Genomic DNA, 144,179 nt, shown 5'->3' on the forward strand with positions numbered 1-144,179 from the left:
AAAATAGGAATGTTTTTAATACAAGAAGCTTCAGTTCCTAATGAATGTGTACCAGAATTGGCCCCTTTTGCTGACAGTCAGCATCTTGTCATTTGCTTCCCTTAAAAAAAATCTAATCACCAAGAACTAAATACAGCTGCCAGTAACTTTATTAATGACTGAGACTAATGCAGAAATGTTCAAACTGAACTGCTCTTCCAGGTTTCAATATTTTTCCATTACAACTAATTACACTCTGTTTTCTGAAAATATGCATTGACTCTCAGAAATAAACCAAATATAAGCTAAATAATTTTAGGAAAACAAAATCAGGAGGAATGTTAATGGCTATTTAAAGGGTAAAAGCTAAAGTTCTGTTACCACAAAAGAAATCCCATTCTAGTTTTAAAAATTAAGAGAAACCTGAGATGAAATAAGCACCTATGAGAATAAAGGAAGTATTTCTAAACTGTTAAATTCTTGTTCCCCCCATTTGTGGACTGATAGCACAACTTTTTAAAGTTGGCCTCTGTGGTTAAGGCAAAACAAAAGGCCCTTTTTTTAATCTTATACCATGCTGTGAAGCACATTTCTATAAGGTTTAATGATCTCTGTTGCAAGTGTAGCTCACCACTTGCAGATGTGCCATTTACAAACCACTGGGAAACATTAGCATCAAGATTTTTTTGTGTGGCAGCCTGAGACTTGGATGTGTGTATTCCCCATCTTCACTCAGACCAAAAGGGCTCTGGCAATGCTTCATGGAAATTTACTGTGTAAATAAGGTGTTGTGATCCAGCTGGCAGTACATGTACAAGATCTAGCTTGTAGGAGATTTCCTTTTGGTCTCATATTTCTTCTTTGTGGAAATTACAGAGGATTTTTATAGACAGAAGAGAAAGGCTCTTCTAGCCCCTTGCTAAGAGATCCTGCTACCTTTGGTCCCTGTAAGTGGAAAGAGCAGGGCAAGGAGCACATTCCTTACTGAACATGAACAGCATGGGAATGAAGGTTATTGTTGCCTCTGCAGCACATGTAGGGAGGGCCAAATCATGGCCAGTGTAAGACGAGATAGATGAGATGAAAAGTCATCATGGTACCTTCACTAATGTGTACTTTCTCTTGCTTGATTGCATTTCTAACCAACAAGCAAATTAAGTTTGGTCAGCTCAGTCTTCAGAGCTTTTTCTAATACTAATAAGAAAACACATTGTTTAAACCTAAAAATAGGGAAACTGCCAACAAATATATACTGTAAGTCAGAATCTCTAGAGGGCCAACAGGAATCTTAAAAAGCAAATGATATTTGATCAGCAAAATTAGGATACAAGAAAGAATTTTTTTTTTTTTAATCGGTAAAAAATAGGTCGCAAGTCTAGTATTTGTCCGAGTGGTTTGAAATATTACAGCTGATAATAATACTGCAGAAGACCAGACCTGTCAAATAGGCAGTTTCATATTTGAGAATATGATGGATGCTGTAATAATACCAGAGAATGTATTTGAACCACTTTGCTTTCCAACAGCAATTAATAATGGCATGAGAAAACAGCCACCGTATTCTAATATCTTAAAATGATTAATGCCTTATCATTTGCATTCTGGAATTTCAGATGAGATGACCAATTAATGCCTTGAGCTTGCTGACCAGATTTTATGTTGCCTGATTTTAGCTCCTCAGTAAAAGATGTGCAAACTGAAACAAAATTATTTATAAGAAGACTAAACTTGTTTAGAAACTAAGAGGAGAAATTAGAGCTTTTATGACTGCAGTTCATAGTCTTGCTGAACCTGGAATTGTAGAGGACTTTGGTTCAGACATCTCAGACCTCTATATTCCCAAATTTGTATGCAAATTTGTAAGGCTTTTCTTAAATTCCCCTTGCTATCCTCCTTCCTATGCTCATCAAGCTTTTGCTGACTAAACTGGCTTCCATTCATTATGTCACCAGAATCGGAACATTTCAGAAAAGAAAACTGAATTGTGACAGCGCTGCCTTTGCCACACAGATGGTGCATTTGTTTGCAGCAGCAGTAAAAGTGAACACCAAGGGTGACTCTGAACAGCTCTGAGATGTTTTCAACAGTGGCCCTTTATTCTAAATGACAAATGTGAATTCAGAAAAGGACAGATAAAATCTGCTGAACACATAAAGCAGTCAACAGGCAAGCCAGCGGAACACAGATGGACTGCAGCCATTATTCACCTTATCTGAATCCATGGCATTTCAGCTGAAATTTCCTAGGTATAATAAATCATATGGGAAAATGGTCTCCAATAGTAGCTCACCTAATAAAATCCATGAGACTCCCCTAATTATCAGAAGGTGAAAGTATGAGAAAACAGCAGAGTATACCAGTAAAGTAGAAGCACCAATTGCACATTCCCTTGCTCTGGCACAGCACACCTTAAGCAATCCAACAGCAGCAACAGGTCTGTCCTGCAGTCTGGGAACAATGCTCTCACAAGAGCCACTGCAAGCACAGAAGAGGACCGAAAGCAAGTGGAAAAGATGTTTTAACAGTTACTTGTGCTTACTAACACAGCACTGAGTATTTATTAGGGATCAATTTTAACACATGGATGAGGAGCCTGTGCTTGGATTAAAAAGCACTGAATACCTTTCCACATAAAATTCCAAGATCTGGACCAAAGCTTATGTGACTCTGTTTCAAATATCAGCACATAACAGGGACAGTACACAGAACAATACCAATCAAGTAGCTGGCTAAGTTAAAGAAAAGGTTTCACAGTAGATTTTCTTTTCTTCTAGATTTTTTTCTGACTTTATTCTGAAATCACATCCAGAATTTCCCCACCAGCTTCAACCAATTAGACAAATAAAAGAGGAGAATTTTTCAAAATGCATCTGTGCCAACATGGTGTGGCTAGATTTTTTTAATAAGTATATAACCACATAGGACTTGTCATATGGACATAGATTAAATTCTGAAAGGGCGGCAAATTTTGAGTCCTATACCAATTCAACAGAAGACACATTCCAAAACCAAAGAAGATTGTTAATTCATAAAAGGGTGTAGATTATTACCTGACCAGTGCAAGGGATCTGACTAGGTACTTACAGGCCATCAACAAAGATGCAAAAACAGGAAGGGGAGAAAAGTTATCCTCGAGATGTGTGGCATATTTTGGCAGCCAACAGCAACAGACTAGAGGTTTATTTCTGGTTTTTATTTTCAGAAGACCTACACACATTTTTGTAACAAATTGCTTTTCCGCTTATATTGACTTCATTGTTTTTCCACGTCTTTTGCCACTAAACATTATCCTAAAACTGTGAGAACTGCCACTGGTGGGACTTGTGATGTGAGAAGAGTGAATGACACACCAACCTGTGACAACACTGGGCTCTAAATTGTCTTGGTCCAGTCACAAAGAATTAGAAGACAGGGTCCCAGCACAAGGAAACAAAGTCAGCAGTACAACTTCAGTGTCTGAAGCAAACGAAAACACTGCTTAAAGTAAGAGTAACATGAAAAGGAATCCTTACTGATGCTCACAGTGCTGCAGAATTTGAATGAGAGGAAACTTGCAATGAATGTGTTATGGGTAAAAGGCAATCTGGATAGGCTTAAAGTGGGCCCAAGTAGAGCAGTCCATGTATCTGTACAGGGGAAAAAGTTAAATCCTGAGAACAATGTTAAGTCCTATTGAGAGAAGCAGGGAGATGGTATGACTGAAAAGAGATTACTGCAAAGGATACAAATATTAATGGGATGGTTTGCTGAACCAGGGGTATCTGTAATGGTAATGCCGCAAGAAAGCAAATAAATTTTGGAATATGTGTAAGAATACAAGGAGTTACTTTAGTATTGGCAAGTAGTGTAATTGCTGTTGGCATATTGTGCTTATCTCTGATGTGCATGGAATATTAAGCATGAAGATTACTGGTAAACTAGAGAAGTATTAACATCCCTAACAAAGAGCAATATTTAGTGAGTCTTGTGTACTCAAAAACACCCTGGACTTGTACAGAGAAATGGAAAGAGGAGGTTTAACATGTAACTAAGTGTATGATTTAAAGTCAAATTTCAAGTGAGTCAAGTAATCACTGTAGCAATTTAGTGAAGATTTTGTGGATTTTTTTACCACTATTCATTTTTAGTCAAGACTGCATGCTTTTTAAAAATATCTGACCTGGGTCAAACAAGAATTTAGCTAGGGGAGCCTGTGACCTCCCTTATAATATAGTCAGGCATCCATAATCGGCTCTTAAGCTATAATTTATGAATTTTCCAAATTACAGCAAAGCAGCTTTTTTTGATTCTTCAAGAGCAGTTATGCAGCTATGTGAACATTGCATATTGAATAAAAATGCAAACTATTTATGCATTTGGTGATCTTTCAACCAAAAAACATTCAATGCCACTTTTATGAAAGAAAACAAATGACCATTTACATGAGTTGCAAAAGCACTTTGATATCCTCCAGCTCTTGCTATCTACCTAATGATTTACTGACTTAACAGGACTGGTAATTCACTTCCTAAAGACATGAAGAAAATATTGTCAAAAGGAGATCAGTGTAATTTGTTTATTACAAGTGTAGAGATAGAGAGCTACTTGGAAAATATGGCAATAGAGTTAAATCTTTATGGGCAAGATAAAATTAATGCAAATGAAAGATAAAGAATAATAAAAGCAATTATACTGCAAGCAGAATATAAATAGTAGTTTCTCTAATTTCAGTAAGGAGCAGTTATTTGAGTGCTATGAGGTTTAACCACGTCTTTTTGTATTAGTCTAAATCCTAAAATGTAGCTAGTTTTTTAATTTGCTCCTGTACAGATACTCTATTTCCCTGTTTTTGAGCAAAATCTCAAGGCAAACATTCACACCGAGCAGTGAACAAAGCTTAAAGAAAAAAAAAGTATAGAATGGGTTTTGGTTCTATTTTCAGTTACTCTGAACTGTAAGAATTTGGGGGAAATTTGACATCAAGTTAAGTAGAGGTTATTCTCAAAGCCTGCAAACATATGGTTCAACTTTTCTTGGAACACTTATTCAGATTTTTAAAAAACAGTCACAACGTGTATTTCAATCCCTATCTCAATTCTTAACATTTAGCACTTGATATCCACTGTTTTCATTTACAACTGATGATGAGATCCAACAGGAGAGAAAATGACCCTGGCTTAAACAGTTACCATACATCAGCTTATCTACAAAACTAGTAATCTTCAAATCTGAAGGAAATTTGGGTCAGTTGCAGTCTAGTTCAGCTTGCAACAAAAGAATCCAGCCAAATTCTTTCACATTTGCCACACCACAATAATTCCACAGACATTCACCAAGGCTTTGCTTATTTGAGCTTATTTACTGTGCAGTGTCTAACCCCAAGTTATAGCACAACTAGCCAATATACTCCAGAGCCTCATAGTAAATCCGAAGTTATCTAAGGTGTTTTGTGCAAAAGAAGTACAAAGAATTTGAAAATATGTGCCTGCTACTACTGCAAATGCTGAAAATAAAGAAATAAGTGTTAAAAAGCCTACCACAACATAGTAAAGGATGTCCTGAGAGGGCTCTGAGCCTACAGGTGATACTCCTCCTCCCAAGCATGATTTGCTCTCCTGGATGTAGGTATGCCCTAAGCCAGTCCTTTCTGCCCCTCCACCATGCACCTGAGGGCTCTGTCAGAGCTGGCTGTGTAAGGCATACAGTACCCTATGGGGCACTGCTCGTAGATGAAGGTTTCTCCAAAAACACGTGATGGAAGAAGTGACCTTCCCATTGTGCAAGATCAGCTTGGTCCCAACCTTCCTATGTGCTTATCCACTCCTATTAACTTTGAGGGGACCCCTTAGTAATCATCAGGTGTTCGTATACTAAACACTACCTACCATCAGGAGCAAGACTTAAGAATTCACTGATACAAACTAGGAGGAAGGTGCAGACAATCAACACAGAGTCCTCTAACTCATAGTTAGCAACAACACTTTTTTTCCTAAAAAATTGTGCTACACCTCTTCAGGCCCATACAATGTGAACTACTGTCTATTTTTTTTCCTAAGGCTTGTTTACTGCTAGCAGGCCTGGTTCATTATTTTTCTACCATGCCTTTTGGATCCTTTCTTTGCCTCTTTTCTCTCAAACCTAAACTTTGTGTCTGTATTTTCAATGCTTTCAATAGCCTATTTCCTCCTTACCTATTTTCTGTCATTATACAAAGATTAATGCCAATTTGATTAGGTTTCTGTAGTTCACCTGCTGCTTTTTCAAACATCTTCATGTTTCTTCCATGCTGTCCTTCTTGCTGGAGTTTTCTTTCAACAGCCACAAAGCCTGATTAATTTTCTTCAGCAAATCCCACCTTATGTCTTCTTCACCATGAAGTATACACAGAAACAAGGGTTCCACTGATGGTGTATTGCAAACTGTGCCTTCCCTGCTGATCAATACAGTCTCATTGTTTCCCTCATCTGCCCATAGCCATCTGCTGTCTTTTGTCTTATACTTTTGAGTTCTTCAGGGGAGGAATTATCTTTTTGCCCTATATTCCTATACAATATAACGTTATAATCACAGTTCAGGATTAAGGCTGTTAGATAACACAATAATACAAGCAAATTATAACAATGGAAAATTTGCTCCAAGTTATTTGCAGATTTTTTGTTTTTTTTTTTTAATCTAAGACTTAGAAATATGAGGTGGCTCAGGAAAAACATCACCGATTCCACTGTTTTTTCAATGCCTCTGACAAAGGTTTAGAATAGCAGTAGGTGAGAATATTAATTCAAGTCTTTTAATATAGGGCTGGATCAGGCTCGGCAGGTCTGACAGCCTGTCTCCATTGTAACTCCTCCTAAAGGCAGGAAAAGGATTCTCACGGGAAATGAATCAGCCCCTACGGAGCCCACGAGGCAGCGTGCAAGAGGAGCTGTGCTACTGCCTGGCAAGATTGGTGGCTCGGATAGAGGATCACGTAGTGACATTTTTATCATAATCCCTAATAGAAATGTTCTATATTTTCCTCTTTATTTTCATTTTAAGGTGAATGTCACGGAAGTTAAAGGCTGCAATAGTAAACGGGGTCATAATAAGAAAAAATCCAAGATTATTTCCACAGAGGTCATGATCCAGGCAGACTGCTGTTAACCACAAATGCAAAATTATAAATATTACAAAGTGTGTATTTATGTGCAAGAGGCCTAAATTTCAGTTTCCGCTAAAAATCTTCATTCCAGGGGCCTCTCGGTGCCTACATGCTCACTTACGAGACTGTGGTATGTTAGGGGGATTATTTTATCTCGCACTGAACAGGGAAGGTGTCAGAATTTGCCCGTCTTTTCAGAGCCCAGCTCCAGCAGGCACTACCTGACTCAGCTCACAAACTAGAGCCACAGCATCAAATTTCCCAACCCACTTAATTTGAAAGCCTGCCAAGATAGGTGAAAGACCTTATAAATATGTAAAGCAGGAAGTTCAAATTACACAGTGATGTAAATTCCCAGTGATTGATGCCCTTTTAAAAACAATAAAAATCCTCGAGAAACTACAATGTTGGTGAATGTGCTTCCCTCCCGATGTTGTCTGGCGGTGCCGTGCGGAGTTTGGCTGATGTATTGTACTTTTCGTGCGGATTTTATTTTGGATTTCTACCACTTCCTGGAGGCCAGGGGGAGGCACAGTGGGAGGAACCAAAAAACTCGGTGCCACAGCCATTTTGTTTGTGGGCAGCATGGTAGAATTCTGTCAGTCAGTATAAGGAGGGGTTTTTAAAACAGTATTTATGGAAAAACTATTCCTGCCGTAACGGATGTATCTGTTGAATTTAGTGTTAATTTAGCCCTTTCATAAGGTAGGTATTTCTAATTGTAAGTAAATGGAGTATTTGCTGGGATTCAAGCCTCCCTACTTTCCAGGAATCAAGGATTTTGTTTCAGGCATGACTGGCTCTTTCGGATGCTGCGAGGCTGCCGGAGCCGGCGGGGCGGGGGTGCGGGGGTGCCGCGGGGGGAGGCCGAGGGATGCGCCGGGCGGCACAAACTTGCTGCGGGGTTCGGAGTGGGGGCGGGGGCTGGGGGAGGGACGGAGGGAAAACGGCCAAGTCTTGGAATTATTTTCTCCAACTGTCTTTCTTTATTAATTCTCAAGAGGCAGCCGCTCTCTCCGAGGGGAGGATGAGGCGTGGGGTTGCGCGGGGCGAGCCGTAGTTTTGCAGTGTCACCGAAAACCAGCGCTAGACTTTGGTCCTGTGTGCTCCAGAGGCGGGTGTAAAATGGCACACTGCATTTTTCCAGGCGGCGGCGGCGGCGGCGGGGGGAGCGGGGAGGCGGGCGGGGGCGCCGCTGCCCGTGGAGCCCATCGAGAGCCAACGCCGGCCCCGGCAAAGTTGTGACCCCGGCGGCACCGGGTCCCCCGCCCCGGCTGCGGCCGCCCGCCGGCATCGCCCGCCGACCCTCGGGAAGCCGCCTCCTTCCTCGCCCGGCGATCCTAGCGGGGTGACGGGGAGGGGGAGGAAAGAAGAGAGAGAGAGAGAGAGAGAGAGAGAGAGAGAGAGGAGGGGAAAAGGAAAAAAAAAAAAAAAAAGAAAGAAAGAAAGAAAAGAAAAGTCTCACTTTCTGCATTTGCGAAATATTTTAAGGATGTTCGGGAAGCCCTTTGCAGCATGGAGGTGGCTGGTTGTAGGAGAGCGAGTATGCAGTCCATATTGTTACAGCCCTTTTGCAAGGGCTGCCTTCTTCAAAGGTAAGTTTGTGGCTTTAACAAAAAATATTCTCTTCTGCGGGTTTTTGGTGTGTATTAGTGCTGTGGAGGATTTTCGTTGTGTTGATGAACAAAACGTAGTCTTGTATTTTTCATAGCTTTGATCTCATGTGAATCCCACCCAACGGTGTCTCCTTAATAGCGACAATTACTGAAGTCAGTTTTGTTTCCTCTTTAAAATTTTATACACGCGAAGATTAGAAACAATTTAACTTCAATTTAGGAGTATAAGAACTCAAATATTTTCCAGATGGACTTGGGGTTTTTTTGGTTCTGGCTTTTTGTTGGGGCGGGGGGGCAGGGGGGAATTCTTTACCGAGTAATAAACGGATCCAGGACCAAATATGTGACTGTCTATAAAAATATAAAGCAGCTCTAGTGTATAAAGAAGCATATTATGTTGCTGCTGGATGGTCTGATGGTAGCTAAAAGAGTTTACAATGCCATTTGTGATGGCTCTTGATGGATTACTTTGGTCTAAAGTAAGGGGGAAAACTGCCCTTGGTATGGTGAAGGTGGAGATGAACATAAGAGGGTTTATATTAAGTTATATTTCTTACTAAACAGTGGCCTTTTTATTTACAAATTCCAGCTTTTGTGATAATTAGCTTAAAGCATTAGTTATATAAAGGTTCTTATTTCCCCACACTTCACTTAGATGTCTTGGTGTTGGGTTGTTTGTTCTTTTTTTTTCGGGGGGGGTGGTTGGTTGAGTGATTTATTTGATCTTTTTCTTCCAAGAAGGTACATTTGGGAGACATTTTGTAATTTTTGGCATTTTTCTAGGCGCTCCTTTTTTTTTTTTTTTTCCCTTTTTTTTTTTCACCCGGTGGGAGATCTTTTTTGTTTTGCATTGCTCTGTGCTGGTGGCGCTGTGGGGCTCCGAAACAATTCGTGTCCCTGGCTCTAAAGGGGGAGGGGGCCGGGGGGAGAAAGGTGGGGCACGGGTTGATCTATTGTATCTTTTCCTTTTCTCTGTATCAAAAGTAACCGCAAATTAGTTAGAATGATGATGAAATTGTATCTCTAGAAAATTGTAGTGTCGCATGAACTATGGCCCGGCAGAGGCATGACCTCACCCTTTCGCTGGTTTGTGTAATGAAGCAAATCCTCAATTTTTATTTTTTTTTTTCAATCCTGTAGCTAGAGTCCAGTTTTCCTCAGTGATGAGATTTTAGGTCCCACCCCCAAAATGATTTTACAGTGGCTGCAGATGGAAGGTTTTTAAATGATTTTTTGCAGCCAATATGGAAGGCTGTGGCACACACTTATTGTGCAACTAGTCCATTGTTTGCTTGTTGTGAAGTTAAAGGCTCCATCCACGGCTGGTAATCAAGAGGTCCCCCTAAGGTCCCCCTTGCTCCCCTTGCATGCTTGCATATGCAAATCTCCTGATGAGGTCTGTAGGAGTTTGGGTTGTGTATGAAGGTGGGGTTGAAAAGAAGGGAAAACCTAACATAGTCCTTCAGATTGTAAGAGGATTCACCTGAGATCGGTGGGTTTTTTCTTTCCTGTTGCTAAGTGGAGCATGCATTTTACATGTCTTTATAAATAGATATATGTTAATGTGTGTTGTTTTGTTTTGTTGCAACCTACAGATCACCTCGGTTCTAAGTGCAAAAGGATTAGAAGGCTTTCTGCTAACATCCATATTAGGTGTAAGAAAACAGAAGTGATTAATGTTCTAAGATGGGTGGGAGGACATAGTCAAGCCCATGATCAGAGCATCTATTGGAAACTCAACAGGTTCAGGAACAAATTTGACATTAAATTTAACATATTTTTAAGGAATCGATGTGCCTGGTATTTTGGAGTGATAAAAGCTGATAATTTTAGAGGTCTTTGCATCTATTTTACATTTCAATGTCTTCAGTATTTTCAAATAATAAATTTGACAAATTTGAACAGGCAGTTCGAAACAGTCTCCAAACTTCTTGTGAATGTTTAAATCTTCAAAAATGCATTTAGATTTTGTTTCAAAGAGTTTGCTTATTAAGTTAATTAGTTTTATGGAAACTGATATGCAATTTCAGTAGATCTCTGTAATGGCCTCTTATTCGTGATCCTTTTCTAAAGGAAGGTAAATTTTGCTTCTGTCTTAGGTAAAATATATCTTGCAACCTTCTGCCAGTAACAAACACATATCCAAGAGAGCAGCCAGCTTTTATCATCTCTACTCTGTCAGACAAGATCTGCTTTTATGGATTCTTGGCTGGGGCAGAGACCTGGTGGCCTATGACAGTGCAGTATGACCATTGACATCTTTGGTGTCCTGTTACAACTCTTAGATCTTGAAGACAAATATCAAGACCCTCTTAGAAAGTGTGGATTTTGGCCATCCTCCATTTTCATTTCTGAGACCTGATCACTAGGACATAAGGTTGGCATTTTGGGCAGTTTGTGCCAATAGACATAGTGCCAGTTGTTGAATTATTACAATAATTATCAATCTTAGAGAATCACTGGATTCTTTAATTCTCATTCAACTTTTATTTTTTGACACCATTTAGACCAATGTTCAGTGAGCTTATCTATGAACAACAGTACTGAGCAAATGATAAACTGAGGTGCTTACTGAAGGTATTTTAATGCTCTTCTTACCATCCTGCACCATGAAGGTGATGATTTCTTGTGGCTGCAGCCTATGCATGCAGGACATGAACAAACTGATTGCCGTGATGTTGCTGCTCAGAGTCAGTTCATGCTCAGTGAAGTCAGCAAGAACATGGAATCTGAAAGGAAACTTTCTTCACACTTGCTCCCCTCTCTCCCATTAAACTGAGGTTACTCTTTAACTTTGGTTGTGGTTTTGCAACTTTGAAGCTGCATCTGATGAAAGTGTCTGTTTTTACTCCTATCAAATCATAAGGTGAGAAGAGTGAAGTGCTGATCTTTTGCAGTTCAGTGGTTTTCACACTTCCTCCTTCCTTTTCGAGCCATTGTGTTGCCAATAAAAGGAGTAAAAAATGTTTAAGATTTAGCATCCTCTCAAAGCTACATAGCAACTCATTTACCTCCTGCATCTTCTATCTTCTGCAGAAATGCCTGGAAGACTGGAAGAGTAATTTCTGTGGGGTGGCTCAATCTTTGTTCTTTATTGTGTTTTCCCCTCCTGCTCCTTCCACCAGTATGCGGAATTCCAGGACTTAATGCACACTTTGGTGGTTTTTTTGTGAGTTTTTTTTTGGGGGGTTGTTTTTTTTTTTGTTTTTTTGGGGTTTTTTTTGGTGGGTTTCTTATTTTTCTCCCCTACATATACCTAAATTTCTAAGGTGCCAACACAAACGCATTTTTCTCCTAATACAGTTTCCCTTTTACCTAGAGAGTCTATATAGAGTCCAGACACCTTTGAAAGATATTTGAGTCTCTTGGTTTAAAACTATTTGAAGTATAGCATCATACTATTAACCAATCTCCTCCAAGAGCTTAATTCAACCTGACTGACCAAAATGTTCTTTGTGCCTTCATTAGATTCTTCTTATAATATTACTAGTATTATGTATTCAAGTAAGAGTCATAGTAAAAATAGCTGTCTAAAAATGTCAATAGTAGTTAGTGCAAGACACGTAGATCCCAGGCAGATACGATCAGCTTCCAAAGTTAACCAAAATACCATGCAAACAGCTCCTCAGAAGAGGGTTGGTGGTGTACAAGAATGTTGTTTGGGCTCAGTTCAAACAAAAGCCATACCCCCTGCTTCATTTTCTCATATGTTGTGCTCTCCAGTTTCCTATGCTGATAACATACCTTGGTGCCTGGGACTCCTGTCTGTTACCTTTTTAGGCTTCTAAAGTATTCATTGTGTCCTTGATTCAACAAGGTTTCAAAGGTGGGAGGCTATCTTTATGTTGGACACCTTGCGACATAATTTTTTTCTCACGTTTCTTATTTCGTAACTTTGCTAGCTGTACTTCCCCACATCATACCTGTCAGCATCAACTTGTAGCAATGAATAATTAGTTTAAAACTTACTTCAAGGATCATCTGTTTCCCAGCTGTGAATAAAGGACAGTATATTACACGCCTGCTTCAGACTCATCTTCTACAAAGTTAGGTCTCTCCACCTCTTCTAGACTGATATTTTCATGACCTTTCAGTGTTACGAAATTATCTTCTCTAACTCCTATATGACAGAAGAACTGCTGTAGCTAGTATATCCTTCCACATTTTAGCATTCTTCATATTTTTCCTCTCTTAGCAAATAACACACTCTTCACATTGCAGTGAAGAGACAATCCTAGATTTTAAATTCTTTAGTAAATATACAGGGTGGGGGAATGTCAGTCCTTTGAAATATAATTCCTGTGTTGCTGTCGTGAGGAACAAAATATGCCTTGGACAGATGTGACCACATATCTGTAGCTTCAGGTCCTGTGGACTTCTTTAGACCCTTTACTAAGTCACATTTCCAGTTTATTTTGTTACCACTGGACTATTCAGGAGCAAGATAATATCAATACTATAAACTTACTTAATAGGAAGGTTTGTTCATCAATTCTCTACTAATAGTAGCAAAAGCCTGAAATTGGTGGTCAGAAGGTATTGCACTGCTTAAAAACTCAGTACTTTTGCTGAAAATTATTCTGCTTATCTCCCAATATAAAAAACAGAGAGATGGGAACTGCCAAATAACGTGAGTCCTAGTCTTCACTTCTTGTGCAGAGAGTTGGGGTGCTGTTCTGGACCTCCTGGATGGTAAATGGAAGGTTGCTCAGAGCCATCCAACAACACAGAACAGAAAACTGTAGTTATAGGCTCAACGTCTATTGCTTTGAGCACCAGTAAAAATAGCAAGAGCTCTAAACATAGTCCATGGGAATCCAACTTGGAGCAAATAACTGGAAATGGGGAATGCTGACTTGCCATCTTCTGTTGAGCAGAACTTGGATTACTTTTGCTAGGGCATGGGAAAAGGACAAGTCAGATTTTACAATGCATTGAGCATTGGGATTTCCAGAGGAAGAGAGAAAAGGTGGGGTTCAATCTCATCCCTGCTCCCAGGACTGCCTCATGGATTTTACTCAATAATGTAACATTAGGAATTCCAGGGGACAGTGAGCAGATTTTTTCCTCCCAGAGCAGTCTTCCTTTTGTCAGGCTCCATTCTGGTTTTTCCCTGGGTTAGAGCTCTGAGAAATGGGCCTGTAAGGTGGTGTTAACTCTCTTTTCTCTGGATTTACAGTAAGTTGGGCTTCTGAGTGAATCAGAATCCCTGTATTGTATACATTCATGCAGAACTTCTTTCACCTGCCTTTAGATGAGTATTGTTAAACCTGTAATCCTCAGTGGAAAGAAACAGATCAAGTAAATCACAGCTTTAAAAAATGACAAAAGGACTCCAACAGCAAAAACAACAAGCAAACAAACAACCAAATTTTGGATGTCTGCTGTGATAAGAACTGTATCTTAAATTTAACTGAGTATCCTGATCAGGTCTCCATCTGCCTCCTGTGACTAGTTCAGATATGAATGTCCTCACTTGATCAGAGATATCCTCTGCCTGTGAGTTTGCTGATACTGACCTATGCATGATTTAGGTAATGAAAAGTTAGCTCTTAATCCTCACTCCCCTTCAGAGCCTTGAGAAAATGACTAAATGGAAGCAAGACCTTTGGCCTCACATGAGTGTGCACCTGGAATATTCATTAACACAAATAAGAGTGAGCTTTCCAGGTCTGTTCAAACAGACTTAAAAATCAGGTGACTCAAATTTGGGGATTTCAGGGCATCCCTTTCTATTTACTAAAGAATCTTGATGCTGCCATAACCTCATGACTAAAAGGATAACTTCTTGAAAGGGTCCTTTCGCCTGACAGATTTTCATCTGTAATGCCAGGGGTAGACATGGCATAGTTTTGGACTGGTTTTATTTAAAAGGTTTTTTCCTCAAGAAAATTTAAATTTAATTTAAAAGGTTATAATGTAGAGCAGTTGTGTTATTTCTGATGCTCTTAAAGGTATCCACACAAGACAGAACATGTTGATGTCTTTAGACAAAGTGATGGTGTATTCACAATTCAAGAAAAGTGCTGCAATCAGCATCTTTTAAGGAGAAAACATGTTGGATAACAGAGGAAGGGAAAACATACATCTGATAACTCTGCATAAACACTTTCTGTTTAGCCCATATTCATCTATAAGAACATAATGAATGAAGATTCCATAAGAAAGTATTTTGCTTTCTTTCATCATCTCTGAATCAATTTCCAAGTTAAAAATTGGGTATTGTGAGAATCTGTGGGATCTGGAAGGTCTAGTCAAGCAGACTTCCAGATGAACTACTTTAATGAGAGGAACTGTTTTTCTTCCCATCTTTCACATTCCCCCTTGATTTTTTTTTTAATTAGGTTGTGTCTCTTTATGCTAACACCCTTCTTGAGTTGCTCATAAATCAAGAGCTCAGCAGACTTGGCACGTATGACCAGTGGCAGGCTGGTGCACATTAACCCCAGTGTTAATGACAGGGGTCTGTTGTGTTCTGTTGGTCAGAATGTCAGAACAGCCATAAAACTGACACACTGCACAATAAGAGAATGGAAACAGAGTGTCTTTGTTGGAGATGGATGAGGGGGTTAAAGTCTTACCTGCTTGTAACCTGAATGATTGGAGAAAACTACTTTCCATTTGGCTCTGTTTCTCAGGTCGCCCTTACAGCAGATTTGGGAATTTCCCAGGGGAGGTGAGAAGAAAATGCCAATGATATCACAGCACTTCTGGTTTCCATACCCCACCTACATTAATGACAGAGAAAATAATGTAGCATGATTTCTCTATTTTTCTTCTCACAGCAACTTCTTGTTTTCATCTAAACCAAAACACTTCCCTCTCAACATCTGCCCATTTCTCACAAGTTGTTTGCATTCTCTAAATGTTGAAAAACCTCAGAAATTGCATTTTCTTCAGGTTAACCCTATCAGTTTCACATTTTTAAGTATCTGCTGTAATTTAAAGATATATAGATAAGGATATCTCAAAACAGTCTCATCTGAACAGTTTTATATTCAGAACTAGCCTCCTCTGCTGGATATTTACAGTCAAACTTAATTCATTAGGCCTTTTTTCCCACTAATGCAGCGTTATTAATTTATGCTTTCTTAAGTGTATATATAAGCATTCAGTTAAAAATATTATCATGATTATTTGTATCCCAGAAGACAAGCAATATTTTTATAGCATTCACTCATGCTTAATTTAGTATAAATCAAACTATAGTGAGTAAAAAATTCACTTCTAAAATTGAAAGGATATTTGTGTTCTTGCAAGCTAATAACAAGCTTTGGAAATCCAAAAGCTGAGTTATTTGTAATTTTTTCATTTCTTTGGAGAAATGTGCTTATGTTACATAAAGATAGTATAGCCTTTATAAGGTACTTAATAACGCATTCATATTCATTTGATGGGGAATTCAGAATTCACTCATGCTATAGGTATGTAGGTACATTCCTCTAACACAAAAAAAAAAATCTAAACATACATGTTCGAATATGCCTCTTCATTCCAAGATGCAAATGTACTTTCCTGCACCAAAAGATTTCTGAAGCCACGCTAATTCCTATCTAGGTGTAAGTCACTGTTTTCCTCAACTGTGTGAGGGAAGCAGATAACCTATTTTCATTCTGATTCAGGAACTGTAAATTAAAGCATTTGGCTTTATGTAGTAACTCTACATTAATTTAACTCCACATTATTTGACATCAGCAACGTAATTCTGAAGTCTGAAAATACTTGATCATATTAACCAGAAGCCCAGAAGCACTTGAAATGATTTTTCATGAATTGACTTTCAAGACAGGATTTCTATCTTGGAAGAGTAAGGTAAAAATCTAAAAAGTTAAAGCATGTATTATTGTAAGACATTCAGGTCTTACTATTGAACTGAATTTGCTATTTTATTTGCATTTACATAGAGCCAGGCAACTACCAGGCTAGAAGTGAAGTTTCTGAGGTCATGCAAAGGCACATAGTCTGTCCTCAGTTTATCCCTTTATCCCATGTTGGAGTGTGAGCACTGGCCATTGAGGTTTATGTAGTGGTGCCATGTGTGTGTTTGTGGTAGGGTTTTTTTGTGTTGTTGTTTTTAGCTTAATGGTTACTTGAAGGATTTGGGACAGTGTGCAGAACCATGTACAGCTATAATTTCTCTACTGTTTTCCTTTTTTAGCCTTCCACCTTATACTATGCACAATATCAAAGTTAGCCTTAGCTCTTTGATTGATGAATTAACAATTGTGTTGGCAGAAGAAGGCAGGGCTTTTTTATTTAGTTGGCTGTTGTTTTGTTTTTTTTTAATTTGGCTGTAGTTTTGCCTGCTTTTTTGTTTGTTTGCTTGGGGGTTTTGTTGTTTGTGTTACGGGGTTTTTTTGCAAGAAAAGCATAAAGGTTTTGCCCTTCTGCTAGCTCTTCTACTAGAAATAATACAGGATCATGTGATTAAATTTACTTGACCCAGAGATTATTCATGTGTTATAATCTGATGTTTGCAGAAGTTCATGCCTAAATCAGAGGTGGTAACCAGTTCACTCTGCTCAAATTGTGTTTACCTAACAAACTGCGATTTTAGTATCATTATTGTTTTGTAGGTCAGAACACTGAATGTTTTGGATAAAGATTAAAAATTTTAAAAAACCCAAAACCCAGAACATAAAATCAGATATTTTTTGATTTTGTTTTGTTCCCTTTTACTACTTAATCCTAAATTAATTTGTGAAATGACTTGCTAGTAAAGATGACTTAATCAAGAATTCAAGGTGTTTCTAGCATAGTATTTTAGAGGTGTTATAGAATGAAAACATGAAGGAGAAAATCATGTCACTTTTAACCCTTACAATTCCTAGGATGCCTGTTCTGAATCTATTAAAACTTAAACAGGGAAAGGTGTATTTCGAGACAGAAGAGTCTCAGCATAATTTGTTACCACCACTGTATCTAATAGAATAACTGCTTCCCCTATAAAGTGTTTTCCCTAGACATATAAAAACTTCAGTCTCCAAAACAAGCTGTATAAAGAAAACTGATTCTTTTCTGACAGTACTGAAAAAACTCCATCAAATCCTTTATGCTTTCAGATAGAGCCCACTTTACCATTTTCTTGCTTATCTGCCAAGGTGATGTTGGGACAATTACGAGTCTGTAAAATAATAATCCTAAGTCATTAATTTATTTTGAAGTCTTCTTAGTCCTAATAACATAATTGGTGCATTGGCCAGGAAATATCAAATTGGCGAACCAAAACCACTGCACTAAATTGGTGTTTCTGCCCAGTTTAACCAAAACCCTGACAGTCCTCCCATGGACAACTGCCTCCACCACCTCTAAGAGTTTAGCTGTCACTGGAAAAGTAGAAATCTAGCAATAGCTCTTGTTGCTATCCTATTAGCTTTGTCTCTTCTCAGTAAGAGAATTTCTGGATAGTGGCTTTTCCTTCTCTTTTGGATACGGCTCCATGGCATATCCGTTTGAGGATGCTGGACTCAACTTCTGAGTATTTAAAAAAAAGCACTAAAAACAAACAAAAAACAGGTCAACAAAATTGCTGTATAAATAAATGAGCAGTTATTAGAAGCAGGGCGTAAAGTAGGCACAGAGTGAAAAAAAAATTGCAAATATTTATGGATACAAAAGCCAGTGTATAGTATAGTGTAATACAAAATACAAACAAAGCCTAATTTAAAAAATAACCACCAAAAATGTTTAAGAAAGCTTTTTTGGTTTAAGTTTAACAACTGTCTCCTAGAATTTTATAGCCTTAAAATACATATACTTGAAGCCAAAAGGCTTCAAAAACTACATGGTTTAACCTATATGCATGTAATGTGTAGTACTTTTGTGATGATTGCTGTTAGAATGGGAGGAAATATTAAACCCATGTGCAAAAGGCTACAACTAATGCTTAAATAAATGACTGGAAGTCTTTCTTGAAATCAGAGAGGTTTTAAGCCATAAAACAAGATAAATACCAAAATTTGTATAAACTTGTCAAGCAATACACAGGACTTGCAAACCAAAATGGAAGTTATGTTTTTAGACTTCACAAACCCGAGTTAGATGAGAGCACAGGAGACCCGTACCCCTGTCTGTAGGTGCACAGATCAAGTTGTATCTTTGCCCATAATGCTTAGTCTGAATTTAGTATTTTTGAATGTATTTTGAAATTGTTATATTTACCAGCTGTATAGCTGATACACAAAGTGCTTTCATTTTAGTTAAGCTTGTTCTTTTAATTGAGATCATAAAAAGATAAAGCCTTAAAGAAATGCCCCAAATTATTTCAGGAGTTTAAAAAACAATAATGATAGCAATTCTAAATGCCTTTTCATTATATTTCAGCTACTTTACCTTACAGTTCAGTTTTTAAAATACACATATAGCACTTAGGTTCAACTAATTAATTTATACTTACTCATCTTTTACTGAGAGTTTGCAAAGAGTATTTTGGTCACTATACAAAACCTACCAATTCTGCATTAGTTATTGTCATAGTGCAGCACTGATGTCTACAGATGTAAAGTGTGCATTTTGATAAAAGCTACAAAATAGAAAAAAAATTAAAATATACCTGCATTTTCTCACTGAAAGGACGATAAAATGGAAATATCAGTCTGGTTATGTTCTATACTTTTTCTTGTCACCATCTCTTACAGAATAGATATGAGGGCTGATATCACATTGTTTTCAATTATCACACTTTCCATCTTATTAGCAAATTAATTTTGAGGGCTAATCATCTTCTGCTACAAAATATTTAAACACAACCTCTTTCATTGGCAAAACATTAAAAGCTGATGAGTCTAAGAGTTTCAGACCAAAACTTTTTCCTAATGCACTGTCCTCTTTGTATCCAAACGTTATTGTCCATTCTGCTTGCTCTGCACTTTTCTCAAGCCTGTGGTAGGGTAAGAAATGCAAAGGTCAATTAAGGATAAGCGTGAATTTGATTATTCTTCCCGTATAGTTCAGGATATTTTCAATACTTTGCTTTTCATTATGTTCATTATGTATTGTTTTCCTTTCATCAGTATAAGTGGAGAGTTACATTTAATGCCCCTATTTTTTGCTCAGCTGTCAGGTGTTTAATTTTAATTTAATTTTTTAAGTCAAAGCTAATCCATGATGGCATATTGTGATTTTTTGGTGGTTTTTTTTCAGCACCTTATCTGTCTGCTAATTCGATAAACTAAATTATCCAGTATTTGTGGAAAAGGATGTAGATGTTTTATGGGCAATTTATTTTAGGATTATATTTCTAACTAGTGTGTGTTTTAAGCTTTGGAATTAGAGTAAAAAGCAATATGCATGTTTAAACATTTGATTCTGATGTAACTACTGAAACACAAGTGAATACAATTATACTCCTCAGTTCATGCCACTCTCCTTGAAAACAAACAAACAAGCCTCCCTTAAAAAAAAAAAGAAAATAAAAAGTCTCATTCTCCCTGGCAGCTGTCTTCCACTGCATTTAACCATTTGCAGTACAGGTAGAATTTAGCATCCCAGGGAAGTTATGAGGCCAAATGAGTTGTAGTTTAAGCAGTTTGGGAAACTTAGAGGGTGTTGGTTTCCCAAATAGTCGTGCAAATAGTTGGCTTGAATCTTCTGTTAACAACTGCATACAGTAATATTTCATCTTGTGTCTAGCAGTGGCTTAAGGTTGAGGACGGTGGTGGTATTATTATTCTTAAAGAGGTGGTGCGATTTAAAAAATGGCTATTGTTTCTATTATAATTTCTAAAATTGTTAAGCAAACTAAGCTTTTTCTATTTTTTTAATATGTATCTATGCCGTATTTCTGAAAGTTCTGTTTCCCAAGAGTAGTATGTGATAAAGAACAAAGTTCTGCCTACCGATTCTCGTGTGACAGTAAAAACAGTATTTTGCATTAAAAGTGGAGGGACACTTAAATTCAGTCAACGCAGAACTATCTCGCACTTTAAATGCAAATAAGCGTAACTTCACTAAGATGGATTTTACTACGGAGCTAGAATTAAATATAACCTGGTGCGAGGACATACATGAGAGGGCGGAGTTTCTCGGCTGGGCGGCTGCGGCCCCGGCCTGGCCGGAGCGGAGTTTGACGCTCCCGCGGCCGCGCTGCGATGCCCTGGGGCGGCTTGTGCAGAGAGCACCGAGACCCGGCTAACCCCGCGTTTCCGATCCCTAGCTTAGGGCCGAATAGTGCAGCAATTTAATCGACCCATTGAGATGTAAACGAGCTTCCCTAATCAGACATGCTCAAGTGGGTTCTACCCATTGCCTGGGGTGAGCTCACTTCAGCGGGTCACTGATAATAACTTAAGTCCACGCAAGGCTTCAACCAGTTCACGTGTTCACAAGTGCACTTTGCTGCACTTTGACTAAGTTTCTGAAAACCTCAGAGAAATGGGTTGGAAATGGCGTTGTGGAGGTGCCTGGTTTTTAAGGTTCTTCACCGTTTCCGGGCAGGTGCCCGTGTTTCCCCTGTATTTAGCACGGACGCCAACTCGGTTCGGCGGCGCAGGGAAGGACAGCGCCCGGCTGTGGCTGCGGGGCCGCGGCCGGGCCCTGAGGAGAGCGGCGCTCCCGGGGCGGCCCCGCAGTCGGACCCCTCCACTCGCGGGGCGCCGCTGCAGCCGCGGCCAAGCGGCACCGCTGCCCTCCCGGGTCGGGGTGAATTCCGAGCACGGCACCGCTGTCCCGCGGTCCGGCCCCCGAGAGGCCGGAAAGGTCGGGGCCAGCACCTCCCCGCCCCTCTCGCCCAGGTTTCCAAAGCTGTCACGGTCAGGCGCGGCTCCAGAGGTTTCCCCCGAGGTGAGGGTCTGGGGGCTGCCCCAACTTCCTCACCCCGGTAGGAGCGGAGCGAGACACGGCGGCACAGCTGGGAGGCCGGCGGGCGGAGCGGTGCCGCACACGCTGATTAAAACCCCCTTTGCTCCCGACTGCGCCCCCGATCCCGGTGCCCCGATCCGGCTGCGGCGGCTCCGAGCCTTCCCGCGCTGCCGAGCCCGCTCGGGCCGCTCGCAGCGTCCCGCGCTCCCGAGCCCGCGCCGCCGTGCCCGCGCCGCGCGCGCTCCCCCCGGGCGGCGCCGTGCCCGCGCCCTGCGCGATGCAGTGTGGGAATGGCTGTGGCGCTGGGGTTGGCTGAAAGAGGCGGCCAGTCGAGGTTTAATGTCCGCCATGTTGGCCGTGGCGTATTGAGCGGAACCGGAGCGGCGGAGGAGCGGAGCCAGCGCCCAGCCCAGCCGCGCCAGCGGGCGCCGCCGGGCCCCGTGTCGGAGTGCGCCCCGCCCCGCCGGGGGAGCCCCGGTCCCTCCATGAGATCGCTCGGCGGGGTCCGGCTCTCAGCTCGGAGCGCGCTTGCTGTCGCCCCCCCCTTCCCAGCCGGAGCCGCCATCGCCGCCTAACATGAGCAAACTGTCGTTCCGGGCCCGGGCGCTGGACGCGTCCAAGCCGCTGCCCGTCTTCCGCTGCGAGGACCTGCCTGACTTGGCCGAATATGCCTCCATTAACCGGGCCGTGCCGCAGATGCCCACGGGCATGGAGAAGGAAGAGGAGTCGGTACGTGAGACCCCCCCCCCCCCCCTCGGCCGGGTCCCACCATCCCCCCCGCACCCGGGCCCCCACCTTCGCCTCTGCGCAAGCACAAAATGGCCGCCATCTTCTCCCCACTCTCCCCGCCCGCCGGGAGGGGGGGGACACCCGGGGCGGGAAGGCGCCGAGCCCGGCCGTCCTTCACCGCGCCCTCCTCCGGAGCTCCCTCACGGCCCCTTCGCCCCCCGCTCGTGCCCCGCAGCCGCCGGCGGCCCCTCCACGGGACCCCGAAAGGCACAAAGGGGGTCACGTGACACCGCGGGGCGGCCGCCATTTTGTGTCTCGGTCCTTGGGCCGGGCCTGGTGCGGCAGCCGCGAGGAGCAGACGGGGCCCGGCGGCGGCGCCGTGCGCGCGCTGCCCCGCCGGGGGGCGCTGCCGAGCCGGACGGCGCCGCGGGGGGCGCGCAGCGGCGGGAGCGCGCGCGGGCCCGGCCGCCCTCAGGGGAGCGGGGCCCGGCGGGGCCCGTGCCTTTTCCTTTTCCCCTGGCAGAGATAGGAAGTGGAAGGGTTCGTGTTTAGGTTTATCTAAGGGCCCTGCAAGCGCCTTCAGACAGGCGCGGTGTAAGTAAAGTTGTGATGGTCCCCGCGAAGGTCGGTTCTGAAACGCTACTCAGAGTAACGAAATCCCTGTTGGAGGCTAAAAGTCTAGCACTTCCTGCTTGGTTTTGCTGTCTCAGTGGAGGATGAAACTTTAAACCATTTTGAACTTCAGGGTCATTTAATCATTCACTCAGCACTTTCCAAGATAGGTAGAACAATCAGTAGCTGTTATTGCTGAAGGTAAAACACTTGGTAACTTACTGTTGAAGACTCTGCTCTGAAGTGCGTTATTTGCACTGTTGTAAATCTTTAATTATTTCCGTAGTATAATCAGTTTTCTCCATCTGTGCATTAAGCACTGCAAATAGGGAAGTACTGTAGAAATACAGTTATGTAAGCAAGTTTTGAAATTTGGTGCTAAGAACAAAGGTGACTAGCTTGGTTGGTTAGAGCAGCATGCTGATAACGCCAAGGTTGTGAGTTCCATCCCTGTATGGACCATTCATTTAAAGAGTTAGACTCGATCCTTGTGGGCCTTTCCATCTCGGAATATTCAGTGATTCTGTGGCAGTTTCATTGTCCTGAGTTTTTCTAGTTGTTAGACTTTCATTTTCCTTTGAAGGTGACAGTCTGTAAAGTTTATGCTTGTAGTTCTCTAGATGTAGCAAAGCTGGAGTTACTTTTGTTTTAAGACAGGCATCATCTTTAAATGGAGTTTCTTCTTTGTGGCACTATTGCTATTAGTTAATGGGTTCAGTGAATTTTCATGAAATGCCTTTTAACATAAAAGTTTCTAGAGAGTAATGCACTTCCCATATTGTTGCCCATAGAGTAACCGCTCCTGAGGCTTTTTTTGACATAACTCCCTACCATTTTAACATAATTCGGTATTTCCAAGTCTTCTGCAAGTCACAGGTTTCTTTACACATCTGCTAAAATGTATATTGTGAAGTGTAGTGTCATTGTAGGTTTTTTGGTTTTTATTTTTCAAATTGGTAGGTTGAGTTTTATCAGGTTATTTTGGTGGTATTTCCTTTTGTGAAGATGCTTAAAACTTTAGCATGGTATCGACTGAGGAGTGCTTAAGTGGTGGGTAGCAGTGCTTCGGATGCTTGTTTCTTTTGGGCACAGTAGATATATTCTGAATTGATACCTGTAGATTCTGAATATGAGAGAAAGCGTCTTTAATTTCCTCTTGTACCAAAATTTTAGGTTTTGTTGTTTGCAATGACGCTTGCTGAGTTTGTCTCTCAGTTCAAGAGAGTGAGAGTGCATGCATGCATTTACTTATGTAGAAATGTCAGGTTGCTGTCTCTTTTATTGTTTGCCTGGCAGTTACAAGTTTTCAGGCTAGAAAATTACATGGGCTGTCTGTATAGTCTCCTTAAATCCGGACATATACGTCCTAGCTAAGTAAAAGTAGTCATAGGCAAGGAAAAGATTTTAAACATTAATTATAAGACTTGTTTTTGTGGTTAATGTGATGCATTTGTTTCCTAAATTTAGCTTTGAGGGTTAGCTCTAGGAGTAAGTAGACATTTCCCACAGCTGCAGTTTGCTCCTGCGTTTGTTTTGAATATGTGTGTACACACACAGACACACACCCCCAAAAGAAATTTGTTTGCCATCAGTAAGCACAGGTGTCCTTCTGAATCTTTTTTGGACTTTCTTACGTAAAATAGTTGCTATTAAGCTCTTGTTCCTTATTGTTTCTGCAAACTTGATAAATTTCCTTCCTTCCCTCTTGTTGCCCTAAAAAGCATTCTCTTCAGTTTATATTAGTGTTGACAATGGAGAGCCCAGTTCTGTGACTGTTGTGGCAAACCTCATAGAATTAATACCCTCTTGTGTTCTGTTTCCCAAACGTCAGGCCATGCAGGATTTTGGGAAGTTGGTAGTTTGTATTATGTAGCTGAAGACTTGAGTTGGAGGATTCTTTTCCCTAATGCTTACTAAAATGGTAGATGTTTTTATTACAAACAGATGGCAAAGTGTCCATAAGATTCTGGAGGAGAGGTGTCTTCAACTAGCGTGAATTAGCATTTATAACTTTTTATAAATAGAATTCCAACATTGGTTTGAGTTTTGCATAAATGTAATTTTAAATGAACAGATATTTGGAGCCAAGAGTTTTCCTCTTGACTAAATAACTTTCCCTAGGGAAAAATGCAATCAAAGAGATTTAATATTCAGGCATCAAGTCACAGGATATTTAAATGACTAATTACTGTTTTGATGCACCAAAAGGAATCTTATTTTTCTTCCCTTTCATCTTATCTTTCTCCCATCCTGTTCCTACAAAGAAGCAAATAGCGAAAATAGTGCATCTCCTTTATTTCAACTGGAACCTTCAGTTCAAGAAGTGATACTCCCTAAGAGTCTTCTGAAGGAAAAACAACCTTGCTGGGTCTATGGAAGTCGTAAAATATGCACTTGATCCAGGGATATAGTAACCCTTTTAAAGGAAGTGACTGCTAAGGGCCTTAAGTGGTATTAATTCTGTTACAAGTAGAGTCTGCCTTGCTTCAAACCATGGCTTCAGCTAGTGGTTTTGTTTGGAGATAAAGGACTAGTAAAAATCCTTTTTGACGTGCAGACAGTGGTACTGGAGGTTACCAGCTGATCCTGTGTTCTGACAATTGCTTTAGCTGCCAGGTTTCTGAGGTAAACACATTGTGGCTGTTGCCAAGTCTGTTGCTACAACTAAGAAACTAAAAAGTGTCATGAGGCATATACATCTAAAAAAAAAAACCTTCAGAGTGTAATGCATCTTCTTATGTAATACTAAACATCCTCTATATTATTCCAAAATGCTGTTTTTAAGCAAAACAGATCCTCAATGCTGTAATTTTGAGAACCAGACAACAGACCACTGTTAATAACACAGTAATGCAGATTTGACTATCAAGTCAATTGATAACTGTGAATAAACAAGTAGGTGAAGTAGATTTGTTTATAGTTTTATAAGAACTTTTAAAAACGTGTTGCTTTGTGTGTCCTGTGGTTTTCTGTTTCTGAGGAGGGTGTTGCATTTTATTTTAACTAGAAATTCAGATTCTAGACTGAAAGGAGACAGCTGGTAAAGCAGAGCAGAGGTAACTTTAATTAAGCAAGATAAAAAGTGAAAAAATATAGCAGACTGAAGCTTTTTGAACATGTTCAGTGACATTTTACAAAGAAAGCATGCCTAACTTTACAGGCAGCCTAGATTTGATGGCCTCCAACCAAACCAAGGGAAACTAGACTTGTTTTCCTTGCATTTTTGGAAAGGAAAGTAGAAAGAACACACTACATCCCTAGCCTCTAGATTCTCTTAAAAAATAGAAATTAGGGGGGAAGGGGTGTTGAGACTTTGTGGATAATTTAAAAAACATATCCTTATGGAAAATGACTATGAGTATAGTTGGCTGAGTTTTCAGTTTTTAAGAGTGTTTCAAAAAAGGAACAAAGCCACCTGTTTGAAGGACACCATGTCAACATTATAAGGCATTTTTAAAATGTTGGGAAGTTAAAATTTATTAGTTGAAGCAGTGCCCTAGCAAAGATTAGCCTGAGCAGAGATACTTTTAATCAAGTCCCTTAGATCTGAGAAATTAATTACCTAATAGAAAAATTTGTCTGTGTTGCTGACATTTCCAGAGTTAATAACAGCCCTAGGGTTGTGGGAATTACGGGTTTGTGGAGGGGGATTGTTTGACTTTTTGAGTGAGTTTGTTATTCTCATGTAAATTCTGATAGTACTATGGTCTGCTGAGGTTTTGGATGTTAGTTTTGATTTTTGTCTTCTGTGTGTTCAAGTTTGTATGGGTTAAATGCACTTTTTCCCTCGGGTAAAGTTTTGTAAATGCCAGTGTCTCTGGCATTTGGTGTTGAGGCAGGAGAGAGAGTGCTGTTGCTTTACTGAATTATTCCTAACTCCCTCTTCTGACTAGGATCCTGCTTTGGTGGTGAATTCTTGTCCTCACCTTAGTTCTGGAGTAGCTGCTTGCTTGTCCTACTAGATTTCTGACAGTGATGCACTATGTGGAGTTGTTTTCTTGTGGATCACAATTTAAATTTAAAGCTTGATTTCTAATTTTATTTTGTGTTGCTAGTTACAGATAGAAGAATTAAGCACCCAGAGTCCAAAATTATAATCTGTACAGCTGTTCATTCAGTTATTACTGTTTCCCTTTGTATATGTATCAGGGTGTAACTGACAACTTGCACAGCAGGTGGAATTAAGTCTGTATGTGTAATTATAATTTCTGGATACTGTCATACTCTGTTACCTGGTGTTTGAGCAGACTGTTGAAATAGTTTAAACTGTGCTTTTGATCTATTTAAATCCACAGTTGTATTAGCTTTCCTGACCTAGCTTTGAGGATGTTTAAGAAAAGCTTATTTGTTAAAATTTCATTATTACATGTAATTTTCCCTCTTCTTTCCCCTTTTGCATGACCTGTGAGTGTTTGCTAAATGCTGTAGAAGACCTGGTGAAGATAAGCCAGTGTTCATTCAAATGTTTCAGAACACTTCAAAGATATTCTCTAATAGGATGTGTCTTAATTTAACAAAGCACCACGTGGTGGTAAATTTTCATTTACCCATTTTGGATAGGCTCAAGGATCACATCCTTTCCGTGGAACTGCCTTGGGCACTGCCAGCATATGTCTCTGCCAAGCCATATCTGCACAGAAAAATGTCTTTCTCATCCAAATCCATACTGCAGGCATTGGGAGGCTACGATATCCGAGGTCACATGCTGCTGAAACAGCTGGTTTTAGCTTATCAAGGGAAAAAGTTGGTAAGGAATGTACAAAAAGGCACCCATATGTTACTGTCTAAGCCCTAATGAATTCAAAATATGTGAAGTAAGCATGTAGCTGAGGTGTAGCGTTAACTCATATATGGAAATTTCACTGAAGGTTCTCCAGTCTTTTTTGTTTATTACATTCTGGCCAGCTTAAGAAACTGCATTCTGTGAGTGCATTCATAAAAGTGTCTATTTCTAACTATGTGTATGGTGCCTTAAGTACTTTTAAAATAACCGCTGCCTTATTGATGCTCAGTTCATCGATGTTGAGTATTTTAGAATCATGTTGGTGCCATCAGAATTACGTGAATGTAAAATCATAGCAGGTACTGTAACTGAATCATTAGTTTCCAGTCTGGGCTTGTTTTTTTTTCCTTTGATGCAGTGTTAGGAGAGAGAGAATCTGTACCCCAATTTCCAGCTGTAGAAATCCTGAAATCTTCAGCAGAACAGCTGAACTCCTTTAGTGGTCTCCTTTTAGAAAAGGACAAATGAAACAGTAAAGGATTTCGAAGTAAATGGGGACAGTAGAGGCACCTCTTTTTGCACAGTCTTTGATTCATGAGTCCTGTAAACTGGAAGAGTATTGGTTTTTGTTTATGTTGTGTTCCCCTTTGTGCATCTTTTCTGCTCAGTCATAGCAAAGGCATTAATTTTGTATGCTAGTCTAACCTTTTTTTAGTGCATAATTTTAAATACACTGAACTCGGAGATTAAATTTTTAAGAACCTGCACGTTTGATAGGAGGGGAACACAGAAACAAGGGCTTTTTGAAGTTTTGTCTACAGCCACCTCAGTTTGTAGCTGTAAGAGATTTTTCTGTGAGCTTATGTCACGACCTTAACTTTACTGTTTAGTTTGGTACTGAGCTTAGTCATTTACTTTAGATATACCTGTGTGAAGAAGGTTTGAAATGCTTAGAGAATTTTGTGAGAAAAAATGTGGCAGCTCATGACAAGTGGGGCCAGATTTCAAGTGTAAGAGTAATAGTGATGGTTTCCTGCATGTTCCATCTTCAGTGACCTCAAATTTTTCTGTTTGATGATGTTATTTAAGTTACTCTGTGTACCTGAGCATTCATGCAAGCTAGGAAATCTGGCAGATCATGAGTAGCTTCGAAAGTGACCAATTCATGCACTACCTTCAGCTACATGAAGAATGTTGTTAATCCTGGGATGTGAAACCCACCTGTAGCAGCAGTGTTCCCTTTAAAGACAGAGGGATCATGGTAGCATAGAGTTCCGTTACAGATTGGTGCCGTTTATTTGAGTCTGGAATGACATTGAGTAAATTTTGCTTCTGTTTTCTCACTGGGATGGGCCTTCATCTATGAAGAAGACGTATAGGTTATTGCTGGAAGCTGACAGTTCTATGTAAAAGTTGAGGAATCATGATCTATGTCCTGCTGCTACACTATAGGGAAGTCAGGCATTAAATTGAAGTTGTGAGCAGAGAACTGTCATGAAAGTGATTTGATAAAGTGATGTTCTGTATATGCTGTCAGTTAAGCATGTGATAATGGTAAAGGTGTGTATGTTGTGCTCTAAAGTAATGCTGAAAATACTTGAACTTTCAGAAAATAGTAGGAGTTGGTTATGCATGTCAGAGGCTTCTCCAGGAGGTCCAGATTGTTTTGAAATTAAGGAGGATATGAATTGGCAGACTTCAGTTTGATTGTCTATAATTCTAATATTGAAAGAGGTTCTTCCTTTTGAAAGCAGGATAAGTAAGACATTTTCAATAATCTTAATGACATGAAGCTATGTCAAGTAATGTTTAGGGTGGATATTAGCAAAAGTTTCTTCATTCAGAGCACTGTTAGGCACTGGAGCAGTGGGGATCTGGTCACAGCAGCAAACCCGACAGTTCAAGAAGCATCATGGACAGTGTTCTCAGGTACATGGCGTAAGCTGGAATTGTTCTGGGCAGAGCTGGGAGTTGGACTTTATGATCCCTGTGGGTCTCTTCCAACTCTGGGTATTCTGTGATTCTGTTCTATGGGTTACATATATATACACAAAAGCAGTACAGTCATCTTAAGAAAGCTGTATGTAGACTGCTTGTTTTAGAATTCATTTGATGTATGCGTTTTCAGCTTATTTTTAGCCAGCTGTGGACATCCCAATAATTTCACACAGAAGTTGTGTAACAGCAGTGGCTCTCTGCATAGCAGAGTTAACTGAAATGAGACCAATTGTCCATGTTTGCAATTGAGGTTATAAAGGTTAGATGCAGTAGTAGTCACTTACTTGCAATGAGCATGTTGGAGGAGTTTAAAAATGTCTCAAATTGTTTATATTAAGCCAGGGAGAGGAGGATGCCCACAAATATAACTGTGTTAGCAGTATTCTTGAGAGCACAAGAAGTAATACAACTGGCAGAGATTTGGAGGAGAGGAATTTGTCAGGGTAAACTGTAAATAATCTTAAAGCCAAACTTGTATGGAAAGGCTTTACTTTCTGGGAATTTTCACAGCTGGCCTTAAGAGGAGCCCTAAAATGTTATCTTCCTGACTCTTCTCTCAGCTTTGATCCATCATATAATGTATTTCAGCAAAAGATTGGATATAATTGTATGCAGAAGAATATGAATAATGGTAAGGACAATAGTTCAGTAAGCTCAATGTTTGAGAAACATGGTGATGTGTCCTTAGTTTTCTTTTCGTTTTAATAGCTAGCATTCTGTATTTATTCCAGTAAAATGGAGTTATTCATAGGAACCTGCATAATATTTGCTTCATTTAAGAAGAATATGCAATGTAGCAAGCCCTTAAATCTGCTAATCTCTTCATTGAGTAGACCACTTTGTTGTAGCCATCACAATAATTGTGCCCTAATTATATGATTATATTCCTCAGAAATGTATATGCAATTATTTGTAAATTTGTTGAGAGTATTTAGTGTGAGTTTTGAATACCTCTGTCAATGCATTATTTTTTCAAGTTTTTGTTTTATAGGACCAAGTATGTGTTTGTGTGGGCATCTGCTCTGCTAGAACAGAATATTTTAATTGGCAGGCTGTAGGTCTATATAGTAAGTTACTTGTTCTTTTTCTACTGCTTTTCCACATTGTACTTGTAAGAGGAAACACTAGCTTTAGTATCAAGGAATACATCGAATGACTGATGTACCAGGCAGAAGATGCTGGCTGCTACTTTTATCTGTAGATGTACTCTTCCTGTTGAGTGAGTGTCTGCTCTCCCATCCACCTGTGTGTATGTGTATTTCTGTGTTTTCAGCTTTATGTGCTTTCAAAGACTAACCCTGTTGTGAGTAAACACATACGTGAAGGTGAATTGCATCAATTGAGGCTGGAATAAAAGTTTGAAAACTTTCTGCTCTGCTCTGTCAGTTTCTTCAAGCACAGGTAGATAGTTTGAGTGAGAGAGGAAACGATCCTCTTAAAGTTAAGTACCACACTTAAAGATTTGTTTCCTTTATATTTAATCAGGAATTAAGAAATTAATGCTTTTTGGGTTTGAAGCTTTCAAGAGGGTGTATTTAGAGAGAATTGCTTTCTAACATCCGTTTGAGTTTGTACTTCATATCAGTTTCAAGGCTTCAAGGTTCCTTTCAAGTTGTTAACAGAAATCACAGATCTTGTAGCCTGCCTGGAAGATCTATGAAGCTTACAATTGAAGAGAGAAGTTGGTAGTAAAGGCTGCCCTATATACATATGTAGTGCTACTGTTTGCTTTCTGTTACGATTTTAAGAGCTGTAGTTGTCAGATTTTTTGTTGGTCGTGTTCTGAACATGGCTATTAGGAAGATTTTAGCCTGCAAAGATGAATTTTCCATAGGCTTTTTTTTCCAGATTTTCCTTTTCAAAATGCGAGGATTTTGTGCCAGGTGTGTTGTTGTGAAAGTGTGATTGTGAATTGAAGATGTTTAGGAAGGGGAAGAAAGGGTGCCCCTTGCTTTTCCAAACTCTGTAATTAGTCTCACTGAAATGCCTTTCTCGGCAGAAATACTTTACATGACTTGATGTTTTTCTTTTTTTCTTTCATTCTATGTGCCATTTTCATTCCCCATGTTACTCTGGCTACATAGTATATAGCATCTTTTCTTTCAGGCATTTCCCAGGATTTAATTATTGAAATGCCCCTTTCACTTGTGTTTATAACTTCTCTAGTTTTGTTCTTCTTCTTAAGTTTCTTTAAACACTCATCATAGAATTGAATTTGATTTCCTGTGCCCTGATTTTTGCTTAAGAATTGAACCTGTTCCCTGTAAGGTGAGGCTATACCCCCAGCCCCCATCCTGTATTAGTATATCAGCAGGACATGTCCTGTGTGCCTTTTTAGTACTTGACTTTTCTTAGTACTTAAATAAAAGAAATAATTCTGAAAAGTGGCAGAAAATAGGAACTGGATTCAGAATAAGATTTTGCAGTATTGTGATGTGACTTACAATACTTATATTTCAGTAACCTAGATCTGATATATCTGGTAAAAAAGCTGAATTCAGGACAACAGGGTGGTTTTATTGAAAAGTTCATGAGTAAGGCTACAGGTAAGAGCCTATGAAGCTGAGTCCTCCAGAATGTTTTCTATTATGTGCAGAATCCTTTAAGCAGGTTACTTATATGGAAGTGTTGGATCTTTCAGATACTTAGAGATGCACTTGCACAGTCCTGTTCTCAGGGATGTCTTTTTGCTTTCATGTGTTCTTTGCCAAAGATGGTGAATGACCTTGCTTGCCCTTCTCTTGCTATTTATCTTGTTCAGTTAGAAGGAAGTTATTATTAATATTGAGGTACTTGCTTTGTTTTCTGATGCAGATGCTGTGGCCTTGAAGTAGGCCAAGTGAAAAATGAGACTGTTCAAGTATTAGGATTAAAGGCAGTTTAATATAGTCCCTCTTGAAGTACTATGAAAAACATTAGTTCCCCAAGTCAATAGGCAAAAATTTATCCTCTTGCTATGTGTATGAGGTGAAGGAACTTGAGCTACTAAAACTGAAGTAAAACAGCTTCCCTTTTCTTGTCAGTAATGTAAGGTTTGTTCTGTGAGAAGGAAGTGTGTGAGAGAAATCAGTGAAACATGCATATTTATAAAGCACCTCTGTCTAATAAATCTTTACCAGAGCTGTAGGATAAGAATGATTAACAAAAATTTCTGTTGCATGTTCATGCTCTCAGCCGTTCTCTGAAGGAGAGTTATTTCCTTTGAAGTGTCTTGTCTTGAGAAGAAGTTGAGAATATTGGAAAAAAACCTGGCACATCTTGCACTAGAAAAGAAGAAATGAGGTTTGTTGCAGTTAATGCTTAAACCCTTATGTCTGGCCTGATTTTCCACAGCATCTGTACTTTACTGCAGAAGGATCTTGTGCTGGTAGTTGTGAAATGTTTTCTTTGAGGGCTTTAGCTGTTTTTAAGTGATTGGGATATGGGCTGCAGAATGTCCTAGAAATAAAGACAGAACCTTACTGGGGAAGCTGGGGAAGAAAGAGAAGCTCTGAAGTGGTCCTGATAAGTTTCTGTTACTGAGGAAAGTAACAAACATCTACTTGCTTTAACTTTCAAGAATTGCTGTCGTGGGTAGGTTGTGGAACAAGTCTCATCAGAGGGCAACAGTTTTAGTATTGTGTGGCAGGATGAGATGAAATTCTGAAGCCATCCTGAAGCAATAAGAAAAATATTCATAGTCTCATTGGTAAATGAGAGCCTGTAAAAAAAACCAAAAAACTTGTGAAACCGAGTCATTGATCTGTTCATTATTAAGTAATTTCATCAGGTAAAAGAGGTCCCTGTGTGTGATTTTGTAACCGGTTTAGTTTTAAGTGTTGTATCCAGAAGCTGGTTTAACTCAGTAATTTTAAAAATTAAAGTAGGGAGGTATCTGATATTTTATTTTGGCTTGTATTAAATTGTGATTTCACTGGTGTGATTTTCTGGAAAATAATAGTTTGAATGTTTTCCAGTGTTGATTTTTCTCAGGAAAATCATTGTCCTGTCTCTCAGCAAAATAAGTTTGACTTCTTACTTGACCTGTACTTGAGATGAACACTGTATGAGAAGCACTTGTTTTAGTTAGCAGAGGGGAAGGGAAAGATTTAGGGATAATATTGCTAGAGAGAGTGTCTTACCCCTAATTGTTTTGCACTGTGGTCAGATGTGTATGTAGAGTTCACATCTGTATTTTTACTGGTTGGATGTTTTTGTGGTTTTTTTTCCCACCATTACCAAGGAGAGTGAGTGTGCACGAATATCTCTTCAGAAGTTCATGGGGTTAAATACTGGCTGATAAGTTAACTCTGAATTGTTTCAACACTTTGCTCTTGAACGTTTGTTAAATATGAATTGCATGCTGACATTACCTAAGATTTATTGCTGAGAGTTTGAAGGAAGTGTGCCCACCACTTTAGCGGATGGCACTGTCTGCACTGGTGGAATTGGACCTTGAGGTCCTGACTCAGCTTTTGGCAACAGTTTAATTTCCAGGGATTGGGGAAACCCCAGTTTACTTTGGCTTGAAGTTACTGTAAGCCAAATCAAGCCATTTCACAGTGGTAAGCAGTATGAAACTGAACCTTGCAGTTGATAATTCAAAAGCATAACCTTAGGCAGCTCTGAATTTTATTCTCTGGGCATCTATGCGGCATCAAGTTGATGTTTTTCAAAACACAATATGCTAAATAATTCTTATAAATAGACTCATTGATGGTAATGGAACTAAAATAGTCCTTGCACAGAAGGGATGTGCTGAATTAATGACAAGTACAAATATCTCACAGCCTCCAGTAATTTGCATGGCACCAAGTGGTGAGAGAGACAGGTAGCATGTGTGGCATAAGGATATTTCCTGGAGTCCTCTAACTGTGCTTCTCTGCTGATACATGGGCTGTATTCTCAGACTCAGTGTTTCAGAAGGGCACAAAGCAGTATCTGAAGTGTCTGTTGTGCTTAATGTGCTTAATAGTTTGTAGACACATATATACATCTTGTAGACACATCAAATCATGGATATTCATACATTGTAACTTGATTACCCTGCATCCAGGTGTGGCCCATGGAGCAGCTGCACATGCAGTGGAAAAGCAGGCGCCTGTGTTGGGACTGAAGCAATGGGATTTGGCTGACTCACATGTACATGGCATTGGGCAGTCATGTTTTGTCCCACTCGGACACTTAATTATCACTGGGTGCACGGAGAGAATGACATTGTCACTTAAAATGCACTGAACTTACAAGTATTAAGGAGATGCTTGTCCTTAGAGGAAACCTTTCTCATTCACTTGTGTTCTTTCTTTCCTTCCTACCCTCCTATATATGACTTGACTTTGTTGCTGAGTGTTTATACCTTGAAAACAGGTTTGATCATAACGGCGGATAGAAGGTCATGAATTTGAAATGTAGTAGTCTGTCCTGAATTTTTAAAAGCAATCTAAATAAACTTGATGATTACGAAGCACAGTGAATAGCTGGTGTGTGACTCATAGGAGTTTATAATTCTAAATGTGCATTACTGATCAGGAAACTTCTAAGCTGGTATTTTGTTTAAGCTTTTTAGCCTCATAGAGGCCTCTGCTCTAGGTAGCATCTTTGCTTTGAAATGTAGCAATGTTTATTCTAAGCCAAGCAAAGTGTCAAAACGTGCAGATTTACATACTGAAGACTGACATCTAGAGCAGGAAATACATAGATTGATTAGAAAGTCTGTTTTAAGTTACTCAGTAATGCACCTGTCACTGTTGCAGAAGCACTTTCCCCCCTTTGTTGCATTGGACCTGAAATGCTGATCTGTTGGTGTTGTGAATACAGAAGCTCAGACCATTTAGTTGAAAAGTATGGGTAGGTTTTACTTGCTTTTCCATGAATGTACTTTTACAAAATTTAATTGACTGGAGCTATTCTAAATAATTACTAAGCAAGTTTCTTCTTTACTGGATGCCTTATGCAGTGAAACTTAATTATGTGTCTCCTGGCATTTGTATTTGGTGATGTGTTACTTAAATTTTCTCAAAGGTCTTTATCAGTTCTCTTGATATCTTGCTGTCTTGGTACGTTAAAAAGCTCGTTGTATTAAGTTACAAACTACAATGCTTTTTTTTTTTTTTCCCTTGTAACAAGAATTGTAATTTGGAGACGTATGAGGTAGGAACTTTGATTCCATTGGCACTGACAGTTACTCAAAGACAAGGTTAGGTGTACTTTGCCATCCTGTGTGTGCTTATGCAGCTCTCATTTCCACTTAGCACTAAATAGCAATTTATTTCCATTGTGTGAGATACAGAGGAGTAAAGTACTTAAATGAAGATGTTTTGAAGTCTGCAAAAGGACTTGTTTAACAGATTAGCTTTTAGTCATGGCTATGGTGCACTGTATGCTTTTTCTGCAGACTTTTTTTTCCCCATAGCACTGAAGTGGTTAATATTTAAAAGGTTTGTTTGTTTGTTTTTGAAATCGTAAATAAGCTTGATGGTTTAAGACAATGCCCTGGAAGCTTCTTCACCTTGACTTTTTTAGTGCAACTGTTATAGATTAGCTTTTTATGTGGAATGCACATGTGACTTCTTCAAAGGTGCTTAGATTGTTTAGATTTTAGGGCAGATTTCCTTTTGCTTATCTGACATGAGGTGCTGAGCCTCAACTTAGCAATGAATGAACTTGAAAAATGTTGATACTTGGTTTTCTTGTTAATGGTTTTCTGTCCCCATATTGTTGTATAATGTTCAGTAGAAACACCAATTAAATTGTAATACTTTATGTGTATGACTGCTTGACATAATGAAACTGTACTTTACAGAAGAGATAGTTAAACCTGACAGGCATTTTGTAAATGAAGCAGTTTTAGGGGAGGTACAGCTAGTGTAGTTTTGTGTGTGTTAGACATCCTGTGTAAACCCTATTCATTCACTGGTTTGTTTTTTTGTTTTATTTTGGATTTTTTTGGTTTTGTTTGTTTTTGGTTTTTTAATTGCTATTTTTGGTTGAAGGGAAAGGCAAATGAACCAAATATCAAGTTGCAAATGTATTGAGTTTCTTTCAAGCCTCTTTAATATTAAAGTTGAATAGAGCATAGTGGTGTAAAGCTCATAGATGAAAGAAATTATTGGACTGCTAAACACAAAGACTAAAATGAGAGTCCCGCTTCTGATACCTTGTAGCTCAGAGAGAACAGCTGTGGAAATATGGCTGTGGCTTTTGTGCCTTTTTACTCTCCTTGATAATGATGCCCATAGGCTCCTTTTCGAGATTGTGCTGGGCAAAGTGGTCCTCTGATAAAATGCACACTTGTCTTGCAGTTAGTGTCCAAAAATATTTCTGCATTCTCTGAAGAGTTTGCTTACTAATGATGCCTGGATTTAGACTGCCCCAATCAACCAGATTGGACATGTGTTCATGTGAAATCCTTGGGTAGTTGTGCAATTTGGTGTTCGGAGATACGAGAGTCAAGCTGTAGGAAATGTTGAGTTCTAGAGACTTATGCAAAATCTGAGGGGAAATTCCTAGTAGCTCTAGGTGGGTAAAGTTTTCAAGATCTGTTTTTAATACTTCTAAGAAAAACCCCAAACCAGCTAGATCCTGTTGTTTTTTCTTCAGACTCTTTGATCATATGTAGATCTGGGAAACTTGATTTTTGCAGTCTGTGATGTGTGGCCTGTGAAAAGGAATGTTTCTGAGCCCTTGATAAATTTAATGCTGTGGCGATAGGGGTGCTGCTTAGACCTCATGGCTTTGTTCTTTTGTCTTTCTTGTCTTGATTGTGCTGTGTACTGATGTCAGGTTGATTGGTGGATCCAGACTGAGATATATCTGAACTGCAAAGGGAGGAGAGGATTGGTTTAATGAAGGTCATTTGAAAACCTCGGCTGTAGAACAAAGCCTATGGAAGCAGTGATAGGCATACCGTTTTTCATAGTTTATGTAAAAAAAAAAATCGAAATGTAAATTTTACTCAGCTGAGCTGACTTCTAATTCTGCTGTCTGTTGAAGTGTGAATTCTTAGCTTAGCCTTTAACTTCACCTGGTGCTGTGTATAGTATTAGGTGGAGATTTAAAACTGGAACAGTTGAGGTTCATGTCTGTGTGGGAAGGCACAACCCTTTGTGTATGTGCACATGGAAGAATAGTGGAATAGAAACTTGTTTGCAGCAAAGTTGGGTTACCTTGTTGCTTGTTTTTCAGATGGCACTGCTCTTATATCAGTGCTGAGCAACTTTAACAGCAGTATCAAGTCTCTGTGACTAATTAAAATGTTGGAATCCGAGTGTAAATTTTTGTCGTGCAAAATTATCGGAGTTACAAAATATTGCTAATGCACAGAAATGTTTTAACCAAGTAGCAAGATAGATGCAGTGGAATCTTTTAGCTTAGGAACTTGATTACAATTATTAGTCAACTAATGAAATGATCTTGTAGTTCCACTTCCATAGCCCATATGAGGGGAGAATAATTTTGCTATAAAGCTTTATCCAGGCTGTTCTAAATGGCATTAATTGATAAAAACTTTGAAAAGGAAAGGTTAAATTATGAGAGCTGTTCTCATTCAGTTGTAGACTGTATCCTGAAGTCTATGCACTTGTGAGCTGTATAAAATCTCAGTTCACTTTGTGTTAGTCTGATTTCAGTGTGGAGCTCATGCCCTGGACATATATTTACATAGTACATTAAAAGCATCCTAATGTGGTCTTTAGAATCCTTTATTTAAGGGAAAATGTCTTTGTTTACTAGAGATGACTGAAGTAGTTTTCATTCATTGCCGTCTCAAATGAGCATACAGCTGGAACAGTAGGCTGAGGTAAGGAAGGGGCTCTTGGACAAGTTTGCAGTTAAGTCTGGTGTGGCAAAGTTGTTCGAGATGAGCTGAGCTGGTTTAAATGTTTGTAGTGAGGAGAGGCAGTTCCAGTGTTTTCCTAGAGTTTGTTCTGGTTTTTGTGTTACCTGTGAACTGATTTAGCTCAGGAGAAGACTCGCTTAAGACGTAACTTCCCTTCTCTCTGTGGTCTGTGGGTTACAAGGCTGCCTAGGCTGAGGAGTTCATGAGAACCAAAGTGATTACGACGAGTGGATGGATCGGCGTAGCCATTGCCAACGCTGAGGAGATGGTTTAGTGCCTTCTGCCGGTTTTGATTTTGTGCAGTTCCTAAGTGAAATATTTCTAATTGATACCAAGGCCTGTGCTTCTCAATACATGTTGTCCAGTGGCAATTTAGCAGGCAGACAAGTGTTTTTCGGTGGTCTGAATGGGACCTGTGCCTGGAATGATAGAGGTGCTAAATTATGTTTGTGAACTATACTGAGTAATTAATGTATGGGTTAAATACTTGAATTTTCCTGCTTCCTAGGACTCCTAGGTTATGTATCCTCTCTGGCAGGTTTTGAGCCAGTCTCATTCATTTCTTCATCTCTGCCTATCTGTTTTGCACAGTAATTTGAAATGTGAAATTGATTTCTCCACCTGTCTACCACCATTGACTTATCAAGAATAGCAGGTGAAAATTTCCTATTAGTTGTAAGTAATTTGCTACTCGGAGTCAACAAATACAGAAGCAAGATTTTTTCCAGTGAAGGGACAGACTCCTTCCATGCTCTTAGAAATGTCTGATTTGAACATGGGAAAAGTAGTCTACTACAATGCTCGTGATGGTGTGGTGATCTCATTTCTGACCAGTGTTCTAGAGAAAGTCTAATAATTACCAAGGATGTTTTGATACTTTGTTAATTACTCACCCATGCATTTAAAAAAAAATTAGATCCCATTTTCACTGAGTAATTGCTGTTTAAACCAATGCAACTATTTTAAGTTGGCATTTTAGCAGAGATCTAATTATTACAGTGATTACAGTAGAATCCTTCTTAACTGACTACTTAAGAGACTGTCATCAGCTGATAAACAGAAGTGACCTCCATAGTTTTCCTCCGTGATGGGACAGTTTTAGGCTCTGCTATAACAACAAGAAAACATTCTCTTTACTGCCTAGAATGATTCAGACCATTAAGAGATCTTGGCAGAAGTGCTTCAGAAGGGAAGATCTAAGGCCATGTCGTTTGGGTGAATCTGCAGGCAGCTTCAGTTGATCCAAGGTGTTCACTGTGTGTCCATATATACTGAAGGTCATAATAGAAGGAGGGCCGCAACTGCTTGTGGGCCAGATGAGGGGCAGAAGTGATCTGCTCTCTTTCTTAGGACCCATCATAGGTAGAGCAAGGAAGGCTGCTTTGCTGACCCATCATTTCTGTCCTGTTTTGATCATATGTGTTTCTTGTGACCAGATTTAAACTATTGCTAACACTTATATGACATTCATGTACTTGAGTTCACGAGGGTCAGAGCTGCAGTTATGCTTACCAACAAAACTATTGCCTTGCCATTATCAAAGGCCAGATCTATCAGCCGTTATTCAGGAGCTGGATTCTGGGTCTCAGTCAAGGATCAGTGTAACTGAGAGTCTGATCTTGTGCCAGAATACCCATTGAAGACTGACTTAGGTGCATTGCAACTCGGGCTGACCTCATCAGTATGACTTCAGTCAGGTTTGGAACTTTTCAGCAGCAGTTGTTTGGAAGCAAGTGCTGTAATAAACTTGTCAGAACGTCTTTGTTGTTTTGGAAGTAGTTAGGTGTGACTGCATATGCGTGTGAGGAGCTAAAGGCAGAAGTGTGTGGTATGTCACTGTGCTAAATGCTTCTTTAATAACCTGTGGAGCTGTTGTTCAGGAACAACTGAGCATTTTTGCTTTCAGTCATACTAGAAGCCACTAGAGCCACTTTCTGCCCTGAAGGTGAGAATAGTGTGAAGGAAGTATCTCTGAACAGTTTGCATTGATCAAAGATGGCTTCTGTGTTTTGGCTGTGCATTCTGTACATTCTCTTGCAGCATTGCTGGTGCTTGCCTGTCTCTGGGTGAGCTTTTTCTATTATGGCAGCATTTAAGTGCCTCTGAGTCCCTCAAACATATTTCCTGTGTCTGAACTGGTTCTTGGAAGGGAGAAGGAATTACGTGAGTGCAGAATAAAGCATGGCATTAAAAAATAGCCCTCTTTGTTTTGCATGTAATTCTCTGATATTACTCTTCAAGTTCCTCCCAATCTTGGATATAAATTGTGTCTGATTAATAAGTTACAGGACAGCTAAAATGTGATAACAGGAAGAGAAGGTAAAGAGAATGAGCCGGTTTGGGTGTTTTATTCCTTTGTCTTCTTTGTGGACAGATTTATTGGATTGAATCTATAGACAAATTTTCTCTAATATAACTTAACCATCATGCTTTGAAGAGCCTGTCTTCCCTGATCATGCAGGTTACTGAGATCCTTATATGGCTGAGAGACCGGATATGTATCCTGAACAAGCAGACTTGGAGGTTGGAGAGTGCCTTGTGTGCTTCAGCAGTCCCTACTGTATGTTTTGGAGTGAGTTAACCTGAAAGGTCTTGGTCTGCAGGAGAGTCTCTGAGCAACTTTGTTGTGTTTTCCTCCACTGCCCTTCTACCAGTAACTATTGCTGATGTGAGAACTTTCATCATCTCTGTATTTAGTAGCCAAAAATCTTTACCTTGTAGGCCTGGAATCAGGTTGCTCATGCACCAGTTTACCATCTCTTGATGACATGATGAACAGTTTCTGGTTTTTTTTCAGTTCCTAATGTTTTCTTATTTGATCTTAATAATAGGGTAATGTTTGTGTTTCAAATGAGCTGCGATTTTGTTGGATTTTTTGTGTTTAGAGGGTTTTTTTGGGCCATAAGCTGCTAGGAGGTAAAATGTGTACTAAAAGACAGGTCTGGGAGTTCGTATGGCCTTGATTGTGTGTCAGCTGTAATCTCTTTCAGTGTAACTGTTGTGAACCTAATGCTTCTTGACAACTGTCTATGGAAACTGGTATCCCTTTCGGTTCTTAGACCTTAAACATTGCAAGTGCTGTGAAGTGGTAGCCTTGGGAAAGCACTTCTGTCGGGGATGGATGTGAGAGGCTTTTGCCCAGTCTTACTGATGTAAATCAGCAGTTCTGCAGAGACCAGGAGATGGGCAGTGGTTTGCCTTAGTTCCCAGCAATGACACAATCAGTTGTAGTTTTTGTATAGGTTTTGTTTCAGAGGCTAAGATGTGATTCTGATCTGTACATGCTTGAACTCAGTCCTGTGCACTTTTTAGAAGTACCAGTACTTTAAAAAACTTTCTACTTGACTACCCCACCTTTTGCTTCCCCCAGCAAAGACACCATAAGCAAATGTGCTTAAATTATTATTTCTAAGGGCTCTGAAATAACGGGAGAAATTATTTGAGGAAGCTAACAATCAAATTACAAAAAAAAAGTGGATTTTTTTCCTTTATTTCTTGAGAAGATGCACTCATTGCTACTGTATTTACGTTTTTTCAGTTCCCTTTTTAAAAGGAACTATGCATGCTGTCCCTTTGGTTTGTTCAACTATAATGATGGGTAATGTCACTTAGTCTTTTAATGCCTTGTGCTGCGGTTGTCTTGCTTGGAATATGGTCTCCAGAGTGTACTGCAGAGTAGATATTTTGTCAAATAAGCCTCTGTGCTCTCTGAGTGCCAATTTTCTTTTAGAAACTGTAACTAACTGAAAATCCCACAGTCATGTTGCCAAAAATTTAAGAAGTATTACCAAAATGTGAAAGAACGCTCTCAGTTGCTGTGTTTCTGCTTGCAGGCAGGAGTGCCTGCTGGTAGTCAGGTTGAACCACAATCACAGAATCCTTTCTTTTGTGTTCTAATTATTGTAATTAAGGTGTTTTTTTAATGTACTGTGCTGGAAATGCATCAAACATGCAAATACTGAACTTGTGACAAAGAATTAGCCTATATCCTTGCATTGTCATTTGAGAGTTCCTACTGCCCCACTGCAAAGCAGCACTGACCACAAGTTCCACTTCCTTCAGGCTGTAATGAGAGCTGCTCTACTGTGTTTTGATTTCCCTTGTGCCTTCGTTGCTGTCAACTTGCTTTAGATTGTCCTTTCACTCTCTGATGTTTTGGAGCACGAGTGGTGATACGAGTGTGCAGTAATAGTGGATACAAGGGACAAACTCGCGATCCTAAAATTGACAGGAAGGAAAACCACAGAATGACAAACTGTGCCAATGCATAATTTTGCTTATGAAATGGCATCATATTTTATTACATTCTACGTAGTCAGAAAAAGAGTTGCTATTTTGGTGCGCTTTTCCTGTAGACTCTTAATTAGAGGAGAACAAAGAGAGAAAAGTGGTTATCGAGCTTTTGGTTATTTAAACAACTAGCATTTTAATTTGGTAAGTATTGGCATTTTAACTGTCCAAGTAACTTTCTGGAGACAGGAATCTAGTGCAGTTACATGTTTCTGGATAGGAATATAGTGCAGGAGGATAAGGTGCAGTTCATAGAATTGTGGAATATCCTGAGACAGAAGGGACCCACAGGGATCATCAAGTCCAACTCCTGACCCTGCACAGCACAAGCCCAACAGTCACACCATGTGCCCAAGAGTGTTGTCCAAGCACTTCTTGAACTCTGTCAGGGTGGTGCTGTGACCACTTCCCTGGGGAGCCTCTTCTGGGTGAAGAACCTTTTTCTAATATCCAAGCTAAACCTTTCTTGACACAGCATCTAGCTGTTCCCTCAGGTCCTGTCACTTGTCACCAGGGAAAAGAGATCAGTGCCTGTATTCATGTTTCTACCTGAATGTTACAAAAAGTGATGAAGCTGCTCCTTTCCTGAGACACCCTCTGTCTCTGAGCTGAGTGCTCCCACTGCATCCCTTTTTTGTTGGGATTGTCAGACCACGTGGTGAACCAGTATAGGATGCTAACTTGATGGGAAGCTAACTTGGGGGCTGGGAAGAGTGAGCAGATTTTTAGGATTTTTCTTGTATGAACTCTTTAATTTTTTTAATGCAAATTTAGCTGAGCATTAGTAAAATGTAAAAGGAATTAAGTTTAAGGAACAGTACTATTGTTCTGAAATGACTTGATCAAATGAGCATTACAGCACTTCTAAAGTTGTAATTACAATAGCATTCTATGTCAGGCAGAGAAAGCAACTGAAAATTAAAGGTTTTCTGGATATAAGCACAACTAATAGGTTGAAAATAGTTAAATGTAAAAGTGCAAAGCAGTTTCAGGGAGAATAAACTACCTTCAATAAGTACATGTTTTGAAATGGTATGGAATGATCCAAGGGAAGCAAGCTTGGGATAGAAAGGGAAAAAATTTTGAAGCAGCCTGCTGTGGTGCTAAGCAGTTCAGGCTGAGTGTTTTTGTGAAACAAATGCAGGTATTTCAATGTTGTTTCAATCAGAAGGGTACATTAAGAAAGAAATGTGACTACACTGAAAGTGGAAACTCATTAATAGGAACATACAATATGTGAACAGTTTGTATTTACATGAAAGATGTATCTTGAAAGAAGGAACAATATGAGATACTACAAACATTCACAGAGTATTCTCATCGTATTCTACACCTTCATTGCTAGATGTAAGAGGAAGTTTTTCTTGATTGTACTTGATACAGAAGCAGTTGAAATGTTTCATGAGTCTTAGTGGGGTTTTTTTGTCCTTGGTGTTAATTTTAAAAATGCTTTTTAAGTTTAGTGAAGCAGTTAAGCCAGTGTAATGGCTAACTGCTGCCAAGGGGAATCATCTTTCTCTCTTCTGCATTTCCCCACTGCTTTGCATACACACACTCTGGCAGTTCAGGGAGCCAATTTTTCAGACGACTAATTGTTTTCAGGGGAAATAACAGGACAGTGATGGCTTTTTGTGGATTTGGTTCCCTAAGCTGTCATCATAGATTCAGTCTGACATAAGGCTGTGGTAGTATGGAGAATGACAGCAAGAGGCACAAGACTGAACCTTGTGGTGGTGGCTGTTAGATAAGTTTCATTCTAACATGATAAATTACAGCCTTTGAACTTGACTAACCCATGTAAAATTCATGCCAGGAATTTAAAGGAACAGTCTGGAATAATTTTACAGCTATTTGAGAACTTTGAGAGGGGCAGGTGAAGTTTGTAGAGAAAGGGAAAAGGCACTAAATTGTGCTTTTTTTTTCTTTAAAAAAAAGCACCTCAAAATATGAAATCCCTTCAAAAATCCCAACCTAAAACCTCATAACAGTCAACAGACTGTTGAAAAGGTGGAAGCTAGAGGGTTACAAAGAAGTTATTTTACCCACAATTCCTGGAAGAATATGGAGAGTGTAAATTCTTGGCCCTGGTGATGACCTGGAAGATACCAATCGCTATGAATACCTAATGAGAGGTTTTCAAGAACAAACCCCAGTTAACCCAGTTGAGCTTCTTTTTGTGGCAGGGCACAGGATCTAATGGACAGTGGTGTAAAAGAGGCTTTTTGATACTGCTCTGCTGTGCAGTGAATAGAAGCAGTTGTGTAGTAGAAATAAATCTGCTTGGTAAACTGTATCTAGAAAGAGATGGACAGACAAAATAAGAACATTTGTTGAATTTCCTGGGTGGTCTGTCTTTAAGTGCCAGGTGGTGTTTTCAGGAATGACTGGGACTACAGTAGCTACATACAAATCTTCCTGTAACATGAAGAGCAGCCAGAAAGTTTGATTAGGATTTGAATTTAAAATCATTCTGACAAATTCAGGAAACCACTGCATTTTTAAATGGAAAGCTATGGATTCAAATGAATGTGGTGTTGCATCTTGTTGGGAGTAATCACCTGTGCAATCACAGTGGACAATGACTGAAGAATAGAAACTGAAAGCTGTAGTATGTTAGTAGTAGATATTTAAAATGCTTTCTTGTTAAAAATTACTGCGTTCCAAGTCAACAATTGCACCTGATTTATATGTATTGCTGTCATGGTTTAACATAGCTTGGGTTTTAGTTAAAGAGAAAATCCATCAGTTATGGAAGTGATTCTCTGTGAGGATTGCCAGCAACTTCCTCTGGACCCAACAGAACCAATCAGCTGGCTAGTTTTGAATATTGACACCCATTAAACCACTTAAGAAAGCCAAACACGCCTCTGTGAAGTCACATTGAAGCACTAACAAGCCCCAGGACCCTTGGTCGTGGCTTTTGAACAGGCAACTGGACGCTGGCCGGGCGCTGCTCTGCAGTGTGGCTCAGCTGTATCGGGTGAGATATTTACTTCTGCAGTGCACAGATGAAACTCGCAGGCATCAATCTTCTCTCAAGTGAGAGAAAAGGGGAGGAAACAAAGAAAACAACACAGAGACGCCAAGATCAGTGAAGGAGGAGTCAAATGCCAGGATGGGAGGAGAATGAGGAGATGCCTTAGTCTGGGGTTGAAATTCTGCTGTAAGGCTATGGTGAAGATATAATTATACATCAGACTTTTTTTCCCCTATAACTCGTGGAATGCATTGGGGGATGTAGTATTTCTAACCACAGCCGTGAGCAGAGGCACCAGTGTTGAAGTATCTGTGATCCAATGCAAAGCTTGGACAGAGAGAGATGAGAAACCTTGTCCCAGGGATGGAAGAAGAAAACCTCTGTTCCCAGAGACAGAAGAAGAGAACTTTTGTTTCTATACTAGAGCAGCTCACCCTTAAAATTGCACCCCAATAAGTTGAGATGACCCATGGTGGTAGTTGTGGGAAGACTACCAAACCATGGGAGAGACTTCACGATTGTAGATTTCCGGGTGGCTGCTGTTTGTTAAAATTAAAACGAGAGGACTGTTCCTTGTGGAAAAGTCTCCATGGTGTAGCAGGAGAGATTCCTCTCCCTAGGTGAACAAGAAAGATGATTTTAGAAGTGGTAAACTGGACTGAAAATGCCAGATTTTTTCTCTTAATGTTGTTCTTGGGAGAGGGAAGAAGATTTGAGGGGAGGAGTGTTTTGAAGGTTTAATCTGATTCTTATTATTCTTTTCTGTTAATGAAGTTTTCTATATTCTCTTTAAAGTTTTGAGCCTGCTTTTGCCCTTCTCCTAATCCTTACCTCACAGTAGAAAATGGATAATTCTAGTGAGTGCAGTGGTGTTGGGCCAGCACTCAACCCACCTCAATTACCAGGATAGAGCGAGATGTGCTGAGCCACCAGCTCAGATGCTGAAGCTGGGGGCAAAGTTGCTCTTTTGGGTTTGTCCAAATAAATGAAAACTTGAATGCATGGAGGTATAAGGAGAAGTTGCCTTGTCTGCTTAGTTTCTGCTGTTTAATGGGGTGTCTCTTGAGATGAATTGAAATAAATATGAGCAGCAGGTTAACTTTTTTCAGTGGGGGAAATTTTATCCAGTTGCTTTTCGTAATATGTGACTCTGCTAAGACTGTTCACATACTGAGTATTTATGTAACTGGGATGAAAGGCAAAACCATTATTTGTGTTTCTGTTTTAAGAATGATGTTAAGATTTCTTTAAATACAGAAAGCTTAAACCTGTTAGTAAAGAAGTATAGGCTACTGGTACTTTTACTAGTTGTGTCCATATTAGAGGGGGCTCAGAGAAATTGGAATCTTAATTTAGTGTATAACATCCTTTTCTCTGAAATAAAACATGTTTTTGATGTTTAGAAACACAAGCTGGGATAAATACACCAGGAACCTTAATGTTATTATAAAACCAGTAAGTGTTTGCTTAACTAAAGGGCACTGGCTATTATTATGCATTTGATGCAGAATCCTACTGGGCTATATGATGATAAAGATTAGTTCCCTTTTAGGCAACAAGTTGTAGCTGGGTAATCCTGAAGAATTGTTACAGTTTACAAAATATTGAGGTGTCTGACAGCAGCAATTCAGTAAAAGCTACAAAATAAGTTACTTTGTTCATACCCCACCTCCTAGATCACGTGTTTCTGGACTTAACAAATGCTGCCGGTCAAAACCAGTGCAGTGAGTTCTGCTTGCAACTCTGCTATGCCTTATTCTCATGATCTGTCTTTTCCTGTGAAGAAGCTCTTTAACCAGGGGATAGATGTGAAATAAAGTCTGCAGCTTGTGTGAAGATAGGCTCAAATCCTGTGAATTCTTTTAGCAGAATTACATGTTAGAACACAGTTGAATTTCAGGCTTCGTGAACTTTGCAGTTTATAATAAAGCCTGTTCGATTATCTTCTTGATTATCTATATTTTTTAAGTTTAGGCAGAAGATCTTAATTGCCCTTACTGTACCAAAGTAATTAAACTGAAGTCAGAGAGTCAAAGATATAATAAGATCATGTGGATGAACATCATACATTCAATGTTAAAACCAACTATCACTACTACCCTTTTGCTGCAGTTCCTGCTTGCGAGTATTTCCGTAGTCTGATTTATAACATCTCCCTGAGAGATGTATTAGCATAACTACTGTAGCACTGGTTTACTGAGCACCTGGGGAGGAACAGAATAGAAACTTAAGAAACCAGTGCTGCTAATAAGGAAAAAAATACCTTGTTGTAATGTCAGTAAACCACTTGAAGACATAGAAACCCACACAACTAGATGTGTTTGTTAGTAGCTCTATGAACCATGCTGATACTGCTCACTGTCTTCACAGAACTATGGGCAGAATGGGTTGCATTCTTACTGGTTTTTGATGGATTCGGAGAAGGAAAGGGAGGATAATAGGAAGCACTGCAATAAATGATAGCATCTTCAGGAATCATTCACTGGGTTAAAATCGTTGGTGTTCATTGGCAATGATGGCTCGGCCTCCTCTCTGGTTTTCTGACATTACTGGCAATAAATGGCCAAGGCAAGTGCAGAATAGTACTGGAGTCATTATGTGTCTGCAACCACTTGTTATAATCTGTATGTCTAATCAAGTTTATATGTCTTCAGAAACAGGTGAGTTCGGGTTTGTGTGAACGCCGGCGCGGCCGGAGGAGTTGGGAAGGGGAGGGGAGTGTGCAGGGGCCCAGCGCCACCTGCCGGGAACCCTCCGGCCTGGGCAGCCCTGCTCAGGGCTTTACAGTGCGAGCATTTGCAGAGAAATACACCTCCTTCAGCCCGAGCTGGGTCGAGCTCTCGAAATATTTTCTCAGGTTTTCTTTTCACTTTTTTGTTTACAGGAACATCATTTGCAGCGGGCTATCTCAGCACAACAAGTCTATGGAGAGAAGAGGGATAACATGGTTATACCGGTTCCAGAAGCAGAAAGTAATATTGCATACTATGAATCTATATATCCTGGAGAATTTAAAATGCCAAAGCAGCTGATTCACATACAGCGTAAGTAAAGTAACTCTACATTGACTCTGATTTCTCCAGGCAGCAACTGACAGAATGAGAGGACAGAGACTTAAGCTGTGCCAAGGGAAATACAGATTGGATATTAGGAAATTTTTTTTTACAGAAATAGTGATAAAGTACTGGAATTGTCTGCCCAGGCAGGTAGTGGAGTCACCATCCCTGAGTGATTAAAAAATTGATGTGGTATTCGGTGCCATGGTTTAATTGAGGTGTTAGGGAATGGGTTGGACTCAATGATCTTGAAGGTTTCTTTCAGCTTAGTGATTCTGTGAGAATTTAATTTTGTTAGTAGTTAAGACTTTATTCATAAATGTCTGTTGAGCTCCCATCAAGACTGATTTCTGAGAATTAATTTTTTCAACATGTTGAAAAATACTACTTGCTAAAGAAGTACATTTAGGTTTTGTACTGTAGTAACAGTTTGCAGGGAAATTGAGGTTTTTTTGTTTGTTTTTTTTTTTTGGCAAGCACAGAGACAGATCTACTTAAAGAGGAAGATACATAATGCGTAGCTAAGAAACAGAATATCTTTCCCTGAAGCATCACCAGGCTAAAATGGCAGTAGAGTGGATTGGGAAGCAAACTAGAAATGACAATAGCAGTAAAAGTATTTGCCTATGCCTAGTGCAAGTATTCTATATCTAAAAGCAGATGAGGTTTGATATCCCTGATGACTTGCAAATTTGTTGTGGTTTTGTTTTTGTTGGAAGATAGCAGCTAGTTGCTATGGATATGACCCTTCATGTGAGCACCACATTACTTCAGATAACTTTGGAAAAAATTATGAAAATATGGTCTGTTGAAGAATTCTGTTGCATGGTGTAATAAGCAGAATTTAAGAAGTAGTATCTGTGCTATGTAAACATATCTCATGCCTAATTAACTTGGTTAAATGCTAGACTTCTATCATTCATTCTATTCATGTCATTCTGAGCCTCAGTAATGGCTTAAAATATTTGAATTGTAGAATAGTGTGGGTTGGAAGAGACCTTTAATGATCATCTAGGTCCAAACTCCCTACAATGAGGGGGGGTTCAACTTTGTCAAGTTGCTCAGAGCCTGGGCCAACCTGACTGTGAATGTTCCCAGGTATGGGCATCCACCAGTTTTCCAGGCAACCTGTTCTAGTGTTTTACCACCCTCATTGTAAAAAAGCTCTTCCTTCCTACTAGCAGTCTTCCATGCTGATACTAAGATTATACTTTTCTTATTTTCCTTATCTAGCTGTTCTAATAGCTGGAATTGTGAATTTTAAGCTGCATTGTATTCTACTTGTTTATTAAAAATAGGTACATGTTTTCACATGTACAATTGAAAAGAAATTTGTTTCTTACCAACCACAGCAATTTGAATGAGACATGGGAGTCGTGTTTCAAATGCAGAATGATGCATTTTCATAGGATATTGTGGAAAACATCCGTTTGCATTCTGCAAGACGTTACTTGTATTTAGAGATGCTTTGCTACATGGATCATGCTGGGCCAGTGTAGTCTGACTCACCTACATCACAAAAATAATTGATGAGAGTCTGTTAAGATGATTGTAATACAGTCTGCACATGCTTTGCTCGGAGTACCTTTAATGTGTGTTTAGGCTGAAATCTGAACTGCTGATCATACAATACATAAAACTTGGCAGCATTGAAGATTTTAATAAATCTAAAAATGTCTTAGTGAAGCAGTGAGGCAGTAAGCTCTTAACTGGCTTGACCACTAGTAAGTTTTCATTGGTTAACAAAACCATAACAAGTAGATGTGAACTTTTATGCCTAATTTTTAACAGGGTAATTTTTTTTCAAGAAAAAACCTCGATGTTTACATCCGTGTTGAAGTAACATTAGTAGTACAACAGTCAAATAATTTTGGTTTTCTCTTGAGAAGTGTTGTGTGAGCTCTAGATGCTATTAGAACAGGACTTTTTTGTGGTAAAACTAACTTTAACTTTCACTGTATCGTTTAGCTTTTAGTTTGGATGCTGAGCAGCCAGATTATGACTTGGATTCGGAAGATGAGATCTTTGTGAATAAGTTGAAGAAAAGAATGGACATCTCTCCTTTGCAATTTGAGGAGATGATAGACAGACTAGAAAAGGGCAGCGGTCAGCAGGTACAATGGTACTTTGAATAAAGAATTTGAAATAAATGCCCTATGTATTACTGTATGAAAGTGACATGCTGGGTTTTACATTTAGCCAGTCAGCCTGCAAGAGGCCAAGCTGTTGCTGAAGGAAGATGATGAATTGATCAGAGAAGTGTATGAGTACTGGATTAAAAAGAGGAAAAATTGTCGAGGTCCTTCACTTATCCCAGCAGTGAAGCAGGAAAAACGAGATGGTTCCAGCACAAATGACCCTTATGTTGCTTTTAGAAGACGAACAGAAAAGATGCAGACACGAAAAGTAAGTATATCAGTGCCTCCCTCAGCTTTTCTTTCTTTTCATTCTCCTTCTTTCAAAAAGTTGCTTGTATAAGGAAACAATTTGCAAAGTACTACAGCATAGTAAAAAATGGAATGTTTTCTTTTTAATTTGCAAGGGCAAAAAACATTAAACAGCTTTAGTCTCACTACTGAATTAAAGTTTATATTCACTTTTTCACTAAATTTACTCTTAAACCTACTTAGGGTGTTGGCAAGCTGTGCATCATTGGTAACATGCACATGCTTCTTTTTGGTTTAGCATGTGACTTGTCTTTTTTTTTTAATATACCTAAATAATTAGAACTTACTTTAATTCAGATTATTTAACTTAAATGATGTGGGACAACACATACTTTGTGTATCTACAGAATCGAAAAAATGATGAAGCTTCTTATGAGAAGATGCTGAAGCTGCGTCGAGACCTGAGTCGTGCAGTAACCATCCTGGAGATGATAAAAAGGAGGGAAAAAAGCAAGAGAGAGTTGCTGCATTTAACACTGGAAATTATGGAAAAGAGGTAGTGTTTATTGAAAATGTGCTGCAGAAAGCTTTGGAAACTTCTTTATATTTGGATTGCTGGAAATATTTGAACAGTGGGAGATTTTTAAAATAAGTTCAGACTGCACATTTACAGGATAGCATGTACATACATGCCTATAAAGCGTTAGGAAGTTGCTTATTATGGGAGGGTTATTGTCATACTAAGCTATATTGTTTTATTATATGTGTAGATACTTTAAATGTATGTATTTACTCTGTACATTATACCAGAAGAGAGATCATAGTTTCAAGAGCAAAGTCTTTTGAAATTGTGTGTTAAGTATGTAGATTAAAGAAATTCCAGCTGTTTTTAAGGCCAGTTTCAATAATTACCATTCTTCTTTGACTTAATGATCTCTTTTCTGTGCTAAAAAAGCTTGATCTAATACCCTCTTGAGGAAAACAAGCATTTCATAAAATATTAAATGTGAGAGTCATATCCAGCTAGTGCTTCTTTTGCCATCCTGTTGATTATCTGTGCAGTGGGCTAAATGCTCTGGAGAGTGTCACTTCACCAGTTGACTGAGGATCACAATTGCAGTGTGGAGTTGTCCTTGAGGTTGCTATTTACAGTCTGAACTTTTCTAGCCTAAGTATCCATGCTTGAAAGCAAATGTTCCAAGGCAGTACCTTAAAACTGCAGAACTGACTTTTTAGTCTAGGTTTTTTGGGAGATGAGCTGAACTGGCTCTACTAGGGCACTTCTTTTAGGCCCTGAGCATTTTCAGTGGAAACGGAGGGGAGAGAAATCATGACTATTTCTCCAGTTGCTTTTCAAAGAAAATAAGCCATTGAATAGAGGAAAGACTCTAGTACCTCCCTCGGAGTAGAGAACTGCACAGCATTTGTAACATGAAACTACATTGAAATGTAATGTTTCATGGATCTACTTATTGAAAATTCTCCTTAACACAAAAGGAGGATTCATTAATAACTCATTGTGCTTCACTGTTCTAAAACTTCCTGAGTGATAAATGTGATAAATTCTTTAAATGGTACCAGTCCCCAAGGAAGGGGGTGGGTAACCCTCTCCTCTTCTTTTCTTTACAGTATTACCTTTAAGATGCTTTACAGAGTAGCTATCCTTTTTTATCTGTCAGCATTATTCATTGCAATGAATTTTCTATGTTATTAGTCTCCTTCTCTGGAATAATACTTTTTGTGCTCCTTGCTGATGTACTGGGTATCCCTTTACCTCTCGTTGCAAGCATAATTTGTTTTTCAAATTTTTACCAGATGGACATTGTATTCCAACAAATAAAATTTATTCTGATTTCAGGTATAATTTGGGTGACTACAGTGGAGAGATCATGTCTGAAGTCATGGCACAGCGACAGCCGCTTAAACCCACCTATGCTATTCCCATCATTCCTGTGACTAACAGCAGTTCTTTTAAACACCAAGAAGCTATGGAACTGAAAGAATATAAAGTGAAAGTAAGTAATGTCAATAACAGAGTTGCTGTTTGTGCTGTGAAGTATACAAAATACACCATTTTAGGATTGGAGGAGGGAGGAAGCTTTTTGGAACTGGCAATAGGGTAGCAAAGCTACAAGTGAAATAAAATGGCTTTATTCTGTTGAAGTTGCAAGGATAACAGCTTTACCAGCATTCCTCAAGACAGAAATAAAGGAAGTACAGACAAACTACAGATAAAAGGACACGTGCAATTTTTTTTATTCAGGACGATGGAAACATTTTTCCTTACTACTGTCCACAAAGTTAGGATGTCCTGAACAAAACTGTATTTATTATCATTATACATTGTACAAAGGTAGAACTAATGATGTGAACGCCAAGTATTATTCTAAGCTATACAGTTAATTTAATATGGAGGGTTGGGATTTGTTTTGTTTCTAAAATATGATCCATTGATAATTCTTCCCCTGCTGTATATCTTTGGTTTCATATTTAAGTAAAATATCAAATAATCTTGATTTAGACAGCTGACAAGTACTTTTCTCCCTGCAGGCTTTAATTTTGTGTCATACAAACCATAGCTACAGTGCGAACAACTGAGCATGTTAAATAGGTCAGGTAACACAGGAAAAATGCTGAGGTATAATTTGAATTTTAAACCAAAGCAATTTGTAACTGAGGAATATCCAGAGGCTGTTCTGAATTTGACAAGGTGGCTTGAACCAGTGAATTCTTCCACTGGTAGTAAAGCATTGTCCTTGTGATTACTAGTGTGTACTTGCTTATCAGTAATATTGGATCCGTGCAGTGTCTTACAGCTTGGAAATTTGGGAAATACTCTTAAACTTGATTTTGCATAATATGGGGAAACATGTTTAATTTTTAGACTTTTGCAAGATTTTAGATATCTTTGAGAAGTCTATTTTTTGCCTTCAGAGCATTGCTTGGTACGTAGTAATACCCTGACACTGCATAAATGGCTGTCAATTAAAAATGCTAGGAAATAAAAAAAGGTGCCTCGTGGAGATCATGATATATATTTTGGTCTCCTTCTCCAAAGTAGTATTGTTACCTTAACTGCTAGTGAGTTACCTAGCACAGATTGAGCAAACACTGGTTGATTCTGTGTTGTCTGTTCAATGTTTCAGTTACTGGAAATGAAATACAGACACTCTGAAATGACTTCATGTTTTACTGTGAGCATGGTAGAGAGATGCGTTCATGTCTTAAGTTTGCTTACACGGGAGTTTACCTAAATTCCTGTTTTAATGTAATTTTCTTCTGCGGGTAATTTTACACTGCTTTTATTTTTCTTGCAGCAAGATAAACCTGATGTTATTAGACCCAAAAGAAAGTACGAGAAGAAGCCAAAAGTCTTACCTTCGTCTGCTGCTGCTCCTCAACAGACAAGTCCTGCTGCACTGCCAGTCTTTAATGCTAAAGATTTGAATCAGTATGATTTTCCAAGCTCAGATGACGAACCCCTTTCCCAGGTATGACCTCTAGTGTTCTGTGCTGCTCTTTGGGAAAGAGCAGAAGTAAAACTCAGGAGTTTTCTAATACATCTCCTCATACACCACTCTCTCCTCATCTCCTCTTTGAAGGTTTTGTCTGGTTCTTCGGAGGCTGAGGAAGAAAATGATCCCGATGGTCCTTTTGCCTTCCGTAGGAAAGCAGGCTGTCAGTACTATGCTGTAAGTAGGATTTCCTTGTGCATTGTAAGACAGAGTGTCGTTGTGTGCAAACATCTTGTGTTTAATTGCTTAAAATTATTTTAAGCCTCATTTAGACCAACCTGGCAACTGGCCGTGGAGTAGCCCTAAGGAGGGAAGATTAGGAGATGTGCGTTACAGATACTGCTTAACCACCCTCACTGTACCCCAGAGGTGTATTGGGTTTGCACGAAGACGGGTTGGCCGTGGTGGAAGGTAAGTGCTGTGTAATTGTTGCTGGTTTTTAAAAATAAACCAGTAAGATGCAAAGAAGAACAAAGTCTAAAAAAACCCGAAAACCAAAAAATAATAAAATGGAGACATCACAGGAAGATTAGCTGGCTAATGTCTCCAGTTTTGTTTTGTGCTAGTGGAAGCTGTTTTAGTAATGTTTTCTTAAATTGTTCTAGGGGGGTTTTATTGCTTGCATTCCCATTTTTTGACATGAAGATGCATGTATATCTTCAGTTGTGGTTGGTTTGTTTTTAAATTATTTGCATAGTTATCCTCAAATAGTAGCATTTCAAAATAGCAAAAATTGTATTTTGCAAAAAATACTTTTCAGAGTTTAGACAATATTTGGTGATTTTGAGAGAGATGCTTAGAAATTACAATAACTTAAATTTCAAAACATAGTGAAAAATATCAAATTACTTATTTCAGGCATTTTATTCTAAGAATCTTTACTGAGAACAGTTTATAAATGTTTGGTGTATACGTATGTGATGTGTTTAAGAAAACAGTACATTAGTATTTTTATTAAAAGTAAGGATGTGACTTGCCTTTCAAATTTATGATTAGCTCCTCTTCACATATTAGTAAGCCATCTTGCTTAGTGAGAACTAGATCTGATGGCTCTTACTGGGATTTTTGCAAGGGGATTTGGAAGTTAATGTGTGGCATCCCTACTGCTTTGGAATGGTTGTAGGTATAGTCAGTATATATGGGAGTAAGGCTTTGAAAATGAAATTACTTTAGGAGGACATATGAATCACTTTTTACTTAAGCAGTGTTATTCTCTTGGTCTTTTTGTTTTGTTTTAATTCTGTGTTGCTGAAGTGTCTTAATATATGACATTGTACCTCAGCTCTACTTCAGACAGTGGAACCTAGAATATATTTAAGTGTACTGCTTACTGAGAAATAATAGATGGTCGTGCATCATGTCATTGGAGTGTGTATGTGTGTGTTGGCTTGTTCTAGAACACTTTTGTGTAACTTTTTTTATCCCTTTGCCGTCCACAAGCGCACCTGTCAAACTGACTCTCTTGGTATTCTCTTGCTGGTGTTTAATTGTGCTTTGTTCTCCTGGTTTTAGGGTGCTACTAGACAGAGCGCATTCGGACTACGATAATGCATTTCATCATCTGGACTTGGAAAGGTTTTCCTCATCGCAACACTCTTCAATCAGTCAATTTGCCAATACCTCAGAAACAAATACCTCGGACAAATCTTTCTCAAAAGACCTCAGTCAGATACTAGTCAATATCAAATCATGTAGATGGCGGCATTTTAGGCCTCGGACACCATCCCTACATGACAGTGACAATGATGAACTCTCCTGTAGGAAATTGTACAGGGGTTTAAATCGAACAGGCACAGCACAACCCGGGACCCAGACATGCAGTACCTCTATACAAAGTAAAAGTAGCAGTGGTTCAGCACATATTGGTATGTTTACTTTAACAAACTTGCTTCTAGAAATTTTGAAGTTACGTCAGAAAATCCAGAATATCTTTAGGTCACCCATACTTTACATTGTGGTCTGTTTTGATGGCAACAGCCCATCTTCAAGTGTATCTTTTTTTTTTTTTTTTTGCTACATTGAATTTACTTGCATTTATTGCTAAGAGTAGTGTACTGCATCTGAGATTTATACAAATGCTACAGTGGTATGTAATTACAATTTCAAAAATATAAAAGTTGAAAAAACAGTATTGTGTAGGGTTTAAGTTGACTGAATATTTGGATTTTTTGAAATTAAAAATACATTAATTGAAATGTTGATATAAATATTATGTACCAATTTTTTCTAGTACAAAGTGTGGCAGTGATGGGAAATGTTTAGGTAAAATGTTTGCATTTAAAATCCCAGCATGCCATGAATTCTTATTGGAACTTAAATGAACTTAAATGCCATTTCCCAGACAAGAAGCAACCAGCCCATCCTCACTGATGCATCTGCTTGTGCTTAGCAAAACTCTTGGACTAATCACCTCTGCATCTTGTCAGCAAGTGGCAGATTACATCTTATAGAACCTAATTACAGATTTGAGGATCTGACTGAAAAAATGTGATGTGGTAGTGGTTTTTAATTGGAACACTATTGGATAGCATCACTCTTGCTTCTCACTGGAAGACTGGTATTTACATGGTTGAAATGAAACTTACCAACTCATCAAAATTCATGAGTCATTTACTGTAAATGTCATCTTTTTATAGGTTAAAGTAGCATAATTTTTTATAGAAAAAAGAACTTAAAATGTTCACCAAGGTTTTGTAAGGAGTCTCTAGAATCATATCTTCCTTGCCATTTTGAATTATGGCTTTGGAAATCAATCAGAAAACCTGGATAATGTAGGAGAGTGGTGAGCAGAGATGCATATACCTAATAAACTAAGCAAGTTGTGGGTTGTTTTGGTGATTTGCTTTAAAGACTGTTATGCTGGTATCAGATAACTTTAATCTTCTGTTTGCCACTGTATTATGTGCCTTCCCTCCTGTATCATGTTTCGAGTTTTTTTCTGAAAATTCTTCCTCCTTGCATTTGTAGAGTTAGTGAGCAGCTTTGTTTGCTGCTTTATTTCATGCTTCCTCTTTGTACTGTCCTAGAGTAGGTCCTTGCCCCCATGCCCTCTTCTTTTTTCATGGTTCTTGCGGGAAATGTACTAGGGATGAAACTGATGGTTCTTCTGGTTTGTGATCTTAGTGTGGCTTTTGGTGTTTAAATTCTGCTTTTTCACTGGTTCAGATCAGTAAACCAAGCCCAGAACTGAATGAGGGCATTCTCTGCCTGGTGGCCAGGCTGAACTCTGAGAAATGGTAGCCAGATGAGTTTGAAAACAAAACTGTGTGTTGGATAGACTGTAAACACACTGCAAAGTATTAGAGGGCAGTGCTTTACATTTGAAAATCATGTAGAAATTGAATAATTGGCTGATTGAGTTTAAAGCTCATGTCTGTGTATGTGTCTGTATAAATAAACACATGCACATCCTTCTAAAGTGTGTTTTCCCTGAAATACATGGTAAGGATATTTATCTACGTAATTTAGGAAAATAGTGCAATTATTTATGTTGATGAGTTCCATAGAAGGTTTTAATTGTATGGTTCTATATTGAAGCCTGTGGGAAAGTAATACATACCAGTGTAAGTACCTGGTATATTACATTCATTTGTGCTTGGAATTCTGTGGAGATGATTTAGTATCTGTAAAAAATATTTAAGTATTCCAAGCTTTTCAAAATACTAATGTGGGGTTTAGTTTCATAATTTTGCTGGGATGTGATACAGAAATTAAATGTTCAATAAAAAGATACAGGTGTCTGAATTCATAGATACACTTTAAATTGGTTACCAGAGTTTTTGGATAGTCATTTGTTATTAACATAACCAGATTGTATGCATATAATTATGTATAATCTTAATTGTGAGTCTTATGGCATTGGAGTGTGTATGACTCTGTGTGTAGTGCTGATCACCTGTTCAGGTGTGGGTGTTTGTAAGGAGCACAGTCTGCTCCATCTTGGTTCCAGTGTGGTTTTAGTGAGGTTTTTTCCCATTTTCTAAAAGGATTCTGTGAGATACATTGTCTGTACAGATCACAGGGGTGTTCGCATGTCTCATGTGTGAGTCTGACTTCTTCAAAGGTGCCTGTCAGTGGGGGCTGCAGCTGCTGAGTTCTGTCTTTGTTCTTTCTGTAGCAAATACTGTAAAGAACCTCAGGTGTCTAACAGATGTACTGACGTTTTTGTAGTAGTAACTATTACAACAGCTTAATAACCCTGTAGGGTTTCCCTGTTCTTTTTTCTTAGTTGTTTTTAGAGTGGGAGTTTGTTGTGGGTGTAGATATTTTAGGTTTGTTTCTCTTTGCCTTTTAGGTTTTTGAAGTGGCAATTGGTCTTTTGTCAGAAAATACTTAATAATACATTTATATTTTTAAAGTCATGTTACCCTTTCACTGTTACTGTGAGTTGTGGTCAAACGGTATTGCTTACTTTCAAGATGTTCATCCTGGGATTCTGTAGTGACCAGCAGAGGTGGTCATGTTGCCATGTTTGTGTGCCATCACATGGGGCTTTTTTTGTTTCCCTGCTAAGAAAGTCTTGAGCGTTTTCTCTTTTCCATGATGCAGACATGCTGCTAACATGGAACAACTATTGTGGAAAATGTTTTTCTTGGGTCTGTTATATATGGCCAGCAGGGCCATGAAGTTGACATGGTATCTCAGGTCTTCTGTTAATGAGAGGATATGTTACAAAAGCTGTGCTGTAACATACCATTCTCTGGCTGCAGGGAGCATTGATTTTCATCCTGAAAATCAGAGTAAGGTTTCCCCAGAGCTGTGCATTTTATAAATAATTTGAAGTGCCTTTGATCCTGAAGAAATGCAGTTTATTCTGATTCTAACTTTGAGTGCTCAATATTGAAGATCTGTGGGAAGTTGTTGCATTGAGATTTTGTTAGTAAATAGAGAAGGAGTGTCTTAAAATCCCTTACAAGTTACCTGAACGCTTGTGGTGTGCTGTAGACTGGACTTTGGCAGCAGGAGCGAGTGGCCAAGTAGCATCAGTTGTGTAGAGGGTGGTTCCTTCTATTCTTACTGAAGGATTGTGAAAACGTATCCTTTGCCCTCTTGCAAGAAGAGCTGATTAAAGGTCTTAACACATGTTATTCAGAACACCACTAAAAAGGAAGGAAGAACATTAAAGCATTATTTTTGTGGAGAACTAACTTGTTCAGCAGCGGAATTACTTTAGTAAAGGATTCTGTATTGCTGGCAATGTCAGGTTTCTCAGTCACAATCTTTGGAGATGGAGATGGAGTGTTTGTGTCACTTGTTGATGGATTTGATTCTGCCAAGCAGTAGCAGTCTTTGACCTGCATCACCTTAAAGACTGTGCTCTCTTCTGGAGGCTTTCTATTAAATATGTTGCACTCACGTCTTCGAATGCTTAGATCTTGTAAACAAAAATTAGAGACACTTAAAGCTGCACACATGTGTCATTCCATTTCATCCTTGTGTTTAGGAAGCAGAGCAGAGATACCTATCACTAGTGAGATATTAGAGCACTGATTCCCAGGCTCTACTAAGAGCAGGTAACAGTCTTGTATTCTGTCCCTTTCTGCCTTCATTGCCCAGCAGCTGGTTCACTTTGAAAACAGTATGTAAAAGCTGGCAGGGCTAAAGAGGCTTGCAGTTAACTGTAGCCTGCTCAACTGAGCTGAGAAATCACTCTTTGAGAAGAAGCCTTACTGAAAATTGTTAAGTTTTGTGTTTGGGATTGTAGACATTATATGAAAAGCTGTGGGTATCCAGAATATAATCAAATGCCTTGCATGTTCTTGTAAACGAGACATTTAGGTGATGTGATGCAAATTGTGCATTGATGTTCAGTAACTTCTACTGTGGGAATTCAATAGAAATAACATTTTCCCCAGTAAACTTGCACGTGCTTTTTTTTGGACCTCTTAATCTGCTTTTTAAAAGCAATTTTGCATGCTTAAGAATCTAGCCAGGGTAGTGAGCTGTGCTTCCGTTTCCCAAATATGTAATGTTGGTTGATGGATCAGTACTTGTTCAGCCTGGAAAAGAGATGGCTTTGGGGTAACCTAGTTGGGATCTTCCAGTATCTGAAAGGAGCCTACAAGATGGAGAGGGCATGTAGTGACAGGACAGGGGGGAATTGATTAAAACAGAATAGGTTTAGATGAAAAGAAATTCTTTGGAAGAAATTAGGAAGAAATTTTTTACTGTGAGGATGGTGTGGTACTGGCACATGTTGCCCAGAGAAGTTGTGGAAGCCCCATCCCTGGAAATGTTCAAGGCCAGGCTGGATGGGGCTTTGAACCTGCTCTAGGGGAAGGTGCCCTTCCCCATGGCACGAGGTTTGGAACTAGGTGATCTTTAAGGTCCCTTCCAGCCCAAACCACTCTGTGATTCTGTACTGTTTTTTCATGTTGTTATTAAGGTGTTATACCTGACGCCAGATTTTAGACAACCTTTTCCTGGAAACCAACAGGAGGAAGTTCCTTAATCCTTGTGGCAATTCCTTGTAGCAATGTAGAAGGATTTGTCCATGGCTTTCATGCCATCACTGGCTGTGCTTAAATTTTTTATTTTTTTTTAATGCTTCTATCTGTAATATTCTCAACACTACTCTGTTTTGCTGTTTTTGCTTTTTTGAAATGCTTCTTTGATATTACAGGATAAACTTGGTGATGAGAAGTACTGAAATTTGTAATGGCCACTTCCTAGCATTGGAATTTAATAGTCTTGGCCTATCTGTGGCTGAGCTGTTGAGATCCTAGTTGAAAAGCAATGGCCTAGAGAGCAACAGATGTTTATAGCTCATCCTAAACTTAGTTGAAGGAGGAAATACTAAAAGGAAAAGCTTCTTTAGTCTGGGAAATGACTGTGGATGGGAGAAGTCGGTACTTTTTAAAACACCTGAATACTTGAAGAGAATTCAAGACTTCTTAGTCTTCCTAGATTTTTCTCATTCAGTTTCAATTCAGTTGGAGTAAAACTTTGCTCCAAAGTGGAGGATTTCTGGGCTTGTGGAACTGTTACACTTTGCATCCCATGCAAGGACTGTCGCATTTGTAGCTGCACAGTAAACTGTGTGTGCCCTAACTGCCATGTGACATTTTGGTGGAAACTCATTTTTAGAATAATGGGCAGACAAATAAAAGTGCATAGGAGGTTTTCTAGCTTTCATTCAATGGCCAGCAAAAAATCCTTATTAATTATTTTTTGTCTGTCTTCTGCTATCAAGTAGGGAGTGCATCTATAGACCTTATATCTATTTAGTTTATAATCTCTATAGTTCTTATGTTAGGAGTTTCACACTTAAGTTCTGTTGTGCTGAAATAAAAAGCTATTGTAATAATAATCAAGGGTATAATGATGCGTGTTCTCATAGTATGTAATAATACCATGTTTAAGTAAAACCAATCTTGAACTTCTTTTCAGAAAGTGAAACATCTTTGGGCCTGGTGCATGAAATACTAAATCACACTGATGGCTCTAAGTCTCCCCAATCTTCTGAATTCACTGGTGAGAACTTGCTATATAGTAGAAAATCTTTAACCAGGCAGTGTAAGCCAGATAAATCTCTATCTTATGAGAGATGTTATAAATGTGGTGTTCTGGATTTAGCACTGAGATTGACGTTTGCTTTGCATGCACTTTGGCATTAGTAACTACTAACTACAGCAGGGATGTGATGCTCTAATATATTTCCCTTAAGAAGACATTGTAACATGACAGACAATCTTTCCACGCACTTCAACAGTCCTGAAGCTTATTGAATTTTTGAACAAGTTTGGAAGCTTTAGTGAAGCGAACTTTCTTCTATTACCTGATCAAAACTGCCTTTTTAGTTTTTATCACCTCCACTGAAAGGATCACAGAGTCTAGTACTCCATAAATGGATTAGAGAAGTTCTTTGGACCTAATGTAGTCTTAATGTTTCAGTTTTCCCACTGAAATATCATTTCTACTCTTGCGAACATACTTAACTTGTTATAGAACAGCTTTTAACCTACTGTAATTTAAGTATCTAATTCCTAAGATGGTTAACAGGACTGAAACCATTATCAAAAGGTTTAATTATGCTGTTTGAGTCTTTCAGTATTAAAAGTTTTTAAAACTTTATTAGAGAAAAAGTGTACTTACCTAGGTCATTGTGTTTACTCCACAAAGCGTGCTCAGTTTGCCTGGCAGATCTAGTGAGCATCTTCCATTCTGGAAATGGAAAGGAATGCCAGTAGAGGGACCAGGAGCTTACACATGGATTTTCTGCATATGCTCCCTGAGTTTTTTTTTAGGAAACAGGTTATTGTGGTCAACTTTTAAAAAGCCTATTTTCCTGCTTGAGGGAAGAAGAGTAACAAGTGAGTGTCTCACAGTAAAACTTGCAGCAATAGTCAGGAGGGGAAGCTGTGGCTGTTTATGAACAGATGGGTCTTTGTACGATACAGACTGCTGCCAGCCACTCCACACACACTCACTTGTCACTGGTTTTGGCCACTGCTGGGAAGGACTTGATTTTTCAGGGAAGCTGAATGTAAGCTACAGCATTGTAAGGCTAGTACATGTTAAATTCTGGGGTGCAATCAGTGAGCACTGTTAGAATATTTATATTGCAGTATAAAACTGCTGCAAACTATGGGTCTCTGAAAAGTCCATCGACAGTATCATTGCTGCTCTGTGCTCCAAAAAGCAATACCTGTTGAATATCACCATCCCATAGCATTTGGTAATGTAAATGGTCATGTAAACAGAATCATGCAGTTGAAAAATGATAATCAATGGCTTAATTTGAAAAAAATAGGTATGTAATTATCCCAAAGAGTACAAATACTCATATAAGTGATTATAGGAAAACACATTCATAGTGCAGTGTGCAATAGCTCCGTTTTTAATAAAACAAGATTTGTAGTTGTCACTAAGAAGAATACTGAGCAATCATTTATCCTGTCAGTCAGTGTCAGTAATACACAGGGTTTCGTTCCCTGTACTCATAGCTGAAAACTCCTGAAGTTTTTTCTTCTATCTTCCATTCCTTTTTGCAGTCTGTAAGCCAGAAAACATTTCCTTGCTGCCAAAGTATAGCACGAATACAGTTGCAGAGTATTTGTGTGTGTGTGTGTTGTCCCAAGCTGTTAAACGAACAGGATAACAGCATAACTTCATGTACTGACTTCAAATCTGAAGGTTGTCTCAACTGAAATGTTACCACGTGATACAAGTGCTGCAAAAATACAAGAAGCTTTTGTATAGTCAAGTCTTGGTAAAGAGCTGCCCATCTTCTGATAACCATCTTGAGATGTGAATAACTTCAGGCAAAGTTGTGCTTAAAGGTTCCTCGTGTTCCTCATGTCTAAGGTTAGAAAAGGAGTTGGGCTAGATTAACTTAAGAGTCAAGTGACTTGCATAAATTGTTGAAAGTGTCTTGGAAAGTATGTTGATGTTTTGTGGCAAGATACAGCTGTTAGCTGTGAAAGACAGTTGAGATATTCTGAAATGGTAATATTCTTGCTTATTGTGTATTAGTAGTGGTAGTTGAGATTTCCCCCTTTACCCATCACTGTAAAGGGTAGTGATTCTGTGTAGTGAATGAAACTGGGTGTTTTGTCATTGTTTAATTTGGTAAATCCTGTACTATGAAATAGTCATTACTGTGTGATGGAACTGTGACCGCTGAGGTCTGAGCATGCTGAGAAAAGTCTGTAAGCACTGCATCCTTGTTTGGGCTGCTGAAGCAAGGTCCTGTCTTAAAATCTCGTGTCATTTTAACCGTTGAGTGTTACGTTTTGTCCCTTTTTTAAACGTCAGACTGTTGTTTGGCTTTCTGTTGCTTTACTAATGTTACTTAAAGCCTTGAAGATCTCCAGTAATGTCAGCAATCTGTAACTTTGTGTAGTATTGTGTAGCAGCGTTACCAGAAATGTGGTTACTGATTTAAGTGTTAAGAAAAGGTCTGGGCGTGCTGCTTGCCTGCTCATTTTTTCCAGGCAGATAAAGAGCAGTGTATGACAAAAAGAGAATGACATTCATTTTTGCTATTTCTTCTACATGTACCATTTTTCTTTGACATACATGAAAGGTTTTCAGCTGTGTCCTTTCTCTTTTTCATAACAAAAATGAGAAGAAAGGATGAAATATTTGAAAGAAGGTTTTTAGGGACATTCAGTGGTTTGTTCTTTTTTAGATGAACTGATGTTAGCAAGATGCTGAGTTTGGCACCCATCCAGTTGCATGAATGCTACATGGCAGGCAAGCAGAAGGTACTCTCTGCAAGCCACAATAACACATTAATAGCAGCTACGTTTTTATGGAGCAACACATTCTGTTTGAATTAATTCTTTAAGAAAAAGACAGCTGAACTTAGATTTGTTCTTCAAGAAGCTCAGGATTGTGTCTGCAGATGTAGAGGCAGTCAGTACACTTGTGACTTCACTGTGCTGAGCATATATGTGATTTCCCCAATTCCAGTCACAGTTGGGTGCCACGGGAAATTAATATTTAAGGTTAAATAGGTGAAAGTACTTTCATGTAAAGTACACACAAATGAGGTGTTACATGTTTAGGAATGGCAGTTTTCAGAAGCAACTTATATCTCACAATCAATATGCTTCTTTTTTCAACTGAAACGTAGTGTAGACTTTAGTCTGAGAGCAGGAAGGGAAGAAACCCACTGGTAGTGTTTACAAAATACACGATGGCATTTAGCTGAAGAGGAATAAAATAATGCTGCCCTAGTTTGCATGTCTTCAGAAGAAAGTTTGGTTTGGATAGTTCACAGTAGTAGTAATGTTCTCATTAAAACCTTCAAGGTAGTGAAGGTAGTTCTTTAGCATGGAGAGGGAAGACCTAGCTCATGTAATAGCAATCTATAGCCTGTTCTGGGACATTAGCATCTCTATCTATGGAATGGAAAAGGAATATCAATCAGATTATTTTAGGAGGCTGTAGCTTGCAGCAGCCCTTTCTGAGCAGTATTGCCTTTCTAACCTGGATGCAACTGATTCAGAATTTCACAGTAAACCCCTGATAGTGTTGTAAATAGTATTTTGAAATGTTTCTTAGGCTTTTAATAAGGGAAGCAGCAAAAACATTGCTGAGTGTTTAACCTAAACTGAAAAAACCTGAAATTAGTTGTTCTTGAGTGTATTGTCCAGGTAGTACTTTTAAAAGTGGAGGAGGAGCAATTGGAATATAGATGAGAGTAATGGTGGTAGTGGGGTTCTGTCACTTGTTTCCTTTGACAGCTCTACAACTTTCCAGAGTGATGAGAAGCATACAGCTCCAAGGGTCCCAAGCTGCTTAAAAAGAAATGAACTGATGAACAATTTCAAAAATACAGCTTTTCTAAATGTCACTTCTGGAAAGAAGAGAGAGCACTTTCAGCCATTATTTAGCATAGGCTTTCCTAAACAAACACAGCTCATTTCCATAAGCTTCATTTGCTGCTGTTGCAAAAGAAAGCAGTATTTTGGAGGTGGTTAAGCCAACATAGGTTTACCTGCTGCGTTTGCCTCAGCTGTTTTGTAGCTAGAATCTTAAATATACTTAGGACTTGAAATCTGAAATGAACTACTAATTTCACTTAAATAGGCACAAATAAGGTGATTATGATGGTGGAAGTTTTAATCGTAGTCAAAGATGGTACAACATAGCCTTTTTTGCCTTTTCTTCTTTGTCATTCTGTGTGTTGTCTTTATTTACACCACTTAAGCAATCTGTTAAGAAGCAATACATTTACATTGCTATACTGTAGAATAAAATACCTTGCTTATAGAATCCTCTGGGTTGGAAGGGACAACAGGACACTGAGATAAATCATATTATAAGTAAATAAATGGAACCTTCAGTATCATTGGCACTATGTTGGCTAAATGTATATTGATCCTAAATTTTAGCGTTTAAAAAAAAAAATTATGTATCTCTCAGTACCAGAACAGTATATCTGTTTTCCTCCCTCTGTTACTGCTGCTCAGCTTTCTACCTGTTAATCTTTGTGTGCTAAAGCTTTCTTGCTCTAACTTGTGTTGGATGTCAGCTTAAAAAAAATCTAAAGGAGTTGTAAATTTTATTTCTTATATAAACAGTCATCTCCTCGAGTATTTGGTGAATGAATTGTAATTTGTTTGGTTTGGGTTTTTTCAGTAAGTGAGGTTATGAGTGAGGTTACTAGTTTTAAGCTATTCCCCTAGGAATAATTTTTAGATCTTGCAGTGATACTTAACTGTAGAAATATTTGGAAGTAATTTGTTGCTTGTGGCATTATGAATAAGTGCTACATCCTTACTTGCTCAAAGATGTTACTTATGAAGAAAGTAACAGCTGAGTAAAAGTTTATAGCTTCAAGTGTTCAAATAGGAAAGCGCTGGTAATAATTTCAGTGCAATTTCTAATACGTACTAGAAGTAGTTTGAACAATATTTGAACACCAAAAAAAGACAAATACACCAGGAAAATGCATGCTCAGCAGTGTTTGCTCTGACGTTTCCAAATATTGCAGTCATTTATACTGACTTGTTATTCAAGTTTATACATTGGTCTTCAGAATCCTGTTCTATCCAGAAGCAGGATATTATTATGGTTTTGATGCAAATGTGTTTTCTTCAGGCAAGCAGGCCTGAAGGAGTAGATTAACAAAAGATTCTTAAAAAATTCGCTTTGTGAACAGGATTTAAGTGTGGTAGTGATTTGTTGCCAAGCAGTAGTGAACTTTCCCAAAAGTGTGACTTCCAGTGCATACTTGAAGTAAGAGTACTATTTACAGCACATATTTGGGAACACTTGTACAATCTCAATATAAAGTTGAAGTAAAATCTGAAAGATGTATCCTTTGCAAGGACATTCACACTCTAATCTTGATTCAGTTCGTAAATTGAAAACTGAGACTTCATTTTGTTTTGGAAACGTAAACTAAAACAAAAAATGCTTGCACTGAAGTTAGTCAATCAAATAGTGATTCTGCTGCACCATTGGGCATCCCATTGTCAATCTGTACAAATAATGCTTCATCAGTTTTATACCTGTGGGTTAAATGGATAAAATTCTGCCTGACTTGCGATGCACTGACTGCTGAGTCACCTTTCAAAGATGTTTGAGAGAAGGATACAGTTCTGTGAAATTTGCTATTGATGGAGTTACTTGTACATTTGTAGTTACAAACAAAAAAGGTACTGTACAGCAATAGCCTGCACAGTTTGTGAGCGTGCCCAACTTAATGTTTTCAATTGAAACATAAATCTTAGTTGTAGGCCCTTCCTGCCTTCTGAATGCTGTCAATGAGGGGTCCATTGCCATTGCAGAGTTTGGCATATGAACCTATTTCACTAATAATGCAGATACTGTAGTTTCACAAGGTAAAAACAGTGATGCCATTTCTACCTAATCATTCTTTTAAATCTGTTTTTAAAGTGTTTTTGGTGGGGTTGATTTTGGTTTCTTTGTCCCCATCTTCTAGTATCTTGAGTTGAATTCAGTTAAAGCCTGTATACTAAACAAACAAAAAGAGGTGGTGTCATTTGGACAAAAATTTCTAGGAGAATGTCAGATCTTTTGATGTAAAGTTGTATTAAGGCTCTTAGGAACTTCTCTAGTAATTTTCGGGGGGGGGAGGTTAGGTTTATAAAGTAAATGCATTTATATACACAATTCCTACATATTTTGATATAGTATTTTCTTGTTTTATATTTTGTTCAGCATTTACAGCCGAACAATACCAGCAACATCAACAGCAACTGGCACTAATGCAGAAACAGCAGCTTGCACAAATTCATCAACAGCAAGCAAATAGTAATTCCTCTGCCAACACATCACAGGTGAGGGATTTGTCTGTGCTATGATTTATCCCTCATTGTTTCCCACCAGGGTTCATCTCTAATTGTCAACTGTTGCCATAGAACCTTGAAACTAACCAACAGGAAAGTGGCTTTCGCCTGAATCTACATCATAGCCATTCTGTAAAGTGTTTAGAAGGGACACTGCAGGTGAGTGTGGCAGGCGTTGCCTCTGCTCCCTCTTAACAAAAAAAAAAAAGGGTCAGTCAATTAATTTCAAAGCCTTAGAAATATGAATTGCAGAAATCTCCAGCCATGTCATTATCCTCTTATCATTGGGGGATTTTCAGAGCAGAATTTTAGTCAATTAAAGTTAACTCATACATATCCTCCATACAGCTGTGAAAGTATCTAATACTCATAAATGTGTAGGGAGATCACAGTGGTGATGGACACGTTAGAAGGTTCAGAATTCGTTTGTAATCTGAACCTCCAAGTCTCTGAATTGGGTTTGAAGTTTCATGAGAACAGGTTGATCTGTGAAACAGTGTTGTTACACAACTTCAGAAGTCAACTTCTTTGTGTTTAAATAGTTGTGGGGAATATCGTCTTGGCTGTTCTAACAGAGCTAAAAGTGCATGGTAAACCAAAAAATCACAGTTGAGATTTTAACTAGCTTTACCAAATGCTGATGATTTGTTCTGAGAGAATGACTGGTCCACAGTTGTGATGTATTGATGTTTGTTTTACTAGGTTTTGTGTAGCTTTAAAATGGGGAGAGTACTGACAGTTTGGAAGCACTAATCACATATATTTGCCACCATTGTTATTTTTAGGGTTTTGTTTCCAAGACACTGGATTCTGTTAGTGCTCAATTTGCTGCTTCAGCTTTGGTTACATCAGAACAGCTGATGGGATTCAAAATGAAGGATGATGTGGTGCTTGGAATTGGGGTGAATGGCATTCTTCAGGCCTCAGGTATGCAACTGTTTGACAGAATTTGATTGCATCTTGATTTTTGCAGTGAAGATATATCTGTTTGGACTTGAGTGTTTTCTGAAAAATGACCTTACCAATTTATTTTTCTGTTGCAGGAGTGTACAAGGGCTTACACCTCAGTAGTACTACACCTACAGCACTTGTCCATACAAGTTCATCATCAACAGCAGGTTCAGCCTTGTTACAGCCTTCAAGTATAACACAGACTTCAAGTTCCCACAGTGCACTGAGTCACCAAGTAACTGCTGCCAATTCTGCAACAACTCAGGTTCTGATTGGGAACAACATTCGATTAACTGTACCCTCATCAGTTGCCACTGTAAACTCTATTACCACGCTCAATGCACGGCATATACCTAGGACTTTAAGTGCTGTTCCATCATCTGCCTTAAAGCTGGCTGCAGCAACAAATTGTCAGGTGCCCAAGGTTCCAGCTTCATCCTCTGTGGATGCAGTACCAAGGTAGGGGTTTTAGATCTGCTTATGTTTTCCCAGTATTAGATATCTGGCTTTAAATTAATGTGCGTATTGGTGGTAAAAAAGGGATACTTGAGGAGGAATCCAAGAATAGGCAGACTTCTACACTGATAAGTTTTTCAGGCTGTTCTGCTAGTCACCAGCTGAAAAATAAAGTTTACCTCGAAAGAGAAATTTATGATATTACAGTACTGTGGCAAATAAAAATCTCCACTGTTGAGTTGAGCTGTTGATTCATATGTTCTGTGTGAAGGCTGAACTACTCTAAAGTTAAATATAAGTCTGTCCTTTAAAAGTAAGCCTGCCAGGAATGAGCATAGGATAGAACTGGTCCAGCTATGCTCAAAGGTGTTCCTGTGATTTGAATACTGCAGAAAACTTCCGATGATGTATTAAATTTTTTGTATTTCAAAATTTGAGAAAAGTGTCCCATTCTTTAGCTATAAAGAAGCATTTTCATTTCTAAATTTCTGGTTTTAATTTCTAGTTTTAAGTGCCATTGATTTAGGATATTTGGCTCAAAGATGAATTTAAAGAGGTTAAACAAACGTCTTAAACACAGTTCAGTGTTTCCTTAGATAATTTGAGATTTTGTAACTTGTGACTTCATTGGGAACTTTTTTTATTGCATGTCTTTTATTACTTCATTGAATCTTTTGATCCTTAGACCTTTTTTGGTTTCCTGCATGACATGGTGGTTTATGGGTAGGTTTTACAGCACAGCAAATGTTCACAGTCATCATTGCTGGGAATTAAGTGCACAGCAAATAGGGAAATGAGAGTTCTTGTCTAAGCCTTTTTGTGTTCTGGTGTAAAACTTTACTGCATTTGAACAGCTCTCCAGTAGTGTAGGGCAGTTGTTTGTGGAAGAGTTTTTGCTGTCTTTTTCCAGTCTTGTTAATTGTTTTATTGTTATTTCAACAGGGAAAACCATGAAACGGAGAAGCCAGCACTGAACAATATAGCGGACAATACAGTAGCAATGGAGGTGACGTAGTTTCCGTAGGAGTGGGACTGCAGCCTTGGGAACTTGTTTAGGTGCTATGCATCAGTAGCATTTTGAATGCAAGGGATGATGGAATGCCGCACATTGCGTTTCCATGGCAGCTGTGGGGACTTGACAGCAATGCACATCTCTCATGCTTTGGTTTTCCTTTTCTTACTGTTAATAGGAAAGAATCAACATCTGTAAATTAACAATACAGCAATTATCTGTACAGTACTGCATATTTGTAATACCCTTGTATATATGTTACTTGAATACAAAACTGTTCATTTGTGATGCTTTGCACTTGGGGTGGGGGGAGGGAGGGAAACAAACTGCAACAAAGTAAGAGTGTGAGATGTGAGATTGTATAGAGATGAAAAAGTGTCATCACATCATGTGCATGGTGCGGAACCTGCTGTTTTATCTATTTATTGTGCCGTGTTTACAGTTTTTTGTACACTGTACCTTCATTGGTTCCTGTGCTGTAGTAAATGTGTTAGGTAGCTGTGGACTCCTTGGTATTTTGTAAATGGTATAACATAACTTGGTTCCCCTCTGGGTCCCTGAGTTTTCTGTGTATCATGTGAAAAATGGTGACATACATACAGAATTTTTTTAAAAAGGCATCAGTTTAAAAATGGGGAATGTATTAATGGGGATCTTCCTGTTTGAGTATCGTGAGATAAGTAACAAGCTAATAATGAAGTCTGAATTCTCCCATCCTAGCTTGTCCGCAGGCATGTGGGCAGTTTCTGGTACTTAAAGCACTAAGGTTATGTTGCTGCTCCCCTCGTTAGTCCCATTTCCCTGCACACCAAAAAGTGTTAGTATGCAAATGGAGTCCTTACAACTGGAGTTTTATGTTGTCTTGCCCTTTTTGAAGACATTGTATTTTTTTATTGTATTACTGTTTTTAAGACTTCATTCTTTACTTGTTCTTAAGAAAAAGGATATAAGGGAGAAGAATGCAGTAATTGCTGTACGTGTATCATCATTCCAGTTTCTAAAACAGCCAGCTTTTTTCCTTTTAAGATTCTCCAGAAGGCTGCAAGGCCAGAACCACAACTATCGGGTGCCTTCCTTTGGAAATATTTGACTTCTCTTCTGTGAAGAGAATGGTACTTAACAGACTACTATTAGTGCTTTGTCAGTACCGAAGTCTGAATGCCCACTCCGATGGCATACATTATCCTTAAGGTTTTTAATCCCACCTGGAAAAATTGTGACAGAACTCTCACAAAATAAACCCAGGGCATTACATGTTGACAAAAAACTGTGGTTGTGGTTTTTTAATTTCAATTTCTGTAATCATTCTTGATTTTATCCTAAGGATTTGATCCTTTGAGGTAGCCATCCTTACAATTTAGAGAAGAAGTCATGGTTTTATGATGATAGCTGTCAAGGCTTTTACCTATGATAAATCTAAAGACAGTAGAAAAATACTTAATTCTCTTGATTCTTTTATAGAAACTGTCAAGGGTTTCTAACACAAGTGAGAAGGCAGTTACTTGTAACACTTTTTTCCAGGTTGTCTGTTCACAAATGGAAATGTAATTTCCACAGTATAAGGAAATGCCTATTTTATGTGTGTGTCCTATCAGCTACAGAAAAGTTGAAATTTTCTGATAAAGAGAGAGCATCTCATCCTTGTGTTTTGGCTTACATGTCCTCCTGAGATTGCAGTTTCACACAGTTACTTCACAACAGCTGGTTTGAAAGTTAGATACTGAGTATGAAGCACTAAGACACAGTGCCTGAATGTTGTTTCTGACACTGTCCTGCCTCCAGTCCCTCTGGTCTTTTTTTCACACTGTGCTCAGTCAGTGGCCTGTTGTATGAGGGGGTGCTGGTGGTCCACTGCCTGTGTCATGGGTATGGAATGTTCAAAGGAAGTGCCTTGTCTTCTGCAGGAGATGAACATGTGGGAGAAGTGAACGATGAATTAATTGTGTCATCTTTGTTTCAAGCAAAGAGCCCATTAAAATCATGCTAATGCTTGATCCAAAAAGGGTGTGGTTAGAGGTTGTTAGCCCTAGACCATCACTAATACTTCTCAGTGATTAAAGACCCAGATTAAGACCTAAACCAGAACTCTTCTGTATCTGTTTAGAAATGGTTTGCTTGCAATTCCTTTTATTTCCTTACAGCCCTTTTGTTGTATTGGAAAATGAGATTTGTCTTTTCGTCTTGTCTCTTCCATTTAAAACAGAAGTTGCTGCTCTTGTTTGTAGTGTGACCATGCAGCTGAAGGAAGTAAAATTATATTGGACAGGACTTTGCTGGAAGGAACTGTAAGGTGAAGGGCAGTGCCACTGAGTTCCAGATTACTAGTCTTACCTAGTGATTAGTTGCTGTTATCTTTGGAAAATTGAGATTAAGGATGTGGCTGCCATCTGGGTGGCTCTTTATTGCATTGCTGAGAAGATAAGAAAATAAAGTAACAGAAGTTTCCAAACCTAGGAAAAGTGGACTGCCACATAGCAAAAACCCTGCAGACATTAAAAAATGAGCTAATGACTAACGGTGGCAGAAATGTCTAATGTGCCTGAAATTGTAATGGCTGGATAAACTGGACTGTTCTAAATGTGTTCGTTTCCTGAAGGCGTAACCTGTGAGGTGCCACCAGGTGGAGGTAAACAAATGGCAGAGTGAACGACTGGAGAAGTGAATTTCAGACATACAGGTTCTCCATAGGGTATGGTTTAATACAGGTTTGTTTGCCCTTACAGAAATCCCACTATATACTAGCAGTAGGGGATGAAGGATTGCTGCTGCAGGAACAGGGTGAGTGGGAGTGGGTGGATAAGCCCAGCTAAAACTGTAACTACTGTCCTTTACTTGAGAGATAAGTGAGCCCAAACTGATGAAAATGGTGCAGATTAAAATTGTGTGCTTTGGGATACTGCTGGTTGCATTTTCACCGAGTATTTTATGTTAACATTTTCTACCTATTTGCATGCATGGCTCACTGTGGGGGTAGTCAGAACTTCACCAGTGTTTTCCATGAGTGGGTCCTGAGGGATGAGTGTGCCAGACTTACTGGCATTTAACTAGGACTAATACGGTTTGTTTTCATAGAGAAGGTAGTCAAAATAGGAGTGCTACTTTTTTTCAAAGGTTCCCAACAAATACGTTAAAAATCCACAGAAGGGAAGAGAGAGTTAGAATCTATTTATTAGGGAACTAATTTAGAGTAACTAATTTCTTCAGCAGTAATGGGAGAGAGCTTGGACTGACAAGGGAGTAGTGACTGCACTGCTTGATCCGTGAGAGGGACGAGGCAAGGAAGAGAAGCCAGCCCACGGTTGTTCTGGGAGATTGCTCTACACTGTCACAGATAAAGGGAGTTATTTTAGAGTAAGTACTAAGCTTCAGTAATCTACAGGAACGAGGCTCTAGGATAAGAATGTCCTAAGCAATTAGTGAGTGAGGCCTGTTAGTGCTGATCCAGGTCACAGAGTTCAATTCTGCAAAAAAATTAATTACGGAATAGCCGTGCTGCTGAAAGTGCTGCAGCAATGCAGGAGAGCAGCTCTGCCTTAGCCTGTTAAAGCTGTCCCAAGGCTCAGTGGGAAGGGGAGGGGAAGGTTTGCTCCTGGCAGGATCCTGCCTGTCCCCTCCTGAGCTGGGGCTGTGAGCTCTGCCTGTGGTGTTCCCCAGCGCGCAGCAGCCAGGCGGGCCCAGCCTGAGCCTCGCCATTAGGTGGTGGTCTAGAACAACGAGAAGAAAATGCTGATTGAGATGTTTAGAGCAGCGCTAGGAACTTGGCTGCAACTCTTCAGTGTAATGGGAGCTATTTTTTCAATAGGGATTAGGGAAAGCAAATATTTTAGCATTAACCTTTTTTCCCCCATTTTGAATTATTAGTGAAGTGTGCTGTATCCTTGTATGCATAGTCTCCTGATACATGCAACATCAAAACCACCCATATTCTAAGTTCTGTTAAAACTTTATAGTCTTCTCTTGTTCTGTTTTAACATATCTGATGGAAAAATTACACCCTGAAGACGCTGAAAGAGAGTGTAATGCTTTCCCAATGTAGATATCTGTCAGATCTGGGATTATTATGGTGGTCAGGGATACTAGGAGAAATTTCCATTCCAGTTTATAAATTGTGTGTTAATCCAAATCCAGGTATGGCTTAGAACTGGTGTTTAGGATGTAGTAGTAATGGGCAAGTTGTGAAGAAGCTAAAAATCATAGAAGTGGTACTGTGATGAAACTACCAAAGCTTTATGTTGCTGATTTATAACTAGTTTGGGTTTTTTTTTTTTTCCTGCTGCTTAGTATAAACACTTTCAAATACTTGGATAGAAAAGTCATCCCTCCTAATCACATACCACTGATTTGTGACTTTCTGCCAGTAATTACAGGCAAGCAGTCTCCAATCTCGCTGGAGCCTGATTACAGCCATTTTTTAAGAAGACATGTCCTCAAGTCTAGACTGAGTGCAGAGGAGAATGGTGCTTTCCTTACCTTTTTGGAACTGTGACTGCAGAGGTTTTTGTGGGCTGTAGTTGCTCACCTTGTGGAGCCTGTGCTGTCAGTAGCTGAAGAGCACTGTCAGTGTTGCAGGACTTGCAGCTGTTACTGATTTTCCACTAAAGGGCTGCAATGATTTACCATGGGTAGACACACATTCTTTTTCTCTAGGTTCCACTGTGATTCCCATTTTCCCAGTGTCTGTTCAAGCAGTTCAGTCCTGTGTATTCAGTCCTACTCAGTGCTAGCAGGCCTTCACTGATGACAGTGCTGGACAGTAAACACAAATAATTATTTTAGTACCATTTAGCCAGAGATGATGCTCAGTGTGCCAGGTGTTAATTTTAAATCCCTCTCTCACTTTGTTAGACCCTGCTGTAAAAGCAGCTCAGGTTTTTTTATGGCAGAGTTGTCAGTGCTGTGACCAGCGTATTTTGGGTTCAGTAAAAGACAGGTTTGATGAGACATGTGAGATATTCACAACAATCCTTTCTTCAATGCTGTTATCTCAGATCCTCAGGGATTATCAGCCACTGGCATTGATACAGATAAAATCCTTTTCACTGCAGTCTGTAGCCTTCCTATCCTTTCCTCTGTGGTTTTCCTATGCATTGCCAGGGTAAATCAGTCCACAGTTTTCAGAAATACTTGTCTAGTTGACGTTTTCATGCTAGTTTGAAGCAGGAACTGAAGGCAGAAAAAACAGTTAGTAGGGGTGAGCATCATCCATGTGCTGATGCTCTGGTACAAAGCTGCTGTTAATGTCTGTTGCTTCTGGGAGATGGTACTTTAGGGATGTCCCAATAATTCTTACACTACTTGGGTTTTAGGAAGCTCTAATTTTCCATATAATATGTTTTTTGTAAAAATTCTTACAAAAAAAAACTCATAATGATGCAATAAAGTATCAAAAGCCCATAAATCCTTTTGGAAGTGCTGGACCCAAAACTAAAAAAGCGCATTTTACTTACTCCTAGTAAGGAAAGCAGTAGATTAAAAGCCTGTGGCTAAAACAGACCTTAACCACTGATTTTACAAATTCTTTACAGGTCAGGTGTTAGTGTAGAGAAAATCACTAATATATCAAGATTTTGGCATCCCTTCTGACATTAAACTGTAACTAACTTGATACTCAGGCACTGTGAGCACTCTGTTCTTGTGGGTACCTTCTCAGCATTCTTGAGGCACTTCCTCGAGACAGTGGCTGTCTTTAGCCTCAGAGACATGGAGGGGCAGCAGTAACAATATGTACAAATAATACAGAAGAAACTTCCACTGAATCCAGTCTTAGACAATGTTCCCATTTTCTTATTGCTTCCCAGAGAGTTACAGACTAATCCTGCTGTACCCAGTTTGCCTGCCAGGCCAGCAGACAGAAACTGCCTTCAGGTTCCTGAAATGCCCACAGCACACTCTGTACTGAATGTTGTGGTTTAACCCTCTCAGGCACCTCAGCCCACACAGCCACTCACTGGCTCACCCCTCATGGTGGGATGAGGGCGAGAACTGGAAAAGTAAAAGGGAGAAAACTCTTGGGTCAAGGTAAAGACAATTTAACAGGCACAACAAAAGCTGCACACCCAAGCAAGGGAAAGTAAACCCAGGAATTCGTTCACCACTTCCCCATGGGCCAGCCAGCCATCTCCAGGACAGCAGGGCATCATCATAGCTAACAGTGACTTGGGAAGACAAACACCATCACTCAGAATGTTTTCCCTTCTTCCCCCTGCTTTGTACACTGAGCATGACATGGTATGGCCTGGAATATCCCTTGGGTCAGGAGGGGTCAGCTGTCCCAGCTGTGTCCCCTCCCAGCTCCTCCTGTACCCCCAGCCTTCTCCCTGGTGAGACACTGAGAGAAGCAGAAAAGGCCTTGACACTGTGTAAGCTGCACTCAGCAATAACAGAAACATCCCTTGTTATCAACACTGTTCTCAGCACAAAGCTGAAACACAGCCCTGGGCTGGATACTTGAAGAAAATTATCTCTACCCCAGCCAAAACCAGCACATTGAGACTCTAAAAGTTTCGTAGTGTGTCTTTGAGTGATCCATTTGTTTCTCTCAGGAATAGTACAAATAGTGTGTGTCTGATTACTCATGGTCAGCTTTAAGATTAAAGTAGTTGTTGCTTAGAATTTTAGGCTTGAAAAATGGAACCGATGCTGACCACGGAAAGCAGCAGCATGCATCATTAGAAGTCTCTCTACAGCTCCTCTGGGGCTGTATCTGTCTTGGCTGAGTTGGCATCATGAACCAGCCCCACAGAAATCATCCTTATATAGATTTGACCTGAAATTTTCCTGAATTTGCACCTTTCCTGGCTCTACTCCTAAGCCTGACTGCTGATGTGCCTCAGAGCAGCCATCATGAACAGGCCAGGCCTTCTCCCTTCTTACTTCCCTGCCCTTGCACTGAGACATCACTAGATCAGGCAGGTGTCTTTATGTTTTCCCTCCTGCATGCTGTTTTATTTTGTCTTTTATTTCTTAATGCAGTCTTGCTCTTCATTTCAGCTTAATTTGTAATTGGAAATAGCTTGTATACAGCTCTGTACTTGGCTGGCTGAACTAAATAAGGCAAGAAGGCAGAAGGACTAATAAGACAGCTAAAAGCACTCCTCTATGAGAGTAGAGAAAGAGAGTTGGGAGCTCACAGTCCACACCAAACCAGTTTTTAGAAAGATTTCACTCCATGCAGTCCAAACACATCATCACCACCACAGCAGGTGGCAGGCACAGCAGAAGCAGCCACAGCAGGTCTGACAGTGCCTGCTGGGCCAACCCAGCCTGCAGTGATGGGACACAGGTTGAGATGGAGATCTGCACTCATTTCCTGTGAGGTTATTCATGTGTAAAAGCTTTAATGTGCTTCTTTCCCAGATAGCCTGGAAGCTCTGGGGCAGTATTTGACACTGGCTCAGCTGCTGCCTGAGCAAACAGTGTTCCAGTGGTCTGCACAGTGCTTGGTGACCAGAGACACAATCTGAAACACAGGAGGCTCCCTCTGAACAGCAGGCATCACTTTTTTCACTGAGGGTGACTAAGCACTGGCACAGGGTCTATTTAATTCCTTATTTTTGTGAAATCAGCAGCTGTGCTGATTCCCAGTGTGCCAGCAGCATAGCATAGCAGGATTTAATTCTGGATAGGTTCCAGTCCAGCTGCTGATTACCTTTCAAAAATTACCAATTCAGTTACATGCTATTTGTTAGGGCTTGAACATCCAACTGACTGTTAGTGAATCCAGGGCACTTTGTGGGCAAGTTAATATTATCTAATTAGGATTGTCATGCACACCTGGTGCTGATCTGTAGCATTCAAAACTATGGTTTCATTTTCTGTAGCAATTATTATATAGCTAGTGTAGCACAGAAATATTTTGTGCCACCAAAAAAAAAAAAAAAAAAGTGTTAGCTATACTAGAAAAGTAGAAGGAAATTTTACCAAGGTGTTGCCTACGTTAACATCATGCATGAATTTTGTTTGCCATATATGACCAATTTCTTTGGAAATTAACATATACATCTCAAAAATAAACTGTTTTTGAGTAAAGATTAAGGTTAAAAATTACTGTGAAAGCAGTACTCAAAGCTAGCTTATTAGCATATATTTATAGAGAAATCAGAATTCTTACGATATTGTTATGGATTCTTTTTGTGTGTTTAAGTTAATCTTGGCTACAAACCCTCTCATAACAAACCTAGTTAAAAGTTAAATATGCTTTGAAGCCACCGCAGAGTATAAATACACAGATGCTGATATCAATCCTAATTTTGTCTCGTTTCAGAAAGGTCTTTACAGCTTAAGGATTCCCTGTTTAAATATCCATTTTGCTAAACTCTGGAGGAGGAAGGTGATCCTGGCCCAAGGTCAGTGGGAGCAGAGTCGTGTGGAGGCAAAGGGACAGGAGCAGCTATTGTCAGAGGAACAAGCCCATGTCGCTGGGGAAGGGATTTTTCTGCATTTGAATTCACTAAAACCGAAGTCAGAAGGAACTTTCAGAAGCGAGGGCTGATTTGTGGAAGGATCAGAGAATCCTGGCCTTGGCCTAGGAACTCTTGTTCCTTTTGGAGACAAGCTGTAACTTCTAAGGAGTGACAAACTGTGCTAGATTGCAGCTCCCTCTTAACGCTGCAACTCGCCTTTCAAATCAAATCACTTCATATTGGAATATCTCAGCATACAGAGACCAAGGAGCCATGGTTACCTTTGGAGAGTGTGCTCAGAGCTTGGCTTCCACAGGTTCTGAAGGCATCTCCCTTGCAGTGTCCTCCCCTCTGAGCCATGAAGGTTGCCACATCCAGTTATGTTGTTTATAAACAAATAAAACAGGCAACTGTCACCCTTTCTCCACTTTCTAATATTGTGATTGGTCTATGCAGAACATACAGCTTGCATAAATAAAGAAGTGGACTGAAGTAAATGACAGCTATAAATGGCAGGCAGGATCTCCTGAGCTTCAGCTGAAGGTATCACAAGATTTCCCTTTGTCGTACTGGATTACTTCCTCACCTTTGCTACATCTTCCAGTGAAATGAATGCAGGGGTATTGCTCACAGGAGAACAGTAACTGATGTTAAAACCTGGAAACTGGTGTCAAAACTTAGGAAGTGCTCTGGGTTTCAGGCACTAAAGATCTTACAGGTTTCACCATGTGGGTACACTGTAATGAAGTCAGTTTTCATTTGCAAGAGTGAATTATACTGTAAAAGTAGAGTAGCAGTGAGATAGAAAATACTTTAATTGAAGCCACCCTCTCAGGAGCACCAAACCCTTGGCTGGCCTTGGCAGCTGTCACCCCCCTGTGTCTCAGTGCATGATCACTACATAAGCAATGGAGGAACCTCATCATTTTGAACTTGAAGATGAAAGCAATCCTTATTTACAGTTACACCCAGTGACCATTGTGCACAGGAAGTGTGTGATTATAAAAGTACAGTTAGGACAAGTCTTACAAGTCTTCCCTACCTGACTGTAGCAAGACAAAGACTGCCTTTGTTGGATTAGGTAAACAGCAGAAATTGCCCTGCAGTGATGCAGAGCAGACCATGGCTTTGTAAAGTTTGTGCAGAGCTGTTACTTCTGGGAGCAGAGTCAGGGTTTTGGGGGCTCTGAAGAGCCTCTTTAGGTTCTTGTAAAGCATGGAATCTCAGAGAATTTTCCTCTCAGTCAACGCACTTTCAACTGGAACACACACAACATTCGTTTTTGCACCAAATAGTTTTGACAGACAGTATCTTATAGGATAAAAAAATTGGTTCTGTTAGAAACTTATCGGTCGAGCCACAGGGCTTGGTTTGCTCCAGTAAACATATCTTATCCCCTGTCACACTCCTGGGTATTCCCAAGAGAAGCCAGACCAGGCTAACAGATGTGACACACAATCCAGGAGTGCAGTGCTGGAGGCCAGGCTGGCTGCCCTGTATTTACATGGTGCCCGTCTGAACATCCTCTCCCCATCCTGTTCCCTCTGCCCTGTTCCCTGCGAGTGCTGCTGGTGGCAATGGGTGGCTCAGGCACTGCTCCACCTGCATGGCCGTGGAAGGACAGGGCTGAGGACAGGAGCCCACAAGCACAAGGTAAGGGTGAAGAGGACGTGGTCTGAGCATCTGTAATGCCTTCATCACAGATGGATGTTCAGCTGCAGCCTGAGTTTATGAGCAGGTGATCCATCCCATGAGCAGCAGCTACTGGTAAGCACTGTTCCTTCTCTTCACTGAGCACAGGGCTCTGTCTTTGCACTGACATCTTGCACCAAATTTTGAAGCCTTGAGGCTACATTGCAGCACGCAGCTGGGAATTCAGAGCACACAGTACTCACTATTTGTGTATGAAAACATTCCTACAGCCAGCAAAAGGACAGCTCGGCATAAAACAAAAGTAGATCCATCTTGGGAGGCAGGACAGTATTCAAAGCTACTGCGGAAGATATAATTTCAGAGCTTTTCAATCATTCTGAGAGACATTGAAGGAAAGGGCTGCACTGAACTCCCCCATTTCTGGCCAGCCCTTTTGTAGTGCATTCGGATTTTTCTAGTCCCTCCTGCAAAGGCAACATACAGTTCTGCAATTCTTTTAAGTAGCATCAAGGACATGGTGTTCCAGTTCTGCATCCCTGATGTATCAATTAACTTGAGTGACTTGGAACTCTTACCTTGAAGCTGTGCACATAATGTTGATATTAAAAAAGAAAATGCTGCCAACATTTGTTGAAGTGCCAAAAAGAAAGTGCTCTGTTCAGGCTCACACCAACCACCTCATTGTTCCCATCCTATCTCACAGGATAATCAGAAAGTGCCTTGGTGATTCTCCACCCTTTCCTCATTTTCTCTGCAGGGAAGCATGAGATCAGCAACTTTCTCCTTTTGTTCATTTTTCTCCTTTGCATGACCATTTGCTTTGATTTATTAGAATTTATTTTCTTTAATAGAAAAAAAATCATGGAGCATAATTCAGGGATACCTGCAGCAGGGAACCTGTCTCTGGAGACTCCCTGTAGCCAAGTCGACTCCCCAGAATTGTTCAGAGCACTTGAATGTTGGGTTTCTGCTCCAAATTTTGCTATAGAAATTTCTTCCTGGCTGTAGAGGCAGCACAGTCTGGGCTAAAGAAAGCCTTGGTGAGCACCACTGTAGTAATTATCAGGTTTGTAATTGCTAATTTGGTATTCCAGTATTTAGTGACATCTCTGGAAATGTGAGGTGTCAGTGATATAGAAATATTTACAAATAGCTCACATCTAGCCAGTAAACAAAGACACAAGTCTATTACTGCCAGGAAATAAATTCCCTGCTCTTAACATGTAAATGTAAGAATCGAAAATAGCAACCAAAAGCAAGAAATGTGCAAGATTTAGGAGATTTTAGCAAAATAGAAAGCACACTTTGAATAATTATATCATTAATTACTGCAACTAGTGGGACTGTTACATCTTTTAGAGAGTTTGGTCACCATGCCAAGACAATTTATTTTAATCTGTGAAGTTTTTGGCAATGCCAGATGACAAACCATATTTAATGCCTCATGTAAAGTCAGGAATTACATCTGTACATTACAGGCCCATGAGCATTAGCCATAAAAAAACCAACCCTTGTTGGTGCAGAATTCTTTTTGGTAAAACTTCCTGTGCTTTTCTCATATAAACTCTGAGTCTCTGTTATCAATCCCTTCCTTTCCCAGCTGTATAGCAAATGCCTTAAACTAAATGGGATAAGAGCTTCTGGCCACAAGCTATTTTACAGTGTTCAGGGTGAGACAGGCCAACAAGAAAAGAGGCTGAAGTGAGGCCTGGGTAGCCACTCTTCTGGCAGCACAATGTGTACTTTTAACTGCTGGCAGAATAACAAAATGAAAGAACTTGAGGTCAAATCAACCCCCAGCCATAAATACCAGGCATTGACCTTAACAACACTTCTTTGGTACATCTAATAGCAAAATTACATAGAAGGTGGTATTTCCATTATAATTCCTCTTCTCAGCTTCAGAGGTACTCGTCATTGGTACCCTGTATTGCCTTGTTCCAGGGATTCCCATTATTTTTTATCTAACTTCCAACCATTTTCTGGTGTTATTTTTCTTATTCTGTCAAAACTGCAAAGGAATATAGCCAGCATATGCAGAGTAATTTGAAGAGATTATCAAAACTGACAAATTTCCAACTGTTGATCTTTTCATCTCTGCCAGATTCTGCTATAGAGTTGCCTTTCATTCTCCCCATCTAATGCTGCTTCCTTCCCTCTCTGAGAGCCCTCTCCTTATGAGGATTCCAGCAGAAAAGGAAGCAAGGCAAGCTTGCCATGCTCTGGTTGCACCCAGGGTTCCTGTGATGAGCAGGGAAGTTGTGTTCCTCACAGCAGTGCCCAGGACTCTGTGGGTTTAGTGGATTTCAGTTGCATGCCATGAGGGATTACTCTAATCTTCAGGTACACGAAGCAGAGTTAATTCACCTTTTAATCCATGTCTAGCAAAAGCCTTTCAACACACCTTTGTAGTGCAGCTGACTGGCACTTGAGTACCAAATGCTATCGTGGATAAAGAATAGAAGTTCTGGAACTCTGGGAACACTGGAGTTTAGAGCCCAGGCATTCTGCATGGTACTGATCTCTGCCCTGAGCTAGGAGTGGTTCACAGTTCTGCAGATCAGCCCATTCTAAACATAGACACAGCTGTAAATTAAAACAGTTTATTAAAAGAAAAAAAGAAAAAAAGAAAAAAAGAAAAAAAGAAAAAAAGGAGAATGAGAAGGAACAAAGAACAAAAAAAACAAGGTGGGAGCAGTAGTCTGAAAGTAAAATGAGCTTTGAACCCAAGAGGCTGCAGAGAGTCACACAGGAATTCATCACCACCAGCCCAGCCTCAGCAGCAGAGAAAGGGGCAAAATTTGGGGTTAGCACACACATTCCCCTCTTGCTGAAGGCAGAGGATGAGCATGGATTGCTGGCAGCACTATGGGAATATCAGCTCACACAAATGTGCAGGGTGGTGCTGAGGATGCTCTCCTGCTCCGGAGCAGCCCACAATTAACACGGCACAAGGGATGGTGCCTCCTGCTACAGCTCTTCTGACTCCTGCTGCACCTCCATGGCTAAAGATGAAAAGCCCTTGGTTTCTAATGGTGCAAGAAGGATTTGGTTTCTACACCTGAAAAACAGCTGATGTGAGAGGGCTCACTATGACTCTAGCAAAGGAATTGCATTGTACAATAAATTGAAATAGTTAAAAAAATTACTATGACTTAAACACTTCAGAGCTACACACATCTAAATAATATAAATTAATAATAGGAACATAAAAATGTTTAAAATTGGGCTATACTTTATTCCTGTATTCACATTTTAAGAGCTTCTTGTAATTTTTAGTAGTATCTGCAGTGCACTTTGGGGAAAAAAAATTTCTGTCCTACCTTTCCCCTTCAGCTGTCATATTCCTCAGGCCCCCTGGAATTGTAAATGTTCTTATTCCTGAAAATTGCTCCATCACTGCTTTTAATTTGCCTCATCTCTCACTGTGTTGTGCTTGAATCATAGTTGAATAATTGGTCTCAGTGCAGAGCATGAAAAACAGAATCTTAGGGAAAGTAAATTAATGCATCCACTACTGCAGGTACAGTCCACTAATGAAATTATGGACTAGAAGCTCATGTCCTTGTAGCTACCCTTAACCAGCAACATAAATGTTCATTGAGAACAAGGCATAATTCAGTTTTTTATTCAGCTGAGTCTGTATCTTTGAACAAATCACTTCCAAAACTAATTCTTTTGACTGCTAAAGTGAAAGATAACTGAAAAAGCATTCAGAAAATTAGATATATTTTAACTGTCAAATTGGGAAGACATATTTAGTTTTTTTTTATTTGGGAAGAATATTTAGATTTCAAGCTTAGTGGGACATATATTGTTTTTATATAAATCCATAGTTATTACGTTAATTTTGTGAAGTTGAATCTACCCAGAAACTATACATTTCTGTACAAGGTGTAGAAATAAATAAATATATTTAAATGTAATATTAATATTAAATATATTTTAAGTGATTAAATTTAAAAAATGAAAGTGTACAACAGCAAAGATACAATAATTTCTGAGCTATTTTAACAGCAAGGATGCTTTACTTGGATGAAGGCTGTATCTGTTATGCATCTGACAATGACATACTGACCTGGCTGCAGGGTTTGTTTTCATTTAAGGGGAAGCTGAGAAGGTCTCTTCAGCAGGTGACCATAGACCCCACTGAAAAACTCAGGGGCCCTTTTATTCTCCCTTCAACCCCTTACAGCATAAACACACCGTGTTAGGAAATGCCACATTCCCTAGGTCCCACTGGGTGAGGTCCAGCTGAGCAGGGAGCAGCCCCAGTACCACCAGAAAGGGAAGGAAGGATTAACTCGGGGCCAGTTCAGGCTCAGGCTGCAGTGGGTGTAGAGAAATCCGAACTTCTTGGAGGCTAAAGAGAAATTCTGCACCTCTGAATCAAAAGCACTCTGGCCACTGTCCCCAAAGCAAATTTCCTGTACTCCTCCAGTGCAAGGTGGCTTTTACTGGAACTTCAAATGTGAGCGCTAGCACTGATCTATCTGAGGATCAGACCTCTGAAACAGTGATTGTAAATAATTTTGGCAAGATTTTAAAGTAAATTTCACTGGATGTGTGATCTAAAATCTTAACAGTCTGGCCCTGACTTATGTAGTGGAAGTGAACAACTATTCTTTGGTAGAATTAATGCTGTGCAGGACATGGACACAAGGTCCAGGAGCCAGAACAAAATTTGCTGCCCAAGAAAATGTTTAGTCTCCATAAAAGACTGAGATGATGACGTACACACAAATGGACCGGGATCATGACTTTTTGGCAATAGAAACTTGTTCACTAGGTTACCACTTTCTACAGACATCAACAACCAGCCAAATCCCAGCTTTGCAACATAAACTATCATGGTACAGTTTCTTGAGAATGTGTTAGAAATCATCTTTCCAAATTGGCCTTTTGGTTTACTAAGTTTCTGGGATAAAACAGCTTATATCATCAAAGAATTCAAGTTAAAAAAAGGAGAGAATTTGTTTCATATATTTGATTACATAATTGAGGATATGGATAAAATGGGAACAAATCACCTGAATAAATACACTTCTATGTTCAATAGTATTCTCTAAGAACAAAGAGGCCATCATCTTAAGAGTAATATTAATTTTGAGATATGTACATATTTGAGATACGTATTTCTGAAAGTTTTCATTCTGTTTATAATTGCATGGCTCAGTGTGATAAACCTTTCTCTCAAAGAGATAAAAGAAACCAGCCACATCAAAAATCTGGACAGAGATAGTATAGCATAGATAAATCTAAAGTTTGGTATCTGCTAGGAGTTCAGAGCTTGTTTAATTCTTTAGATTAAGTAGTTTGTGGTTCACTGATGTCATCAGGAGAACAGGCAAAACTTTCAGTTTCAAAAAATGCTTGATTTAAGGCTCAAAGCATATGGCAATAGCTGATGCTTTAGCTCAGGAGACTGCCACACAGAGTTGGAATCTGTGGTGTGTTTTAATATTTTGTCAGCAATATGATGAGTTTTGGTTGATTTAACATTTTGCTTGTGCTCCAGAGATAATCAGTATCATTTGTATCTTAGAAAGTAAGGCTCAGGAAGAGCAACAAAGTGTGTCCACGAAGAAATCATCTATTCCATTATCCATTTCCATAACCATCCTCCTTGTTTGTAAGAGCCATCAGCAGCAAAGGCCTCTGCAGGTCGGTGTGGGTGTGCACCAGCACAGCCTTGGTGGCCAGGACGATCGCTGTCCCTTGGGGTCACGGCTGGCTCCTTTCTGCACAGCCTTGTGTCACTCTGTGGGCTGGGAAGAGGGCTGGGGGAGAAGGTTGCCCAGGAAGAGCAGACGGATGTGGGTAAACACTGAACAGACCTGGAGAAGGAAAATTAGCAGCCTGCTTTGCAGTTTCCTTGGCGCCGGCGCTTCCTGCTGGAGCGCAGCCCTTGGCAGGCGCGGGCAGAAGCTTTGTCAGACGCCTTGTCTTGGTGCTTTGGAGCAATGCCTGCCTCTGGCTGCACACAGCAATCAGATGCCAACAGCCAAGCCCCCTTTCAGGCTTTTTTATATCTCATTTTCCCAACTGTTTGTCCTGGTTTCTCTCCTGGTGTATGGCTCACAGATCTGCCCTCCCGAGCTGCTCACCAACCACTGACTTTTCTCCCTCTGTTCCTTTAGATTTGGCCACTGCCCCTGGTTGTCTCTTGGCCTTCTGCTTTAACTTATTGTTCTTCTTGATACAGACAACATCGATACAGTTGAGTTGTCTGGTTTGGAGACTTCAGAAGATTCAAAGGCTTTGCAGGAGAGTAACAGGGGCTTGCTCTGAGGGCATTTGTCTGCTTGTGGCGCAAGCCACAGCTCATCAAAGGACGTCTTTTAGCTCTTTGGTAGCAAAAAAGTGCACAGTTTGTCTCAAGTCAGGTCCTGACAGACATGGATCATCATAATCATTAAACCCATCACCACAACTGCAATTAATTTGGACCTCTGTAAGCAGACATGTGAGGTTTGGTGATACAATCTCAGTCCTGAGCAAATAATGTAAATGTGCTTCAGTGTTCTGCATTGAAGATTCAGCTTTTAACAGAGCCAACACAGACATACCAGCTCCATTTCACCAGGAATCTATATTTTCATTTCCCACCTCAGATTTAGTGGCACTCAAGTAATCCTGCACCTTTGCATCAGGCAAGTGTAGGAAACAAGAATCGTTTTGTGTAAGTAAAGGCACCAAAAAGATGGGTTAGATGATACACTGAATCCAGCTATGTAATTATCTCCTTGCTGATGGTATCAAAAAACCTTCCCTCAGAGCAAGTCAACTGATGACAAATCTTATTTCTCAGGGATTTACTACTTTCTTTCCTTCCCTGTAAGTCAGGGTGACAAGATAATTATATGGAACACTCTATAGAGAAGAAGTTATAGATTCAGCAAAGATCCACAGAAAGAGGCAAGCAGCAAGGCAAAGCAGCAAGGAAGATAACATGTACAAAAACTCTGCGGAATATTGACATACCAGGAAACAAAATAATCTAATTAGAATTAGGACCAACTTTGCATAAAATGCAATGCTGAAATTATAGCAAGAATAGGAGAAATCTTGCTGACACTTGGGCACCTGACACTGTTACCTGAGATGATTCCAGGGTAGACATGGAAGAACTCTCAGCAGCAAGAACCATTTGGTTTAAGGTGTTGAATGTCTTCAGACGCTGCCTTTTCCACCAGAATTCTACATTTCATCTGGAAGTTTCAGGGAGACATCTCATAATCTATATAATACATCCAGCTCTGCCAGATCAGCTGAACAAACAACTTTCAGTGATGAGATTATTCGTATAAAAACACCATTAAAATTGCACTCACTGAAATATGGAAACCTGTCAAGGCTTTGTGCCTTTTTAGATACTGACTGTTTCAATAGAATAAAAAATATGTGATAGCTGGCCTCCCTTTCAGTTGCTATGGAGTTTTGTGGATATTGGGAAAATTTACCTTTCACTTATGCTTGGTCTAATAGACATTATAATGACAATATTTGATTGAATGAGATGCAGAAGATAACCCAGCTGGTGACTTTCCAACTTGTCAGGAGCATTAAGCCCTTTCCCTGAAATAAGTTGCTGGTTCAGTTTCATATGTCTGCTGGGGCTAAACAGCCTGTTACTGTAGGATGGAAAAAGACAGATTCAGCAGCAACCACAGAAACCTGGCCCAAAATAATTTGGCAGAGATTAGGCCTTGGGTTGGCGCCGTGCCTGGGAGTGAATTACATCCGTGCCACTGGACTTAGTGGCCTTTCTCATATGGTCATTACTGTAAGCTCCTACAGTGACTTAGCATCTACCTCCATTTAGGTACTTATTTCCTCAAATATCTTCAAAACACCAATACTAATAACTAGACTGTAAGATTTCTAGTGATTAGGTGCTCGGCACCCAGAGGTCTCATGTCTCTAACCTGGTTTGGCTTTTATGCCTCTTTGGAAACCTTCTGAAGCTCTTGAGAAAGCTTCAGTGAAAGTACAGCAAAAGGAATTCTAGTCAGAAAAGTAAAGAGATTGGGGGAAAGAATAATCAGAACAGAAGTCTGACTTTCTGCCAGGAGATTGATTTTGCACTGGCTGGCAATGGAGCTGCACTGTGGTAGCAGCTGCCATGCTGTGGGAAGAAGAGGGTGGGCCTTTTCTTCCCACATCCCTAAAGGATGTGCAGCAGGCCTTCCTGGGTCACCATTCCCTGTGTAGGGAATATCACCAGAGATATCAGGACACTTCAAAGAGAGGAGCTGTCTCACCAGTCACAGCCAGCACTAAATTGGGTTGTTTTCAGTCCTGGTGAAGCATCACAAGTACCTTTTTCTTTTTGGCTTCACCTTGAAGGCTTTTATTCAGGATATAGGAAATGGGACCATTGTGACCTCAGCTCAGCTCCATCTGCTGATAGAGATTTTATTTTTGGCCATAATGTCACAATTGCTTTAAATAATTGCAACTGGAAATCTCCAGGATGATTCCTGCAATGGAAACCATAACACTTCCCATAGCATCCAGCTTGGGACTGTGTAGAGGGAAGCTGAAAACCTGAGCTCAGCCTGCAGGTAGGGAAAAGCTCTGCATGGAAACTCAGCTGCTGTGTGCAATGCAGGGCAGGTTCCTGAGCTGGCCCTGGGCTAGCTGGCCAGGACCCCAGTGTTTCTCAGGAGGCAGATTTGTCGTGACACAGCAGCTGCTCTGTGCCGTGGTGTGAGACAGAGCAGGGTCAAGATCCTGAGCACATGTGCTCAGGAGAGAGAAAAGCAGAGAGAGGAGGCAGGGCAGCACAGAGGTGCAAAGCTTACAGGAGCCAGACCAGGGATCTCTAAATTTGCCTCCTGCTTTAGTTAACTTAGAATCAACATCTTACATTTTTGAAGGATAAATCTGACCACATACTTCTACTTCCTTAGGCTGAACTCAAGTTAGCAAAAAAAGGATGACTGGCTGAAAACAAATAAAACCCACACACATTGTGCCTTTTGGCTCTGAGCCAGTGAGGTGTACATTCAGCAGTTTTTTCAAAGGCTTGAGATATGCTTCTTAGCAAGAAAATCCCTGAAAGTGAAATTCCCACACGACTGTCAGACTGCAGGAATGATGGGTTGGACGAAAAAAACCTGATGTTGCAAATCTTGCTGTGGACTGGAGGCAGCTGAGAACACCCAACTGCAGGAACACAGGACTCTGTCAAGTCTGGATTATTTTGCTTATTTGTGCTATGGACAATGATCACTACAGTCAATGTCCATCCCATCTCCATCCACACAAAATATAACATGACTACTGTTGCAAGGCTGTAATGGTGGCTTTCTGTGTCAGTTTATAGGCAGGTTTCTTGAAAGACAGCTGGTGTTGGGTTTTGAACAACAGCCATCATTCCCTGAAAGCACTGTACAAAGTTTTTTAGTGGCTTAGGAGTTGTCTGACCTGTTCCCAGTGCACGTTGCCCCTGCCACTGATGGCAGAGCCACATGGGCAGTATAAGTTTCAACAGGAAAAGACTGAAGGGCCATGGACAACAAATTCACATCCCACCCTTGGAAGTTATTTCTGCCTAGTGAAGCTGGAAATAATAGTTGTGAAGTGCATTGACAAAGAGGGCTTCACAGATGCTACCCATATGAAACATTTCAGTGGAGGAACCCCCATTCTGTAAAAGCCACTCATGCCCTAAGCAGCTTTTTCTACGAGAAACTCCCACTGAAATTGCTGAAGAGGAAAAAATAGCCCAGGTTAAGGCAAGGGATATATTTCATTGAAAGTAATCCTAGATATATTGAAATTACTTGCAAATTTTTATTTATTTCAACAGGAAGGGACCTTGGCCACTTTTAATGAAGTGGAGATGAACTCCATAGGATGGCAAGTCATGTAACATTTCACATGTTTTAGTGCAGGAATTTAAAGTAAGGCATCACTCCTAACATGCATGTAATGAAGCACAGTCACTGTTCTGCTGTCCCCAGCCTCTTTACAGCCACAAGTTAGGCAGAAATCAGCTGCTATCTGATCTCACATGTTATCTTTGATGCCCAAGTTGTATTACATGACCAAAGAACTCATGAGCAATTACAAGTTAATTAACACAGAGACAATTCAACAAGAAAATAGGGTATATGTCAGTCTAAAAATATTTTAATGTTAAATTTTAAAAATCCCAGGTGACTCTCCACAGTAACATATCTGAAAAGCTCAGTTTTTGCTCTCTCCAGTGTCACAGAGCTGGATCCCAGTTCTTGGTCTATCACTCTTCCTAAGCAGATGTCCTCACCTACCTCATGCCTTTCTGAAACCTGCAGACCTCTGTACAAGAATCAGAAACTCTCTTCTCATTCTTAACAGCACAACTGAGCCAAAGCAAGAAAGAATGAAAGAAAGAAGGAAAGAAAGAAGGAAAGAAAACACCTCATGTCTGATAAATCAAATAGGCTATTCAAATACAGTGAGGAAAGGCCCTGCAGAAATGTATTTATAACACACAGGGTGTCAAACAAATCAGTTACAGAGGGAGAATGACTTGAGCAAGTTAAGTGTCCAAATAATCCATCAGGCTTTGAGTTGGCAAGAATGCTCCAGCACCAGATGCAGGCTGTGAATCAGCAGCTTTGGAATGCCAGCACAGAAAGAATGGCAAGAGTGATCCAAGGGGGGACAGAGGCATGCAGAAACTGCTCCAAGACCATTTTAGCAAAGCACATGTTTCTAACATATATTTATGTCCCAATGATGGTAAAGTAATGACTCAAATGCTTGCTAGCTTAGCTCCTCAAATAATTAACTGAGGTCTAAAAGGTTTCCTGATGTTTTGAACAGATGAAATCTACTGCTGACTAGGCACTAAGGCAAAATTTAAAATTAAAAATAAAAAACATGCTTTAGAAAGACCTGTTTGCTGGAGAGTGAAAGTAAAATGCAGAATTACTGCTACTTAGTTTCCAAAATCTGCATTCCATAGACTGACTTCTGTCTTGGCTGTCACCAGAGCAGGCTGAAGAAGTGGAGAGCTCTCCCATGCTCCTGGCAATGTGGTGCCAAGGGCAGGATTCCTTTCGGTGGGTGGGGATCAGAGACATGCTGAGGGCGTTTGTTCCCAGCTGACTTTTACTAACAGCCTCAGGATAGATGTGGGTCCAGCAGGAGGCTTGGTGGCTGTCCCTACCCTCACCCTGCCTGTTGCTCTCTCTCCTTGCCCATGGGGGATGCAGGATTATTGCACTACCCAGATTCCATTACTAAAGATCTTTTGGACTCTGTGAAAAGATACTTCACAGGTCAGTGAGAGTCCTTATACCATTTTTTTTTTTTGCAGTATCACTCCTTTCTTTAGCCCTATGAGAGGTGAGTGATACTAAACCCTTTTTGTCTTCTGTGTTCCATTTGAACTCATAGTCCCTGTGCCCTTCTAGAGAAAAATCAGACTGGGTTCACTAAAGAAAGGAAATGAAGTGTCTGTTTCTAGAAACAGGAAAGGCACATGATACTGCTGGAAGAATAATCTTTATTTTCTTGAAGTAAGCCATATTTCAGGATATTTTGCAGGGGTTAGAATATATCTATTTAACTTCAAATGTCTCTTACTGATTTATGATTAATTTTTCTTTTTTTCCTTTTTTATCTTGAATGGCAAAAAAGTAATTAATTTCTAAAATTTTAACAATAACTTTTTCTCCAACTTTCAACCCAGGAAAACACTTTAAAATAATTTCTCTATCAGTTGACTGACTGTGAGTATATCCTGGTCTGCTCAAAGAGACTATTGTCAATAGTCAGAAAACACCTCAGCACTTCAAACAGAAATCACATGAGAGGACCTTCCTGATGCCCAGACGGGTCAGTTGGCAGGAGGAGGACTGATAGCAATGAGAGCCCTACTTTGCATGTGTTTATAATTAACACACAGGGCTCTTAGGATATTTTTATTTATTTTTCTCGTGACTCTGCTGTCAGCAAAGTCAAACAACTTTATGGCTTCCACAATGTACCCAAAGATGCATCTTCCTTGAAATCCATTTCAGCATTACAAGGCAGGAATATTCCTGTCTCCACGGAAGCAGGAACCGTTTTCTTCTTTCAATTAGAAATTAGTTCTAGCTTTGACTAGTTCCTCAAATTACTTTGATCTAGTCCAGAATAGCAATGCTGAATTCTTTTCAGACAGCAGGATAGCAACACTTCTTTTTCTATGCTAGTGAATTCTCTGGATGTAATTTGGATGAAGGCAGGATGAAGAAAAAGAAAACGAACAAGAAAATATTAAGAGAATTCCTAGTATTTTGTTCTGCTTCCCAGGCAAAAACTCCCATGCAAGATGGCAATGCACTGGACCATGGGCTGTGGTCAGGAGGAGAACATTGTTTTCAGGGCAGTTGCAAAGCTCCATTCCTTAGACTGCTGTGCTGTGGGGCATTTGAATCAATGACATTCCTTTCAGCCCACTGTGCCCAGACTAAGACTTGGGGAAGTTTAGTACCAGTCTCTGTGGCCCCTCTGCCCCCTCTGCATTCGTAGCTGCAGCTGCTGAATGGAGGGAGAAGCAGCAGAAGCATTTCCCAGACTTGTAATGTCTCTCAATCCTAACCCGAAAAGACCACAGGTAGGATAAGAAATTTATGTCACCCTTGTGCTCAGGCTTCACTTGCTGCTGCCCAGGTTGCTGCCAGGGGTGACAAAAGTGTCAGTTTGGGTTCTGAGAACACCTCTGTGCTGGGAACTGCCCCAAGGCTCCTTGCAGAACAGCAAGCAAATACCTCCAGCAACGTGCTGCTGCCAATGGGAGAATTGACCCAAACTGTTTGTTAGAAGCATAAGTTATGACTCCCGTTGCAAAGCACCTGGGCATTTAGAAATGTTTTTTTTTTGTTTTGTACTGTTTAAGCATGAAAGGAATCTCCTCAAATAAGTGCAATTTTTTGTCTCAGTTACTGTATGGTGAAAGTAACCCTGGCCTTATAAAAAGGAAGGCTGGTTCCTGTTCAACACCTCTCCTCTGATAAAAACAATTGAAATAAGGTAAATAAAACTAAATAAATCAGAATAAAAACTACCAGGTATATTTCACATGAAATAAACCTGCTATACCTGCTAAATACTTACAGGCAATATATGATCTGCTTTTGATTCATCACTTTTTTAAGCAATACAGATATTTTGCTCTCCAAAGTAATAGGCAGAAAAGACAAAGTAATAAAAAAAAGGTAAAAATCCCAGCCAGCTCTATGCCTAATGGCTTGTGTTTGCAGGTGAAATAAAACAGAACTCTTTGTAACCCTTTCTGAAAAGATTATGGGTTTGGATATTATCTCACCTAGCAGAAAATCACTGAGAAATGTTAAATTTAAGAAAGACTTCATCAGCGAAAGTTCGACCCCTCAATAAATGGATTAAAATAAGTCGATCTGCATCTTGAACTAGAGATCAGCAGTGTGGCTCTGTGTTTGATCCTTTTCCAGTTGTGCCACTGGGAATTTGTCTTTGCACTTGTAACCCAGACAGAGAAATGGCATGCAAGGGAAAAAAGTGCTGGAAAGGCTCATTAATGCCTCTGTAAATAGCAGCTCTTGCCTTGTAAAGGCACTGGGAATGCTTTTTTCATGAAGGTTGGGTGAGTACCCAAGCAGCCTCAATACTGATGGGACTTGTATTGTTTTACAAACTTTATACAGACATACAAGGGAAGAGGAAAATACATCTGCAAAGTATTGCAGTTGACCCGCAGATAGACTTATGCTATTAATTAACATTTTGATTTTGAAAGGTTTCTTTACCTGCATCCCAAAGCAGCCACTAGCTAAAATAAAAAATCCAGCTCTTGGGTTTGCTGGTACAAAGCAGAGTGGAGGCAGGGCATACAGAATTATTATGAGTTTGGCTGAGTCTATGCATTCTTCCTGTTACATTTCCAGGCTGAATGCAATATCAGAGATGACAATCATAATTTCACCTTGAGAAGCTAAAATACATGCCCTAAGAAAAGAAAACAAAACAGTTTGTGCATTCCAAATGGAATGAAATTATTTCCTTCACTGACTCATGGCAATTTGTGCAGAATTGCCCATGGTAGATTGTCAGACACTTGTCAATCAGCATATTGCCAAAACAATATAATACAGTCAGCTGTACAGACCTGATGTTTGTGACTTGAAATTATATGACTTGCTAGAGCAAATGTTTCAAGTTTTGTGAGTGATACATTTGTTCTTCTGAAAAGTAATTAAGCATGCTGTTAAAAAGAGTATTTAATTGTGGCAGCCTCAGAAATAAGAAACATCTATGACACACATCCATTGCATTAATTTGCACAGTTGGAAGGCAAATCATCTGTCATCTGATTGATTATCTCTGTGACACAGAGCTCCATTAACATTATTTGAAAAATAAGTTAGTGTAATGCAGTCGAGTTTGAATTTTGGCAGAGTCATCATATGCATGTAATGTTAAGAGATGATACTTACTAATCAATCATCAACTTGACTCATCTGAAAACACCATATGCCAAAGCAGGAAAAAAAATCGAAAGTAAATCCATCCAATCAAAATAATTATTTTATCTTTTGATTTCAATAAATAAAACTTCCATAGTCTTATTCATCAACTTTCTTTGATTCTTTAGGAAATCAAAAGCATTGCTGCATGGTTAAAATTGGTCAAAAAAATTCATGGAGATGGTTTGAATGAAGACTATTGCATTTAGATGAATCAGACTGTGAGTGCCTGTTTAGTGAGTCAGAATTAGAACACTAAACAATTTCCTATCTTCAAACCTTGTATCTCGAATGCTGTGGAATTCATTATTTTCACTTTTAATTCAGCAGTGAAAACATCCTCTTACTGGGAAAAATGAACTTGAAAATACTACAGAAATTTTAAAAATATCGATATTGCCTTTCTATTTAAATTAAATTTTGATTGCATATGCTAAGATTTTTTTATTATTTGGTTCTAAGTTATTGAAATACTTTAAATTATAGTAAAAACCATTTTATAAGCTCAATTTATTGAAAATGACTTGTGTATTTATAGACAAAGAAAAGAGCAAAAATACCCTCCGACGTAAGATGTAGTGGCTTATTTTTCATGCAATTATCTTTATTATCCCTTCCAAAAAAGCTGATCACTTTAATAATCACATGAAACAGCATTTAAATTAAAAAGAAAAGTGCATGCTGTGCTCTGCCACTGGAATGTCTGATTTTGATCATTGCAAAGGGTCAATTAAATACTTATAATACACTGGCAGATCAATTTTTTTAATGCTGTGTGGGTAGATATCTTCACCACGCTATTCTGTCCTTAGGGTTTGTTTCCACTCAATCTGACAAGCATTCATTGATATTGATGTTTCTGTTCCCACCTGGTGGGAAAAACACAGAGTAGCCCATTACTGACAGGCTGGTTAGTCAATCTTTAAAGGATTCCATTTCAAATCCGAATGCTCCTTACTTTTCTTTTAAATATACTACAAGCACCTGCCAAATTTGTCTCTTCAATGTAAAAGTAGAAGGTTTCTTTAAAATGTTTAAAAATATAGTTTCAGTTGGGCTTTTTTAATAATAGAGTGGGCAAAGCAATGGAGAACTCAGGCATAGGGAAGAGGGGATGTACATGAGTGCCAGAAGTGCTTTTATCCCAGAATCATGGAATAGCTGAGGCTGGAAGGGAGCTCTGGAGAGAATCTAGTCCTGGCCCCTGCTAATGCCCAGTGCCTTTCACTATGCACTCTAATACCATTTGGTAGCTTCTCTCTGCTCATAACTCATGTCAGAGTCTAACCAACCCTTTCAGAGGGCTAATGACAGAGCTCTCACAGACAATACTTCAGTACAAAGTTTGAATCAATAATGTTTTAATGGATTCTATTTGATCTTTGCAAGATACAGAGAACCAATCTGATCCTACGTCATTTGAATGCTTTCCTTCCAGTGAGTGCCAAATACAGCCTCTGCTTTGGAAAAAACTGCTCCAAGGAGTGTACTAAATGTGTGCAGCACATCTGAGACTTTCATGTGATTAAAAATGTTGTTCTGAGATTGATGCATTGCTGTTATCAATATATTGCACATTGCTGCATATCTTATTGCAGTTTTCTGGAAGTCTATTTAAGGTGGGTACAAATTTACATTTAAGGGTTCTGTGGGTAAACCTAAGCACATGACTAAAATTACCCCACTTAGGAGTCCAGCTCAGTCTTCATCCTATCTAAGCTTTAGGCATCTAGGACTTGGATATCCAAAGTTAAGTTAGATTACTTGGGCTCTTTTACAGTCAATAGAAGGTACATGGACCTCTCCAGAAGATAATTTATCTGACCTACCTTGCAGTGACATAAATCACCTTGTGGGCTATTTAAATTTGTTCATACACTACAAGAAGAGATTAGGAACACTAGACTATGTGCTAGCTTATAGATGCTTAAACAGGTTAGGGGAAATCTGCTCTAGGTTTTAACTGTTCTGGTTCTTTAAAACTCTAGAAATCCTCCTGCCCAAGGCAAGGTCAAAAAAAGGAACATGACACCTCTCTGGCAGACAGAACTTCAGCCTTCCTTGGTCAGAATGCTGAAGGGACTTTCCTGGACACCAACCAGACTACAGAACATGAATACCAAGGTTCCCATATACTGTGGTATATGTTGTTTCCTTAGACAATCAGTTTTCCCCTGCTATTTCTTAAAAAAAAGTTATTAGCAGAACAACAATGTTTCCACAGATAAAAGATTACTACTTCAGCTGTTTTTTCTTTGCAGGAGCAAAGTAATCTCAAAAAATTAATAATCAATTAACCAGTTGACAGCAACTTTAAAGTCTTCTTTATATGATTTTGCCTCTTTTAATGTTGAATGTTGAGGAAAGATCAAAGCAATAAATATTGGTAATCTCACAAGAAGCCTGTCTGAAGCAAACCAAACCTTTGCTCCTTTTTCTGTGTTCTCATTAAGTTACATAAATATCTTTGCTAGCAATGCAGTAAATTCTGTTGGCCATGTATAAAACAGAAGGAATTCAGCTTATTACCTAAGACATAATTACCCAGTCTAGCAGGAATAAAAAACAACGCAAAATTACTTTTGTTGCTTATGTGTGCACATAAAATCCTTACAGAACAAAGAAACGGATTTGCTAAGTAAAAATCTGTCAGGTTCATATATTTTTTTTTTCTCAGAGCAGAAATGCTCTTTAAAGTAAAAATCTTCTACATATCGGAAGACATTGATGTGAGCACTCCACTGTACTTTCATTAATACATACAAGATTTTCTGAAAGGGTTTCCTCTACAATCTCATGTATCTCATAAAACCTTCAGTGATCTTAATGAAGACTTACATCACATTGGACTTTTTAGTTAATTCTAACGTGATGTGACCAACATGCCAGTACTTTTCTTTTTTAAAGACAAGTCATGCTGTTGAGCTGGGAAGTACAAGAAAGGGAATGCCTGTCTCTCGGGGAAAAAGCTGTGCCACTAGCTACAGCCAGATACAAAGAAGAGAAAGGAAAAATGTGCTTTGCACTCAAAGCCAAAACCAGCTCTTGTGACATATTCAACATCCGCAAAATGCTCAGTAGGAGTTTCTGGAGAAATCTCTAATTTGGCCAAGAAGATGAGCCCTAAGCAGCTTAGAGGCCCAACCAACAGCCTTCCAAGCTTACAAGCCCTGCTTATTATTGTCTGGGTTCAGATCTCAGCACAGTCTAGAACATAGTAACAGAGAATTGAAAAAGATGACTTAGGTTACTGAACGATGTTCCAGAAAATCCAAGAACAACTGCAACAGATATTTAGTCTTAAAACATCCATACAATTCCTCCATGAATAGCCCCATGCCTCAGCTTGAATGCTATTCCTGATTCCCTGTGGGCCTGAGACTCAAAGCAAAAGGAATAAAGCTGTATGAATGTGGTACCATGAGAAGAAAGCAGGAGTGGTCATTTCCAAACACCCTTACAGCAGTAAGAATTGGAAGTAAATTGACCAAAAGATCCTAAGATGCTCCAAGTGCTCCTAACACCAGAAACAACATCAGTGCCTCTCACTGAGCACTCAGCCCAGGGCTCACTTGACTGCAGAGATAAGAACAGAAGTCCTTAATTGGACTCTCATAAGTAATGGGAAGCTAAAGCATTGCACACACTTAGACTCTCCTCTCCAGCAAGCATTCAGGTACCAGCTCTACGAAAAAATTGTACAAAAGAGCAGTGATCTCAAGGTTTAATTCTAACTCCACAGTCATTCTTATCTTGTTTTGGGATCCCCATCCATAAACTTATCAACCATCATCTTAAAACGCTTGGAGTTTCTTATAACAATGTACCATTGTTGTCTACCTTTTCCCAGGGAAAGCTAGCCTTGGGGAATACAACAAGAATGTGATGCTTTTTTTTTTTTTTTTTTTTAATTTAAACCGCATGAACTTCTGTGTTAACCCTTACATCATTCTGCTAAATATTATACATCTAAAATAATAGTGACCACAGCTGTTTTCTGTAGACCAGGCTGTACCTTTGAGCAATGGAAGTAGGGCTGATGTATCTGTAATCAGTGTGTTCTGTAATCCTTACACAGAAAGGACAGCTGCTCCAGATAATCAATTCATGCATAAAACACTGCTACAATTCAATTCATAAGTCCTAGATTAAATGCAGAACACATGCAAGCATAATTTTTTTCAAGACATACTAGGTAACCAGCTAAGCCACTGTGACCCATGAGATGATGGTAATGTTCAAGAGGGAGGATTTTCAGAAACAGTGACAGGAGTAAAGAGGTATTTCTCCATCTTCCATTTTTAAATGAATTTGAGGAATTATATCTGCTCTGAATATTCAATCATCAATTTTATTAACAGTGAGAAACTTATATATTTTTAATAGCTCACATAAAATAATGAGAGTATATTTACAAGGTAAATAAATACAAATTATTTTCTTTTCAATAATGACAAATACACATAACAATAGAAGTGGAAATTTTCTGCACTAGAATTACTTTAGCATATTAGTGCAGTCAATGGTATCTCTGAAAACAGGAGGAGTTAAACTGTTGAAAATGGAAAATACCAATATTATTGACTTGTAAGTAGAAAGGGAGATTATGTTGATGAGGCTTAGAATTAACAGGCAAACAAAGATGGAATTCCAAAACAGAAACACAGAAGGTTCTATTCCAGGGAAAACACGTGAAAAAGGACTCTGATATCTACAAAGACAGTTGTTTCAAGGCTGCTAACTCTGACCAGCGTCAGGTACAATGTAAACTGGGCCACAGCATACAAGAACCATTGATGTTTCACACTATAAGTTTGGCATAAACTAACTTCAAATACATTTTCACTTCAGAAAATATTCTGAAGAATTTTCAAGTCTATGTATAAAATAATTTTACAAGTTATTCTAAAAGTACTTCACTGATCATGATGTCCATGCACAGTAACCATTCTGTAGAGCTGTGACTGGGCAGAGGGCTGGTGGATGAGGCAAGGGGAACCAAAGGACACACAAGGCTTCAAATTTGTAGTGCTCTTTACAACCTTCTACAGGCTGATCTGCCAGATTGCAACGACCAATGAACCACATGCTAAAGCTTCAGCTGCCTCACTCTAAGCTCCCAACCCTCTTCTTATATCCTAACCCTCACATACTCTGCAAGGTAAACCTTCAATCCCACATCTTTGAACCAGATTCAGAGGAATGCAGTCATCTATCACCCTTGTGTGCTGCCTGTTAAATGCTTGGCCAGAGCAAAGGGCACAAAGAAAATTTTAGTTTTACTCACACTATGCTATGTAAGATCCAGCTGTTGCAAGGGGCATTGTTTTGCATTTTAATGGCCATAAACCTTACTGAAAATTTTATTATGAGTTCCTCCCTTTTAGCTGGTGCCAAGTCTAATGCTTTTGGGGGCTCCAAAAATGAAGACAACACCAACTGAGGAGTCCATTTCCTTATTTTTCTATCCAAGTACAAGTCCTCTCTTCAGAGCTGTAACCAAGGAAGGAAGTATTCTTTGCCAGGAATGATGGTACTATTGTTTCTGAAAGAGATGCATATGGACAAATCAGAATACAATTATTCAAGAGGCGTGGGAATAACAAATTGCAGTTTCAGTATTCCATTTTTTCTCTGTATTTCTGGCAATGCCTTAAAATTTTCTACAAACAATTAGGAAAACAACAAGGTCGCTGATGTCTATGGTAAAAGAAGAACTCGGAGTACCACAGTCAAAACTGATTAATGGCTTTTAAGATGAATCCATGTTTTCATAATATCAGAAATACAGGAGTTTCATAAAATGTTCTCACTGTTCCTTAGTCTTTGCTCATGTTATTCACCATTTTGGTAGGCATCATGACAGAACTCATTCTTCCAGGTTATTTAATAGCTAGGGTGATGCGGTAGAAAGTATTGCTGCAACTCGGGGAGACAAACTGTACCCTATGCTCAACATCAAAGGAAAGAGAACAGGAAATCATGATCAGAGGCAAGGAGAGATAAAAAAAGAGCAGCAAAGTCATACAAATCATGAAACACAAACCCAATGATCTTTAATGTTGTAAAGGTACTTGAGAAAGAGAGGATTAAATATGTGGGGGCAAGAAAGGTTTTATTAGTACGTACACCTTTTTTTAATGGTTTGAGATGCCTGATGGACATTGGGGAAGCAACAAATGTATCACAGAAAACCATTACAGGGCTGATAGACAGAGTAGAGCTGTGCTAAAGCTGAAAAGTTACCATCTTCATGAATGCAATAGGGATCAGACAGAAGTTTACTTAGGATGACAAAACCTCTTTAGATGTTGCCAAAAAAAGTGATTAGTACCTGTCTCATCCCTTACCTGATTTTCTTTTCTTTACTCAGCCACTCCTTAGTGTGCTAGATCAGCACTTTAGCACCAAAGCTCCTGAATAACCACTAAGAACTTTCCCACATACTAATTCCATGTTGTAAGAGCTGTCAAACATCCAGAGTAGAAAGAAATTTAAAAAGGGGAGACTTTTACTAAACGGCTTGAAAATCTGGTGTAATCTCTCTCCTGTTTCCTGTGGAAAGCATGGTAAACGAGCTTGATAAAAATGTGACTGAGATGGAGAGAAGAGTATGAATTGCACTATGACACATGTGCATGCATGCACACAGTCCCCCACGCCCCCTCACTGCTCCACCTAGGGCAGCACACACCCATTTATGGGAGGATTGGAAGTCAGGATGGTGAGTCTATGTGAGGTCAGCAGGAACTTTACAGGAAAGGTTGATTTTTGAGGTGCAGTTGTCCCACGCTCTCACCCCTCATGAATGGTGCATTTACCATCACCAGAGAAGTTTCTTCAGCATGCAACTTGAAAAAGCACTTTCAGCCTGGCGCTTTTAAACTGAGTTCTGAAAGTCAGGTCTGTTCTGCCTATTGCATGTGCTGTCACCAATGATAAATGTCAGAACTGAGAAATTTCTGTTGATAAAAGAACTAGAAAAAAGGTTAGATTCTTCCCTTCCAACATTATTTCTGCAAAGCCTTAAAGTAGAGATACATAAAATATAATTTCGCCAAGAGATTTTAGATATGAATTCGAGTATAAGCATATTTCAAACTTGCTGAGTGAAAAGCTGTGTATGGCTTTAAAAAGTTATGTATCTTTTTAAACAGAATTAGCCTTACAAAATAAATTTGGATTTTACAGTCAATGTGTGTATTTGTGTGTGTGTGTGTGTGTGTGTGTGTGTGTAACAACTGTGAAAATCACACTCCAACAGTCACATCCTCTGGTATTCGATGTTCTTTGATGCATGAATTGGACAAAAAGATCTAGCCAGGTATAATTTTTCAGAACAATATCAGTGGGAGGCAAGACTCATTTATCTTAAACTGATTCTGATTTTAATTTTCACTGGATAAAGAAGCATGACAAGCTTGGCTGGTTAGCTGCAAGGATTAAGAAACAAGAAGAAAGTCAAGATGGGATCTCTGTTCAAGCAGGCTTTTTAGGCCCTTCCCTAAGACATCAATAATGCCTTCCCAAATATTACTGTCTTTTGAGCTTTAGATTTTAAAATAACATATGAAGAGATGGGGCTTTAACTGCTACATTTAGGGGCTTTTTATTCCTTTGATGCTTCAAATTCAAAAAACATACTAATTTAGATTTTTTTTTTGCAAGTGCCTTATAAAATACCCTTAACTATAGTGGAGGAAAAAGTGTCAGGGAGGATGCCTTAGATTCCATCAAAAGCCTTTTTTCAATCACTGAAAATAAGATCTTGCTCAATTACCTGCACAATCTCAAGACAGAAGCTTTCAAAATAAAAACCACCAAAAAAAAAAAGACCTAGGGGCCTTGGGGGATTTTTTTCCATACTCAAAAAGGGACATTGTATATAATTTTTGACACCCTTATAGCCAGCTATATGAGACCACTGGGCAGACTCTGATGTGCTTGGAAATACACAGGATATATGATTAATGTATTTCGATAGATATTACATGTCTTATAGATTTATGGTCATAAAATACATAGCTTGACATTTCCTTATCATTCAACCTAATTTTTGTACTCTTCTTTCTCCAAGTTTGGGGACTGAAGGACTGCAAATTAGCTTTGACCTAACCCAAACCAAAATAGAGTGGCGGGGTTTTTTGGCATGTAAAAGCACTTACATTAATAAAGCAAGGTTATTTATAGACCAATGAGGAGCTGTGACTGGCACTTTAAAATTAAGAATAGATCCAAAGACTGTGCATCCTTTAAAGTTCACAATGTAACTTGTGCTCCCTAAATTTTTGTTTGCCATTTAAAATTTGAGGAAAAAAAAAGCAAGGCTGCATTTTGAAGAAGTAAGCAAGGCTTCAGTTTCAAATGTATACCTTTTATCCATAATTTTGCTACTTTCAGGCAAGGTTATCAGGATATGCTCCTTCAGAAGAAAAACGCTGCAGTGAAGAGAAGGAGAAAACAAAATTGAGAACAAGTAGGAGGAAAAAAGAAGAGCAAATCCAAAATGGAGTCAAAGAAAAGTGTTGCATTCAGAATACACTGGTGTTACATAGTGAAGGCTGACTTTCATTTCACATTTCAGGAAGGCTGTAGTAGCTGCTTCCTGTGAAATGGTGGTTTCCCCACCAGCTAAGTATGTAACAGAATGATCATCTCAGTGGGATTTCTTGCCATTTCTGTATGCAAACTGAGGTGCAAAGCAATTATGTTCATAGCCACCAGTGGTTTGAAATCAGGTTATTGTGAGATCACCACTCCTGTCAATACCAGATCTTTACAAGTGGATCAGCCAAGAACAATTTTATGCTCTTTTGAACCCTCTGGATGCTAAGTTTTGCAAATCTTCTTCAGTGTATAATTTCTTTTTCCTTTAAAAAGCTTGGAAATATCTCCTCCATTTCCATATATTGCTATATTATAATACAGGCATGAATTTTGTTATGCAGTGCCTGAGCCAGCTTTTTTCTGGAGTAACTTAATAAACCACACAGACACTCTCATGATCACACTTTGCCCTTGCCCCTTCCACTAACACACCTAAGGCAGCTACAGAGTGTGCAAAGCTTCACTTGCTTGTTCCATGTTTCTTTGCTGATGGTAGAAAATGAGGGATTGTAAATCCCATTCTAGATGCTGAAAGAGCTCCTGCAGAAGTCACAGACTTTTGTGAATGGTTCTTCTTTGTTCCCAAACTTCTGTTTTCTGCTTTTCCTCTTCTGTCCCAACTTTTGTCATTTCCTCCTGTAAATAAAGAATCTTCTTCCTGAATTCAAGACAGTCCTGCTCCTTGCCTTCAGCTCTGGCTCCCGGATCAAACAGACAGACTGAAAAAGCAAAGGCTGCTAAACCCCCATTGCTGAGACGTGGAGAGAGATCATTTGTTCAGTGATTCACACACAAGCACAGACAGCAGTGGGCATGGGCTGGAGGTTTTAATCCCAATAAAAGATTCTGCAGGACTCTAAAGAGTATGTTCATATGAGGTTTTTACCCCAATGTCAGCCTTCAGTGGTTTTTGACAATCAGAAGTAGAGCTCTACAGAAGTCTCCCCACCGAATTTGAGTCTTTAGGCTCCCTTTTATAATTCCCACATGAAAGGATTCTAAGAGTTTTCCTTTAGAAACAATGGAAAATAAGGCATTTCTAATTTAATTTTTTAAATTAAATAGATTACCAATTTTTGCACAACTATAAAAAACTCGCTTTAGGCGGGCACCCAGCAAGGTAAGATAAAATCCAGTGGTCAGTTTAGTGAGAGTTATAAACAATGAAAAGAAACTGAGAAGAGTGATTTATAACAGGATGTTTCAGACAACATATGCTGGATTCTTTTAATGGTTAAGGATATAAATAAGGTCCAAAAGTGTGTTTCTTCTTCAAAGAGAATTGGAATCAATGCTTTAGGTAGTGAGCAGACAGATTTTTTTTGCATGAATTTGCACAAATTAGCTGAAATAAACATCTAAAATGTGACATTATTCCCAGAGCTTGCTTTTGCTTTTAATTAGTCTATTGCTATCAGAATATTAAATATGATCCTGCTGATTAGGAACAAATTAGAGGGGTTTTGGGTTTTATGCATTTCCAGCTAAAAAGTGAAATAAAACTGATTTTTAAATTAATTACATTTTTTCCAAGATGAAGTTACTATGTATAAGCAGAAGCACTCTCAACACACTTTTCATTCTTGTAGCCCACATAAAATCCAAAACTTGATTTGGACAGGAGATATATCCCATATCATATGGTTTGCTGGAATGAAAAGAAGCTTTAGTGTTTTGCAACCAGATAAAAGCTTCAAGTGGTCTAGTAGGACTCCAACAGTATCTTAGGCCATTGAACTTCATCCACCAACCTTCTAATCTCAATAAATCGGTTAGTGAGTTCCTCAAGCTGAGTTGATCAGACACAGTCTCTTGGTAAAGAGACTTAAATATATTTATATTATTTAAAATATATTTGCACAAGCTGTTTGAACCATAACACTTTGTTAATTTTAATTACACTATTCCAGTGTCAGGCAATGCTGCTAGACTTCATAAGTCATCTTAATAGCCTTTATTTACAGAGTGTGCAACAAGCAACAAAGAACTTCGTTCGAGGTACACTATATCTGGCAGATTTATCACTCTTTTGTCCTGCAAATTGACTTGCAAAGTTGGAATAAATTTTACCTGGAATGCACCTCAAAGTCTCAGAAGTCATGTCATATATTTTCCCAGCACACTGCAAATTTAAATGAGAAGAGCATTTGTGTTTGCATTAGACACACTGAATGTCAACAAGTGCTGTCAACCGATGAATCTCAGAATTTACTTCTTAAAAGAGCAGGAGGAAGCAGCTTTAATTTGCTTTTCCTCAAACACCTGGTTTAAAGATTTATTCAAATATGTAATGTACTTTTAAAACCAAATCAAGATCACTTTTGCACTGCTGGAACAATTTTGATGGTTAATTACATCATTATCCCGATATAGCTTCCCTGTAAGGCTTAGGTTTGCCAATTCCTTTTGCTTAACATGTTTTTATTGCTAGGAAAGACTGAAGATCTAAAAGATCCATAAATCATAAAGGGAAAGAAACATGCTTAGTGAACTAAGGACACAAATTCCTTTCATAAATTACTTTTAATAAAACATGTTGCTCTTTACTGAGAAGCTTTACCAACCTTATTGTCAGCTACCTGGGGCATACTAGGCTTAAACACTAAACAGAACTATTCACTTTTTATGACAACTTATATATAATTTTTCTCATTATAATATATTACTTTTAAACAAAGTCTCTTATCCTAAGTGTCAAAAAATTTATGCTACAGACATTACATAACAACATAGAAGACAGCAAATATATTCTCAATTGGCGAAGAAAGCACATTCTGTTATTGCTACAAAATAGGAAACTTTCCAGGACGCTTGTTCTCTGCCCTGTTCTCGTGAGACCACATCTTTAAACACAAGTTCTCAAGGCTGCTCTTTTGACACATCTTGGCGCCAGTAGAGATAACACAGTGCCCTCTTTGAGCACACAGCTTTGTTGTGTCAGCCTTTAAGTAGGTCATGCCAAGGAGCTGTTGCTATTTTGAACAACAGATCATAGAAGAGAAACTTCATGACAGAGTCCCTGACAGGGATCTGAGAGCACACGTGTGGTTCAGCAGAGCTCTTTTACCAAGGGCTCCCACAGCTGGCATGGAACACCATCAGTCAGTTCTCCTATGAGCTTGCACAGAACCAACAGCTTCAGAGGGGCCAGTTCCTACTACAGAGTTCACACATGCTGACATTTTTTGTTTCAACATAGTTAAAATGAGTAGTTATCTACTCATGTGTCTGTGTTGTCTTTGTTTGTCAGAGTGTCTGCTCTGTCAAACATTCAACAGGTAAGCAAGGCCAAGCACTTATTTTCTTGAGAATCATGTCATTATGAGGTTCCTTCTTTGACTGAGATGTTCTTACATCAGGCATTACATGTCAGTAAATGTAGCTAAAGATACATCCCCTTTGCTTATCAATAATAAGAACCAGAAGTTTCATCAATCCATTAGGGCAAAGGATGTTCAGCAGGTGAAATATGTACTTCTATGAGTAATAATCACAAAGTTGTTTATTATGCAGCTAACATTTCTTTTTCCTTACGTACAAAAGTAAATTGAAAAAGCAGTAAATAATTCACACTCTTTTCATAAAAGTAATAACCTTCTGTCACAGGAAATCTTTGAGGATCCAAATACTGCTGCTGCATAAGAACATTCCTAGCCGTAAGCTTGTGAATAATCCCAAAAATAGATGAGAAGCATTAATACATACTGCTGCTTGAGATGCAGTGTAATAATTTCTAAAATAGCAACCAATTAACCAGGTTTTCTGACATGTAAAACCTAGTAACAACTATGTTTAAAGCATTTTATTGAAAACTGTAGACAGATGTCTGTGTATATCTCATACACTGGATGTTGTGGACTAGCACTGCATCTTCTACATACTGAGCCTGTACCTTGTCTTTTCCAGACAGCTATTTCCACATGTGCTTATAGGTGTGGGTATGTCATTGTTGCTGCTCTGCATAAGACAGCACTGTCCTGAAGCATTTTTATTCATAGCGGAAAAATAAACTTGTTACAACATGAATCTGGTTTAGCAGACAGCTTACCTCATAAGATAAACTAGGCACAGAAATATTTTTTGCATTACTCTGTGAAAAGAACCTATAAATCCAACTAGATTATTAGGTTATTCTTCTGTCATGTGGAGTAGTTTTGAAGAGTGTGCCTTGCACACCTATCTTAAGTAAAAACACATCACTGAAATCCCTAAACTGAGAAGTCTTAAAAATGGGAGATGCCTGATTACAGATGATCTTTGTTAAAATTCATAGTAGTTCCCCCCTTTTTATAATGAAAAATGAGTGCTTTTAAGGGAAACACTGCTTTTCTGAGTCATTCTGGCCTGTTAAAATATACTAACTTAAGAGAAAGGCTCCCTATTGTTTTTTCTGTTTTTGGATTTTATTTTTTTTTTTAACTTCAAGGGTATTTGAAAAATTTCCAGTACAAATCATGATTTTTGTCAGGAAACTGACTGAACTCAGCCAAGCTGTGAGTTTGTACTTTGTTCCAATCTGAAAGTTCATGCCTGGATGTAAGAGGCACACTTGTAAAGGTGTGAGACTCTTGGGGCTCTCTGTCACAATGGCTCATCTGATCTTTTTGCCTAGATACAGTCCCTAAGTTTTGGTCAACTAGATTTAGAGCCCCTTTAATAAATACATAAACAAAACTTGAAATAAATTAAGCTTAAAAATTTGCTGTCCAGATTTTTTTTTTTTCTCATTTGGGATGAAGAGGTGGTGAGAGTCTCCATCCTGAGGATGAAACCACGAGGTGTGGGCTGTGTGCTCTGGTCCCACTCGATGGGTTCCAGCTCCAGGATGGGCGCAGGCAAAGCGGCTCACGGGCACACTGGCATCTCCCTGGCAGCTGTGAACACCTCATGGCTGTGGATTCCCCACCTTTTAGCAAGGAGAGTAAAGAAATGCAAACAAACTAACAAAAAAATCCCATATATCGTAGGTTACTATCTCGACCACCTGCTTTAGGCCTTTACTTCACACTCAGCCCCTCAGTTTTGTCCCACATAAAGTGCTGTCCCCAGCACTGCCCCGCTCAGTGTCCTGCTGGCGACAGGGCCATGTCACCTCTCTGACACAGCTGCCAGCGGAGCTGCCCAGCGCTCCTCACCAGGGCGGCAGCGAGGCCTCATCCCTGCAGCCTTGGCCTGAGGGAGCTGGGAGTGCTCAGCCTGGAGAAAAGGAGGCCCAGAAATGATTTTATCACTGTCTACAACTGCCTGAAAGGAGTTTGTAGCAAGGTGAGGATCAGCCTCTTCTCCCAGGCGACCAGCAACTGGCAAGAGGACTTAGCCTTAAGATGGCCCAAGAGAGGTTCAGGTTGGACAGTAAAAAGAATTTCTTCACAGAAATGGTTATTAAGCATTGGAATGCGCTGCTCAGGGAGGCTGTGCTGGCTGCCCCTGGATGTGTTCAAAGAAAGACTGGATCTGGCATTTGACATGATGATGTTTGGTCATATGTTGTACTCGATGACCTCAGGGCTTTTCCAACCTGAATCTGTAATTCCGTGTGGATGTCAGGTTGCCCAGGCAAGTGGTGGAGTCACCATTCCTGCAGGTGTTTAAGAGGCATCTAGATCGGGCGCTGGGTGATACTTAATGCTTTAGGAGTCCCAGGGGTAATGCTGGGTTGACGGTTGGACTTGATGATCTTAGGGGTCTCTTCCAACCTTGATGATTTAATGATCCTATAATTCTATAAGCCTAGGATTTCACGGTTCTATGATTCCAGGCGCGGCTCGACAAGAGGAGCGGCCCGGCCGAAGCCATGGCAGCCCCGCCCGCCTGAGGCAGCCCCGCCCCTGCCAGCGGCCCCGGCGGCCCCGCGGGCAGCTCTCCTCCCGCCTGAGGGCGGTGCCGCGCCTGCGCACAGGGCGGGGTCGGGGCGGGCTCTGCGGGGGTGACGTCATCCGCCCGGCCCACCGGTGGGGCGGGGCGGGACCCGCGGCCGCAGCCGCCATGGCCGGTGCCATGTTGGGGAGGAAGTGAGAGCGGGAGGCGGCGGCGGCGGCCAGGAAGGAGCCCTTCCCTTTTCCCTCCTGCCGGGGCGGGCGCGGGTTTCCCGGCCACGGCGGCTTGCGAGAACCCCGGCCCGGGTGGTGCGGCGGCGGCAGCTGGTGGCGGCGGAGCTGAGCGCCCCGGAGGCGGCGGTGGCCTAAGATGGCGGACCCGGCGGAGTGTAACATCAAAGTGATGTGTCGCTTCAGGCCCCTCAACGAGTCCGAAGTGGCCCGAGGCGACAAGTACATCGCTAAGTTCCAGGGCGAAGACACCGTCGTCATCGCGGTGAGGGGCCGCCCCGGGCGGGAGAGGCGGGAAGCGCCGCGGGGGAGGGAGGGGGGTGTCCGGGGTCGGCGGGGTCAGACGCCGCGGGGATGGGCGCGCTGTGAGGCGGGAGGGCTCGGGAGCGCCCGCGGGCGGAGGCGCCTCGGGACGGGGAGCGGCCTCCTTGGAGACCGAGGGAAAGGGGGCAGGGACAGCTGCGGACGGGGTGGGCTGGTGTGGCTGTGGGCACGGTGGGGCAAGGAGCGGGAGGCAGGGAGGCGGTGGGGGCAGAGGGGACAGGTCAGGAGACCTTTGACAAAGGCTCCGGCGAAAGGCCCGAGTGCCGAGGTGCGGAGTGAGGGCGAGTCCCGCACCGTGTCCGCCGGCCGGGCTGTGTGACTGCTAAATACGCGCTCGAAATGCACGCGTGGGAGCTGCCGCCCCATAATTGTCTGCGGAGAGTTTGGGGGAAGAAATGCAGACCAACAGTGCAGGCTTCAGAGAATAAGTGCTCAAGATCTGTACATCAGTTTTCAGCTGATAGCTTCTTTTTGTTGTTAAATCAGAATAAACAGACCGTTTGCCTTACTGCGTGTTCATAAATGTATTTTAACTGGAGTCTCCTTGCAAGAAATGAGGCCTATTAAAAACAATAAGGATGTTACAGGTGAAAAGATAAGCCTTTCCTTTTTCTTCAGTGGATCATATTTACCTACAAAGTGGAACTGGAATATAAAAATAAAGTACAGTAGTTTATTGCCTGGTGTGGTTGCTGTTGTACAAACACACTTTAGCCTCGATGTTTGTTTTATTTTTGTTAACTTTTAATTTATGTTTTCATGTAAATATATTTCTTGAGAGACTGCTGAATCTTACTGAAAGAAACTTTAGATGCCAGTTATCTGTCTTAAAATTTGAGGGGGCTTTATATTTTGTTTTTTGAGGCTACCAATAATAGCTTCTTTTGCACAGTATCTGAAATTGCAGGAAGCAATTTAATAAAATACTTTTTTTAAGAGGAGTTACTAAATATTAGTGCTTTAATCTGTTCATATTCAGCTAAATTTGTCAATAAAATATGGAATTCCATGAGTCTGGAGTGACAAGAACAATAGCATGCTTGTGAAATGAAGTAATTTGGGCTTATTTCAGCTGGCAAGTTGCTATCTTGGAGTATATCACTTTTTCCTGAGGTTGTACAGGTAAACTCAGAGTAAGGAAACAATCCTGGAAAATGGGAAATTTAACTAGAGTGAATAATCTCACTTTCATCAGTGAATACCCATTCAACTCTGCATAGTCTGTTTATAATCCACAGTTTAGTATATAAACCTTGATGTGTTCTAACTTAAAAAATAAATTTTCTTTCGATAGCCTTAGTGTAAATGAAAGCTTATCTTTTTAAAATGCTCTTCAAGTACACTTTAAAATTTTCTAAAATGTAGATTGTGCTGAGGTGGTTCTGAGTTTGATGGTGTGCTCCTGCGGGATCATGTGGGGCTTTGTGCTCAGGATTGATGTTTAGTGTGGCCAACTGCACCTTGGTGATTTCTGCTTGGTAAAAATCACAGTGAATTTTCCAGTTGTCCTGGATCCAGGACTTTCCATGTCTGACTTGGGGAAAAATGCCCCCAAAATTATTAAATTTGGTAGCAGTGACAGTATTTGTGTCTTGTTTCACAAAATTTGAGTAAAGGTTTGATATTCTCTGATTTTGTCTTTGGAATGATGGCTGTAGGACAAGATTGGTATCCTCAAAATTATGACTTGAATCTCTAAAACTGTTGGCAATAACTTGTGTTTGGTGGTTTTGTTTTTAATATCTTAACTGAGCTTTTACAAATTTTGGGACCTAACCGGAGCCTGTAGTCAGGCACCGCTTGTTTCTGTGTGTTGCAGAATTGCCCAGGGGAGGATAACAGAAGCTGTGCTCATGAAACAGTGTCTAAAGGGCTTCCTCCATAAGCTGTGTGTTTGATTACTTCAGCTCTTTGGTTTCTGTCCTTGTTGCTGCCTGTTGAGCAGTAATTGAGCCACTTTGGGTTTTTTATAGCTGCTTTACTCAGCTGCCTGAAGGACTTGCACCTCCTGTGGGCGCCAGGCTCGCTGCTGGAACAGTGGAGGCTGCTTGAATAGTGCTTGGGAATTGCCTGTAATGGTCGATGGCAGGTGAAGACTGGGAGGCAGCGGAACCAGAGCTGATCCCAGACTGCAGATTTGACTCCTGGAGGAGGAAAATCAGTGACTATAACCAAACCCTCCTCCTTCCTTGACTCCCCTGTCATCTCTGAGCTAGCTATCTTCCCTTCTTTTTCCTAGCTCCTATGTAATTAATATCATCCTTGTCTTTCTGGACAAGTGAGTAATTTTGATTTGTGTTAGATAAAATAATAGTGTTAACTGTAGCTAGTGTGTAACAGCAGTTTGAGGGGGCATAAGGTGTTGGTCTGCTTTGAAGAGCAGACTCTGAAACAAAGTATTTTCATTCCACAGGATGAAACTTTTTAACTAGTAAACAGCTTTTAATTTTTTAATTACAGATGGCTTCTTTCCATCTTAATATTATATTAATTATTTTCTCCTAATGGCTTCTCTTGTTAATTAAATACAAACATTTTGTTAAAACGGATGACAGGATGACTCGTTGTATGACTGTTAAGCATTAGAAATGGACTTGTATGTGAAAATTGATAGCAATTTGCTTGTGGATTTCAGGCTTTTGAGTAAGATAGAGAGGAAGAGCAGTTGGATAGGGGATTATCTCCTTTGTTTTATCAAATATAAAACTACTTGCAACTGAGTAGCTTTATAGTTCTGCATAATGTAGCTATACACCTTCTTTAAAAACCTTTCTATTCTTAGTCTTCTTCATCTTAAAACTGCCCAAGAGATGCATTGCTGAATCCAGTGACACTCAGGGGTTTGGAACTGAAGCCTGAATCAAAACGAGCTCTACCCAGTGGCTGAAGTGGTGAGGCCTTATGGGTGTGCACAGAAATGAGCAGTATGCCTCTGCTGTCCAAATGGTTTTTAGTAACGATCATTGTCTATTCCTTATTTGTATGGCTTTTAGAAAAGAATCATGGCTACTTGTCTGTATTTTCCTATTTGTTTAAGTACTATTTTTATTTAGTGTAAGATGTACCCCTGTGATCCTGGAAAGAGCCTGAGACATTTGTCTTTCTTTTTCATTATCTTTTAAACTAATGTCAGATCGTAAATGAGACAAGGCTAGGTTAGAACGTTGTTAGAATCAGATAATGGAGGACACTTGCTATTACTGCAGCTTTTAGTTGTAGATTTTGCAAAAGAAAAGTGCTGAAGGCCGTACTGGACTGTATAAATTCAAGAAGTGAGATGCATTCTTAAAGTAACTTTATTATTATTTGCTAATGCAAAAAAAAGCAGTGTTTAATTAGAGACATAAAAAAGACATCAGGTCTACAGTGGAACTTTAAATATGAATCAGGAATTACAATTTGTAGCTGAAATAATACAATTCTTCCAGTGTTACTCCCTATTTCTTTTTCTTTATTCTATTAAATGTTGAGTAACAAAGATGCTTTTCAGGTGACAGTGATGTGATGATTTAACAGAAAGGAAATACTCTGGTTTACAAGAATCTGTAAAGGGAGATCTTTTTCCCTGGCTGCAGTCCCACTTGCTTAGAGGCACCTTGCTCATATTTGCTGGGGTTTTTTGTTCTGAAATTCAGTGACCATTATTATAACCAGCAGTGCTTGCTTTTCTCTTCAGAAGAGCCTTTCTACTAAAGTTTGGCTGAAACATTCATTCAAAAAGTACTGTTTCCATTCTGGAAATCGAGTTTCTAGTCAGAATGTTTAAAATCACATATTTTGGTTATTTTATAGCAATAAATAACTGCTGTAAAAGTTAATACTTGAGTTGCAGTATTTGCACAGAAGTAAGAAAAAGAGGGCAAAAAGAGCTGAGATTCACCGACTGTACTATGTCAGCTGCGTTTTTATATGCATGGGCCTAAGACAAGAAGAAAATCCTCTTTCTCTATCCTATAATTTAAATATTAATTTGTAGCTGTTGGCAGTGTTGGACTCGATTAGGTGTGAAAAAGCAGCACCACCTTAGCTTAGTAATAGGAAGAACTGAGTCAGGTACCTGACATCATACTTTCCAGGAATTATTCCCTTTTGGATTATTCTTTTAACATATTTTGAGCTGATGAGAAGAACATTCTTTAATATAGGTGCAGATCTTGAAGGCAAAGTAAGTCCATTATGTACTGCTTTAACCTTTTAGCAAGAATAGGCTAAGCATGGGTAGGTATTGTAGCACTGTTTTAACTGTCCATTCTAGCAAAAAACACTAAAGAGCTTCTGGATGTGTTGTGTCAGAAAATACGCTACTGATTTTTCAGGTGAATTTTCACTGCTGACTTTCCTTCAGATATCAATGCGTATGAATGTGTAAATGAGGTGATCTCATGAATAACCAATTCTGTACCTTATGGAAAGCTGCAATAGTAATAAGGGTTTTTAAAAAGTTATGTCTGTGGAGATAACCTTAAGTATTTCTCGGACTTTTGATGTAAGTTTTCAGTATAGTTATGATTGCAGATTTTTCTGTAGTCCTCATTGGACATACTGACAAAAAGCTTTTCCACAGAAACTCACATGTACTCCAAATTTTGTATAATTTAGATTGGCTGAGCATCCTTTTATGCAGTGGGTAACTAGTCTTTAAGTTAGCTGTGATACTGTACTTCAGCATCATCCCTTTATTAAGATTTAGTTTAACTGCTGTTAAATCATGTTGGCAGCTGCATCTTTCTGAAGGCTTTGAGAGCACTTGGAAATTTTTGCTGCGAGACCACATCCCTTCAAGTGCAAGGCAACTGCGGGAGCTGAAGTTGTCTTGTGGTTGACTATGGACAAAAGAAATGCTAGGCAAGGAACTAAAAGATTGTGAGACAGGAAGTCAGAAGTTCTGCTTGTTTCTTGGTATTTTATGTCTTGCTTAAAAGGCCAAGTGTATTAAATTTTTAATAGAATTTGAGGACCAGTTTCTGAAAATTTCTGGAGTGTGTCCAAGCAGTCTCATACTGTGTTAGTGACACTGCTACTACCCTGTTAGGGACACCACATGTTACTGCTGCTTGGGCCTTTTGTATCTTTGGCTCATCGTTAGATCTGATTGTTTACTGCTTGGGGAAGAAAAGGCATCTGGTGCAGAAAAAATATCTGACACTTTAATCTTTCTTGATTAATCTCTTAAAGGTAATGAGGAGACTTTGTAGGACACGGTAATCTGTGTAATACTGTTTTAGCTTTGTATACTGCAGAAAGTAGGCTGTCAAGAGAAGTGATAAGACATAGCATTGCAGATGTCAAAGATGTGAAACCATACTGAGTGGGAGTAATTTGCATTCTTAAAACATATTTATTCTGAAGCCTGCTTGTCTAAACCTATTTTGATTAGATACTGATTCAGTGATGATGGAGCAGGGACATGCCACTAATATGGATTTTCATAGGTGTGATAAATGAAAAAAAAATGAGGGCATGTAAGCAAATATTCCACTTTCCACCTGCAAAAGATGGAGAAGTGACAAGTGACAACAGGACCGTTTGTGAGGATTCTCGTGGCCAAAACTATTAAGTTTTGTATATTGGTAGCAGTTGTTAACTTGAGGGAAATGGAAATTTGGTCGTGTGCTTAGCAGCTTTCGCTGTATAAATAAACAAGGTCAATTAAAGGCAATGCTGCCCAAGTGAAGGCCTTGCAGCTTGATTTTCTGTTCCACAATGGAATTATTTCAGTGCATATAAATAAGCACTTGAGCACGAAACAGAGCTGATTAATGTTTTGGGAAGTGGCCGACTTGCAGTGTGTAGTGTAGCAGATTGCTATCTGTGAAATTGGAGGCTTTTTGAAACTACAGCTGCTAGTGAGAAAGATGGTGTCATCTCTTCTACAGTATCTTCCTTTTTGTGTAATGTGTTTTCAGTCTTCATTTTCTTACCTCAGGGTTACTTCAGTTGTTAGTTGTCTCCCTTCTGGTGTATCTAATGGCCTCAATTCTGCCTGTAGAACATAGGGATTTGAGGTGTCTTTGAAGCTGGAATGAGTAATGGAGGAGGGTGGTGTTTTCCCTTCTGTGAAACAAGTGTTTTGACAAACTTCAGCCCCTTAGGAACACTTTCTGCCTACTGAGTCTTGTGGTTTCTTGAACATATTTATACAGTGAACACTGTAATTATTTTTCCAAGAGGGTGCTCGTCCACCTGATCTCAAGGCCTCAGAAAAATGTGTTTAGTCTATAAAAAAGCTTTGTTTGTTATGATGCTAGGTATTATTAAAAGACAAATGGAAGGTCAAGTCAGGGAAGGGAGATGTGGGATGTTTCTTTGCCAGAGAGGCAATTCCAGAGTATCCTTGTGGAAGGGTGATAATGAATTTAATTTTGGCCGAATGGAACACTTAACAGTTGCAGGGAGTTTAACAGTGTTTACTGACCTAGGTTCTTTGTAAATTTCACCAATACGCTTGGCTGCCAACAAAATCAAGTTCTTAAAAGGGCTACAAAAATTTGAGCTTTGTAAGATGAGCATAATCATTTTTATCCTAATGGATTGTCAGCTGCTTAGAACTGTTATAGAGCTTCTGTAACACAAAGCAATATTCAACATTCCTCTCAAAATTCTGTCAGATCTTCCTCATGTAGTCTTTTCCAAACAGTTTTGTGAAAGATTCCCTTCCCCAGTATTGCCTTTTCTTCTGCTTGGAGAGCTTTGTTTTAAGGATATCTTATATGGCAGAATAGTTTGTGTTGAATGTTTCCTTTTGGTTTGATTTTTTTCAAGAAATACTACCAAGATAGATACTCTGTGTCACAGGGTATGTTTTTAATAATTTGAGTTTACCAGAGTAAATCTACTACCAGGGTAGATGAGAATAAGGCGTTCTCAGATGTACAGGCCAGGCATTGGTTTACCTTGTAAATCAAGTAACTTGAGGTCATGTGGCAGAGGACTTTTGCAGAACTATGTAGATAACACTTGGAAACCAAATATATTTAATTCAAGGCCTTCCTTGTAAGCAACCATGGGAAGATTTAGGCAACACTATTTAAGCTGATTTCCTCACTATAGTCTTCAAGTGCTTAAAATAGAAGGTTGGGGTGAGACAGCCACCTTTGAGTTCCACTTCCAGCATTTTTTGATAACTCTTCTGGTTTTATTTTTTTTGCAGTCCAAGCCATATATATTTGATCGTGTATTCCAGTCAAACACATCACAAGAACAAGTATACAATGACTGTGCTAAAAAGATTGTCAAAGGTAAGGTGTAAGATCAAATTTACCATAAGAAAATCTCATATTCCTGTGGATTTCAGTATTGGAAACTAATACTTCTGTTGCTGCCTTTTATCTTCGGAATGTTTAATAAGTTGCCAGCATGGATTGTAGCACCATACAGTCATCCTGTAGTTGAGCTAATAAATTATGCCAGTGCTTAACCTACTGTTTCAGTTGATTGCAACATTTGGTAACATTTGCCAGTTACATTTTAGGGGCTTTTTTTACAGTTCTCTGCAATGATAATTTAAAACAATTTCTCAGAAATTAATAATTACAGCTGTTATTAATAAGTTTGAGGTGTGTCATTTATCCCCACATGTCCCCCCAAATATGCTGGTGAAAAACATCATACAGAAGTTCATTTGGAGAAATGCAGGAGGAAATGAAAATTGTGAAATACGAGTTATTGCTGTGCAGGCCAGGGTGTACAGTTTCTCTGTAACTGAATTCTCAGATTTGGCCTAGTAACAAGAAAATCAAGTCTTGTTACCAAGAAGGATATGCCTCAGTAAGTTTTTGTAGTAAGCAGTTAGCTAGTTACCTGAAAATAATATTGATTCATTTCTTGAGGGCATCATTAAGTTCTAATTGACACAGCTTTAAAAACAGCTTTACATAGCCTTGTCAGCAGTCCCTGAAATACCAGCTATTAGTGACAACAGAATATTGGGTAAATATACTATGTTTTTCTTCATTAGAAAAGTAAGTTACTATGGGAAATTCATGCTGCTGCAGGTATTTAACCCTTTAATGAGTTAAATAATAATCAGGCTCAGATCAGAAGTTTGCTCCCTGAAAACTGAATTTAGCTAAGAATTGTTATGCTGCCCCTTTTCTCCATGTAAAACTCTGAGCTCTGTGTGACATTTCTCAACTGTGCTGCATCAAGTGGCAAATGAGCTCTAGTGGTGAGAGATGGATTTACTGGTATGATGGCGTGGCAAAGACCTCCTTATTTGGAGTATCTCCTCATGCTTGTTTTTGGAAAATAAAAGTTTGCTTGCAGGATGTGATTCTACAATAACTTAAATGTAAACAAGCCAACCCACCAGCCCCTCACCCCTCAATCTAAAACTTTCCTTGGTTCATTCATAATTTGACGTAGAAGCTTATGGCCTAAGAGTAAGATGCTTGGCACTTAGGGCATTGCCCATTCTCATCACAATTGGACAATTAAACTTTCCTGAAGGTAGAAAATATGATGGTTGTTCTCATGTTCGGCTTCTTCTGAGATATCAAAGACCATCTGTTCAGCCTGGCAATTGTATCGATTTCCTTTTTGTTCCTGTGAAGTCCTCATTTTTCTGGTTGAAGAAACAGTTGCTTCTAATCAGCCAACTTCTAAGACACAGTGATGGCAAAGTACATTAAAAGATGTAGGGAGGAAACCCTCCCTCCCTGTAACTCTAGCACCAGGTTCCCAAACATTGAGTGATTTCACTTCCTGGACATTTTAGGGCCTGCCTGCTTGCATTCTATTTAATTTGACTTTTCTTTAGAAGAGTAAAATAAACGCTAATGAAAATACTCTTTCCCTTTAGATGTACTTGAGGGATACAATGGTACAATATTTGCTTATGGGCAAACATCATCTGGAAAGACACACACTATGGAAGTAAGAAATGTTAAAATAATTTTCTCTTACTGTCACTGTCATGTCTTCTCATCACAATACTCTTTGCTTTGTAGAAATAAGATGTCTGCTTCTTTTCTTCTTGCAACATTTTGATAACCCGTTATTTGTTCTAGGACTGAGAGTGGCAATTAGTGTGGGGTTTTTTTCACCCTAAGTAGCAGGATGAGAAACACAAGAATAATATCAATGGCATATTTTTACTTGTTGTAGTTTGGGAGAGTTCTGAGACTGTTTTTTTTTTTGTTTTTTTTACTTTTCGGGGAATTCTGAGGCTAAATGGGTGGTTCACTTTACTTCATAAAGTAGTGTGTCATACCTGTCAGCATTTTGTCTGTTAACCTGAACCAGATGTTTTGTGTTTGAATGCTGTTTGTAATGCTGGATTGAGTATGAATTTTTTGTTATATTATATCTTTTTCTGTTAAGGGGAAGCTTCATGACCCAGATGGAATGGGCATTATTCCAAGAATAGTGCAAGATATTTTTAATTATATTTACTCCATGGATGAGAATCTTGAGTTTCATATTAAGGTAAACTTTTCTTCATTTTTACTTTATCTGTATTAAAACTCGAAAGTAGTCTGTGGGTAAATAGATATTCTCTATCTGTTTCAAATACCTATAGCTTGGAAACCCAATAACCTGAGTTATTACTGAAGTAACTGATTTTTTCCTAAAGAAGAATTATGTTAACACTTTAATTTTATGTAAACACTTTGTTTTGTTTAATTGAACGTTGATGTAAATTATGCTGATAACCTGTGGCAGTGCTGATAATGATTGAAACTTCTGATCAAAACAATTTCTTCTTAACTGTGTATTTTAGTTCAGCCTTAAGAACTTGAGCTGGACGTAGTGTTATGTGGAAGGTCATAGTAATCATGCTGAATCCTTGTGATCAAGAAGCAAAGAATTTTTATCTTCTGATGTATCTCTTCTTACTTCTAGGTGTCATATTTTGAAATATACTTGGATAAAATAAGGGACCTTTTGGATGGTAAGACTTATTTGTATTGAACATATCAAATAAATCATTCTGGAGGGACATATTAAAAAACCCTTATGTTACTTAGGTATTCATTAGGCTAATAACCTTTGCATTATAAAAGTCCATCATAATGGGAAAGCATGGAGCTCATTTTATGGTATTACTAAAGCTGCAGTGGTGGTGCTTTCTTATATGTTAAGTTTTTGTCAAGTGTTGCTGAGAGGTAGCATTTTTGACTTGGGCATGCATTGTATGCAGTGCTTTCATTCAGTTTTGCCTTAGCTTTGGAATATTTTCTCTTCCAGTTTCAAAGACCAATCTTTCTGTCCATGAGGACAAAAATAGAGTTCCCTATGTAAAGGTGAGTATCAGTCTGATATATTTTCATCTTGCACTTCTCTAGTGTGCACCATTTACTTGTGCCTTGTTGATGTGGTGTTGTTTTTCACATCCCTCTCTTTTCTTTTTCCAAAGGGTTGCACAGAACGTTTTGTATGTAGTCCAGAGGAAGTTATGGATACTATAGATGAAGGAAAATCAAATCGACACGTAGCAGTTACAAGTAAGTATCATCTTCTGTTTCCTTTTAGTGATTTATCGATTTGCTTCTGGTATGCCTTAAAAAAGTAGGGGAGGCACAGATAGTGAGCTAAATCATTCATGTTTTTGAAAGGGTCTGGCATAAGCAGTTCTAGTATGTCTTTCAGAAACGAGTATTTAAATTCGTTTCTGGTTAGATCATGTTGCTTAGACAGGGATTGAAAGGAGAAAGTAAGTCATCAGTGAGGAACTCTGCATCTCTGGAGGAAAAGGTGTAGTTCTGTTTTAGGAATAGTGCAAAATCCCCGTTCGTGGAATTTGTTTCAATTAACCTAGAAATCTGTAAGTGGGGCTCTTCCACAGTTTGATCATTCTGTTGCGTATTCTAAGAGCAGCTGATCAGAATTCGAACCTGCTGCAAATTTAAGCAGCATCCCAAGATTCTAGGATTTTTGGCCTGTAGCATGCAACTGAGTTGCAAGGAGCCAGCTCACAGGTCTCCAAATTTCCACAAAAAGCAGGATTTGGAAATGATAGGGAGGTTAGAGAAGACGAGGGAAGATGTAGGTGCATGCCAAGTAAAACTTGAGCTCTTAGCAACTGAGGTGACTATCAGAAGTCTCAGACCCAATTTGAGGATGTTTCACAATCTTCCTGTGTTTGGTTCTTTATTCAGGAAGAGAGATTATACAGTCATTAAGAAAATATAAGCCTTTTCTTCTCATTTCTTTGGTTAAGGATCAAAAATAAAAATATTATGTTCCTTTTAAAGAATGTTTCAGTCTTGTGATTTTGCTTTGTTGCTCCTGAGTAAGAAAGTTTAAGTGGGGTCCGCACTAAGAAAATTGGGATAGAATATTATTTTGTGTTCTTTGCTTCTTTAACATCAGTAAGCTGATACTTTTAGAACTGTGAGAGATTTGTAGTTGAAGAAGAAATGGACAGATGTTCTCATTCAGATTGGAGTCTGCTTAAATTTTTTTATTGGATTAAAATAATACCTTAAATTCAACAAGTCTTTTTTTCTCTTAATGTTTCACAGCAGAGGGGGCAGTACAAGACAGGGATTGTATGGCTGTGGCCAGTTAAAACTTCCACAGAAGGGTAAAATGGGGTACACTGGAAGTCTGCAAAAGACTCTCCTATCAAGGCCTAAATATGCTTTCTGTTCTAATAAAGTAAATTAACGTGTGAAATCCATGGTTGACAAGCTAATAAACCTGCTGAGTGAACTTGTGATATTAATAGGACCCCAAGGGAAAACTGGACCTATCTTGTCCAGTTAGATAACCATTGTTTTTTGCAGCCTCTAGGTCTGCTGTCATTGAGAAATTACACTATACAGCTTCATTAGCTTTGGAACTCTGGCTGCATTCTGGGAAGGTGTTAAGTGAGTGGTTGTACAAATCTTTTTTACAGCGTGTTTATTTTGAATTACAGATATGAATGAACACAGCTCCAGAAGTCATAGTATTTTTCTTATTAATGTAAAACAAGAGAATACTCAAACAGAGCAGAAACTAAGTGGAAAACTTTACCTTGTGGACTTGGCAGGTAGTGAGAAGGTAATTATAAGTTTATTTTTCTTTACCATCAAGTATTTTACATTAGTGTAATACTGATGGTTCACTTGTCACTTGAGGTGTGTTAATTTTGGCTTTGAAACATGGTTTCTGAATACTAGGCTGGCTTGGCTGTTAGATACTACCACTTTAAGCTGATCTGCGGTTCTGCAAGTGAGGATTTGTAAATCCGGGCTAGGGTGGGGAAAGAGGGTAAAGTTCAGTTTCAGTATCTGAGAGTGGGAAAAAAAAGTTACAGGTGTGTGGGTTAACCAGGTATACAGTAATAAAGTTTTATGGTTGTGGAATATCTTAGTTTTCTTATGTAGTGATACCAAGTTACTTAATTTGAAATTCTGATTAGCAGTGGTTGACAGCTTGCTTTCCTGTATCGGTAGCTTAAAGCAGGGGAGGAAATACGTACTGTAATTAGTCTTCTCAGAGCTGGATTTCTGACATTCTTTTCATCTTTGCTTCTGGGTTTGTCCCTGACTTTGCCTTCAGTTTTTTCAGTCATTTCTGCTTGTTGTTTTTCCTTACTTCATTGTTCTATGACCTTGTTGTCTGTGATCCTCTGTTTATTCTGAAATGTGTTTCTTTAGTCAGAGTATTTTTTTCTTTTAAAGAAAAGGGTTGGGTTTCAGGTCTCCTTTCTCTGTGGTTCCTTTCAGTGTTTGTTTCAAACTTTACTTTGGTGCATTTCCCCAGTTCCTTTGAAATACATGGAGTTTTTAATGCTTTGTGTCAGTTTAAACACAGGAATATAGAATTGTTTGGTTGTAGTCATGGTCACAGCTTGGTGGAAACAGTAAAGGGGACGTTATAGAACTGTAAGTCAAATTCAACCCTTGCAGCAAAAGAAGTAAGGTAAATAGCTTGGCATCAGGTCAGATTTTTTAGCATTTCTGCTGATACCTACTTAAGTTCCTAGAGCACTCATGTAGGTCAGATTCAGCCTCTAAAATCTATTCTCACAGATTTCTGCTTGTGAAGATTTTCTGCTGTATTTTCCGGGTGAAATAGTGATATGTGGTTTGGGTTTTATGATTTATTTTGTTAGGGTTTTAAAAGGTAGTTTGATTTTAAGGATGATCTCTGGACAAACTGTTCATAATGCTTATTTACTTTTAAGGAATTCAGTCTCTTTTTTACAGACTTCGAAAAACTATTGAATTTGTTAATTTATCAGATGTTATTAACTGCACATTTATCTGCTACAAAAAGGTGTACTTTGCAGGGAGAATATTTTGGTTAAAAACATGAGAACTGTCTTCAGATACTGAGTTTTGAATGAGAAATTGATAATGAATTGGGGAAAGAGTCTAAGAGTTGGCTTATGTGTACCTCATAAAGTTAGGGAGACTGATTTATAATTGGGGAAATTACACAAGTTTCTCTTTAATATTGAAGGTATTTTTTGAAGATGCATTTAGTAACGTCCTGAAATCTTGTATAGGTTAGTAAAACTGGAGCAGAAGGTGCTGTGCTGGATGAGGCCAAGAACATCAACAAGTCTTTGTCTGCTCTTGGAAATGTCATCTCAGCACTGGCTGAAAGCAGTGTAAGTGTTCTCTTTTGTCTTTTTATACTTAAAGGTTAAAAGTTTGCATCTCTTAATGTGTTATGCGGTGACCATTATTCTTGTACTGTATTGTACAGTAAAGATTAATAGGTTACATGTAATGCTGAGCGACCCAAGCATCATACTGAAAGTTTCCTTGTGCTCTAAAGGTTACCAAACATAGAAACACAATTTTGTCATCCTATGCGTCTTCAGTTTTATGATTAATAAAGTAGAATTTAATGTCTTTCTAGTAAGGTCATACCTAGCAAAAATGTAGTTCATATTTCAGCAAATTAAATGTGTCTGAAAACCTGTGACTGATCATTTAACCATTTTCTTGCTAGACATATGTTCCATATCGTGATAGCAAAATGACCAGAATCCTTCAAGATTCACTAGGGGGTAATTGCAGAACTACTATTGTTATTTGTTGTTCTCCATCTTCTTACAATGAATCTGAAACTAAATCTACTCTTCTGTTCGGCCAAAGGTGAGTAGATGACTTAATAGGAATAAATGTAGAATGAGAAATAAGTAAATTGCTCTATTAAGATTCCTGAACCAAATTAATGACAATGTTTATTTTCTTTCTGTAATTCTTCAGTGAATATGTGGCAAAGTGTTGTGATCTATCTTGTCTCATAAAATACAAAAATCCTTAAACCAGCCAGGATCCTGAAGACTGTATTTTCAGGAGGAGCATATAACTTGGTTCAAAATGTGGTTTAATGTATAATTTTGTAGGGCTCTAAGTCCTTCCCTGTCCCCTGCCCTCCCTAAAGTGGGAGAAGGTAGGAAGGAGCTCTCCTCTGCTAAGTTGAATCCTTTTTGCCAGGAGAGCCTGTCCTCTGGTCTATATCTAACAGTCCAGTAACCTTTGAAATTATACTTGTAAATTCCAGTGTCATTTGTAACTGAATTTATACATACTCATTTCCAATTTGGTATTTCGTTAGGTAGCTCTGCTTTACCATTCTGTTATTGTTGCTGCTTTGTTGTACTCCAGTTCCTGACCACTAGATTGAATCACATCATTTAGTGGGGCATGTTACAAAAACAGTCAATGTTTTGCTAGTCCATCTGGTCTTTGATGGTAGTATACCTCTTCAGTTCAACAAGATAATTTCCTACTGGTCTTCTCTGAGAAGTTTTGTATTATGGAAAATAGACCAGATTAGAAATCTGGCAGAATATGAATAGTTAGTGAGTGTGCAGTAATGACTGCATTCTGCAACAGTGGAGGTTTTTGGTTTCCTTTTAGAAGGTAAGAGGTCTTTTATTATTTAGTGGATGAGGTACTGAGAAGTTTCTTCCAGCTGCAGCTGTATAGTTTCACTGCCTTGTGCTCTTGATGTCTTCAGGAATAAACAGAGTGCACTTCTGTCTCAGCCGCCATAGTTAGTCCAGTATGTTAATTCAACTTTCTAGGGATGTCAAATTTATGCTGAAGCCCTCCTCTGTAGTAACTGAAGCCTATGTAATAGTCATAATATAGTAGAAGATCATGTCTCTTTTAGTGGTAATGTCTCCCTAGGATTTTGAGAAAGGTACTTTTAGGAGTCAATGCAAGGGAGATGTTTAACTGCCATTAAGCTTTTTTACTGTTCAGATTTTTGGAGTGGTATATTGAGTAGTAGAAGACCAAACAGGAAATTACTGAGATAAGTGAGGTATGGCACTCTAGTGAAGACCATACATTACTTCATGAATATGTTATCAGTGCTTGTAGTTTTGTCTCCAGTCCAAGCCTAATTTAATGGAATTCACCTGAACGTAGAGTCTTAACATTCTGCAGTTATCTAAGTAGCTTGTACGACCTTTTTGGTTAGTGGAGATCTAGTATCCGGACGTTTTGGTTGAAATGAGCTGTTTTTTAGAAAAGCCAGATGGTTTGCATCCTAAAAGTGTTAGTCTTTGCATTGAATAGTGTTTGCTGGATGTGGAATACTATCTTTGTTTCAAAACTATGCACAGCTGCCCTGACCTGAGTTCCTTCAGGTGAAGGCATGCAGGTGAATTTTTCCAACTCAGCTTGAGATTTCACAGTTTTCCCAAGTTGTGTTGCTCTGTCCACTGGCAGTTGTATCAATCTAAATTCAAGAATAGTAACTTGACAGGGAATAGAAATAAGGTTTTGTAAGAGATGGGAATGTTTATGCTTTCACCAGTGATATGTGAACATATTATTTAGTAACCTTTAATTCCTTTCTTTAAAAATGAAATTTCAGAGCTTTTTGCTTTTTCTGTGTAGAGCAAAGACCATTAAGAACACAGTCTGTGTCAATGTGGAGCTCACTGCAGAACAGTGGAAGAAAAAGTATGAGAAGGAAAAAGAGAAAAACAAGACTCTACGTAACACCATACAGTGGCTGGAAAATGAGCTCAACAGATGGAGGAATGGTGAGAAGCAGTTATGTTATTATTCTGCAAACGTTAGGCAAGACAACAGACACTGAATTAGTTTTCAGGCTACCAGAAATAGCTAAGAGCACTATGTAAGGCAGTAATAAGGATATTAAAGCTATAGTGTTAAGTCAACTTTGGAACATGGTATTTTTCACTTCATTGCAACTGAAATAACTTCTGTGTAACAGCAAAAATGTCTGAAGGTGTATTCATGTTAGATTGTTCATCACTTAGTTTTCTAGCAGGACTGGAGTTATATACATTGTAAAAATCTTACTTTGGGGTATAAAAACCTGATTATTTTTAAGTGCAGAAACTGAGTAAAATGCTTCCTCTGCTTTGGTTTTCTGATTCAAAACAATATCACAAAATCTTGCCCCATTTAAATAGGCAAAAAGCCCACCCAAACCCCAAAGTTGCTGACAGTACCAAATGTGTGCCTGTTAATTTTTCCTGAATGATTAACTTCTTATCAGTTCAAATTGCTGGCAAAATGCAAGTTATTAGTGAAGCCATACATTCATGAAAAGAGAACATAGGTCATACAGATATATTCTGGAGTTTGGCAGCTGTAAAAGATGATTTTGCAATCGTGTGGAGAGCTGCACCACATCCTGATGTTAATCTCAAGAAAATAGCTGTGCTGAAATAGGTTTGGTAGGATGTGGATTATTATTTTTTTGGGTTTTTGAGGGTTTTTTTGTTTTGGTTTTTTTGGTTTGGGTTTTTGTTTTTTTTTTTTGGTTTTTGGTTGGTTGGTTGTTTTGGGTTTGGTTTTTTGTTTTTTTTTTTTTTTTGTTGGGTTTTTTTATTGTTTCAGAGCTGGTATGGGGCCATACCTGAAATGTCAATATTCTGAAAGAACTATACTTCACATGAGATACTAGAGTGTTGGAAAGAGCCTGTACCTTCCAAGGACTGCATAAAATGTTTTGAATAAAACACTAAGGAATTTAGTTTAATTTACCAGAGAAGTACCTTGGCATGTGGTGTTTTCTTCTCTGTGAAGTTAAAGTGTTCTCATCAGAAAAAGCATTATGAACAAAAAAGGATAAAAATGTAACTGAAAATATTTTAAATTAGAAGCAAAGCAATGTAAAAGTAAATATAACCACCTAACAAAACAGAGCGCCAAGGGAAAGAGAGAATTTTCTGTCTTCTGGGAAAGTTAGGTAACTTTCTAGAAGATACGGTTTGGTGTATAATTTGAAGCTCATAGCAGAGTAACTGTGTGAAATACTATTTCCTGCTCACCACAAAATATTGTTTGGATGATCTAGTGGTCATTTTGTTTTGCCAAGTAGTCAACTGAACTCAGTTGCTTATTAATTGTGCAATATTGTTAGTAGGAAATACGTAATACTTCTCAAGGGTAATTTTGTGGGAATTATGTCATGGCTAATTGTTCTAAAATGAAGTGCATTTTTAAGGGGAGACTGTACCAGTTGATGAACAGTTTGACAAGGAGAAGGCCAACTTAGAAGCTTTTGCAGTGGACAAGGATATTACTGTTATTAATGATAAACCAGCTACCACAATTGGAGTAACTGGCAATTTCACTGATGCTGAGAGAAGGAAGTGTGAGGAAGAAATTGCCAAACTTTACAAACAGCTGGATGACAAGGTATGCCGTTCTTACCTAATGTAAGATCTCCTGAAAATGTCTTGAACTATATTGTTGTGTAATATGTCTTCAGCATTCTCAGGAGGAGAAGCCAAGGGGCAGGGAAAAATCTCTTCAGTCTTGTGACCAGAAGGAATGGTCTGAAGTTGTGTCAGGGGAGGTTTAGGTTGGATATTAGAAAAGGTTCTTCATCCAGAGGGAGGTTGAGCCCTGTAACAGCTTTCCCAGGGAAGTGGTCACAGCACCAAACCTGACAGAGTTCAAGAAGCATTTGAACAATGCTCTTGGGCACAGGGTGTAACTCTGGGGGTGTCCTACACGGGGCTGAGAGTTGGATTAATGATCCTGGTGGGTCCCTTCCAATGCAGGAAATTTTGTGATTCTGTATTTAATTTGCCAGTATTTGTTTGTTAGCTCAACTTGTTAAAGTATTTACTGAGGGTGCTTCCTCTTAATTCTGATTAAGACGAATCAAAGTTGCCTTATCTGGTGCTAAGGAGGTATCATTTGTTCGTTGGAAAATAATGGACATGGGAAAATGAGTAATTTGAAGACAAAACTTTTTTCTTTCCATGTTTTGGATATTTTATTTGAACATCATCTCAAATTTAAGCAATAGTACTGTATTTGAATAGAAAAAGTCTTTAAATATTAATTGTTTCTTGGAAGTTAGAACAACTTGGAAAAGACCTGCAAAAGCACAGGTATGAGACTTTTGTCTCTGAAGCATGATGTGTTACACATACATGGCAGGTTAAGAGCCTAACGAATCAACCAGTGAAAAGAATTGTTTTTTACTTTTTTTTGCTTTGTTCCATAATTATCTCGGAATAGGGAAAAGTTAGATACCTAATTTTTAGATACCTAAAAGTTAGATACCTAACCTAGTGTCTGCTAGATTATTTTTTCTGAGTGGTATTTGTCAGTTTAATGAGAACGGTCTTATTTCAACTGCAGGATGAAGAAATTAATCAGCAGAGTCAACTAGTAGAAAAACTGAAGACACAGATGTTGGATCAGGAAGAGGTGAGTTTTGCTCTTGCATCCATATTTTATTTTTGCTTGTCTTTCCTGTAAAGAAATTGGTGGTATTTGGAACAGGTCACAGTTTATGACCAGCTTACCACTGCATAATAGTTCTCTTCTATGCCTTATCTAAATGCTCTGCTTGTTCATTCCTCTTGTCTACACTGGTGCTGGCCAAACTTAAACCAGTTTACTTAGATCTTAAGTATCCATGAAGATTGAAAGAATTGAGGTATTTTATGCAAAGACAGCTGCAATTGTCTTCCCTATGCAAAGTTGGCAGGCTGTCAAAACTGAATGTAACTTGATTTAATATAAGAAATCTGTTTTAAAGTTTACTTCTGGTCAGTTGCTGTACAGGAGGAGAAGGGAAATGTATTGGCCCACAATGAAAAAGGAAGCATCTATGTATTCATTAAGACCATACTTGCTAGAATATTCAAATTATTCGTGTGCACATTTTGCCAGGTATATAAACTAGTGGGGGGACATTCCTATTAGTTTAGCCAAAGTATTAGAAAAATTATTTCTCTATAGCACAAAAGTTAAAAAAAAAATTGTAATCTTCATGATCAGAAGGAAATGAGCCAAGGACTAGGGAAGTTGGAGCTACTGTTGAATCTTACTTAAATAAATATGCTCTTTTAGCAATTGTACCCTTTGTCTAGTTATTCTTCAGCAACTAGCAGTGTTAAAATTCTGGAAGTTTAGTCCCTAGATTATTGACAATTTCGTACTCCTAAGTAGTGTTCAGTGACTTTTTTGAGAACTTGGAATATTCCATGTGCATTTCTAGTTGCTATTCCTATATGTTTTCATTTGTAATCACTTTCATTTTTAAGATATTTGAAAACTTAAAAGAACTGTGAATATAGATGGTAAATTTAGTTGTTCATTTTATTCTCTTCTTGGTATCCTTATTACATGAAGCTAGTCACTAAGAATGTAGATATAAGCTATTGTAGTAGCTAAAAGCCTTAATAAAATTCAAGATACGCATGGAATTTTCTTCATGATTATTTATTGTTGTATTTTTATTAAATCTCTATCATTATTGCAGCTTCTGGCATCAACCAGACGGGACCAAGACAACCTGCAAGCAGAGTTGAATCGCCTTCAGGCTGAAAATGATGCTTCTAAAGAGGAAGTGAAAGAGGTGTTACAAGCCCTTGAAGAATTAGCTGTCAACTATGATCAGAAATCTCAGGAAGTAGAAGATAAGGCGAAGGAATATGAACTACTTAGTGATGAACTCAATCAAAAATCGGTATGAAATTGGGATAAGAAATTACTGACCATCTTCAGTGTGACTTTGCTTGCCTTACCCATATTTCTTAGTCATTTAAAGTATTTCACAAGGGAAAATGAGATCCTAAGTCTAAAACTTACTTTGTTTTTGCAGGGAAAGGTTATCTAAGACCCTTAAGCTTAAGAAAAAACTTAGGGTGATTATTGACCTTGATAGTTCTTGTCTTTTTAATGCCTGTGGCATTTTACTACCTGAAGAGTGTTCAGAAATGTCCTAGGTGTCAAAACCTAACACTTTCATTACATGCTAGTTTTGTTTGTCTTTCTGGTGCAGTTGGGGAAATCCTGACTTAAGAATCTGCTTCTTCCAATCTTGAAGTTGCAGTGAGCATGCTGCAGTTTTTCTTGAAAGGAATGTGTGTTTGCCTGCTGTGTGTATGGAATGTGAGATAACTTAGCTTGATGACTTCAAAAATAAGCAGTTTGGGTTATTTTTTGAAAGGAGTAGCTGAGGACGTATTCCAGAAGATAACCCTGGTTAAAATGTAGATGCAGCATCATTCTCAGACTACTGTGCACCTCCTTACATACCTGCAAAGTTTCTGAACTGACAGTTATTTGGCAGACCTCAATCAGTTTTAAGCAGTTAATACTCTACCTACTGTCCTAAAATTCTAAGTACTGGAAAGGATCAGCATGTTTGCTGACATTGCAGACAATATTAATGGCACAAGTCTCAGTCTTCTCTGTTCTTGAAGATGATAATAAGAGGGTCTGGGTCTTCTAGTGAAGAAGATGGCTATGGCTTTCAATTTTCAGTTAGTAAGATTTGACTTGGTAGAACGCTAGTGATGTAATTGGAGTTTACAAGATCATGAAACTTCTCTTTAAACTTCTGAGTATTCTGAGCTGAGTAATCTTTTCTAGTAAGTGACATCACTTGAAGGTTGGCCAGAAGTCAGAAAATCTATGGTCTTTGAGCAGCATTTAAAGCTGTTGGAGCAGGCTTGCTCTGTGTGTGTGTATGATTCTGAAGTGTATGGTTTGTTTTTTTGCTGGTTTTTTTTTTTTTAGTTTGCTTTATTGATATAGTTTCTAATTATAGGCAGTGATTCTAGATATTATAACTAACATCCATTAAGTGTTATGAATAACTCAATCTGCAAGAAAGCAGCTGTTCAGAGGTGTCATAAAATTGAGACGTCCCAATCTGGCACTGCTAACCCATGAAGTAACCATCCTTTGGCATCTCTGCCTGAAATTTTCCTGCTATAAAACTTCTGGTGTTTTTTTAAAACGGGACAGCAAATAGCAGACTCTTTAGCATGCAATCTGCTGAGCTGCAGCCACTACAACCACAGCAGCTCAAAACAGCTGAATAAGTGTTGTGCTTATGAAATGTCAGTACTGGGAGAGTACTCTCCTTTTTTGATTTGCAAGTAGGGAAGAGTTAAAAGCTTTGCAGATAAAGCTGAAGTTGTTCTAATTTACCAAAATATGGTGAAAAGTGTTGGACTTGCTGACTATTTACCCTTTTTCTATAAATGTGATTCCCTGCAATATTTAATTGTATATAACTCTAAATGCTGTTTAACAATGTTGACACTAATTTTGCTGCAGAGTTTTAAGATTATATTTTGTGCATTGAAGGTCGCTGTCCCCAGTACTTTTTAGTTCTTTCAGAAGAAATGCTGGTGCTCTGTTAATAGGACGAAATGAGTTCCAAGAACAAGAGTGTGTTTTGTTTAATGAAGGGTAACTTCTTTGACTACAGGTCACTTTAGCCAGTATAGATGCAGAGCTTCAGAAACTTAAAGAAATGACCAACCATCAGAAGAAACGAGCAACAGAAATGATGGCCTCCTTACTAAAAGATCTTGCAGAGATTGGAATTGCAGTAGGAAATAATGATGTCAAGGTAAGAGTTAATCACTGCTGTCTTCAGTGCCATGTACTAAAAACATACATTGTGGATAGGTGGGGGCATTTTCTTAGTATGGTAAAAATTACCACCATAGGAAGCTTCATGTGTATTAATAATTTGGACATAAGCTTCTCTATTGCTTATATTGTGACTTAATCAGGTCCCAGACAGAATCTGATTATGCATAGACAAGGAAGAGCAGGCTTGTTTTTCTTCTGAAGCAGTGTTCTCATTCATGTTGTCAAACTGCTGTATGAAGTGGTCTTAATCAACAGCATTGTCTTGGAAATCTAATATTGACCTACAGTGATGATTGAGATGATACTTGTGTCACAAACAGAATGATGACATGAAATAAAAGATAGAAGATGGCTATAGGGCAAGAATGTAAGCAGTATTAGAAATCAATAGTGAATTGTGTTTCCTTCTTCAAGCAACTCATTGTCTTTGTGCAAACTTCTAAATGATCAGAAAACTTAAATGCCAAAATGTAAGGGTTTTTGGGGTTTAAGTTCTGTGGTTATCAGTTGAGTCTGGGGATGTCTTGGGCATTGAGATGCTCCAGTGCACTGTTAGCTCACTTTTATCTGACCTTTCTAAATGTCCACCCTTTTCAGCAGCCTGAGGGAACTGGCATGATAGATGAAGAATTCACAGTTGCAAGACTGTACATTAGCAAAATGAAATCAGAAGTAAAAACAATGGTGAAACGTTGCAAACAGTTAGAAGGCACACAAGCTGAAAGCAATAAGAAAATGGAAGAAAATGAAAAGGAGTTGGCTGCCTGCCAGCTCCGGATCTCACAGGTAAATATTTCTCTACAGTGTTCTTTAGAAATTAAATTCATTAACCTATCGGGGGAAAAAAGTTGCAGAGTTTTTTTGGCACCTGACAAAGCACAGTGAGTGAACAGCCATAAGACTCAGCTGTTTCCTTAGTACTCTCATCAGATTGGATGCTTCTAAGTAATTCAGTGAATGTCAGAATGTCAGAATTTCTGCAAGGTATCTGTAGCCTGCTAATGCTTTTGTAGCACTTGTATTAAATACTGGAGTTTGTGTGTTCTCCATCACAGGATTCTTTACAAATACAAGTCTTACAGAAGCAGTGGCTAGTGGGCACTCTGCCTGCTAATGACCCCTTGGAAGTAGGAGAGGTAATACAGTAAAATTCGAAGAGGTTTGCATAGCAGATTAAATTTATTTCTAATGTGAGAAAGACCATTTTAATATGATTATTAGAAAAGATAAGTAATATGACTTCTAACAGTTCTGAAAACTGTAATCTAGATATGCAGTTTAATGTTTCTGTATTTTGTTTTTCATACAGATAATATTTTTTAAAAGCAGGAGATGCACATTGCAGGGCAGTCTACTAAATACAGCAGGCCTCTCTTGCCCTGTTAGTATTTAGCATTCGAAACATCTCTTCTCCCAGCCAAAAATGTATTTCGTTCCAATCCAGAATAAAGATATTGTCTTATAGGCTACATTACAGATCTACTTGAGTAGTTATATTCTTCTAAGAATCTAGTTGGCACCATTTTTGTTTTGAGATGAGGTTACTTCTTGTGTAAAAAATAAGTATGAGCTGTTTATGCAGATGTAATTCCATGGTACCTAGTTCCAAAGTAAATGAATCTTTTCATTTCACAAGCATGAAGCCAAGATCAAGTCACTGACTGAATATCTTCAGAATGTGGAACAGAAAAAGAGGCAGCTGGAAGAATCTGTGGATTCCCTTAATGAAGAATTAGTTCAACTCCGAGCACAGGGTAGGACTTGCCTCCCTACACCCCACCCACCACCACGATTTTAAAAATATAGTGATAGATAGGGAATTGCTCTGTTGTGTTTAGGTTGAAAGGTAGAGCTATAGAAAGACTTTTTGCTACTGAACATGTAGAATTAATCCATGGTAAAACCTGTTTGTTGTTTGAAAGAACTTATTGATAGGATTAAAGATGTTACTAATTTAATTAATTTTAATAGTGGGAAGGGGACTTTTTCCAAATTGTAAGGTGTTGGCATGGGAAGGGGGAATTAGTGCTATCATCCATGTGATTGTCTAGATACCTGGCTGAAATGTGTTTTTTTTCTTCTCTATCCCTATTAGAAAAGGTCCATGAAATGGAGAAAGAGCACTTAAATAAGGTTCAAACTGCAAATGAAGTCAAGGTAAGTCAATTTCATTGTTTAAAAAAGAAAACTTCAACAACCCAAATGCTTACAGAGTGAAGTCTGGTGGTAACTCAGATCATTTAGTATGTTCTGGTTTTTTTCTAATAGCAAGCTGTGGAGCAGCAAATTCAGAGCCATCGCGAGACGCATCAGAAACAGATCAGTAGCCTGAGAGATGAAGTCGATGCAAAGGAGAAGCTCATCACTGAGCTTCAAGAGTAAGTAATTGTCATTATTTCAGTGGTGCCAAATGTCTCTGGACTGTGCAAGTACAGAAGCACAGTACAGTGGAAGGAAGTGATGAGAGTTTCCTCCAGAACTGTCCTTCTGTCTTCCATTTTGTTACTGAATGTGCTGTCTGAGAGTTTCAGCTGATAAAATATTTACTTTGCGTTTAGCCAAAACCAGAAGATGATGCTTGAACAGGAACGTCTGAGAGTCGAGCATGAGAAGCTGAAAGTGACTGATCAGGAAAAAAGCAGAAAACTTCACGAGCTTACGTAAGTGATCATGAAGCATAAAACAAATGTGTGTGGGGACACTTTATCTATAAATTCATGACCTAATGTGATGCAGTGCCTCTCACTTTATATTATGCTTGTTAGAGACTTTCTTGAACCATTTTAAAACCTTTGCACTGTGTTAATACCTAAAATAGGAAGTAAAATTATGAAAGATATAAAGGCCACAACTGTTTTTTTTTTTTTTTTTTTTAATTATGCTATGGATTGGATTAATTAACTTTTCAATTTGCAGCTAAGTGTATTGCATTCTGTAAGACTGGAAGTGTCTTCTAATAATTCCCCTTACTCTCTTTCTGGTTCTTGTGTTCCCTTATTCTTTTTATGCTTCTTATGTGATTTAACTTGTTAGGTGGCTCTAATTGGTTTATTCTTAAAACTAAGCAGTTGCATGCTTCATTGATTCACTAAATACAATATATTAGTGAATTAGAGACTCGAAAGTTAGTGTAAAAATGGAATTACATTCTGCTTGTAGGTAAGTATCCAAGTCTTGAAATGCTTGAAAACAATTCTCAGCTTCTAGAAATCTGACCTTAATCTCCTGGAAATCTTTCTAAGTGTATCAGTTGTAACCCCTTCCTGATAAAAATTTATCTTTACAGAAGCTAAAAATACATTATACTTAAAAGTGCTTTTTGAAAAGTACTTTTGGCTATGTTTAAGACGCACACTGTGGTTTTCAGGGGTTTCTATCATGGAATTTGAAGTAATCAGAGGGACCTGACTGATCTGTGCTAGTAACCAAGAAGCAACACTTGCCTTTTTTTTGTTTTTTGTTTTGTTTTTTTTGTTTGGTTGTTTTGGGGGGTTTTTGTTGTTTTGTTTTTGTTTTTGTTTTTTTTTTCTTTATTCTGTTTAACTGACTAAAATTTTAATAGTACTCTGGTCTCATGAATCCATCTTATTTTGATTTATTTATATGTCACAATGATTACAAAACTTATATTAACTACAGTAGGTTTTCTTGTAAGATTTGCTATCCATATCATGTTATTGCTTTCTATTTCAGTTTGCTGGCTCAGCTACATCTAGCATTGACCACTTTAAAGCACTTGCTGTATAGGAACATTCCTTTTCAAAACATTTGCAAAGAAGTTTTAAAAGTTAGTTTTGCATTCTGTGTCCTCCCTCAGCCTCCAGTTATTTTGTACTGAATATCATAAATGTGCCTGGAAAATGACAGACCAGGAACAATGCAGATTATTCACTTGAATTTTTTTCGATTCGAAGTTGTATAAGATGCCTGGAACTGCTTATCCAGAGACATCTGTAAAATGGATAGGATAGTGATATTATTTATAATATTTTATTAGGTCAAATGTTTGCTCATTTAAATGTGAACTAGTAGTGAAACGGAGTGAGGAGAAATTTCAAGAGGAAAAGAGGCTTTTTTAGCTACTTAACAGGAACACTTCATTTTCGTGCAGTCCTTGGTCTTTCTATTCTAATCTCAGGCCATTAAAAGAAAAGTCCACGTTCCTTTCCTGTATTCTGTCGGCTTGATAACTGCACTGACTTACAGTTCTGAGAAAGAACATTTCCTGTGCAGAAAATGCTTTCACATTAAGTGGCAAGACAGCAGCTCTGTACGCTGATAATCATCAGATTATATTCCTGTACACTGATGTTGTCGTTTATGATGCTGGTTTTGCTAACGTGTTGAGGGTGAGGTGTTAAATTTTAATCTGGTACATGATGCTTATCATCTTGGCTGATCAGAGCTAAGAACATTTGTAGGATAAGATCTCCCCAGATTTCACTCTGAAGGTGACTCTGAGAGTCTTGTCTTTTACTATTCTAGAAACTTTTATAATTTATGCATCTGAATGTACTTGTTTGTATTCAATATTAAAAATATGTCCCTCTTTTCCTTTTGCAACTCCCCCAGTCCCATCACTCCCATGCCATACAGATTTCTGTGTGACATCTGTTGGTTACGTCTTTAAGACTTCAACCAAAAGACTTTTTTCATTTGTACCATACAGTGTTTATTATTCTAGTCCTCTAAAACAAAAATTCTAATTTTTCTAGAATATTTCAGGAATAATTTATTCTCTTTTAGGGTTATGCAGGACAGACGGGAGCAAGCAAGGCAAGATTTAAAGGGTTTGGAAGAGACTGTGGTAAGATAGAATATATTCCAAAGCAAATGTCAATATTCGTCTCTTTTTTTTTTTTCTTGCAGAGTTTGTTTGGGTTGTTTTGTTAATTTCTTGTCCTTAACTGTAGGCAAAAGAACTTCAGACTCTTCACAATCTTCGGAAGCTGTTTGTTCAAGATCTGGCTACTAGAGTGAAAAAGGTAATGTGGTGCTGTAGGTAAATTTGTTGTTTCTCAGAATACTTCATGAATTTGTTTAGAACTAAATTAGGAACTGATGTGTATTTGGTTTAATTTTTCTGGCTTGATCTTAATATGCAAGTTCAGATTTTTACTCAGCCTCCTGTCTCCCTCCCCATGCCTTTGTTACTACAGAGTGCTGAGATTGACTCAGACGATACAGGAGGCAGTGCTGCACAGAAACAGAAGATTTCCTTCCTTGAGAATAATCTTGAACAGCTTACAAAGGTTCACAAGCAGGTACAATGAGACATCATTTCAAAATTTATATAAAACTGCTCCAGATCCATTGTTAAAGAAGCAACTGCCTACTGGTTAAAAGTTACTTTGTAAAAGTAACTTTTATAAGTAAATATTTCTACCTCTTAAGTGTGTCTCTTGATACAGGAAAACTTCAGTCTGTTATTTTGTAACATAATTTAATTAGCTGTTTTAAGTACATGTGGTTGTAGAACAAAATGTAGCTGCATTTAAACTGAAAGAGATCCAAGTTCGAGTTCAGATACGAGTCTAGGGGCTGCTTGCCTATCTCTGATGGAAGAGATGCTTCTGTTGGATAGCAAGTTCTTCCACAGCAACTGATTTTTCAAATGACAGTCTCAATGTCACTGGCCTCCATAGATTTACTAAAAGCTTAAGCAAAGTTAACATAGTAACCCTACTGCTTTGCCTCTTTAGGGCAGGGGAGGGTATTTGGCTATCTCTCCCTATGAAGAGAGATACCAGGGAAATAATCACTTGTGGTTTTGTAGCTGGTGCGCGATAATGCTGATCTTCGCTGCGAACTTCCTAAACTGGAGAAGCGACTTCGAGCTACGGCTGAAAGAGTTAAAGCTTTGGAGTCTGCCCTGAAGGAAGCCAAAGAGAACGCTTCTCGTGATCGCAAGCGCTATCAGCAAGAAGTGGATCGTATAAAGGAAGCTGTAAGATCCAAGAATATGGCCAGAAGAGGACATTCGGCACAAATTGGTGAGTAAAGACTCCCTTCATCTGTCTGTGGCTGCATTCAAATGGAGGACAATATTGCTGGGACATATTCATAGTATGGTATGCTTCATCTGTCTCTTTGGTTTTGTTTTGTTTTTGTGTATATGTGCATCTTTCAGCCTTCATTGAAATTGCACATATCAATGTGATCTGTTTTCTACTGTAAGTTATATTTTGGTTAACAGACTGTGTGTGGAGGTGGTGCTTTATGGTTGTTTGGCTTTTTATTTATTTTAAATGGCTTTGGAAGATTATTACCAACCTGGAATTCTAGCCTAGATATGTTACATTTCCTAGAAGAAGCAGTACACTGCATGCGAGTCTTAATCTCTTAGGTTCCAATTTCTAAGACTAAATAGGTATTTCAAGGCAACAAGAAAGATTAAGCCATCACCTTCAGCAGCAACAAAATTGACCTGATCTTGTGACGCAGAGGGGCAGACAGAAACGCACAATATCTAAAGACCCTTATTTACCTTTTCAGTTCTTTGTTCCAAAACATACAGTTTCCACAGCCCTCTCTAGAGGAAGATAACAGGGGTAGGAAGGTGGAGGCAAAATGGTCATATTCCTTTGGTCCTCCACCTGTCATTCCTCTGTCCAGAGTGCTGAGGACCAAGGAGGTGTGTGACGTGGAGAACTTAACTGTGCACTCTACACTACACCTGTAGAACTGAAGGACTTCAGCCATCAGTATACTTCTCTTAAACATTAATGTGACTGAATTGAGCTTTGCAGTTAAATTTTGCTCATATTCTGCAGGACTGCAAAGAGCTATTGCAAAATAGTTCAAAATTTTTTGGTCACATGAAGTGGCAGCTTGCAGACAAGTGCTTTTCTGTCTTAATTTTCTCTCAAGTGGATCTCCAAGAAAACAAACAGTTCTCTGGTGAGCTCACCTGAGGTATATAGCCTCTTGTGATTAAATGTCTAGATGAACCAGTCATGTCTTCCTGGAGATCAGCTTCCTGTAAGGCAATAATTGAGAAATGTTGCTCTGCTGCAGCTGCTGCCTGTAGGTTCTTTTTTACCTGCTGAAACTTCAGGTGCTTCTTTTTAATATTACAGAACTTTGTCAAGTCCTGCACATACATTTTGCATGTTCTGTTAAGAGCTAAGTGCAAAATTGATGGAAAATACAGTTTCTTAAGTGTATGCAGCTTATGACCACCTTTTGAAAATGCCGCATTTTTGCTTGGGCTATAGAGCAAGATTTATTTTTATATGCTGGTCGGTTGATGAAGCAGTGTTATCTGTGGAATATTGGTACACAGAACCACCTGCAGAGAGAGTAACTAGTGACTTTATCAATCAAGTAGATGTGGGAAGAACAGCAAGTATAACGATTCCTTACTGATACATAACTCTCAGGAAACTGTCTAGTGTTGTGTCTTATTTGAGTTCTTATTGCCATAAAATAGGATTCATAGAAGGTAATATATTAGGTAGGACAGATAATTCTTGTGAAGATAATCTTTATAAGAGGCTTTGTAAGCTTTAACAGGGAACAATAAAAGCAAAACCTTGTCTATTTTCCAGGGTTTGTTGTAGTAACTAATCTGTTACATTCTCCGAATGCCATCCTCTAAACTTGTTTGCTTATTCAAAGTGCATTCAGTTGTGATTATTACATTTGGCTAATGATATCAGTAAATTTGATTAATCCAAGGTATTGTTGTGTATATATTTGTAAGTCACATTTCTTGTCATGCAGCTAAGCCCATCCGCCCTGGCCAGCATCCAGCAGCTTCTCCAACTCATCCAAGTGCAATTCGTGGTGGAGGTGCGTTCACTCAGAACAGCCAGCCAGTCGTGCTGCGCGGAGGTGGACGGCAAGACAAAGTGTAAGCATTTTTTAAAATGTGTCATCAAACTACTTTGTGTTAGGTTTATTGCAGTTCATTCTGTGGCATAAAGTCACTTGAATAGTCAGATTAACTCCTTTTTACAGAATTTTATAGCCAGTGGAATGGTATAATGTACATCTGACTTAAGGTGCTGCTGCTCTTCTTCTAAAACGTGTTTGCTGTAAAATGATAGTTCTGATGGGGTTCTGCAGGAGTAGAACAAAATGTAGAAACAATCAATTGGAGATGATTACCAGTCAAAGACACTGTTTAGGGAAGGAGTGAACATTTTAAATTCTTTTGGCTTGCTAGAGTCTTTTAAAATATGGTTTTCTTCAGGAAAACATTCAGTGATAAAATAAAATTTACCGTATTTTTACATGTTATTTACTTTCCTTAACTGTGTTTGCATACTGCTTCATGTGTCAGTGATTTTGAATTACTTAACAGAAGAATTCATGTCGTCATCCAGTAAACTTAAAATGTTAGCCTAGCTAAAATGCAGTTACAGTAATTGAAATTAAATGTGCTCTTTAAAACATCTCTAATCTCCAAAGTAATTGCATGGTATTTAATATGTTTGTTGCTTTACAAAATCAACTCCCTTTTTAATTGATACCTACTTTACAATTGGTTGATCTGTTGTTCGCCTAACAGTAATGCTTTACTTTATCTCCTGTTTTCATCTTCACTTTTGAATGGGTCTATAAATGTCTTTTAGAAATTCCCTTAGTTAGTTTTCCACATCTTCAGTTTGAAATACATCTAAAATGGGGTGGGGTTCTTGAAATCTGCATGCTCCTCTTCTTAATGACTCCAGAGCAGCTTATGTGAGTCTTGTTTCTATTTGTTTCTTTTGGCTAGCTGACTGACTTTCCCTAGCTTTCTCTCCAATTCAGAGAAAACTGGGCTGTAGTGTAGTCAAGGTACCTGGTTATGTTCAGTAATGTCTCTTAGCAAATAAGAAGTTGAACTGATGGGTACTACAACCTTGAATGACCAAGGAGTTGCCACTAGCCAGGAAAAGCAGCAACAGTCATGGGAAATGGGGCTGGGCTGTAAGTGGTTTTATTGCAGTCAAGATTGCATACCCAGTCAGTTTGTCGTGCTGAAAATTCGTTGGTAGCAGACAACGTTGCTTAAATGCTTTGTGTTGTGAAATTTCTTATTTTAAAGTGGGTGTTTTATTAGCACGTATCTGAGTGGTTTAAGAACGGGGCTCTTAAAGGCCATGTAAATAGTGCTATGGTCTACTGTAAATGTAAACAACTGTGCTTTTTTGGCTTAACTCTGTGATTCTTTTCATTTACAGTTGCTGAAAAGTAAATGCAGCGTGAGGAGGATTGGATATTGTGTAGAGGGAGTCATTCCATGACAATAATCTCTCCTTTTGGGGACTGTAGGATTATTTTTTGAAAATTGTATAAATTATACCTGGCCTGTACAGCTCTTCCCCCTTCTACAAATTCTGCTAACTGATTCCCAAAAAAAAACCAACTAGAGTGCAATTTTGGCGTCTCAAAAATGACATGTTACTTAAAGTGTAGCTCTGCTTATTACACAGTTTGTCTTTCATGTCTTAAATTTAGTCTGCACTGTGCCAAGCTGAATGTACGTTGAGAAAATCTTAGTTCAAATTTTCTAGCTTAATTTGTGTTCATCTTATTGTCTTAGGGAATGTGCAACAGTGTTAAAGTATACTTTCATTTTTATCACTTCACATAACACTACATGTCCCACTGAATTAGGGCAGCACTTCTACATTACAGTTTTCTTTTGGAATGCTGCATAGAGCGTTGGAACTAACTGTGTTTGTGCAGTGTGAGGATCCTGAAGTGCTGACAGCAGCTGCCACGAGGCACCATGGACCTAAAGAGTTCAGTATGAACAAGGCAACAAGGCTCTGTAACTGTGACCCAATGCTCGGCCACCAGGTGACCTAGAATTAACTACTGTACAGTAGTGACAGTAAACCTGAGTTTACAAAAAAGACTTGGGCAATGGATTATCCCATCTGTTCTGGTCCTGGTTCTGCACACAGTACAGTCTGGTGGAGTGAAAACATTCTGCTTCATTCTGATGAGCCTGTCTGTCCATTTATCTGTATCTGTGACGGTTCACTTTCACTGTTTTTAATAGTGAAATGAGAGCAATCTAAACTGTAACTTTATATCCCACTGCATACAGTACTGGAATTTTTGGCTAAAATTTTAATTTTCAATTTAAAAAGCCTTTTTTAGCAACAGGCCAATGAATTCAGATACATAAATAAAGGACACAACTTTTTAAACTGATGTATCCAGAAATGCCGGAGGCACGTGTTTAAAATAACAATAAAATAAAGTGCTACCCTGAATTGTATTTGTAATCCATTTGTAAGTAGGTATATGAAATGTCCAAAGTAGTAGTTGTTGAATATTTTTCTTCTCTTTGCAATAAAGTCCTGTAAAGTGGCTAACAAAATGAAACATGGGGTTTTGATTTTTTTTTTTTTTGTTTTTTGTTTTGAGCTCCGGTACTCTCGCTGAGCTGAATCCGGGGCTTAAAGTTTTATAGTATAATTTACTTAACTTATTCATAGGGTTTAGCCACTATAATTTTTAGAGCAGCCTTCTTCTGTATAGAAACTAGTTACCAGGTCTTTAAGAAAGAAGAAACTTAGTATTGCTGGAAGAATTCAATGAGTTTTTCAGACCTGGTTGATACAACTTTTTGTTCTGGCTTGAGTCTTTTGCTGGATGTTCAGTATTGTGGAAACAGTAGAAACTCTGTGACTGTTCAGACAGCAAATCACTTTCAATTTTTGTATTTTAAAATAAGCAAAATATTTATATTATGATGGATTATAGTCAGATTTTAGACCTTGAACCACTTTTTTTCTATATCTTTAGTCTGAATTTTTAATAGTTTGATTTTTAAAGGTTAAATGTATCAGTTGGAAATCCCACTATTTTGGAGTTTTCTGGTTTTAAGACCGTTTTCATCACTAAGGCCACCAAACACTCCAAACTTGCAGTTGTTTTAGAGCACAGTTGAAGGCAGCATACTGAGGAAAAAAATAAAGAAACAACAAAATATTTTAAATTCCATTTCTCATCATGGAATCAGCACTGTCCATTATCTTTCTCAGATGTTAACTACAGGTTTACAGGCCTTCATTTGTCAATGTGCAATCATAAAAACAAAACAACACACTCAAATGAAGCAGGATTTTTTTCTCATGCCTGTGAATGGGGGTTTCATTCCTGTAGGTAATTGTCATGGGTTTTGGTGCTGAAAATTGCTGTGTTTAAAGAATTAGATTAAATAGTAACTAGTGTGTAGCTCAGTGTACATCACCTTTTTATATTTAAACTGTTTTTTATTTTAAACCTTTTATGACGTTTACCAAGAACTGCCTCTTAAAATGTAAAAAAGGAAAAAACACACAACTTTCTTTGCTTTCTGCTTTGGCTGTCATAGGTCAGCCAGACAGGACAATTACTGTATTTTGTAAATTAAAATATTCAGTCTATACAGGGAATGTTCAACACTGCTATTTCAACTTGCAGTCTTTGAGTGGTTCTTATTTTTACGTTCCTCTAGATCATATTTTTAAAAGATGGTTTAGGATAGGAACTTGGTGAAATAATATTTATTTCTGGTGAACAACTAAATTATTTACGTAACTTAAATGCTGACTCACTACTGTGTGTAACTCTAAATTTGACATGAGGACAAGTCTACCTGTGGAATCTGATTTAACTTCAGTACACTTAAGATGCATTAAAACAATTGGTTTGGGGAAGACGCCATATAGTTTTAACTTACCTGCATGCTGTAAATGTATTTGTGTTTAAATAAAGAGGAGAAAAATCTTTGAACTTCTTTGTGCATTTATTCCATTTCTTATCTCTTCATGTGGTCAAATGTGATGATGCTACAATCTTCTGTAAGGTATGTTGTGTTGTTGGGGCTCTCCTGAATGTGGTGTCAGTTGTCTGTATGGTGATGCTCAAAATTCTCTTTATCCATATGCTTGGACAGTTGTTTCCAGAATCCATGTACACTTGGTTGGAAAGGAATTACCATGAGTTACTGCTTTCTTTGTGAACCTCTCTTTTTTTAAACTTGGTGTCTACTGATTTGGTGACCCCTCATTCTGGAGGAGATAGATTAATCCATTTCCAGTATTTCTATGCCATCTAGACTTTTGTAGGCTTCTTTTC

At 38.9% G+C, this 144,179-nt stretch overlaps 2 protein-coding genes and 1 long non-coding RNA gene across 10 annotated transcripts; 2 read left to right on the top strand and 1 right to left on the bottom strand.

The window, feature by feature from the left end:
* Positions 1–7,573: 7,573 nt before the first annotated feature.
* On the top strand, positions 7,574–72,064 carry EPC1 (enhancer of polycomb 1). Of its 6 annotated transcripts, XM_014880378.2 has the most exons (17): positions 7,574–7,801; positions 8,588–8,691; positions 48,539–48,698; positions 50,679–50,824; positions 50,910–51,116; positions 51,505–51,653; positions 52,956–53,112; positions 54,415–54,588; positions 54,700–54,789; positions 54,875–55,023; positions 56,125–56,477; positions 62,002–62,085; positions 68,251–68,369; positions 68,451–68,537; positions 69,164–69,305; positions 69,422–69,788; positions 70,728–72,064. In XM_014880378.2, the coding sequence occupies exons 3-17, from the start codon at positions 48,599–48,601 to the stop codon at positions 70,798–70,800; spliced, it is 2,397 nt and encodes a 798-aa protein (XP_014735864.1). In that variant the 5' UTR covers positions 7,574–7,801; positions 8,588–8,691; positions 48,539–48,598; the 3' UTR covers positions 70,801–72,064. The 6 variants fall into 6 exon arrangements, with proteins under 6 accessions (XP_014735864.1, XP_088015847.1, XP_014735858.1 ...); XM_088159721.1 differs by lacking the exon at positions 7,574–7,801 and having other exon boundaries at positions 8,501–8,691; XM_014880372.2 differs by lacking the exons at positions 7,574–7,801; positions 8,588–8,691 and adding an exon at positions 22,087–22,239.
* Positions 11,177–22,277, bottom strand: LOC148225082 (uncharacterized). 2 transcript variants are annotated; one of them, XR_015801521.1, is made up of 3 exons: positions 22,163–22,277; positions 15,294–15,440; positions 11,177–11,636 (listed from the first exon to the last, which is right to left on the bottom strand). It is a non-coding gene; the product is annotated as an uncharacterized LOC148225082 (long non-coding RNA). The 2 variants fall into 2 exon arrangements; XR_015801518.1 differs by having other exon boundaries at positions 11,177–15,440.
* A 37,834-nt stretch (positions 72,065–109,898) lies between the features above and the next one.
* Positions 109,899–143,834, top strand: KIF5B (kinesin family member 5B). 2 transcript variants are annotated; one of them, XM_088159741.1, is made up of 26 exons: positions 109,899–110,257; positions 117,467–117,554; positions 119,117–119,190; positions 119,638–119,742; positions 120,160–120,208; positions 120,505–120,560; positions 120,674–120,761; positions 122,180–122,304; positions 123,758–123,862; positions 124,210–124,355; positions 126,117–126,265; positions 127,702–127,895; positions 128,853–128,921; positions 129,982–130,188; positions 131,944–132,087; positions 132,714–132,899; positions 133,750–133,867; positions 134,209–134,270; positions 134,382–134,491; positions 134,672–134,773; positions 136,860–136,920; positions 137,027–137,098; positions 137,273–137,377; positions 137,890–138,106; positions 139,839–139,968; positions 141,284–142,439. In XM_088159741.1, exons 1-26 carry the CDS (start codon positions 110,132–110,134, stop codon positions 141,288–141,290), a joined length of 2,895 nt encoding a protein of 964 aa, XP_088015867.1. In that variant the 5' UTR covers positions 109,899–110,131; the 3' UTR covers positions 141,291–142,439. The 2 variants fall into 2 exon arrangements, with proteins under 2 accessions (XP_088015867.1, XP_014735877.1); XM_014880391.2 differs by having other exon boundaries at positions 109,904–110,257; positions 132,711–132,899; positions 141,284–143,834.
* The last annotated feature ends 345 nt before the right edge of the window (positions 143,835–144,179 follow it).

The sequence above is a fragment of the Sturnus vulgaris genome, chromosome 1 (assembly GCF_052056855.1).
Source record: "Sturnus vulgaris isolate bStuVul1 chromosome 1, bStuVul1.hap1, whole genome shotgun sequence".
NCBI lineage: Eukaryota > Metazoa > Chordata > Aves > Passeriformes > Sturnidae > Sturnus > Sturnus vulgaris.

Bases quoted from the DNA above. Each gene is read 5' to 3' on its own strand.
- EPC1 (XM_014880372.2), top strand. From the start codon at position 22,087: ATGAGCAAACTGTCGTTCCGGGCCCGGGCGCTGGACGCGTCCAAGCCG. The intron at 56,478-62,001 runs GTATGTTTACTT...ACTTCTTTTCAG, and splicing joins CAGTGGTTCAGCACATATTG to AAAGTGAAACATCTTTGGGC. The intron at 69,306-69,421 runs GTATGCAACTGT...TTTCTGTTGCAG, and splicing joins TGGCATTCTTCAGGCCTCAG to GAGTGTACAAGGGCTTACAC.
- KIF5B (XM_014880391.2), top strand. From the start codon at position 110,132: ATGGCGGACCCGGCGGAGTGTAACATCAAAGTGATGTGTCGCTTCAGG. The intron at 124,356-126,116 runs GTGAGTAGATGA...TTTTCTGTGTAG, and splicing joins ACTCTTCTGTTCGGCCAAAG to AGCAAAGACCATTAAGAACA. The intron at 137,378-137,889 runs GTACAATGAGAC...GTGGTTTTGTAG, and splicing joins TTACAAAGGTTCACAAGCAG to CTGGTGCGCGATAATGCTGA.